Raw genomic sequence first — 136,478 nt, 5'->3', positions numbered from 1 at the left:
TAGGAGCTTACAGATACCAGGCCATAAAGCATAAGTTACTTCCCTCACCAAAGTCTATTTGGAGCAAGATGGCTGCCACCATCTGCTAGGGTTCAGGCTTCCTGGGTTCCTACGTTCCTGGGGCTTGCTTTTCTCTGGCTTCAAGGTTCCTTTCTTCCTAGGGCTGGCTTCTCTTTCCTCTGTGAGCTGACTTCCTGGGGCTCCAGCTTAAGTCTTCAGCATCAAACTCCAACATCAAAACTTCAACATCAGAAGCCTTCAACTCTGTCCTTTGCCATGCTTTTTGCCTGTGAGTCCCCACCCAAAGGGCAGGGACTCAATGCCCTAATGGCGTGGCCCAATTAAAACCCTAACCATAACTCAATCAGGCCCAGGTAGAGATAAGATTACAAACATAATCCAATATCTATTTTTGGAATTCATAACCATATCAAACTGCTACAATGGGGGAGCAGAAAGACGGAATGAGCTTGAGTTCTTGATGGCATGTGTATCCATTAGAATTGCAATTGGCTGCAAATAGAAACACAACTGCATAACCAATATGGATTATTTTTCTAGCATGAACAATAAAGCCAAAGGTAGGAAGCTGAGGATGAAAGCAGTTGCCTGGGAAGTCATCAATGACTCAGGTTCCCTCAGCTTTTTTCTTCACTATCTTTTCATCCTAATGATCATATGATGGCTGCACCACCACCAAATGGTGCACATGTGTTCCAGGCCATTAATAATAATAATAATAATAATAATAAAGAACAACAACGGCGAGTATAAGACATGCCCAATTGAGTATGCTCAGCAGACTCCACTTATAGTTCATTTGGCTAGAACTGGGCCACATGGCTACCCTAGCTGCAAGAGAGTCTGGGAGGTGAGTGTCGATAACCAGCAACATCGTCTCCTGGGATAAAATTCAAGTACTCTTTGATAAAGGAAAAAGGAAGGATGCTGTTGCGCTGCTTACCAGCCTGGGGGGACCAGTCCTAGGATTTATTACATGAGATGCATAACTTTCAATTTATTAAGCTACTATTGAGGGGGTGGGCTGTAATTTGTGACCATGTATTCCCAACTAGTCCACAACTACTCTTCTTCATACACACTGCTCCATCTGCATCACCTCCCTACTGGAAGTTCATATCAAAAGCCTAATTTATAGGCATACATATTTTTGTCCATGTCCCTATAATCATATACCAATATGCACAAAAACATGCCCATATACGCTTACGTATTTACATACTCAGATAAGAATTATTTTTATCCTTTTAAGCCAAAATGGGAGCTCATGATACATAATTTTCTGCTGCTTGCTTTTCTCCCTCAGCAGCACCTCCTGGAAATTCCTCCAGATAGTTGCTATATGTCTAATCCATTATTTTAAATGACTGCATAATAGTCCAAGTCGCTGATACATCATAATTATTTATTCAACCATTCTTCTTTCATAGGCATTGGTTTCCAGGATTGTTTTTTTTGTTTATTTGTTCGTTTTTATAGTTAGTTTTTGTTTTCCTTATAAATAATGCTGAAACCAACATTCCCATACCATATATTCTTATACACTGGTGTTTTTATTTCTATGGGAGAGAATCACAGGGCCAATAGGGAAGTGAATTTATAATTGCTGTTGCCAGATGGCTTTCCAAGAGAGATAGCACCCTCACATTTCTGCCAGCAGTGTATGAGCAGCTTTTATCTCCCATCTCCACAAGCAATAGCTGTTACTGTGTATTGTAGAGACCATGTACTTCTGGGGCTAGAAGCTTGAAAACTACATGTGATGGGTTGAACTGTGTCCCTTAAAAGATGTTGAAGTACTAACCCCCAGTACCTCAGAATGTGAGCTTATTTGTAAATAAGGCCATTAAGGATATAACTAAAGATGAGGTCACACCGGGCTTGGTGGGCCCTTAATGCAATGACTGGGTCCTTATAAGGAGAGGAGAGGAGACGCAGACCACGCAAAGAAGGCTGCGGGAGCTGCGGGAAGACTGAGGCACAGACTGGAGTGACGCATCCACCAGTCAAGGGACGCCAAGGACGGCTGGCAAACACCAGAAGCTGGAAGAGGCCAGGAAGGACGCTGCCCTACGGGTTTCAGAGGGACTGTGATTTTGGACTTCCAGCCTCCAGAGCTGTGGGCCAATACATTTCTGTTTTTGTGAGCCATCCCATTTGTGGTTCTGTGTTATGGCAGCCCCAGGAAACTCAGACACTATGTATCTACAGCTCCTTTGCCAGCTGGATTCCAACTCCATTCTTACACTGGAAGGCATTAGTATGAGATTAGAAGGTGTTCTAGTTTCCTGGCTGCTAAAATGAATGGCATTCAGCAGGTTGGCTTCAACAACAGAAATTTATTGGCTCTTGGTTTTGAGGCTAGGAGAAGCCCCAAATCAAAAAGTCATCAAGGCAGTGCTTTCTCCCAGAAGGCTGTTGCATTCTGGGGCTGCCTGCCGGTGATTCTTGGTCTTGGGCTTTTCTGTCACACGGCAATGCACGTGGTGGCCTCTCCTGGCTTCTCCCTTCTCTGGATTCTGGATTCTGTCGCCTTCCAGTTTCCGGCTGCTCCCCGTGGCTCTCTCTGTGTGCCTGGATTTCACTCCATACATAAAGGCCTCCAGTCATAGGATTAAGACCCATCCTGATACAATAAAATAAATTATAATATCATAAATTTCTAGAAGTCAGTATTTCCCCCGCCCACTGCTACACAGTATTCAATCTTTTAAAACCATAGAGCCCCGTGAAGCAATGGTGGTATTTTGATCTAATTCCCTTGTGGCACAAATTTTTTAAGAAAAATTTTTAATTCCCCAGAGTGGTTTTGTTATTATCAGTGGTGCTACAAATAACACTCTGGGCATAGAGCCTTCTTCCCTGCTGAGGGTATTTCTTGGGCCTCGATTTTCAGAAGCAGCCTCATAAGAAGAAAAGAGCTTGTCTTCGTCATGTGGGAGGACGGGACAATGATCCCACGGTGCAGGATGGAACTAGCCCTCGTCTCACTGGCCAGCATGGGTTCTACTTGCTAAAAACCTGTTTTCCTGGTTGTTCATTTGTTGTGAGGATTTTTATTTCCTGTGTGATTGAACGTCTCCCTGAAATGGTTGGTTATTCACTGCACTTCCTCTTTGGTGAATTGTCTTCAGGTCCTTCGCTCACTTGTCTCCTGGAATCCAATCGTTTCTCTTTCCCTTTGCCTGCTTGACGCGATAACATCATTCACTCTATTTCTGTCACGGAGTGCAAACTGCTTTCAAGTCTATCTCTTGACTTTTAATTTTGGTGTGAGCTGTTCTTTGTGTACAGAGGTTTTAAGTTTGAGACTGTCAAATCTGTTCCCTGAAAATGAGAAAAAAAGAAAATTTCAGTTTTTTCAAAAATTGAGGTATAATTTGTATTTAATAAAATTTACCCTTTTTAAAAGTGTACAGTTCTGTGGGTTTTGACAAATGCATGGGGTGGTATAACCATTACTACAACCAAGATACCCACAGTCACTTCACCCCCAAAATTCTTTTACCTCTTTCTATGTAAGTACTTTAAAACATAAAGACCTACAAGAATAAACACGATGCATAGAAAATTCTTCCCTCCTAGCTTTGCTCTGTTTTGAACAGAATTTTTTTCCTTCTTGACTCTTGAATGAAACCAGTTTTGGGGAAAAGGACTTGGCCCAGTGGTTAGGGCGTCTGTCTACCACCCGTGTGGAGCTGGCCCATGTGCAGTGCTGATGCGCGCAAGGAGTGCCCTGCCACGCAGGGGTGTCCCTGCGTAGGGGAGTCCCACGCGCAAGGAGTGCGCCCCGTAAGGAGAGCCACCCAGTGCGAAAGAAAGTATAGCCTGCCTAAGAATGGTGCCGCACACACGGAGAGCTGATGCAACAAGATGACGCAACCAAAAGAAACACAGATTCCCGTGCCGCTGACGACAACAGAAGCAGACAAAGAAGAAGACACAGCAGACAGACACAGAGAACAGACAATCGGGGTGGGGGGGAAGGGGAGAGAAATAAATAAATAAATCTTAAAAAAAAAAAAAAGTACCTCTCCAATCATAACTGCTGTCAACATTTAAAAAAAAAAAGAAAACAATTTTGGGGGTAAAAATGCAAACACAACAAACAACAGTAGCACACAGACCCTCTGCCACCCTTTTCCTCTCCTCAAACAATGACAACCATTAGCAGTTTTCTATCTTCTCTGGGAGGATTTTTACCTCTGCCTCTTTTCCGTTGTTGTTCATTTATTCATTTCTTTGCCAACTACAGGGAGAATCCTTCTAAGCTCCCTCTCTAGATGCAAGCACTTTACAGACATACTCTTCAGATATCCTCTCCTCTTTTTGCACTCAGCCACACCTTTGTCACGCGCTCCCCCACTGGGGCCTCAGAGCATCCAAGGGTGCTCCCCCTCCATAAGCAGAGAGAGACACGGAAACAACAATGAGCTATCACTTTTGTCTGTCCAACTTGCACAGATGAAAATGACTGATACTGCCCAGGACTGAGCAAGCAATGGGGAAACAGTTTTTCTCGCCCACAGCTGGTAGACGATGTCTGCACCTGCCTTCTAGGAAGGTGTATTGGCAAAAAAGTACCAAGAGTTTTTTGGTTTTTATTTTAGGAGGTACCAGGGATTGAACCCAGGACCTCGGACTTGGGAAGTAGACACTCAACCCTTAAGTGACATCCACTCTCCTACCAACAGTTTCTAAGAGAGCATCTGGTCTACCAACTTCACTTTGTAGACTTTATCCTTGGGTCCTACTTTCTCTAATGGGCCAAGGATATTAATAGCTGCCATTTAGGGGATGCTTCCAATTGGCCAAGGACTTAACCAAGAATCTTAAGTGGATTGGCTCATTGAGTCCTCATCGGGGATTGTATCATGTTCCTCCCAGAATCAAATCTGAAGCCATGTTCCTAGGGGTGGGAACTAATTTGCAAAGAGGACTTTTGAAGACAGTTACTAGTAAAGCTGTGGCCACACTGAACCAGGGTGTGTCTTAAGGAAGCCGTAGGACTGGTTGCCTTATAAAGAGAGGAAATTCAGAGGTGGTCACTGGGTAGAAACCAGAAGTCAGAGAAAGACGCAGGAGGAGTCAAGGACACTTCAGGCTCTGGGACAAAATCAAGACCTTGATTTTGGACTTCCAACTGCAAACGGGAGCCAATCAATTGTTGTTGTTGAACCAACCCATGTGTGGTATTTGTCATAGCAGCTCTGACCAACTAAGACAACCTAATAAGGCGTTCTCATAATCTCCATGTCACAGAGGAGGAAAAAGAGCTCAGAGAGGTTAGGTTACTTACTCAGTGTCACCCAGTCAAGCAGCGGCAGGAGTCCAATTCCTGTGGCAGCACCCCGGGCATGGTGGCAGGCTAATTTACTCGCCAGCAATGAGGGTGAAGTCTGGGTCCCTGCAGAGCTTCAGGCACATTCTCCAAATGGCGGCCAGAGAGCTCTTAAGCGAATGGCAGGTGACAGCTCTTTCTTGCTTATTATCAGCTTCCTACTGGTCTGGGAACGAAGTCCCGCCTCCTGGCGCTGACCCCGCACCCTCCGCATTCCCAGCTCCTCTCCATACAACAAACTCCACTGCAGCATTGCAACAAAGACTTACTGAGCACTGCCCTATCACGGGGGGCCGGGCTGTGAACGTGATGGTGGGGATCCCTGCCCCCACATACTTTCTAGCCAGGGGTGAAACACTGAACAGGTGAACACGTACCCATAATATTGTCACAGGTGAAAGAAATGGAGCCCATGACTGGTTGAGCAGAAAGGGCCGAGCTGGTTCAGTGGGGTCAGCAGGGGACACTTCCCTGAGGGTGGGTTTAAGCTGAGACCTTCTGGAGGATCAGCAGAAGGGGCCGCCAGGGGACAGAACGGGCCTGAGAGCGGTGTTGCTCATCGTTCTACCTCCAGCAAAGCAGGGCCTGGCGTTGGAGGCGCTCAAAAAGCCTCTGAAGGCATCTGCACACGGTGGTCACATTGTTCAGAGTTGCCGAAGGGTGGAAGCAACCCACGTGCGCACGCTGAATGGACACACAGTGTGGTCACACCTGCAGGGGCGCATTAGTCAGCCGGAGAGGGGAAGGAGGCTCTGCTCCGCGCAACAACACGGATGCACCCGAAGACACCGTGTGGCGTGCGGGAAGCGGGCACAAGCACCGACGCGGAGGAGCTGCCCGATGGGAAGGGGTTGGAACGGGCCGGTTCAGAGGCAGGTTACCAGGGCCGCGAGGGGGAGGGAATGGGCCGTGAGCACCTGGTACTGAGCTCCTGTCTGGGCGGTGGAGACGTCCCCGGGTGGGTTGCGGTGCTGTTAGCACGCCGGGGGCGCAGCCAAGAGCCCTGACCTGCGCGCACGTGGGCGTGGACGGGAGGGAAGCCTCTGCACCCCCCTCGGCCTCCCCGCTGGGGGAGGCCCCTGGGAGGAGCCAGCGAGGCCGAGCGGGACCCGGTGAATCACAAGCCCCGGCCTCGGTCGCCTCCCTGTCCTCGCGGGCCCCAAGAGGCGCGCCGCTGAGGCGCCCCGACGCGCCGCTGAGGCCCGGCCTTGGCCCCCGCTCGCTCTGCTCGGCTCTCGGCCCCGGGCCGGCTCCGCGGCGGGGCAGGCTCAGCCCCGTCAGCTCTCCGGGCTCCCTCTCGTGCCTCGCGGACACCCCCGGGCCTTGCCGCGGCCTCCCCCGCGCGGAGGGACCCGCGGGCGCCCCGCTGTCGCCCCGGTGGCCGCCGCCTCGCGCTGCCCGGCCACGGCGGGAGGCTCCCGCCTCGGGAACCTGGACCAGGACGGGCCGCTGCGCGCCTGCTGCCGGGGTCTGCGGGGCTCTGCCTCGGCCACCGGCCCTCCCGCCCTCGCGCCCCCTCTGCGGCCTGCTGAGGCCTGCAGCCGCCTGTGCGCCCCGGAAGCGTGGAAGGTGGAGGCCCCGGCGCGGTTTGGACAGCTTGAAGAAACAGAGCTAGGGGTGGCGGACTTGGCCCAGTGGTTAGGGCGTCTGTCTACCACATGGGAGGTCCGCGGTTCAAACCCCAGGCCTCCTTGACCCGTGCGCAGCTGGCCCTTGCGCAGTGCTGATGCGCGCAGGGAGTGCGGCGCCACGCAGCGGTGTCCCCCAGGTAGGGGAGCCCCACGCCAGAGGAGTGCGCCCTTGAGGAGAGCCGCCCAGCACCCAACAAAGTGCAGCCTGCCCAGGAATAGCGCAGCACACACAGAGAGCTGACACAACAAGATGACACAACAAAAAGAAACACAGGGGAACGGGAGCAAGAGATGAGATGTGGAGGCGTTTTCGGGACGTGGAGTTGTCCTGGGTGGTGCTTCACGGACAATTACGGGACATTATAGATCCCCCCAGGGCCCACTGGATGGAACGTGAGAGAGTCTGGGCTATGATGTGGACCATTGACTATGGGGTGCAGTGATGCTCAGAGATGAACTTACCAGGTGCAATGGATGTGTCATGATGATGGGAGAGAGTGTTGCTGTGGGGGGAGTGGGGGGAGTGGGGGGCGGGGGCGGTGGGGTTGAATGGGACCTCATATTTTTCATAATGTAATTTTTAAAAAAATAATAAATAATTTAAAAAAAATTAAACACACACACACACACAAAAAGAAACACAGATTCCCATGCCGCTGACAACAACAGAAGCGGACAAAGAAGACGACGCAGGGAATGGACACAGAGAACAGACAACCGGTGCGGGTGGGGGAAGAGAAATAAATAAATAAATCTTTAAAAAAAAAACGGAAACAAAAGAAACAGAACTACTGTGACTCGTGATGGAAGCAACTGTAGCAGTTGATGGGGAGACAGTGGCCGCCGGAGTTGCTGGGGGCAGGGAGAGGGAAGAGGAGATGTGATCTGGGGGCATTTTGGGGACTTGAAGTTGTCCTGAATGATACTGCAGACACAGATGTTGGACATTATGTATCTGCCATCACCCACTGAATGACTGGGGGAGAGTGTAAACTACAATGTAAACTATAATCCATGTGGTGCAGCCGAACTCCAAAATGTATTCACCAAATGCAGTGAATGGGCCACAATGATGAAAGAGGTTGTTGATGTGGGAGGGGTGGGGGAGTGGGGGAGTGGGATGTGGGGTATGCAGGAACCTGTTATATTTTTTAATGTAACATTTTTTGTGATCTCTGTATCTTAAGAAAAAATACAATTAAAAAATGATGGGGCGGGGGGGTGGGGAGTGGGGTATATGGGGACATCTTATGTTTCTTAATGTAACGTTTTGTGTGATCTATTAACTTTTAAAGAAGATAATGAAAAATAAAAGAAGAAGAAAGAACTCTTCAGGGAGCGGGTAGAGCTTGGCTGTTGAGCGCCTGCTTCCCATGTGTGAGGCCCTGGGTTCCCAGGACCACCTAAATAAATAAATAAAGTCTATTTTTTTAAAAAGAAAGAAGGAACAGTCTTTAAAGGCCCTGCTTATCCGTGGGTCCTCTGCCACCAGACCAGGGGCTAGGACACGATTTATTCCCCACCAGCCCCCCTCCTCAGCATCCAGGGCAAGGGGTTTCTAGGCCTCCGTCCCCTTACCAAAAGAATCCATGCTTCCTTTTACTTCGGCGCTAGCCCTTGGATTGATTGCTCTGGCTTCTTCTTTGGTTCTGGGTCTAGAACCCAGCCCGGGACGATGAACTTGCAGCAGTGACGGAATGTTCTGTCTGGGCCTTCCACAAACATAGAGCTACTGCAGAGTGCTTGCGGGGTAGCTGGTGGGAAGGAGAGACCGAATTCCTACTTTAATCTGTTAGTCTGAAGCTCTCGGCAGTCAGACGCAGTAATTCAGTATAACCCCTCGTGTCCAGGTCCTTTCCTGTCCACTTGGGGAGGCCGCGGGAGGTGCTGTCCCTCCAGGGCCTTTATGGGAGCAGGTCAGCGGCCAGAGCAGGGGGCTATGACGACCTGCCCACCCCAAGCGGCCCTTGGGGAGCACAAGGCTCTAAGGCCCTCCTGAGAGCAGCAGTGAATGCTGTGCTGCCCCCCAGAACCCCGGCTCTGGTCCCCAGGGGCCGCAGTGGCTCTGGTTGGTGACGTGCTGCTGCAGTGCACGAGCCCGTCTCCACACGTGGAATTCCAGTCGCTGCCCGCAGTTAGCTGAGCCTGTCCGAGAGGAATGCCCTGGACAGCCGTATTGCAGATTCCGTCCTGTCCAGTGTGGCCCCAGGATGAAGGAAACGACAGTTGCCACCCCCCCTCCTGGAGAACTGCCTGTAGGTCCCAAGCCAGCCCCCCGGGGAGCCTCTGAAATGCTCTGAGCCCTCACCTCGGCTCTAGAACAGCCCACGACGCTTCTCTCTTCCCTTCTCCTGCCCCCAGCACCCGCGCCTGCGTTTCTTACATTTTCTGTGTCCCCAGAGACCCTGGAGTCCCAGCCCCACGCTGGGCACAACAGCGACTCTTTTTTTTTTTTTAATTGAATTTCTGAGCAGCCAAGAAACTCCCCATAGTCCATAAATTGTTCCGCTTTGAGAATGTCTAATTCATAATTGCAGGTGGTTGTGGAGGGAGAAGATAACGAACCCAAGCAGCGTTCTTGTGCAGTAAAGCATTGAGCCTCACCCAAACTGAGGTCTGGCCTTGCCCTGCGCTTCCGGGAGGTGACTTCGGGGCCCCAGGACTGTCCTGCCCGAGAGAAGCCTCCTCGTTGGCCGGGGGCCACGCCAGTGGTCTGACGAGGGGACTGATGGCCTGGGGTCCTGGCATCAGCTTGACCTCCGGAGGGGCTGGAGACGAGGCCAGCAGAGCTGTCGTCACCCGCGGCTGGGCCCCTCGGCCCCAGTGAAAGCCCAGGGCTAATGCTCGGGAGAGTTCCCCGGGTTGGCAACGCGGGGCGCGTCTCACACAGTTCAGGGAGACACACACGGCCCCCGGGACGACCCTGGGAGAGCTCGACTGAACACACACCCGGTCCCTCCCCGGCCCTGCCCCGGGTGCCTCTTCCCTTGGCTGATTTTTATCTGCGTCCTTTCACTGCAATAAACCACGACCGCAGTAGAGTGGCTTTCTGTGGGTTCCACGCATCCTTCTAGCATGCTAGGATTGAGCCTGAGGGTGGCCCCAGGGGCTCTGAACTTGCAGTGGGGGACAGGAGTGAGGCGATCATGGGGACTGTTCCCTCACGTACTCCGAGGCTAAGGACAAAAGTAAATGCAAACAAATATCGGATGTGTTAGAAATTCTGAAGTTGCTTTCTGTGCTCTAGGAACAGGCAGATAAATGCATAGATGATGCACAGTGGCCACCAGGCCTCTCATTGCTAGACTGGAAAGTTACAAATATGGAAATAAGTAAGAGTAGGACGAACCCTGTGATGTTGCATTGAACTTGGAGGTGCATAGAACAAAGTGAGAAAAACAGTGTGTGTACGTGTGTGTGTGCATACATGTATTTCCTGGTTCTGTCTGCTGGGAGGGCTAGTACACCCAACTCCCAGAAATTAGTTTCTAAATACCGTTCTCCACTCAAGGGAAGGAGGGCTCTTTGGAGAAATGGGTGATTCCAGGGATGGGGCTGGAAAAATACTGGATGAGTCTGAAACAATTTTTTTGAGCCAGAAAATAAGGAAGTGAGATCAAAGCATGATGGGATATATCAAAAAGACACAGGAGGGAAGCGGATGTGGCTCAAGTGATAGGGCCTCCACCTACCATATGGGAGGACCCGGGTTCGATCCCTGGCGCCTCCTGGTGAAAAAGAAGGAGAGAAAGCGTGCCTGCACGGCAAGCCAGTGCCCCTGTGGCAAACAAGTGCCCACATGGTGCCCGCATGGCAAGCCGAGTACCCACACAGCAAGCCAAGTGCCCACGTGCAAGCCAGTGCCCACGCAAGAGAATCACACAGCAAGATGATGACGCAACAAAAGGGAGACGAAGGGGAGAGTCGAGGTGAAGCACAGAAGAGACCAGGAACTGAGGTGGTGCAATGGACAGGGAACCTCTCTCCACATGAGAGGTCCCCAGGATCGAATCCCAGTGAATCCTAGAGGAGAAAGATGAGAAGACAAAAACAGAAACAGACACAGAAGATCACACAGCGAATAGACACAGACAGCAAAAACAGCGGGGCATGGGGTTGGAGAAGATAAAAAGGACACAGGAATCAGCTTGAAGGGAACCCACTGGCCAAATCTGAGACAGTTTGACCATAAAAATAAGGAATAATCGCTATGAATTATAACCCATTGAGTAAAACCAGAATCTATGAGTCCACACTGATGTAAATAAGTGAAAGGGGGAGAAGGGAAAGGTCTTCCTTCCAGGGGAACGGTAACTAACAAAAGGGCATGGCTTGGGGGAATTTGAAAATCACTGTTCAGCCTCCCTCATAGTTGCATCCTCCAGGCAAGAATCATCAGTGGAAGGTAAAACTTGCAGGAGAAAGTTTGATGAGAAACAGTTTAGTTACGTAGTCTGGAAGTATTTCCCTACAAGAATCTTATTGAACACAAAAGGAAAATGATGACTTTGCCCTGGTGATGCTCAGCAGACCCCACCTGAACCAGGAGAGCAGAATTAGCATAGCTGTCGTGAGACACGTGGCTCTTCTTTGGGACTTCTGCCAGAAGGACCCAAGCTGAACCTAAGCGTGAGGGAACAGCAGGGAAGCTCCAGCTAAAGGACATTCAGCAAAAATAACAGGACTGTCCTCGGCAAAAATGGCAAAGTTGTGAAAGACAGAGTAAAACTAAAGAACTATCGCAGACGTGACGACGCAAGGTGACCTGGGATCCTGGCCGGTGCCTGCGGAGGACATGGCCGGCGACATGTGGGAAAGTCTGTAGATTATATCAGCGTACCGGACCAGAGTCAACGTTCCAGTTTTGATCATTATTTTTAGGAGATACACTCGAAAGTATTTAGGGGTAAAAGGGAGTCAGATCTGCCACTTATTGTCAAACTGTTTGGAAAAAGAAAGCGAGAAGGAGCAAAATGTTGGCATTTGGGGAATCTGGGTGAAAAGCTGGCGGGAATTCTTTTAGTACTCTCACAACCTTTCTACAGCTCTGAAATAATTTCAAAATAAAAATGGCAAGGGAAGCGGATGTGGCTCAAGCAGTTGGGCTCCATCTACCGTATGGGAGGTCCAGGGTTCGGTTCCCAGGGCCTCCTGGTGAAGGCGAGCTGGCCCATGTGGCAAGCTGGCCTGAGCGGAGAGCTGGCGCAGCAAGATGATGCAATAAAAAGAGACACAGAGGAGAGACAATAAGAGACGCAGCAGACCAGGGAGCTGAGGTGGTGCACGAGATTAAGAACCTCTCTCCCACTCCAGAAGGTCCCAGGATCAATCCCAGGTGACTCCTAAGAGAAGACAAGGAGACACAGAAGAATGCACAGCGAATGGACAGAGAGAGCAGACAATGGGGGAGGGAGAAATAAATAAATAAATCTTTTACTTTTAAATGGCAAAACAAATTTGATGGTAGTATCACATACATGTAGAAAAGTGCCCAAATCTTCCGCAGCCAGCTTGATAAATTTCTACAAACTGAACACAGCTGAGAACCCAACAGCTGTATCAGGAAGCAGAACGTCTTCTGTGCCCAGAGGACCTCCCACAGCCCAGTCAGTGCTCCCCCTGCAGACTTAACCGCCCTCCTGGTATTTAACAGCATGTATTGCTTCTCCTCTGGGTGAACTTTAAATATGGAAGCATACAGCATTTACTCCTTAGGATCTGTCTGCTTTCACTCAGTCTTACATTGGTGAGATTCATCCTTACTCTTGGGTGTAGTTGGAGGCCATCCTTTTTCATTGCTGTATAGTACTCCACTTGGTGGAAATACCACCCTTGGCCTATTCTGCTGTCACTTGAGTATTTAGGTAGTTTTCACTTTGGGGGTACTACAAATAATGCTGCTACAAACATTTAAATATATACATTTCTGCTCATCAGTAGACATACTTTTATTTTTATTTTTATTTTATTTTTTTTAAAGATTTACTTATTTATTTAATTCCCCAGGTTGTCTGTTCTCGGTGTCTATTTGCTGCGTCTTGTTTCTTTGTCCGCTTCTGTTGTCAGCGGCACGGGAATTGTGGGCGGCGCCATTCCTGGACAGGCTGCGCTTTCTTTTGCGCTGGGCGGCTTTCCTTATGGGGAGCACTCCTTGCGCTTGGGGCTCCCCTACGCGGGGGACACCCTTGCGTGGCAGGGCACTCCTTGCGCGCATCAGCACTGCGCATGGGCCAGCTCCACACGGGTCAAGTAGGCCCGGGGCTTGAACCGCGGACCTCCCATGTGGTAGACGGACGCCCTAACCACTGGGCCAAGTCCGTTTCCCCATACTTTTAATTTATTAAAAACTGTGAACAAACTTCTGATGTGGTTTTACATTTTCACATTCCCTCAGTCCCGTAAGACCATTTCAGTTGCTCTGTGCCCTTGCCAACACTTGGTGCTTTGTTTTGGGTTTGTTGTTGTTGTTGTTCGGTTTTTATTTTAGCCATTCTGAATGTATATGGTATCACATCATGGTTTTTATTTGCATTTTCTTAAGGGTAATGGATTTGAGCACCTTTCCGTAGGATTTTGACCATTTGGACATCCTTTCTTGTGCAGAGCCTGTTCAGGTTTTAGCCCATTTTTCTATTGGGTTCTTCCAACTTTTAAAATATTGATTTGTGGGTGTTCATTATATATTCTGGATGTGAGTCCTTTGATGGGCATCAGTGTCATAAATATCCTTTCCCACTCTGTAGCTTGCCTTTTCATTCCTAATGATGCCATTTAGTGAACAAAAGTTCTTAATCTTCATATAGTCCATTTAACTTGCCCCCTTTATGCTCAGCATTTTCTGTATCCTGTCAAAAAAATCATTGCCTTTTCAAAAGTCATGATGGGGGGAGCAGATGTGTTTCAAACAACTAAGGGCCAGCTTCCCACATGGGAGGTCCCGGGTTCAATTCCCAGTGCCTCCTAGAAACAAGGACAAAACAACAAGCGAAACAAACAAAGAAACCAATTCAGGGGCACCAATGAGGCTCAGTGGCTGAGTGCCAGCTTCCCACATACGAGGCCCCAGATTCAATCCCTGGTCACAGTACTTCAAAAAAGAAAATGATGATGCTTTACTGGGTTTTGCTCTAAAATATTTTTTATTTGACCAGATAAATCTGCAGTCTATCTGTGGTTGATTTTGTGTATGGCATGAGGTAGGGATCAAGATTCATTTTTTCTCCCACATGGATATCCAGTTTGTTACACCACCCCTTATAGGCAGAGCTCAAACCAGATGTATGTTGGGTTCTGATAAGAAGAACTTAGCCAAAAGGATAGATTATCCATGACCTTTGAAGCATTTGGGCAGATAATCATGGCCGTGTCCAAGCAGGCACATTCAAGAAGGTGCAACTAGATCAAAGGCCTAGAGGCATATGCAAGAACAATGGGGAAAGTAGAACTGGCTCAACTGATAGAGCATCTGCCTACCATATAGGAGGCCCAGGGTTCAAACCCAGGGCCTCCTGACCCGTGTGATGACCTGGGCCACACACAGTGCTGATGCACGCAAGGAGTGCCCTGCCATGCAGGGGTGTCCCCTGTGTAGGGGAGCCCCATGTGCAAGGAGTGTGCCCCTGCAAGGAGAGCTGCCCCACCAGAAAAAAGCACAGCCTGCCTAGGAGTGGCGCCGCACATGAGGAGAGCTGACGCAGCAAGATGACGCAACAAAGAGAGACACAGATTCCTGGTGCTACTGACAAGAATGCAAGCGGACACAGAACATACAGCAAAGGGACACAGAGAGCAGACACCAGGGTGGGCAGGGAGGGAAAGAAATAAAAAAATGATAAGTAGAAATCTTTAAAAAAAAAAAAGAACAATGGGAGTTGGACGTGAATTTGAAAAGGCAGTTCCATTCCACCCCTTTGGTAGTTCAAATCAGTGAAGATTTTATAAGGTCAAGCTCTCCTGCTTTATTCTTCACAGGTTGCCTTAATCATTTGTTCTTGGACATTTTAACCTCAGCTTCTCAATTCCCAGAAAATCTCATGTAGACATTTTTATTAGAATTGCATGGAGCCCTTCCTTTTTTTGTCCACCCAAAAGCTTGCACAGAGGTGTTTATAGCAACGTTACTCCCAAGAGGCAAGGACGGGGGGCAACCCAAATGTCCGTCAACCAGCGACTGGATAAACAAAATCTTATAGCCGTACAATGGAACACTACTTGTCCACAAAAAGGAATAAAGTACTGATATATTTCACAAGGAGGATAAGCCTTAACAACCTTATGCTAAGCCAAAGAAGCTAGTCACAAAGGATCACATATTGTGTGATTCTGTTCACGTCAAATGTCCAGAATGAGGAAACCTACAGGGACAGAAAGTATATTAGAGGCTGCTTAGGACTGGGAAAACGGGAGGTTTTGGGGGTGATGGCCAGAGGGTATAGGGTTTCTTTTAGAGATAATGAAAATATTCTAAAATTGACTGTGGTGTTAGTTGCACATATCTGTGATGATACTAAAAACTAACGAATTGCACACTTCTAATGGATTAATTGTATGGTGTGTGAATTGGAGCTCAATAAAAAAATCCAAGCGGAAATTTGTTCATGATTGTATTAAATCCATAAATTATTTGTGTAGTATTGACACCTGCATAATACTTAATCACCCCAAGAGCACAGAATGTCTTTGCTTTTATTCACGTCATCTTTAAGGCCCTTTACTAAAATTTAAGTTTTCTTCACAGACTCTTACATTTTCTTATTTGTTAATTCCTAGACAATTTCTAGCTTTTGTTGGGGCTGTGAACAGAATTTTGAAATTACATTGTATGTTTGTTTATTGTTGGTGAAGAGAAAGGGAATTGATTTTTGTAGCTTCATCTTATAACTGGGACCTGGCTGATATTTCTTTCTTATGCTAATAGTTTGTCTGTTGATTCTATTGGTTTTACTGGGTAAATACTTATATCATATTCAAATATTGACAATTTTATTCCCTTCAAGTCTTTACACCTCTTATTTCCTTTTCTTTTTCAGTAAAACATTGTTCAGGACTTATATTCAAAAATACATTAAGCAATAACCATGATGAAAGCATTCTAGACTTTTTCTTGGGCTTAAAGGAAAGGCATTCGAAGTTTCTAGAGTGTTTGCTGGAAACTTTAGCAAGTCAAGAAATTTCTTTTTCTTTCTGGTTTGCTAAATGTTTTATTTTTAATCATTAAGAAATGCAAAACCTTACTACTAAATAGTTTTTCCACCTAGATTGAGATAATTATATTTTCTTCCTTGGTCTACTAATATGGTAAATTACACTGAAAAGAGCTGCCCGTATGTAAGGAGTGCCGTGCCACGCAGGGGCGCCTCCGTGAGGGGATGCCCCATGCGCAAGGAGTAGGCCCGGCAAGGAGAACCACCCCATGGGGAAAAGGCTCAGACCGCCCAGGAGTGGCGCTGCATACACAGGAGAGCTGACACAGCAAGATGATGCAACAAAAAGACGCAATCTCCCAGTGCCACTGAGGGCGCAGGTGGACACAGAAGAACACACAACGAGTGGACACAGAGAGCAAACAATGGAGGGGGGGAAGGGGAGAGAAATAAAGTAAATATTTTTTTAAAAATTACACTGAAATGATTTTTAAAAGCTTAAGCCATCCTTGCATTGCTGGGATAAATCCTATTTGATCATGGTGAACTGTGGAACCATGTTGGATTTAGTGGGCTGTCATTTGATTAAGGATTTTTGCATCTACATTCACAAGTGAAATGGAGCTTTAATTTTCTTTTCTTCTATATGGTCCTTAGCTGGTTTTGAAATCAACATTGCACCAGCCGCTAGCAATGAAATCAGCAACTTTTACTTGGTTTTTATTTTCTGGAACAGACTGTGGAAGATAGGAATCAAATATTCCTTGAATACTTGATATCACTCACCTAGAAAATAATCTGTGCTTGGTTTTCTGGGGGAGGGGAGATCTTTGACTATAATTTCAAATACCTTTGTACTTACTGGTTTATTCAAGTTCTCTCTTTTTGCATCATTTTTAGCATTTTATAGCTTTCTAGTAATTCAACCATTTCATCTAAGATTTAAAATGTTAGCACATAATTAATCATAATATTATTTCATTCCTTTTTGTTTTTCTGTCCCGGCTATAGTTATTTACCCTTTTACAGTTTTCATTTTATTTGCAGTCTGTCTCTTTTTTCTTAATTTTTGTCTGTTTCTTTTTGCCAAAAGTCAGTCAAGAAACTTAAAAAAATAAAACAACTAAAATAGCATTTGCTTTTGTTAATTTTTTTTCCCATCCATTTCATTAATTCCAGACCCCGTTTTTAAAAAATATTTTATTTTATTTATTTATTCTCCAAACACCCTCCCCGGTTGTTTGCACTTGCTGTCTGCTTGTTATGTGCTTCTTCTTAGGAAGCACAGGGAACCAAACTCAGTACCTCCCATGTGGGAGGGAGGCACCCAATGTCTTGAGCCGCCTCTGCTCCCTGCTTGTTGTGCCTCTCCTTGTGTTTCATTGTTGTATCATCTCATTGTGTCATCTCCTTGCATAATCTCATGGCATCATTTCACTGTCTTGCTCATCTTTTTTAGGAAACACTGGAAACCGAACCCAGGACCTCCCATGTGGTAGGCAGGCACCTAACTACTTGAGTCACATCTGCTCCCCCCCATCTTAATATTATATATTTTGTTCTTATTTCAATGGATTTTCTTTATTGCTCATTTTCCAACTGTTTGATTTTGGTGTTTAGTTTATTCATTGTTGGGTTTTTTTAGTTTTTTTTCTTCTAATTTCCTTGTCAAAAGCTTGTTTTCTATCAGTGGCAATTATCTTTCAGTTTTTCTCCATTAATCTGCTAATGTGTGACTGAAATAATTGATTTCTAATGTTAAATAAACTTGTATTTCTGATATAAGCCCCACTTCATCGAGTATCGGATTTTTACATATTGATGAGATCAGATTGTTAATATTTTATTCAGAATTCTTGGATTCATGAGAGAAATGAACAACTGTGATTTTCCTTTCCTTTCTTATGCTATTCTAGGATTAACACCGTACTAACCTGATCAGCTGAGTCAGGGAGTTTTGCTTATTTTTCTAATCTCGGGAAGGGGTAATGTAAAACCATAATGATCTGTTCCATGAAATTTTATTTAAAGCTACAGCTTTCGAGGCAGTGAGGCCTTGGTGCAAGTTCACACAGATTAATTCAGGCGCAGAACGAGAGCCCAGAAAAAGAGCCATGGACCCTAAAATGTGATAGGAGAGCCTGCAGAGCATTGGGGGAAGGCTGACTATCCAGAGTGTGATGGAGACGATGGTCATCCTCCTGAGGAAAAAATGAAACTGGATTCCGATATCACACCAGTCATGAAAAGTGATCTCAGGGGGCTTAAAGACTTAAACGAGGAAGACGAAACTTTAAAACTTGTAGGAGATAATATAGGAAAACATCCTTATCACCTTGTTCCTAAAAATACCAATCATAAGCACTTGGAAATTTGACTACATTAAAATTGAGAATTTCCAATCAATAGACAACAGTGTTCAAGAAAGGGAAAAGAACAAGCCACAGACTGGGAAAAGATATTTGCAACGTATAACAGACAAAGGATTAGCATATGGATTACACAAAGAGCTGCAAACTAGTAAGAAGAGACATCTAGTAAAAAAAAATTTTTAACTTTATGTATGAAATATTTAGAATTATTTATATAGTAAAAATAGGCATATACACAGGAATGATAAATAAGCAGGTAAAACGAAGCTCAGCTTTGTCGGTAACTAGGGAAATGCAAATTAAGACCACACTGTGATACCGTGTCCCAACTACCACACGGGTAAAAATTTTACACCCGATGTCATCGAGTGTTGATGAGGATGGAGAGAAGCAGAAGAACACATGCACGCTGGTGGGATGGTCAACTGGTACCACCACTTTAGAAAGCAGTTTAGCTCCTTTCCAAAAGTTCCTAGAGAAACTTTTGCAAGAGTGTGCCAAGGGGAAAGTACACACATCTTCATGGTGGCACTGTTCACAATGGCTGAGAGTAGAAACAACCGCCCATCCATGGGATGGATGCACTGCAGTATCTCCACCAACGAAATACCCTCCCACCATGAAAACAAATGGCCCATGGCTACAGGTTTCAACAGGAACAAACCTTGGTAAGAAATGTCTGCCTTAAAAAAGCAAGTTGCTGATGACATAAAGATATCACTGTTAGGAAGCTCAAAAACAAGCAAACTAAATAATGTGCTACTCAGGGATACAAACATATGTGTTAAAATAATAGTAGGAATCAAGTGGAGGGTCAACACAATTGAGAGTGGTTACAGGTGGGGAGAGGGGGTAAAGGAAGAGTGATTTGACAGCAATATCCTAATATAGAGTGGTGGGTTACAAATAGTTTTGTTTTTGTTTTCCCTTCCTCTCCCCCACCCTGCTGTTTTGCTGTCTGTGTCCCTTCACTGTGTGATCTTCTGTGTCTGTTTCTTTTTGTCTTTTCTCCTTGTTTTCTCCTCTAGGCTTCACCAGGATTCAGTCCTGGAGACTTGCAATGTAGGAGAGAGGTTTCCTGTCACATCTCGCCTTGACTCTCTGCTGCATCTCACTTTTGCTGCATCATCATCTTGCTGCATCACTCCCCACGTAGGCCTGGCACACCTTTACCAGGAGGCACCAGTAAAGGTGATGTAAATATTACATCATTTACAAAAAAAATTTTTTTCCCCTAAAGACTGAACTGGCTACTTCCCACCACCATCCCCCCGCTGTCGCATCCTGCCTCTATGGCTTCCAAGAGTGGTCACTGCCTAGGGTCAGAACCCAAAGTCCAGTTGTGTTTGAAACAGGTGGAAAAAGAAGAATCAGAATCATTGAGATTGGGAGGTGGCTTGCCTCCCCACAGGAATTTCCAAAACCCGGTACTGTGAAGCGCTGATGCTTTCAAAAGAAACTTGCTGTCAGACAGGAGGCTGACGTTTGAGGAGGAGGTGGTGGTATGGGTTAGAGAAGAGGAGAGGTCATAAAATGAATGAACGAGGGAACTGGGGCTGGCACGTGGAAGAGCCAAAGAAGCCAGGGGGGAGTCACGTTCAAGGTGAACCACAGACAATCAAAAAAGACTTCATCAGTGCGGCGCATTCATTGCATTTGATGAGTGCATCTTGGAGCACTGTTACACAGTGTGGATGATAGTTTATGTTGTAGTTTGCCCTCTCTCCCAGTCCATTCAGTGGGTTATGGCAGGATATATGACGTCCGGCATCTGTCCCTGCAATATCATTCAGGACAGCTCCAAGTCCCAAAATGTCCCAATATCACACCTCTTTTTCCCTCTCCCTGCCCTCAGCAACTCCCATGGCCACTGTCTTCACATTAATTATCATTAATGTCTTCCACATTAATTTCTTCCACTGCTAAAGTCACAATAATTCTATAGTAGAATACAGGTTGACGATGAGGGAGAAGTAGGAGGAGGTGGGGAGTGGGGTATATGGGAACCTCATGTTTTTTCATGTAACATTTTGTGTGATCTATGTATCTTTAAAAAAAAAATCCCTCATCCAGAAAAATAAATAAGGTTTAAAAATAAATAAATTTTAAAAATAAATATATAAAACTCCCCCCAAAAATGGACTTCACACTGAAAGACACAAAACAAAACAAACCATTCCTTCCTTTGCCCTCTTCTCTACTGACTCTAAGGAAATCTGATTCATTACCCCCAGAACTTGTTTGCCATCTCCTCTTTTCTCCTCCCCAGTTCTCTGTCCCCATGTAGGCTCTGGAGTTTCTCATTCCTAATCTTTGTCCCACAGGGGCTCAACTGGTACAGTCTCTCTCCCCTACTTTCTCAAGTTCTTTATTTTTTAGATCCACTTAGCCTCCTTTGGAAACCAAAGAGGAATTGGCTGGCAGTTCCAGGAGCAACTGACCCTGCTAAAATCAGGGAAGACTTCTCGGAGTCCTTGGAGCAGTCCTTGAAGGATAAGCAGACGCTGGGGGCCCTGGAGCCTGCACAAAGGCCCTGAGGCAGGAGGGAGCTTGCCCAGAGGGAGGCCACTGTGGCTGGAAGTCATAAGGAGGGGAGCAGGGACTGGGATGAGGCTGGAGAGGGCAGAGGCAGGCTGCAGGGTCCACTGCAATACAGTGTGATCTGGTTTTGCCATAGAAGGTGGACCCAGATGATGATTCCTAAATGTTTGATACTTGCTGGCACCATACACCAGAATTATCTGTATTGCTCTCCAGAGCCCATCCTTCACTTAATTTTTTAATATAAATTGAGGTAATTGATCTCCCCCAGACCCAGATGGTTCATGAGCTCCTCGGGAAGTCTTTCTGCACATCTAGTCTCCTCCTCTCTTGCTGTAGCAGGTGCTCTTGGGTCCTGGTTTTGTGGAAAGGACTGGGTGGACACCTGCCTGGATCCAATGGCCTCCCCCACCTTGAATCCTTCTACCAATAGCATTTGTGCCATTTGGTTTAGCATGGAGAGTTCTGCTGAGAGTGACCTGAGAAATGGAGCCCTCACAGCCTCTACCTTCCCATCTCTGAAGAGGAGCTAGGTTGCTCTGTTTGCTGAAAGGACCAAGAGGCAAAGATAGCTCCATGACAATGAGCACACTTAGCCCTTCTATCTTGGTCTCTAATAACCTTCCGGGTTAAAAGAAACCTCGCAAGAAATGGCTGATTTCAGGGCTGGGGCAGTCTGAGTCCAAGATGAGCCTGGAACATCTTGTTATGCCAGAAGCTAAGGAAGTGCTTTTTGAAAAATCAACAGGTGAATAATGAATTATGAGCCATGGGAAAAAATAGGTTCATGAATCTGTTCCGATAATAAACAGATAAATAAATGGGGAGAACAAGGGGCAGCTTCTGCTGACAGTAGAATGTTGGGTGTTGACTGGTAAATGTATAACCCTCTTGGTAAATATTTAATTAGGCAAGAATTACCAATGGACACTAAATCTAGGTGGAAATCTTGACAAGGAGCCAGATATTTGCATGGTCTAAAAGTGCCTGCCCATAACTTGCTTATTATTTGCAAGGGAGGGGAGAAATTGAATATCCTCCTGACTGGGTAGGCAAAACTAATATTAGCAACCAGGGGCAGATGGGTATTGAGTGCCTCCAAGTGTGATACCTTGGGAAAGACACGCAACATCTACACAATACCTTTTCATGTTTCAGCAGGGAAGGTGTTAACCTGAATCTAATCATCATGAAGAAATGCCAGCCAAACGCAAAATGAGGAACTTCTATTTAAAAGAGGGGGAGGGGAGAGGGAGGGGGAGGAGAAAAGGGGGAGCAGGCTGTTCTTCCAAATGGTAGCATCATAAATTTGGAAATGTTCCAGATTAAAGGAAGACATCACAACTAAATGCAATACTTGATCCCAGACAGGGGAAATGCTACAAGAGACATCATCGGGTCAACTGACAAACTTTGAATGCCACCAGTAGATTAGATTTTAAAAGTATATTGTGTAAATGTTAAATATACTGAAGTCAATTACTGTGGTTATGTAAGAAAATATCTCTTTTCAGGAAATATGCACTAAAGTATTTAAGGGTCAAGGGCTGTGATGTGAGTGACTAACCCTTAAATGGTTCAGAAAAATGTATTACATTCAGAAGCTAAGTGCTGGCTAGGACTATAAAAATCTACCCTGCCCTCCTTCCACGGACAGATAAAGCTAGCTGCAAAGTTCACAGGAAATATTGCTCCCAGGGACATGCTGAACCTGTAAAGTATCCTAATAAATGCCCGTGTGAGTCACTCCAGCTTTCTTGCTCACTGGGAAACTTTGTTGTCTAAAAGCAGACTTTTAGAAACTTCGCTGTTAGAAAATACATCCTTAAGAATTACATGTCCTACTCTTGGTGCAGCCCTGAGGCAGAGCTTCAGATAAGGGCTTTCTAGACACAACATTCTCGGTTTATCAACTTGTAATTTCCAAGGAAACAGGGCTCTGGGGCTGCTTTGCATTCCAGATCTGATCTTGACTCACGTACACACAGTTCTGCTTTGCATTAAACCTATCAAAACACCAGTTAGCTTAAATTTCACCTAAATCCTTCCCTTCACCAAAATCTTATAATTTTATTTTCTTTGGCGAGATGCTCGTTGCAATGGGTCACTAAAACCCGACTTTGTCTGACTACAGGTTTGTCCCTGGTGCCTGGGCTAGGATGGATGGATAGATGAATAGCTAGACAGAGAGACAGGGGTATAGATATAGATGGAAACTCATAAAGGGGATAAATGCTTAATGTTAGCTAAATCTGCATTTAAAAAGGTATATGAGCGTTTGTACTATTTTTGCAGTTCGTAAGTTTGAAATTATTCCCAAATTAAGAGTTCCTTTTTTTTTTTTCCTTTTTTAAGAAACTGAGTTGCTTTGGACCAGTGTTTGGCAAAAGTTTTCCACAGAAAGGGAGAATTTACATTGTAAATTCAGCACATACTCAGACACGCAAATCATGAGTAGTATTTGTGAACACTCCCCATGCATTCTGATATTTTCTTCTCTGTTTACTTCACTTTTAAAAGCGTTTATGATCCATCCGTGGAAATCCAGGCGTATTTTGAAAAGCTCTTCTCGGAACGACCCAAACGCCGGTGCCAGTATAACCCAATGTTAGGGTGACGGTGCTGCGGCTTTTCCTGCGCCGGGTCGCAAGACCGGACTACATTTCCCAAGGTACCTCGCGGTGAGGACCGGTGGGTGGGACGGAAGCATCTGAGCTCTGATTGGACATCACCGAGATGACCTCATCGCCAAGGGTGTGGTTCCCAGGCTTGCTGGGAAATGTAGGCGAACGCCCCGTGAGGACAGGGGGCGGGGCCTACGGGACGGCCTGCGCGGGACGCCCGATGGCGCTGGCGAACGTGGCTCTGGAAAGGCGGTAGGGGGCCTGCCGCTCGGCCTCCTGGGATTTGTAGTCCCAGCAAAGCCAGCGCGGCCACCTGCACCTCCCTCCTCCCGCCGGGTCGCCTGGATCCTCGCGCCCTTCCCTGGGATGCCTGAGAGCATCGAGCCCAGCCCTCTCCTGAGGCCTTCGCTGGTTCTCGGCTCCGACCTCCCGAGCCGCAGGCGCTCCGCGGACGGCCAGGGAAGAGGCCTCGGAGGGCTTCCTGGGGGAGGGGGCCCCGAGTCAGGCCGCCCTGTCGGGAAACAGACACCAGACAGTGCCTCGGAGAGTGATGGGGGCTGTGCTGGCGAAACCCGCCTGAGGGAGGCCGGGGAGGAAGAGCAGCCGTTCAGGCATCTGACTCATCTCAGAATCCCCACCATGGCCCCTTCCTTCAGGGGGCTCCCACGTGCCGGGCGACGCTGGGGACACGGAGCCACAAGTTGGCCGATTCTTGGAAGTAGGCGTTCACCCGGCTGAGAAGGGAGAACGCGGCCTTGGCTCCTAGAGAGGCAGTGTAGGAGAGAGCAAGGCGAAGGGAGGAGGAGGTTGAACTGCTGGGTAAGGGTCAGACCTGGGTGAGGCAAACGCCCCTGTGTCTGGTGCAGTTCTAGGAGGTAGGTATTATTATCCCTTGCGCAGATGGGGACACTGAGGCACAGCAAGGTTATATCTAGCCTGCCCACGTTTGCCCAGTAGCTAAGAGGCAAAGACAAGACCTCTGGCTGCAGAACACAGGCTGGTAATCAGTGCCCTGCCCGGTGCACGTGCTTTCCAGGACCCCCGCCCTGTGGGGATGCAGGGCCCCTCCGGCAAGAGTAAATGCCCAATGCGTGTCCAGCTGGCCTTCGCGTTGCCTTCAGGACGTCCTGCCGCCCCATCCCCACCCTGAGAAACTGACGCTCAGAGTGGGAAGAATTTTGAGCCAAGATCTTCAGTCCGATGGAAAACCTTGGGGACCAAAGCCGCACGTCGACACACCCCAATCTTCACCTCCTAAGGGGCTGAGGAATGACACCCAGGGGTGCAAACGGGAGGAGATGAGGTGGGGGCGGGGACGACTCGTTCCCCCCACTGGTGGAACCAGTACCTTCAGGCACAGTGGTGCCAGGTTCAGGGAGGAGAGGAGGTAGAGATGGCAGGACAGAGGAAAGGGCTGGCTCCCAGGCTCCCAGGCGGGAAATAGAGGAGGGAGCCCTGGGGCAAAGCTCCAGCTTCCTAGTACAGTGCTCCTGTGGTTAGGCCTTTAAGTTTTGTCTCAACAGATACCCTTAGGAGGTGGGGGGGGGGGTCTGTCCCCTCAGAGCTGCGCCTGATGTTACATGCAAAGGTAACCATATGGTGTAACAAGTGAGACACGAAGATGAAACACAAAACTAGAGCGGCTCTTTCCTGCAGGACTTGTCAGAGCCTTTAGCCCCCACGGTTCCCTTACTGGAAACGATCGACAGGCCCTGGGTCCTGAAGAGCGCAAGGAGGGGCACGACGGGTGGGAGGGGGTGTGCCTGCGGCGTGTGCGCGTGTGTACACAGGCACCTGTGCTCTCCATCACTCTTGACTCTGGAGCTCAAAGGACATGTGTGGGAGCCGACAAGGCAGGCGCCCCAAGGCCAAAGCCTGGCCCTTCCCGGCCCCGCGCGTGGGGAGATTAAAGGCCGAGGTGCCCACCACCCCACGCCGCCTGCTCAAGTCGGATGCCGCAAGGCTTTATTGGGGCGAGGACGAGCCTGGCGCGCGCCGCTCCCCGGGCAGGCGCGGGAAGCCCGAAGGGGGCCCGGCCCCGCCGCGGCGCCCCCGGGCGCGGGCAGGGCGGCGGCGGCGCGGCTAGAAGGGGAACTCGCAGACGTAGTAGAGGCGGCGCTCGCAGTCGTGGTCCCACCACGAGCCGTCGTCCGAGGCCTGCGCCACGCAGTTCTCGAGCGCGCCGCCGTTGGGCTGGTCGGGGCTGAGCGGGTGCGGCGCGGCGCTGGGCGCGCGGCCGGGCTCGGGGCGGGGCGCGCGGTGCCAGGCGAAGAAGGACACGCGCTGGCCGCTCTCGAAGAGGTAGAGGCCCTCGGCGCGCCGGTCGTGCACGCCCAGCCACACGGGCCAGTTGTAGGGCGCCAGCGCCGCGCGCAGGTAGCGGCTCAGCGCGTCCATCTGCGCGCGGTCGGCCGGCTGCGCCAGGCTCCCGCCCCGCGCCGCGCAGCGCGCCTGCGCCGCCGCCTGCGCCTCGAAGTCGCGCGAGAGCAGGAAGCACTTGTGGCCCACGCGCAGCCCCTTCAGGCAGCCTGCGGGGCGGGAGGGGCGGAGTCAGCGCGGGCGGGGCGGGGCCAGACCTCCGGGGGCGGGGCGGGGCGGGCGGCGGGTGGGCGGGGCCAGGAGCCCGGGAAGGAAGGAGGCGGAGAGCCGGGGCCTCGGGGGGCGGGCCCGGGCCGTGCGGGGCGGGACCGCGGGGGGGGCGTGGCGCGGCCCGAGGCGCGGGGTGCCTCCCCCGGTGCCCAGCCCGCGCCCCGCAGTAAGCCTGCCCGCCGCTGCCCCCTCCGCATCTCCAGGGTCCCCTCGCCCCTGACACCCAGGATCCTCCCTCCCACCGGCCCCCCACCGGGTCCCCATTCTCCCCGCCCCGCGCGGCGCGGACTCACCCTCCAGACGCCCGGACTCGCGCTCGGCGCGGCCCTGCGCCTCCTGCAGGGCTTGCACGGCGTCGCGGGTGTCGCCCGCCGCCTCCCGCAGCTGCCGCAGCCCTCGGGTCAGCTCGGCCACGCGGGTGTCCAACGCGTGCAGGCGGACGTGCAGCTGGTGGAGGCCCGCGTCCAGGCCGGCCAGGCGGCCCACTGCGGGCGGAGAGGGCGCGCGCTGGAGGGGGCGCCTGGGGAGGGGGCCGGGGGTCCCGAGGACCTGGCGGTGGGCGGGACCCTGGGGTTCCTGGGGGCGGGGCGGCCGGCCTGGGCTCCTGGGAGGCGGGGCCGGGGACCCGCGGCTCCGGGGGACGCAGGCTCTCCGGACTGGCCGGTGGGCAACTGAGAGGTCACTGGCCAGTGGGTCAACGGGGCATTTTTGTGAAGGTGGCCGCGGGGGTAGGTAGGGCGGGGCTTCTGGATACTCACGGATGTAAGAGATGGCGTCCTCAGGGGTGGGGGAGGGGCTGGGGGAGGGGGTGGGCGTCGCTTCCTCCTCCTCCTCCTCTTCCCCCTGCGCGTCTTCTTCTGCCCCCCAGGCCCCTTTGTCTTCAGGGGCGTCGATAGGACTCTCGCCCCCACCCCCAAGGGGCAGCCCCATGGCCTCCTGTAAGTGCTGGGGCAGGGACGCTGTGGTCAGCCCCAGCCAGGCTCCACTGGGCCCCAACCTGCCCCGCTCCGCTCTCCGGGTCCAGCTCGGAACTCACTCCCGAAGCCCCCTCCTCTGAGCTGGCCCTTCTCCCCCTCCCAGGCCCTCAGACCCCACCGGGCTGCAGCCTCTCCAGCTCACCTTCAGCATCAGGGCCTCCCTCTCCCGCTCCTCCTCCTGGGCGCCTCCCCAGGCCCCCTCCCACTCCCTTCCGGCTCCCCGAGCCCCACGGCCCAAGCCGAGGAGCTGGGGGACCACCAGGGCCCCGAGGAGCCAGGACGCCCACATCGGGCTGGGCTGCTGGGACCCAAGGCTGCAGGCGTTGGGAAGTCTGGGGGGACGCGGGCAGGCGTGTGCTCCCGAGCAGGCCGCGGCCCCGGGTCCCCGCCTCTCCCAGCTTTTCTCCTCCCGGTTCCTCTGCCCGCGACTCCGGCCAGCCGGCCGTTGGTCTCCTCTGCTCCTCGGTGTGTGCCTCTCCCCGCCCCTCTTGGCTCCCGTGGGGCCCTGTCTTTGTGGCCGGAAGCCTCCAACTTTCCACAGACTGGATCCCGCCTCGGGTCTCCCCACACACCCTCCTCCGCCCACTTTCCAGGGCTCGCATCCGCCCAGGCCCAAAGCTCCCGGAGTCAGGAGGAGGGCAGAGCCAGAGCGGGTTCTCCAAGGGACCCTAGGGGTGGCCGGCCCCAGCCTGGGCCCAGGAACTCCCTCAGGCCCCGGGTGACAGCGGGGTGCTCCCTTCCCTCCCCTGGCCATCCCCACGGCACCGTATTATCCGGTGGCCGCCATCGCCCACACAGCCTGATGGAGGAGGCTCTCCCACCATTCTCAGGCTCAGGGCGACCCCTGCCCCCATATCAACCACCCCCTCCCTGAGATGTGCGCGTGTGTGGACACACGTGAGGAGCATGCATGTGGCCCTGTGCCCAGCCCTGGAAGGGGGTGCTGGAGGACTGTCTGCCTGCTTTACTGGAAGCTTCCTGTAGGCCGGGGGCCTGGCAGCTGCTCTCAGACATTCGGAGACGCAGGGGTGAGGGGCTGGGACGCAGAGGTGGGCTCAGGGAAGGCCACTCCAGAGAGCCGTGCCAGGAGGTGCCTAAGCTCCCCCCTGGAAAGCTGCAGTCGCCTCTCCCTGCTTCCCCCACTTTCCTCCCGAGCCCCCTCCAATCCACGCTGCATGCCGCAGCCAGAGCAGTCCTTCCAAGCCGTAAATCAGATCTCGTCACTCCCCACGCCCCTGCTCCCCCAGCTTCCCAGCACAGGCAGGAGGGAAGCCAAAGCACCCCAAGCCTGTCAGCCGGGAAGGAGGAGCCCCTCGCACCTCGGGGACCTCAGACCTCAGCGCCCCCCACTCCCTGCACCCCAGGGGCTCCAGCCACACTGGTCCCGGGGCTCGTCCTGGAACTGAGCTCTCCCCGCTGTGCAGGAGCTAGTCCTGGCAGATGCTCTCCCCCCACCTCCTTGTCCGTTTGGAGGTCTCAGCTCAGGGAGGTCTCCCTGCCCCTCCCCTCCCCTTATCTAAGCAGCTTCCCCGCCAGGAGTTGCTGTATTAAAACACGACGCTGTATCTTTTTTGGCATTGTCTTGTTTATTCCTCGGTAGTCCATCTCCTCCCAATGAAGACAGGGATTTTTGTTCAGGGTTGGATTCCCAGAGCAAGCAGGGGGATCGAGCTCCCCGGGGGTGCTCAGTCAGTCTGCTGGGTGCACAAGGGGCCAGGGCCTCCCGGCAGGCTTTTGGCTTGCTCAGGGGGTCTGGAGGCTTTAAAGGTCACAGCCCGAGGTCCTTGGGCCAGGGACTTAGGGGCCCCAGGGTGGTGGCAGCAGGGCCTGGGTTGAGGGGTGGAAGGGAGGCTGCAGGGCCCAGGAGCAGGAGGCCTTGCCCACTCGGTGCCAGGCCCCGTGAGTCACCCAGGGCTTTTCCCGGCGGGTCGTGCCAGCAAACCTGGAGCACAGCAGCCAGAGCGCCTGGGGCCCACTCTCCAAAGGAGGAAACCGAGGCTCGGAGAGGGCCTGCTGGAGGTCGCCAGCATGGCAGCCGCGAGCCAAGGCTTCTTTCCGGCTCCAAGGAGGAGCATGACAGCTGCCCTCAGCCGCCAGGAGCCCAGGAGGGGCCTTGGACATCGACGCATCCAGCCTGCCGTTTTCCAAGAAAGCCTGGTACTTGGAGGGCAGCATGACCTTGGGCAGGCTGCTCACCACCTCAGAGCTGGTACACCTAGTGTACCAGCAGGCCTGGGACCCTGTACCAGGGGCTGGAGGCCTTGTGAGATCATGCCCAGGCCCTGAGAGAGGCCTTATAAACTGTAGAGGGCTGCGCAGCCTCTCTTGTGCCCGATGCCAACACAGACAGCTGTGGGCTCCCCAAGCGCAGCTGCTCACCACCTGGGCAGGTGGGTGTACATGGAGAGCAGGGCCTTCCAGGGCCGGGCTCCCCAAGGAGGGTGGCTCCTGCTCTAGCTCATACTGGGGTCCCCCAGAAGCCAGCAGCTGGAGGTGTACCCCGAGGCCGCTGGGACTGCCCCATGCTGGCTGGAGGGTCAGAGGCAGCCTGAGCCACGAGCTGCTCACCCGCTGTCCTTTGGGATCCACCCTGTCTCTGTGGGTGTGTCCCGGGCACGAGTGGGTTCTCTGCACAAACCTGGTTGTGTGTGTGTTCACACATGCAAGCCACAAGGAGATGGTTGGGTGTGTCCGAATGTGCACTGTGAACACCAATATACAGCTGTGGGTGTGTCCAGCAGCACACAGCAGTGGGTGGGAACGACTTCGGGGCCAGCGTAGGCACCACCTCTTTGGGACTGTGTGACCCTGGGCAAGTTAGCCTCTCTGTGCCTCATTTTTCCCTGCTGTTAAATGGGGATGATAAAAATTCCTAGCCCAGAGGGCTGGGTGTGTGAGGAAATGAGTTAACCAGCCTTGAGCAGAGCTTGGCACAAAGGAAGCACCAAATAAATGTCGTGATTATTATCTTGAGGGGGGGCCCAGGCCTGGTGCCATGCACCGCAATGGGTGTGTCATACCTGCGGGTGGCCAGGTGAGCGAGTATGGTCTGGAGGCCATGGATACACCTCCCCACAGGTGTGGATACTGCTTGCTGGAGATCTCAGGCTGGCACACATGGGCATGTGTCAGTGTGAGTGCGCGCCTGCTCCGGCGCCCAGGTGTGAGATGTACCTGTCCTGGCTCTGTGTGTGTGTGTGTGTGTGTGTGGCAAGGTGCAGCCAGGCACACAGCGTCTGGGTGTGCACGCCCCAGAGAGCGTGTATCTGTGGGGACGTGTGCGCGTGGGGGCGGCTCTGCAGGTGTCAGCTGGCGCCTCCACACCCCTGTGCTTGGGAGGGGGCACAGGAAGCGAGTCTGTGTCAGGTGTGCCCACGTGTGCCCGGTGCCCTGTGCGCTGATCCTGCCACCAGGTGGGAGGTGCGTGTGAGCGCGTTTAGGGGTCCGGGGCCAGGGATCTAGCAGCCTCATGGTCCAATTTGGGGGTGTAGCATCCAGCAACAAATACGGACCGTGCCGGGGTGTACAGAGGGGGTGGGGAGCCTCTGCAGGGGGGCTCTTGGGGTCCCTATGTAGGTGGCCCTGGGGGTCGGGGTACGGGGGTAAGCAGGGGTGGAGTCAGGGTTTGGGGACCCGGCGGCAGTGAGGCTTGCGAGGGGGAGGGCGGGGGGGAGGGGCGGAGCCGGCGGGCGGGGGAGGGGCGAGGTTTGGGGGCGCGGGGAGGGGCGATGTCTCTCCGCCGGCTCCCGGAGGGAGGGGAGAGGGCGGAGGGAGGGGAGGGAGAGAGAAGGAGGGAGAGAGAGAGAGACAGGGTGAGGGAGAGACAGCGAGAGCGAGAGAGCGAGAAGGGAGGCAGAGGAGGCGCGGAGCGGGCGGCGGCGGCGGCCCGAGGGAGAGGAGGAGGCAGAGCAGGCGACGCGGCGCCCGCGGCCGGCCGGACCGAGCCCGGGGCGGGCCAGGAGGGGCGCGGCGGCCGCGGCGGAAGGGGGGACCCTCTGCGGATGGCCAGGCCCGGGCCGCGGGGGGGGTGAGGTCCTCGGCACCCCCGCCCTCCCCCCCGGCCCCCGCCCGCCCCCTCCCCGGGCCCGCTCGCCCTCCGGGGCGGTGTGGCATGGCCTGAGGGTCCCCCGTCTCCGGGGGGGGTGGGGGGGTGGGGGGAGGGGGGAGGGGCCGCGGGCGCCGCCGACCGGGACTCAGCAGCCCCGCCAGGCAGGTAAGGGGGCCGGGGAGCCTGGGGTTTCGGGGAGCCGCGGGGCCGGGGCTGCGGGAGGGGGCGGGGGCGCCCCGGACGTCCTTGGCCGTGCGCCGGGCTCCAGGCCCAGGTTGGGGGGTGGAGAGGAGCGACGCCAAATTGGGTTACGCCCCGGTCCCCGGTGCCCCGTCCCAGATCACAGCCTAGGTGGGAGGGGTGCGCCCCCATCCCCCCGGCGGCGGCGGAGCCCAGGGCCGGAACCCGCCTCCCGGCCCGACCCGGCCACTCCCCCACCTCGCCCACCCTGGCCCACCTGGGCCCCTTGCCCCCTCCTGCGGCCCTTCAGCTCGAGGTGCCTCCCGCAGGTCCCCCCGGCGCCCCCTTCCCAGCGGGGGTCTAGGCTTTGGCCTCCTCCGCCCCCCTCGACCCCCTGCTTCTCTTTCCAGGCTCCTCCAATCCCCTCCCAACCCCTTCCCGAGCTCCCCACCCCACCCCGTCTCCCTTCCCTTCTCCACCGGCCGGCGTGCCCCCGAGTCCTGCTCCCGCCCCCGAGTCCTGCTCCCGGGTGCCCCCGCCCCCTCTCCCCGGCCCGGGGCTCCGCCACCTGCCTCCTGGCCTCCACCCCGGCTGCCTCTCCCCGCCTCCCCGCGCCTCTCCCCGCCTCCATTCATTCGCCGGGACTCCGCTGCCGGCCACGCCGGCCGCCCCCCGGACCCCCAGCCTCCCCGGGCACCCCCTCTCTCCCCTTCTCTAACCCCCCCTCGCCGATTCCTCAGCCCGTCTCAGTACCAGCTGCGTGCCAGCTATTCTTAGCCGTGGAGCGTTTGATTCATGCCGCCCCGGCGGAGTGTGCCCGCTCCCTCCCTCGGGGCCTGAGGGGGAGGGGCCGGAGCTGGTCTTGGGGGTGGGGGGCAGCCGCGCGCGCTGGGGGTCCCGGCCGGCTTTTCTTTCACCCCACCGGTCACCCCCTCGGTGCCCAGTGGAGGCTGGAGGTCAGCCAGGGTCAGCCGAGGGGGAGTGGCTGCAGAAGCCCGGGGCGCGCCGTGGGATGTGGGGTAGGGCCGCCAGGGCGCTTAGCAGGCGGCGCGGGTCTCGGCAGAGGCCAGGGCGGGGGGCGCTGTTGGGCACCCGGAGGGGGAGGGTCTGCGACACCCGGGCCACGCGTGGGGGAGGGGCTGGCTGGCCCAGGGCTGGGTGCTGGTTCACCCACAGCTCTTGGAACTCTCCTCCCCACCCCACCCCCACATTTTGTCTTCCCTCCCCCAGCCCCCCAGCCCATCCCCACTCCCCCAAAGTCAGCAGTACCCTCCACTGCTTCCCATCTCCATGGCAACGGTGCAGGAGCCTGGGCCTGGCATGGGGGGGGAGGGACCAGACCAGACATTCTGGTTTCCGGTGCTGGGGTGGGAGCCGGGGAGAGCAGGGGGGAGACTCACCCCCATGAGGCGGGCCCCAGGGGAGAAGAACCCTGGGGGTCTGCTGATGACCTGATGACCTCCCACCCAGTCCCCAAACCCTCACCCCATTTCTCCCCCTCCCGCCCAGCCCCCAAGGGCCCCTCAGAGCCGAGGCGCCAGGCCAGTGTGGGAAACACGCCCATCGCGACCCCACAGTGACCTGGGCCTCCGCTCAGGCCAAGGCACCTGCTGTCAGCCCAACTGGACTCCCTGAGGCCAGCCTCCCCCACCCCCCTCCTGCCCTCCCAAGATGCCCCCCAGAAGCCTCCGCCGGCCCCCCGGCTCCCTTGCTCCCCCGGGCCCTCTGCACAGGCCGCCAGCCCCAGCCGCACACCGCCCCGGTGGCGTCAGGTCCCACCTTCTCGGGCGCCACCGCCACGCGGCACGCCCGGCCCGGGACACCTCCCACTCTCCCTCACTACATCGGCCTCCCTCCCCCAGGGTCCCCCAGCTCTCCAGGAGGAGCCAGGCAGGGCCTCGGGTGAGGGGCCAGCCCGGGGCCAGAAGGGCAGGATGCCGGTGGGCGCGTCCACCTGTCTGTCCTCTGCTAATTTTAGCTGCCTTTTCTGTGGCCTGCCAAAGTGGGCCAGTAGCTCCCGCGGTGATTCTGCGGTTTCTGGGACACGGCGACGCTGGGTCAGCGGCAAAGTGGGGCGCAGGGGGGGTGGGGGGCTGCGAGGGGGGCCAAGGGCGGGCAAGGAGACGTCCCGGCAGCGTGGCAGGGCCTGTGCGTGAGCGTGCGCGCGTGGAGGCGGCGCAGCCTGGGGGGTGCGCCCGGCCTCCGCCCGCTTCCCGCCTCGCACTGCCCCTTGCCGCCTGCGGCCGCCGAGGTGTCCCCGGGTCCCGGCCTGACGTCCCCGCTTGGCACTCCGCAGCCGCCTGTGATGCTGCCGCCCCCCGTCGCCCCGTGGCCCCACGATGCCCCACAGCCCCGCGTCGAGCGAGGAAGAGGAACACCCCAGCGCCAGCGAGTGTCCCGAGGGGGGCTCGGAGTCCGACAGCTCCCCCGACGGGCCCGGGCGAGGCCCCCGGGGCCCCCGGAGCAGCGGGCCGCCTGGTAGCCTGGCCTCCACCCGAGGCCCCCAGGGCCGCTCCATGTCCGTGCCCGACGACGCCCACTTCAGCATGATGGTCTTCAGGATCGGCATTCCCGACCTGCACCAGACGGTGAGCGGCCAGCGCGGGGCGGCCGGGGCGGCCGGGGGCGGGCAGCGGCCTGAGCGCGGGAGGCGCCTCCGGCGCTGGGTGTCCTCCCAGGACGCGCCCATTTCCAGGCCCCCCAATGCTTCCCACGTCCCCTTCCGGTCCTCAGATCGCTCCCCCCCCCAGCCCAGGCTCCTCCCCACCTGCTGACCCTGCCTCAGCTCCCCCCCCCCCACCGGCTTCCCCCTCAGAAATGTCTGCGCTTCAACCCCGACGCCACCATCTGGACAGCCAAGCAGCAGATTCTGTGCGCCCTGAGTGAGAGCCTGCAGGACGTGCTCAACTACGGCCTGTTCCAGCCCGCCACCTCCGGCCGCGACGCCAACTTCCTGGAGGAGGAGCGGCTGCTGCGCGAGTACCCCCAGTCCTTCGAGAAGGGGGTGCCCTACCTGGAGGTGAGGCCCCCAGCCCTCCCGGCCCCTTCACCGGCAAGAGAAGGGGAGTCCCCCCGCCCACCTGCCTCCCCTCCCGGCTCAGCCCAGCCAAGGCCTTAACCAGGGGCCATTCCAGATCTCGGGGCCCCCGAGAGCCAGGGGGAAGGCTGGGAGACGCCTCAGCTCCCGTCTTGGTCTGATCTGCCTCCAACTGGCTGAGGCACTTGAGCCAGTCACCCCTTTGCCCCCCTAGAAGGCTCACCCGGCCCATCACACCCATCAGAGAGGCGGCCCAGGAGAGGAGGCCCGCGCACACTGAGGCCTACAGGCCCAGCCCTCTGGGACAGACCGGCCTCCTCTGCCCACCAGCCAAGGCGCCATGCCTGTCCCCACCCGGCCCTGAGCGGACCCCTGGCTCAGGGGGGATGGAGGGGCCGGGGGCAGACCCTGCCCCCCAGTCTCCTTTGAGGCCCCTGATTGAGTTCCTGTCTCTCCCCCAACCGGCCTCAGTTCCGATACAAGACACGAGTGTACAAACAGACCAACCTGGATGAGAAGCAGCTGGCCAAGCTGCACACGAAGGTGAGAGCCCCCCCCACAGCCCCCAGCCCTCTCTACTCCTTCACTTGGGGTACCCAACTGGGGAAAACCCAAGTGACATGCCCCCCTCTTACTCCCCTCTCTTTCCTCCCACCGTTTCCACCTGGTTCCCATTTCCTTGGTCTTTTGGCCCCCCATACCACCCAGGGGCCCGTTTCCCCTTGGCCCGTGACCCCGACATCCAGTTGCCCAGGGGCCGTTTCAAGACACCTGCAGCTCCCCCAATCCCATCGCCCAAATCACTGCCGAATCCAAGCATCCCCCCGCTGCCCCCGACCATGCCCGCCTCCAGCCTGGTCCTCACACTGCCACCTGCAGACCAGGCCCCAGGCTCCTAGGAGCAGGTGGGCAGGGGGCGGCTGCTTCCACCGGAGGTGAAGAGAACGACTCTTGTCACATAGGGAGAACGGCCTCCCCCCCTCCTCCCCAGGTCCCCCACATCCGGCTCCTCTCTCCTAAGCGTTCCCCTCTCTCCAGACCTGCGCTTGCCAGTGCAGTGAGCGCCACGGGCAGCGGGGCAAGTCCAAACCGAGGCACACCCCGATTCTGCAGACTTAATTTGAGAAACACGGGCGGTAGCTTCGCGAATCGCTTTTATGCTGGTTATCCTACTGAAAGGGTCATTTACCGGGTTCTATAACATCTGTCACTGACATGAAGTGGATGAAATGATACATTTTCTTTAAGGGGGCCTGCGGTGTGCCTCCGCCGGACGGCACTGGCTGTCCGAGGCCCCTGCTTCCCCCACTTTGGCCTGACCTGCCTGTCTTCTTTTGTCGGTGACTCAGACGGGGTTGAAGAAGTTCCTGGAGTACGTGCAGCTGGGGACGTCCGACAAGGTGGCGCGGCTGCTGGACAAAGGCCTGGACCCCAACTATCACGACTCGGATTCGGGAGGTGGGTCAGGGGCCGGGGGGCTGTGGGAGAGGCCAGGGGAGCGGAGGTTGTGGGGTGCAGAACTGGGGAGCCGGGGGTGTGGGGTCTGGGAAACGAGGCAGGCTGGGGACAGAGGGACAGAGGCACAGGGGCCGCGTGCCACTGCACCTTCCCCGCTGCCCCCCGCCCCAGAGACCCCCTTGACGCTGGCGGCCCAGACGGAAGGCTCGGTGGAGGTGATCCGGACCCTGTGCCTGGGCGGGGCCCACATCGACTTCCGGGCCCGGGACGGCATGACCGCGCTGCACAAGGCCGCATGCGCCCGGCACTGCCTCGCTCTCACGGTCAGTCCGCCAGGCCCCCCAGACCCGATCCCAGAGACATGGGCTCAGAGACCCCCCGTGACTGTTTCCCTTAGAGAACAAACCAGGCGAACCGCCCTGCCCCTCCCTGACGCGCCTTCCCACTCACCCATGGGAGAGACCCTCCCCAGACACGGCCTGCAAAGCCAGCCCCGTCCCAGGCCCTCATCCTACCTCCCAGGCCCTCCCTCCTCTCACGTGCAGATCCAGCCCCCTCCTCACCTAAGTCCCCGAGAGGCCCTTTCCCAAGTACGCAAACCCCGAATGCCCACAAGAGGCATACGGAGTTGGCTTGCACAGTCTTCCTGGAAAAGACCCCTCCTCTCCCCACAGGGCACTTTGGCCCCTCTTACCGGTAGAGCCCACCCCAAAAGGCCATCGTTGTTGGGAAACACCCCAGTTCATAGGTGCTCCAGCTGAGTGGGCCCTCACCTCTGTCCCCCAAACTCGGATCCTTCTAGAATGATGCTGAATGAGTCAAACACCAGCCACCACGACCTGCTTCCTCCCCCTGGAGTCCACAGACCCTCTTCCTGGCCCCCAGCGCAAGCACACCCCCAAGCCCAGACCCTACACACAGCTGCGCAGTTCCCAGACCTGCGCCACCCAATGCAGGGGCCCCAGCTGCACCGCGCTGTTGAAATTTAAACTAATTCAAGCAAAGTGGCATTAAAAATTCCACTCCTTGGGCTCGCCAGCCAAATTCAGCAGCCATGCTGGGCAGCATGGCCGCACGGCGTCCCCGTGGTCGCAGAGTGCTCCTGGGCCAGTGTGGCCGTGGGCTGTCCTGGCGCCAACACCGTCCCTCAATAAGGCTCCCCGGCGCCCGTCTTCCTTGCCCAGGGCTGTCGCTTAGGTGGGGGCACTCCTGCCCCAGCCAGGCTGACCCAGTACTTCCCGTGACCCACGCTTGCCCCTTCCCGGGCCTCCGTCCCCTGTGCCTGGCCTAGGGGACCCCAGTCCCAGGAACGCCTCCCACCAGGGCTCTCTTGCGTCCAGTCTCGGCCCCCTCACTTGTCCCGCAGCCCCCCCGGGAGGGAGGCTCTGGGTCCTTCAGTGGCACATCCCACGTCACCCATGGGGTGAAAGGATGGGGTGGGATTGTCAGAGTAGTGGGGGTTTCTGGAGGACACTGAGTCACAGGGGATGGGAGAGGCCCACAGGGAAGAGCCCACCTCAAGGTCACACAAGGGCGTGATGGAGGAACCGAGGCCACCACGGTCCAGCACGTGTCACCCAGGCCTGCCACCCCCGCCCCGCCGACCCCGCGGCCTGAGCCGCTTCTCCCCTAACCATCATCGCCTTTTCCTCCTGGGCTCTCTACCCCGTCCTAGGCGCTCCTGGACCTCGGGGGCTCCCCCAACTACAAGGACCGCCGCGGGCTGACCCCCCTGTTCCACACGGCGATGGTGGGGGGCGACCCCCGCTGCTGCGAGCTGCTGCTGTACAACAGGGCCCAGCTGGGCATAGCTGACGAGAACGGCTGGCAGGAGACCCACCAGGTACTCCTGACGCGGACGGAGGGGCCGGGGGAGGCAGGCGCTGGGGTCCTCGCAGCAGGTGGGGGTGAGAACAGCAGGGTCCCCAGAGAGGAGGTGGCCTGGGGTCTGGGTACCGGGACCCAACAGGGCCTGGGCTGGTGTCCGGGTCCCTGCCTCCCCCACTGAAGGGCCAGAGTGGACACCGGGGCCCGGGAACGACTGCACGTGTGGACAGGAAAGGGGCAGAGGGGAGGAAAGGGGTGGGCAGGGTGAGGGGGCTTCCTGGCCTGGAGGCAGAGGCCACAGACCCCCGGGAGGACCGGAGGCTGCACTCGGGTCTGGACCTGGCCTCGCCCGCTGCCTGTCCCCCCAGGCCTGCCAGCGCGGTCACTCCCAGCACCTGGAGCACCTGCTCTTCTACGGCGCCGAGCCCGGAGCCCAGAACGCCTCGGGGAACACGGCCCTGCACATCTGCGCCCTCTACAACAAGGTCCGCCCCCCGCGCCTGCCCCCCCCTCCCCCCGCGCCCACGTCAGCCGCCCCCCGCGCCGGCCTTGCTTTTCTCGGTTCCTTCACTCATTCACGCACCTGTTCATGTGGTCACGTGTCCGTTCATTTGCTCATTTGTGTGCTCACTCGTTCACGTGTTCACTCCCGTGCGCATTCATTCACTCATTCATTCATTCAACAAGTAGTTACCAAGCGCCTCCCCTAGGTCAGGCCCAGAGCGGGGGGCCGGGGATCAAGTGATGAGTGGGTGGGACAGCCCCCCGGCCCAGGGGGCTAGCGGTCCAGCGCGGGTCATACCCACTGCAGTCCCCAGTGGTTGTGCTGGGACCTGGTGGAGAAGGGGGTTGGTCCAGAGAACTTTCTGGAGCCTGTGCCACCTGTGGTCCGAGCTGAGAGGCAAGCAGGAGTCTACCAAGTAGAAGGGGGGAGGCAGGCGTCCCAGGAAGAGGGCGCAGTCTGCACAAAAAAGAGCCGGAACCGTTACAGGAAGTGCCAGCTCAGTGGGTCCCCGTCCTCCCGGATTTTCCATTCCCCCAGTAGTGGGGCACTGACAGGGCGCAGTGCCACATGGTGGCCGAGGAGGGGCGAGACAAGCGTGGCAAGTCGTCGCGATGCGGGGCTGGGTGGGTGGTCCAGAGCACCAAGGGGGGCGGGCAATAAGTGGCTGGCGGGGGGCATCCCAGAAGCCACTCACGCTGCACCGTGGTGGCCGCTTGGCAAGAGCGGGGGCTCAATGGCCACCGGGCGCCAGGCGATCCTAGGCCCACCGGCCCCCCCCCCACCCCCGAAGCCTCAGGCTCCCCTTCCGTTTCCCAACGCCCCCTGCCCTCAAAGGGTCTGGCACGACGCTGCGGGTCCAGCGGGGGCCTTCTCCCCTCCTCCAGGAAGTCTTCCAAAACAGCCCTCCGCTCCTTCTGCCTCATTAGAACTTGCAGTGCTGAGAATCTGGCAAGTAGCCACATGCCTGCTGCCTTGTGGCGACAAAGCAGCCTGCTCGGCACTGGGGGGATCTTGGTGTTTGTCAAACTGAACCAGCGCTGGGCGGTCGCTGCCCCTCCCCGTGTGCTTCTGTTGAGGCGGGACTCGCACCCAGCTCCTCTGATCCCCTGGCTGGCTGGCCGGCAGGAGAGAGGGCGGGGGTCTGAGTCTGGGGCAGGACTCTCCCAGGTTCTGCCCCTCCCTGAAGCGGGGATAAGGTCAGCTGATTGGAGAGGCTGAATGTTTGTGTAGATGGCATTCGCATCCGTGGAAGGCAGCTATAATAATAGTAAAAAGCTGCAGATAATAACCCTCCGAGCCACCATCATCATCGTCGTTACCATTTTCAGCCAGGCTCCAGTCGGGAGGCAGAAACCACGCCAGGGATCTGAACAGGCACACCCGGCACCAGGGATGCCCACTGGCTGGGATGGGCCCTTCCCCTCCCGGGCCTCCCCTCCTCATCTGTGAAATGGGTTGAGGGGGTTAACGGGTACTTCTCTTGGCTTGGAGCCTGGCACCACACAGGTGCTTAACAAATGCGAGTTCCTTTTCTACTTTTCTCCCCTCGTCTTTCCTGCCAGATGTTAAGATTCCCGGGGACTGGTCTGATGGTTCTTGCTCCCTCTCTGCCCCCCTGGCCTTCTGGCAGGTCTGGCTCACCTTGGCAGGTGACCATTGGGTCTGCGTCTAGGGTGGGGGCCGAGTCTGGTGACTTGCTGTGTCCCAAGGCTCAGCATGTGGCATGCCGAAAAGCATCTTTGTCGAATGAATGAGTGAGTGAATGAATGATGGGTCAGCCATCTCCGATCCCCCCAATGCTGGACCCAAATGGTGCCCCGCTCAGAATGCTCAACGGGTGTTTGCCTAGCGACGGCTCAGATGACTCCGCGAATGAGTGAATGCCTTGAACAAGTGAATTTGGCATGACTCAGTGAATACGTGAATGACTTGAACAAATGAATTTGGCATGATTCAATGAATGAATGACTGGAACAAATGAACTTGGGATGATTCAATGAATGAATGAATGACTGGAACAAATGAACTTGGGATGACCCAACCCCACAACACCCAAACTCATTCTTCCCGTGCACTTCAGCTGAGTGCCTACTGTGTGCCGGGCGCTGGGGACGTGGCGGTGAATCAGGCGTGGTGCCTGCCCTGGGAAGGGTGGGGGGAGTTCACAGTCTGGCGGAGAGGCAGACGTGTAAACAAATAATTGCGATTCTGTGAGCTAAGTGCTAGAACGCCAGTAAACACCAGGTCTGTAGGAATCCAGGGGAGGGAGCTACGAGCTCAACCAGGACACCTCTGCTCCACTGCTTAGGAAGAGGAGGACTGAGCTGGCGGGAGCTGCTGGGCCCAGGGCAAGGCGGGGAGTTGCTGGCGGTGAGGTGCAGATGTGCCCAAAGGCCCGTGGCATGAGTGACGGTCCAGTGAGCCGGCAGCGTGCACGTGCACACACAGACACGCTCGCACACACGCGCACCCAGAGAGCCGCCTGGGCTGGCTCCGCTGCCCAGGGAGGATTCGGGCCCAGCACTAGACCGGCAAGGCCAGGCTGGAGGCCCGGCTGCCCGCTACCCTAGAGCCTGGTGACTTCTCGGAGCCCACCCTGCGGAACAGCCGTTCTCCTTGCCGAGGCCAGCATGGCTGGAGCACAGAGAGCAGGGAGCAGGGGAGGCCGCGGAAGCTGAACGCGGTGAGACTGGTGGGGAGAGGGGACGGAGCCGGGCAGGAAGCTCAGGTGGGGCCTCCTGGGCAGGGCAGGATTTTAGGTTTGAGCGAAAGACAGACCGAGGTTGACATCGGTAAAGGAGTGATGGGGCATAGTTGGAGTCCCTGCCCCCCTGTCCTCGGCTTTCCCACCATCCTCCCTGGCGCATGCTCTCTTCCCTCTGGCCTCGCGGAGTGAGTGATTGAGGGAGACTCGGCTCCGACGCTGGGTGCTGACAGGCACCGGCCACGTGCCCCTGAGCAAGAACTTTCTCCCGCCAGGGCCTTAGTTTCCTCATCTGTACATGAGGGACAGTTTCCGCCTCCTGAAACCGTTGGCCCATCCAGGCAGCGTTTGCCTCTGAAGTCTGAGCGCCCGGCCTGCCGCACAGCAGGCCCCGGAGGAGCTTTAGGCCAGTGGCTCTCCCCGGGGAGCCTCTGCCCCACAGGGGACAGCCGGCCGTGTCCAGGACATTCATTTTCCCTTGTCGTGATGGGGGAGGAGGCCCCTGCATCTAGAGGGTGGAGGCCAGGGAGGCCGCTCGGCCCCCTGTCGCGCCCCGGCCAGGCCCCACCAAGCTGGAGGCGGCCCCAGAACCCGGCGGTGCCGAGGTCGAGAAGGCCCGGCGGAGATCCGCACCGTCCAGCAGGCTCCAGGGGGAGTCGCCCACGTGAGGTCAGATGTCCTGGCACCCACGTGAAAAAGAGAAAAGAGGAGCCCGTGATGCCAGCCGCAAGCGCGGGGTTTAGTTAGCACAGGACATCCGCAATGTTATCGTTCTGTGACTGATAGGCAATTATCAGAGGTTTTTTCCAATTCTGCCCCATCCCACCTTCGAAATCCGGCCTGCGTTTCCCCCTCGGGCAGCCCTCTTTCGACCCGTGCGCAGCCACCAGCACAGCTGTGGCCGGAGCTGGTGCCCCCCGGGGCTTCCGGGCGCTGACAGCGACCGTGCTTCTCTCCTCCCCCGGCCCCCCCCCCCCCAGGAGACCTGTGCCAGGATCCTCCTCTACCGCGGAGCCAACAAGGACGTGAAGAACAACAACGGGCAGACCCCCTTCCAGGTCTGGGGGGCAGCGGGCGAGGAGCACAGGGAGTGGGCACTGGGGAGGGGCGGGGAGGGGCTGGCAGCGGCCGCGCGAGACCTCTCGGGACCCCCGCTCCGCTCCCTGCAGGTGGCGGTGATTGCTGGGAACTTTGAGCTGGGGGAGCTGATCCGAAACCATCGGGAGCAGGATGTGGGTGAGCGGGAGCTGGGGCCAAGGGAGGGCCCGGGGGGGTCGGGATGGCGGGGGGGCACGCTCCCAGGCCCCCCACTCTTCCTCACCTCTGTCTTCCTCTCTCGTGTCTCTCGCCCGCCCGGCCCCCCGCCCGCCTCTGGCCGCCGCGCCCTCCCAGTGCCCTTCCAGGAGTCTCCCAAGTACGCGGCCCGGCAGCGGGGAGCCCAGGGCGCGGGGCTGACGGTGCCCCCCACGCTGCTGCGCGCCAACAGCGACACCAGCATGGCGCTGCCCGACTGGATGGTGTTCTCCGCCTCGGGCACCGCGCCCGCCGGAGCCCCCGGCCCCCCGCCAGGGCCCCAGGGCCCCCCGCAGGCCTCGGCCCCCAGCGCCAAGCTCAGCAGCGGGACCCTCCGAAGTGCCAGCAGCCCCCGGGGGGCCCGGGCCCGCTCCCCGTCCCGCGGGCGACACCCCGAGGAGGCCAAGAGGCAGCCCCGCGGACGGCCCAGGTAAGGGGGTCCCCCCCAGCCCCCTCCTTGGGGCTGTGGCTTCGAGCGGCTGGTCTCCCCCCATCTGAGACCCACCCTCACGAGAGGCGCCAGCCAGTGTTACCTGGGTGCCTGCTTCTTGACAGGCATCTGGGGGTCCCCCAAGAGGAATGTGTCGGTTCCAGCCCCAGAGGGTGGACAGGGCGAGGTGGTGGGGGGGAGCTGAGCAGGCAGAAGGCAGCGGGGGCAGGCCAGGGGCTTGGGGGTGAGCCTGGGGGTGGGGTCCCTCGGGGAAGGACAGCTGTGGGGCGCAGAGGAGAGGAGGCCAGGCTGGCCAGGCAGAGGGATCCCCCCAAATGTCCTTCCCCCCAGGAAAGCCACTCACACCCCTTCCCCACCCCTGTGCTCCACCCCGTCCCCACCCCCACCAGGACCCCTGTCCCCCCAGGTGCCCCTCCCTCCACTCTCCCCTGCCTCTCACGCCCTCTGTGTCCGCAGCTCCAGCGGCACACCCCGGGAGGGGCCGGCCGGGGGCCCGGGAGGCTCCCTGGGCAGCCGCGGGCGGCGGCGGAAGCTCTACTCGGCAGTGCCGGGGCGTTCCTTCATGGCCGTGAAGTCGTACCAGGCCCAGGCTGAGGGCGAGATTTCTCTGAGCAAAGGAGAGAAGATCAAAGGTACAGGGGCCCGGGCGGGGGCCAGGAGCCTGGGGAGGTGCTGTCGCTCGCCAGGCTGTCCCCGAGCCCCGCCCCTGCAGGCCTGCCGTGCCCTGGGGACCCCGAGAGTCCTGAGGCTCGGTCCTGCCTTTGGGGGTGTGACACCCGTCAGGTGCGCGTCCGGGGCGCAGGAGGGAACCTCTGCAGGCCCTGGGGCTGCGCTCTGCCGCAGCGGGGGAGACGTGGTGAATCAGCCTCATAGGGGACGCAGCTCGCTCGAGCTCCCCAGTCCAGCGGGGTCCCCCTGCCCAGCCCAGGCCCAGCTCTCCGTTACCTTGTTACCTTGTGCCCAGGGTGAAGCCAACTCTGCCGGGTGTTCTTGCCTGTGAAATAGTGGAAATGGGGCGGGGGTCCCACTCCACGGCGTCGGGGCGAGGCTCTGATGGGACAGAGGGCGTGCGGCGCTTGGTCCCCAGCTGGTGTTTCCCGAATGGTGACTGGTGCCATGTAGCTCCGTCTAGTTGGCTTCCCAGTCTTTTCCCGGACCAGCTGTGGAGGTGTGTGGTTGGGTAGAACAGCGCTTTGGAGGCAGGGGCGCGAGCCGCAGATGCAGCGGGGAGCAGCTCCGTGGCAGACTCTAGTCTGCAGGGAAGCGGTTGCAGGGTAGTGGTGGAGAGCCAGGCTGCCTGGGTTCAAATCCTGGCACCTCCACTTGCTAGCTGGGTGGTCTCCCGGCCTCAGGCTCCTCATCTGCAAAATGGGGCCTTTGTGAGGACTGAAGCTCTTTGCGCACAGTAGGTGCCATGTAAGCGCCAGTGTTGTCTGGAAGAGAGACCTGGACTGCCTAGGGAAGCTGGAGGTAGAGCTTGAGAAGAGCCTAGAAGGGCTGGGGGGGCCAGACCACCAGGCGGGTTGCATAATTGCATTATTGTCTGTGTGGACGTCTGTCTCCCCATGGACTGAACTTCGAAGGGCAAGGTCACAGGTCACGGGTCAAGGGTCTCCGGGTTGCCAGGGCTAAGTGCACACGGAGGCCTCAGGATGGCTCTGTTGAATGAATGAATGATCAAGAAAGGAGCCGACCATGGGGCCAGGGTGGGGGAGGCATGGAGAGGAGTAGGGGTCTGTTCTCCGAAGAGTGGGAAAGAAGAAAGGGAAACTGAGGCCAGGGGTGGGGTGCCTTCCAAGGACCAAGGATGGCTTTGGTCCTTGTGACTCCCTGAACTTCAAGCCCGGTGTTCTCGGCAGAGAGAAGACCTGCTACCCCTCTATTTGCTCACCTCCAGTCTTCCAATAAAAGGCGCTTTATTGCCTCAAAGCACGCCTGCGTCAGCCACACCCCTGAGCTGGGCCCCCCGCCCCCCCGGCCCCCGAGTCCCAGGCTCCCTCTGCTTTCAGGAGCACAGCAGAATGCCTCAGCCTGCCCCCCTGGCCCCTCCCCAGGGGCTGTGGTCCCTGCCCACCGCACCAGCCTCACGGCCTGTCGCGTTCTCCTCCTCCCACAAGGCTCCGGGGACCTCATCCTTTTCTCCAGCCCTCTATTGCTCCAAGTTCTTTTCCACACCAAGCGCTTTGCACATGCTATTCCTTCTGCCAGGAAAACCCCTCCACGCTTTCTTTGCCCCCTCAGCCAATAGGATTCGCCAAGTCTCGACTTCATCGTTTCCACTGGGATGACCCTTCCCCACCCCGCTTTGCCGTGTAATTTACATATTTTCCCACCTGGCTCTCCGGGGTTTTTTTCCCTTGAACCCCGACCTCGACTGGTCAATTCCGATGTCCCACGGCCCCTGGTCTGGAAGCTCTACGAGGGCAGGAAGCCTGTTGGTTTGGTTCAGTTGCCCTCCTCAGAGCCTAACCTGGTGCCTGGCTCATGCCCAGTGCTCAATAAGTATGTGTTCGGCGAACGAAGGATCGATTACAATGATCGATTGCTGGACCTCCCAGCCAGGCCTGGAGGAGCCAGCTCCGATGCCAGGCCTCTTGCCACCCTGTCTCCAGCTCTCGTCCACAGCCTAGGGCTTTGCCTCCTTATGGGCTCCCTGGCTTCTCTCAGGGGTGGCCGTGCGTGCAGGGAAAAGCCTGTCCGCCCTGACACAAACGCTCGCCTGGCTGGAGCCATCTCGGCATGGGGCTTCCCTGCTTTAGCTTCAGCTGCCTCGTCTCTGAAATGGGCAAAGAATGTTACCATGCTGGTCGGCGGAAAGACTTAGTGAGGGAAGCTACGTGGAGAACCGAGGTGGGACGGAGCCATGGAAAGTGCTGGAGAAATGAAAGACTGGCTGTTCGTTCTTTTGCCGGGTGCTGGCGGCAGCCTTGAAATCCGTGGATGGAGAGGCAGCGAAACACTGCGGACTGAAAGCACCCTCTCCTGGAGCAGACAGAGCTGTGTTCGAATCCAGACTCTGTCCACTCTTAGCCTCTTTCTGAGCCTCAGTTTCCCCATTGGTAAAATGGGGATAATGGGAGTGCCCCCCACCTGGGGTCCTGATCCAGAGCAAGAGCTGGATAAATCTGACCCATGCTCGCCACCCATCCTGCGCCCAGCGTGGCGCCAGGCATGGAAGATGCCAGGTGTGCTGGGTAGCTAAGGGCTGGGCCTGCGAGGATGCACCTCCCACTGCGGGCGGTGAGAAGGAGAGATGTGATTCTAGGCTCTTCTCCGTCTAGAGCCAGGGAGGCAGAGGGAGGCGGAGGGAGCAAAGCACAGAAGCTGAAGTGGCGAGGAGGCTGGAGGAGAAGGCAGGGGCCGGGCATGCGGGGTAGAACGGGCCCCTGCCAAGGCGATGCAAGGCCGCCCATCCTAGAAGGTTTGGAGAAACTGCAGGGCGACCGAGCTGTGCCGGTGAGCGGGGCGGATGAGGGCCGCTGGTGGACGTGGCCCTAACCTGCGAGGACCGTGCCATGGCACACGGCCCTTCTCCGAAGGGCCTCTTGGTGTGGCTCCCGAAGGCTGGAGTTCAGGAGTGGCAGGGTTGGCTCTCCTCCCCCACGCCTCTTCCATCTTTATCTAGGATCCCCGGGGCCAGGCCCTGCATCTTGTGTGTCGAAGGCTGGGGGGCGGCCAAGAAACAGAAATGTCTCTATGTCCCTGCCCCCCACCCAGTGCTTAGCATCGGGGAAGGAGGCTTCTGGGAAGGCCAGGTCAAAGGTCGCGTTGGCTGGTTCCCCTCTGACTGCCTGGAGGAGGTGGCAAACCGCTCTCAGGAGGGCAAGTCAGGTAAGGTGGCTACCCAGTTGCCCCCAAGCCACCCGAGGCTTCTAGGGTCCTGTCCTTCCCCCTTCCCAGTGGGGGCGGGAGGTGGGAGGCAGATGGGGGGGGGGCTTGGGCCTGGAGCCCTGGGGTGGGCCTGCAGCTCCGTGGGTGAGGGTGCCAGGCTGTCCCTTGTTCCCCTGCAGAAAGCCGCAGTGACAAGGCAAAGAGGCTCTTCCGGCATTATACCGTGGGCTCCTACGACAGCTTTGACGCCCCCAGGTAAAAGTCCCGACACCCCCGGGTACCCCCCCCACTTGCAACTCCACCCATTTAAATATTTCCACCACCTCTAGGCCCCCTTTCTCTTCTGCTCCTCGGCAGATTTGATTCAGGGGTGCAGGGTGGGGGCTGGGTTCACTTCAAACCATGCACCCCAACCTCCAACGGTCCTCAGCAGCCCCTGAGACTTTCAGTGGGGTAGCTGGAGATGAAGGGGGGTGGACGGAGAGCAGGGCCCCGGGCCCACGTGCTCTGTGTATGGCTGGCTGGAGGCCCTCCCTCCTTCAAGGTCAGGTGCAGCGGCGTTGTGCGCGTCTCAGGCCTGGCACTGGCATGGGGCGGGGACGGGCAGGGCAGGGCTGGGGGTTGGGGGCGTGGGGGGGGCGAAAGAGGGGCCAACTGACGCCTTTCCCCTCCCTGGCTGCTGGCTGGCTTGCTTCGGAAGTTTGGTGGATGGGATTGGCCCAGGGAGGTGAGCGGGGAGGGGAACGGCTGGAAAGGTGGGGGAGGGGGGTCAGGCAGGAGCGGGAAGGAAGGGGTCCCCGTGGGGTGTCTGAACATGTGTGTGCGTCGCATGATCCCGGCTGAAGTTTCCCCATGTGTGAATGTCTCGTCACCCGGCATTGGTGGCCTCGCATGGCCTCCCCTCCTGTGTCCCTGAGTGAGCACGATGCGTCCGGGTGCATATGTGGCCGGAGGGTCCCTGGGGGCACCTCCCTGGACACGCCTGTGAGGTCTGTCCTGCTCTCTGTTGGGGGGGAGGGGGGGGCCTCTGTGCCGTGCTGGCTGCAGCTGGTTCTGCACATCTGTGTGTCTCTGAAACTGCCTGTGTGTCTGAGGATGTGGGCAGGCGTTTGCAGAGGTCGGTGTGTCTGCTTACACATGTGGACCGGTGGGTTTCCGGGCATGCCCGTCCCTCGCCGTGCATGTCACCGTGCATATGCATCGGCACATGAAAGCGTGTGCATGCAACTGCATCTGTCTGCTAGATCTGGAATCCGGGACCGGGGGTGTTGGGGGAGGGGTGTGGAGGAGGAAGAGGTGGGGGGCAGGGATGTGGGGAGGGATGGCCATACTTTGGTGTCTGAAAAATGACACCCTCCCCCACCGCTCCCCCAACCCAGGGAAGGGTCACCTTGTTCATAGCATCCTTCCATTAAATGTGTCCAAACCTATTTGTCTGTGTTCTGGCCGGTGGGGATGGGTCGGGGGTGGTGTGGGGCAGCAATGACAACAGGGGGAGAGAGGGTGGGGAGGGGTTGTCACCCTGCGCCCGAGCGTCCGAGGTGCTTGACCACTGAGCGTGTTCGCCCGGCATGTCTCCCGCTCTGGGCACTGGGTGAGTATGGAGGTGGCCCCCCACTCCAGTTCTCCCAGCCAGCCTCTGCTTCTTGTCTGTGTCAGCGTCTCTGTGGGTCCCTCTGGGTGCTCCAGGGGTCACCTGTCCCACCAGCTGCGCGGGGAGTGGTCTCTCTCGCCCCGGCATCCCTCCTTCCAGAGCTCGTTGCCCTCCCTGCCTCTCCTAGCTCTGTCCTGCCAGGTGGGGTGCCCCCTACCCCCTTCTCCTCCCCACCCCGTGCTCCCACGTGCTCCCCTGTGTGTGGTCTGCTCTGGCTCCCTCCCTCTCTCCGTGACCCGTGACCCCATCCGTGGTCACCAGGCTTGTGTCGTGCTGGGCGCCCCACTCCCCGTCTCTCCCTCGCAGCGTCCCTGTGGTCTTGCCGCGTGCCGCCCCCTCCTCACCCTCGGTTCTCGGTTCTGGTGTGAGCTGTGCCGCCTGTACGCACCCCCCACCCTGCCTGGGCTCCTTTTGGGGTGGGAGGAGTGTCGCTCACTGCCTCGGGGCCCAGTCTGAACGCCCTGACGTTCCTTTCCAGGCCGTTCCAGGCTGTGCTGGGGGCGTCGTGCCGGTCTGGGGTGGTGGGCTGTGTGTCCCCGGCCCCGGACCTCGCTCACGCGGCGCGTCCCTGCTCGGGGAGCGGGGCTCGGGCCGCGCGTCCCGCACGCGGTTGCGTGGCGTCTTGTGTGTTGTGTGGCGCGTCCCTCTCCTCGCTCTGCACCTGCGCGGGAGGGCTGGGGAGGGGGGAGGGGGTTAAGGGGGGGCCAGACCGGAAGTGCCTCCCCCTTCTCCTCCCTCCCGCGCCTCGCCCCTCCCCCTTCTCCCGCCAAGGGGGCCCCCGCGCTCCCCTCCCGGCCCCCTTCCCCCTGCCCGGCCCCCTCCAGCCGCCCGGCGCAGGACGCCAAGGGGTTAAGCCTCCCGCCCGCCGCCGGCGCTGTCCGCGGTGCTGAAGCCGGCGCCGGCCGCGGTCCTCGCGCTCCCGCCGCGGCCCGACCCCGCGGCCCGCGCCCCCGCGGCCCCCGGCATGTGAGCCCCCGGCCCTGCCCTCCTCCCCGCGGGTGGGGGGTGCGCGCCCCCTCCCCCTCCCCCTCCCGGCGCGGGTCAGCATGAGGCGGGGCCTGGGGGCCCGGACACGGGGGTTCGGCCGAGCGGGGACGGGGACGCGGCGGCGGCGGCGGCGGCGGGGGCGGCCGGCACCGGGTCCGGGGCCCGGGCCGCGGCGGCGATGGCTTTGTCAGCGGTCGGCGGCGGCGGGGGTCTCGGGGGCGGCCCCGGTGGGGGCTCCCTGCCGCAGCCGCCCCCCGCGCTCTCCTCCAGCTGGCCGGCCCTGGGGCCCCGGCGGCGCAGCGTCTGGTACATCTACAGGTAACGGAGCGCGCCGCCCCCTTCTCCCCGGCCCGGCCGGGCCCGGGGACCTCCGCCCGCCGTGACGACCGTCCCCGCTCGGGGGCTCATCCTTCTCCCCCAGGTCGCCAACCCAGATCCCCTAAGCCCCGCCGCCCCTCGCCCCTACCTCTCGGCGCTAAACCCACCTTCCCAGCCCTCCCTCTCCTGCGTCTCCCTGGCCCTCTCCTGCGCCTCCTCGCACACAGCCCTCAGGCCCGGAATCTACCCCCCACCCCATCGCAGGCCCTTCCAAACCCCCACACCTTTCCCAGGCAGCCCTCCAAATGACCCCCCCCACTCGGAACCCACTCGCCCTCTCTGCAGCCTTTAGCACCCCCACTCTGGGAGCCCGCCTCCTGGGGAGCCCCAGTGGCCTCCCCTCAGGCACCCGCACCCCAGGCCCCTGTCCCTCTGCCCCCCCCCCAAAGCCTCACACCCCTTTACGGAGTTGGCAAGCCCCCCCATTCATGCCCTGTCTTCCATTCACAGCCATCCCCACCCCCCCATCACACACACATCCCGCCCCCGGCCTCCCCTCCCCTCCCCTCCCCTTTTGCCGCTGCGTGTCACTGTGCGACTGTGCGTGTGTCAGTGTGGCTGTGTCGATGTGCGTGTGTGTGACTGCCTGCAGCCGTGTGTGAGAGAGGGAAGTGGAGAGACGGTGGGCTCCCAGCCCACCCCCTGAGCAGTGTCCATCTGTGTGTCCCTGTTTGACGGCGTCTGTCTCTGTGTGTGGCTTGGAGCGATGGCCGGGCTGTCTGGAGACTGTGTGTGTGTGTGACGGAGTGGGTCTGTCCCAGGGACTGCGGCGGACTTCCCAACACCCACCCGACCGCGCCGGGCCTGCCCCTCCCCCGCCGCTCCCCTCCCCGCCGGGCCTTCTGTGTCTCTGTCCCTCTGTGCTCCTGTCCCTGCGGCCCCCAGTGGGGCCCTTGGGCGGCTTGCCCTGCCCTCTGGCTGTGTGGGGGCCCACGCCGAGCCGCGGCTGAGAGCTGCACCTGCCTGTGTGCCGCTTCTCAGCACAGGGGGTGGCTTGCCCGTGTGGGGTGCTGTGAAGAGGCCTGTACCGATGGGTGCATAGGGCGGGGCTGAGTGCCCGAGCGGGTGCATGGGCTTTGGGACACCGGGTGTGTGACAGGGACCCTCAGGGTGGGGGCGGGGAGGGTGGACACTGCTGCAGTCTCCATGTGCCGGAGCTGGTGAACAGGAGCTGGCCGCGGTGTGTGCTGGTGCGGTCCGGGGGGGGGGGGTGCGGGAGATGGGAAGAGGGTCTGGGGGTGGGGCTTTGGGCAGCAGAGGGAGAGCATGGAGAGAGGATGCAGGGAATGTAAATGAAATGCAGCTGCAAGCGAGAGGAGGCGGGAGAGTGCGTGATGAAGTGAACTGCAGAAGTAGGAAGAGGTTTCCATGGAGGAGAAGGAGCTGGTGGGGCGCCTTTGGGGGTCACGGTGGGGTTGCGGAGGGGCAAGAGGAATGTGGGAGGGATGAGGCCGTGGGGGAGGTGGCTTTAGAGGGGTGAGGAGGACATTTGGGAGAGAGGAAGCTGGGGGTTGAGGCCGTGGTGTGTGTGAGGACGGCACGGGGGTGCAGGGATGCCCCGTGGCCGGCAGGGCTGGTTATGGCTAGTGCCACGTGGAGCCTCGAGAGGACACTGAGGGGCACAGAGGGAAGGGGCCGCACGGGAGAGGGAGTCTAGAGGTGCAGCAAGCTTTGGGGGCAAGAGGGCCACGGCGAAGTTCAAGACATGGGAGGATGAGGGAAACAGCGGAGAGCTGGGGGTTGGGTGAGAAACCCATGGGAGTGGGGAGAAGACAGGTGCATGGACAAGATGGGGGAGTGGCAGAAAGGGGGGATGTGACGATGAGGGGTGAACATTTGGGGGGTACATGAGGGGCCTGTGGGGGGGCTGAATCTCCACGTTGGCACTCTTCTCGCTGGCATGATCTTGACCATGATATTCTCCTGTTCAGTCAACCCCTCCCAGAATTGCTGTGAGGCCTCAATGAATAAGTCAGGGAACAGTGCTTAGATCAGCTTCCAGCCCGCAGCCATAGGTCCCTAAGCGGTATTTGTTGGTTGAGCTATTGGCGGCCCCGGGAGTGGATCTCAGGGGCTGAGGGGCTCGCTTCTGCGGGCTCTGGGCCAGGTCCATATGGGTCTGAAGCATTCGGGCACTGTGGAGGGAAGGGTGTGTAGCCAGGTGTTTTCTGGGGTGCTGTGGAAGACGGTTCCTTGCTGTGTGACCTTGAGCAAGTTGCTTAACCTTTCTGAGCCCCTTCCTCCTCATCCATAAAGTGGAACTAGTCATTGGACCTCCTTCAGAGGCTGGTTGTGAGGAGACAGCTGAGCTGTTGGCCCAACGCTTTGCTCACGGCAGGCGCGTCTTCTGGTGAATCCTGGATGTGGGGTTTTACTGAGTCATATCGAGGCACAGAGAATTTAGGGAAGGCTTGGGGGGTGGGACTGAAGTGGGGCAGGGGCCAGCGGGAGGGGTAGTAGGAATGGTCGGGGGTTTGTGGTGAGAAGGCAGGAAATGCATGAAACTTGCAGGTGAGAGATAAAGGGAGGGGAGGGGCGCCGCCAGGGGGCCCCAGAGATCAGCAAGAGAACATGGGGGCGGCAAGGGCACAAAGGCTGGGAGGAGGTGGTGACGGTAGGTGGTGGGGACACAGGCCGGGACAAGAGGGACACAGAAAGAGTGGCCGGAAGCAGGCAGCTGACGTCTGAACCAACTTGGAGTGGCCCTGTCCATCCGCTCACCAATCCTTCTTGCGCTCCCTCCTGCCCCCCACCCCATTAGCCCCCTCACCCTTTCTCTCCCTCTCTGCCAACACCCCTTCCACCCAGCGACCAAGGCGGCCGACCCCTGGGTGCAGCATAAGGGCAGAGGAAGCCTCGGTGGCGGGGATGTGCTTACTGGGGCGCCGACCAGCTCCGGGCAATGGCAGTCGTTGGGACGCGCGCACGTGGGCCCGCGTGCTCATGGGAGCACTCAGGGTGCTCAAGGTGGGGCCTGGCTGGGGCGCCCACGCGGGGGGCAGGACGCAGTGACCCCGGCACACCCGTGTGGATTTCACAGTGACAGTCATGGGGGGCCCGGGAGAAAGGCAGGGGTGCCTGTGGGGGCTGGTACTGAAACATCGTAGGAGCTCGGCAGGTAATATCGGCGTGTGCGGGGGGCGGGTTGTGGGAATAAATACGCTGAGATCGGAATGAGGGGGAGTTATTGTTGGAGCATACTGGGATGTGGGGGTGTTCCCAAAGTATACTGGCGTATTCGTGGAGGGCTGAGTTTGCTGAATCTGGGGGCAGCCGATTGGAATGCACCAGGGAGCAGGCTGTTACTGGAGCGTGTCGGGGCAGCGCAGGTGTTGCCGGGATATGCTGAGAGGGTCTCGGTACTGCTGGGACCCTCCCGGAGGTGGGGGGTGGGGGGTGCTCCAGGCGGGTCCTGGGACGGGCTGCAGGCATCCCTGGAGGCTGCCCAGGGGCTGTGAGGGCCTGCAGTCTGGGCCTCCCTGGCATTCTCGGGTATCCTGAGGGAGCGGGGCTGGAGCCAGTGTTCCGGTACTCACTCCTAGACTGGGGTTTTGGATACTTCTGGAATGAACCGGGGGATGTGTATCTGTGAGGCGTACAGCAGTGATGTCAGAGGTCTGAGCGATTAGTCGAGCAATCCTGCGCAGACGTTGAGATGAATGGAATGTTCTGGAGTGGAAGTTTCCTTGGGTATGTGGGGCTTCCTGAAAGGTGCTGGTGGGGCTGGGAGGTTTCACTGGGGACCGTGAGCCTGTTCCTGCCCCTTCGTAAAACACGCCGGCCACGCGGAGGAGACACGCTTGAGGTCCACCAGGGAATACAGACATCGGCGCTGTCTAAGAGAACCTTCTGGGCCATTGCAGATGTTCTCTGGGTGTGCTAACCACAGCGCGGTAACCACTAGTGACACGTGGCTAAGCGAGACTGAGAAGCTCGATTTTTAAACTAATTTCAGGTAGTTATCAGAGAGAGGGCCCCCAGGGGCTATCAGCTAGCCTATTGGAGGATGCTGGGGGTCGTGGGGAGGCGCCCCTGAAGTAAGGGTGTCCTCTCAACTTGGCGCCTTGACTGAAGAGCAGTGCACGCGTCACATCAGGCCCGTGGCCCGTGTCAGGCACTGCCCTTGGACGCAACATGCTCGCTGTCCCCTGAAAACTCTCCCAGCCATGGCAGCAGCCTTCATGGTCCCCCATTATAGATGAGGAGGTACCAGAGGTTAAAGTCATGGACTCAAGGTCACAAGCAGGAAGTGACTGCAGGGGGGGAGGGAGGGGGTGGACTCACACCGGGCCATCTGATGGGCTGGCACTTGTCCCCTGGCCCAGAGCTGGTGCACGGTGGGCTCCCTGATGACTCGCTGAATGGAGGCAGGGAGGGATGAATGAGGAGCGAGTGGGAGAGTGAGCTAACACGCCAAGCTCCGAGGGGGAGGCCTGCCAGGGCTGCTGCGAGCACATGGAGTGGGAGAGAAAGATCCCGGCCGGGGCACCGGCACTCCTGGAGCAGGGCTCGGGGTGGGGCATGGGCTCTCTGCCTCATGAGCCCTTCTCTGCCTCCCCCCCCACCCCGTTCCCCCCCTCCCCCCCACCCCCGGGCCCAGCGATTACATCATTAAGGAGAAGACAGTCCTGCTGCAGAAGAAGGACAGCGAAGGGTTTGGGTTCGTGCTCCGGGGGGCCAAGGGTGAGTGCTGGCCGGGTTGGGAGTGGGAGAGGGGCTCCCCGACCCAGGAAGCAGGGCCGGGGGAGGGGACCAGGAAGGGCAAGGGGCCCCAGCCCACCCACCACCCCACCCACCACCCCACCCCGGGGTGCTGGTCCCCCAGCTACGGCGAGGCCTCCGTGACTCGGGCCTGAGCCCCCTCCCCTGCTCGGCCTCTCCACCCCCTCCCCTCCGACCCCGCCGGCTCCTCCCCGTCTGCAGCGCAGACCCCCATCGAGGAGTTCACCCCCACCCCGGCCTTCCCGGCGCTGCAGTACCTCGAGTCGGTGGACGAGGGTGGCGTGGCATGGCGAGCCGGGCTGCGAATGGGCGACTTCCTCATCGAGGTGAGTCCTGGTCCCCGAGCCCCAAGGGCCTCCCCGGCCACGGCCTCCAGCTCACTCCTCCTGGCCCCTTTGGGGACCCCAGGCACCCCCTCTCCCCCCTGCGACCCAGACACCAGCCCCAGGCCCCTCGCCATCCATGCCAGGACCTGGCTACCCCCACCCACGTGCTCCCTCCCTCTCCACTCGCCCACCCCTGCCTCTGCTTGTGAGTCCCTCCAAAGGCCTCTCCGAATCATCTCCAGACAGTGCCCAGAGCTGTCCCCCGACACACACACACAGTCCGGGGGGACACGGGGGCAGAGGGCTGTGGAGAGGGAGTAGAGGTGGAGGAAGGGGACGGCGGGGCTTGGGGGTCCTGGGCAGGGCAGGGGGCAAGGCTGCCAGCAGCCTCCCCTCACCCCCTGGTGTGCGGGTGGGTGTCTGGGCCGCAGGTGAACGGACAGAACGTGGTGAAGGTGGGCCACCGGCAGGTGGTGAACATGATCCGCCAGGGGGGCAACACCCTGATGGTGAAGGTGGTAATGGTCACCAGGCACCCCGACATGGACGAGGCGGCTCACAAGAAAGGTGCCCCGCCCCCGCCCGCTGCTGGGGAGAAACCGAGGCAGGGAGCGCCCAACTTCCTTCCGGCTGGGGGAGCACTGAGGGAGGGGTTGGGGGGCTTCTCCCTATGCCGGGGGTTCTGACAGCTGTCCCCCCACCCCGTCACCTTTCCAGCCCCCCAGCAGGCTAAGCGGCTCCCGCCCCCAGCCATCTCCCTGCGCTCCAAATCCATGACCTCAGAACTGGAGGAGATGGGTGAGCCTGGGGGGCCACCGGCCGAGGTTCTGGGCAGGTGGCGGGGAGGGGGGCTGGACCGTCCCTTGAGTTTGTTAGTGTCGTTAGTGACCAGGGGTCCTTGTCCTCGTCCTGTCCCCCACCCCATGAGCCAGACTCTGGCCTGCGTGTGTGTCGCTGGGGAGGGGTGTCCGCGAGTCGCTGTCCCTCTGTCCTCTCCTCGTCTCGCCGTCGCGGGCTCTCTGGGTCTGTGTGCGCCTGTCTCGGAGGGTCTCTCTGCTTCCTTCCTCCACGCCCGTCTCCGCGGGGCCCACGTCCCCCCACCCACACCCCGTCGCCATCTCGCCCTCCCGCGATAACCGAAAGCAAGGCGAGCTCCTCCCTCCAGACAGAGCCGAGTGAACCTGGCGAGGCTCCGTTTCCCCCGACGGGGGCGGCGGCTCGGGCTGCAGGCCGCCCCCTCCCCCGGGGCCCCGAGGGAGGCGGGAGTTCCCGAGAGGGGGCCCCTCGCTGCCCCCTGACGTCCTAACTCTTGGCTCCTCTACTGCCTCTCCCCCGGGCTAGTCTCCCCCTGGAGGAAGAAGAGCGGTGAGTGGGCACAGGCCTGGCGGGAGGGCCCCCGTCCCGACCCCGCCGGCGGACTCGCCCCTCCCGGACCCGGGCCCCTCGCTGTCCCGCTCGCGCTTGCGCAACCCGCTGGCCACGCCCACGGGCCCCGCCCGGGCGCCTCATCCGCCCCTTTTGCCCACAGAGTACGAGCAGCAGCCGGCGCCGGTGCCCAGCATGGAGAAGAAGCGCACGGTGTATCAGATGGCGCTGAGTAAGACGGCCCCGCCCCGCCCCGCGCGGCCCGGGTCCCCTGCCCGGCCCCGCGCCCGTCCCGCCCCTTCCCACCTGCGGCCTGACCCGCCTCCCTAGCCACGCCCCTTCCCAGCCACGCCCCGGGTCCCTAGCCACGCCTTCCCTGGCCGGCCTCCTAGCCACGCCCCCTTCCCAACCACGCCCCCGGTCCCCCTAGCCACGCCCTCCCTGGCCGGCCTCCCTGGTCACGCCCCCTTCCCGACCACGCCCCCGGTTCTCCCTAGGCACGCCCCTCCCGCCTGCGCCCTGCCCGGCCTCCCTATCCACGCCCCCTTTCCAGCCACGCCCCTCCCACCTGCGCCCTGAATGGCCTCCCTAGCCACGCCCCCTTTCCAGCCACGCCCCAGGCCTTCCTAGCCACGCCCTTCCCACCTGCGCCCTGACCGGCCTCCCTAGCCACGCCCCCTTTCCAACCACGCCCCAGGCCTTCCTAGCCACGCCCCTCCCGCCTGCGCCCTGACTGGCCTTCCCCAGCCAGGCCCGGCCCACAGAGCCTCATCACCCCCGTGTCCTCCGTCCCTCTCCTCATGGGCTCCTCTCGCCCTCCCTGCCGCCCTCCAGGACCGCCGTCCTGGTCTCTATCCTGACCCCTTCCCATTCCTAGGGACTGCCCCCAGGCTGGAGAAAGGGGTCCATTTTCTGGTTTATCCGGGCGATGTATGGGCTTCCAGCCACTGTCTCCAGGCCAGGCCTGAGCAAGGTCATCTCGCTGTGTCCCCACCCCTCTTGCGCTTTCCCCTAGACAAACTGGATGAAATCTTGGCAGCGGCTCAACAGACCATCAGTGCCAGCGAGAGCCCGGCGCCCGGTGGCCTTGCATCCCTGGGCAAACACCGGCCCAAGGGCTTCTTTGCCACTGAGGTAGGAGGCCTGGCTGGGGGAACTGGTGGTGTTGGGGGGTGCAGGAAGCTTGAGGGGTCCTTCTGGAGCCTCTATCCCCCTCTCCTTCCAAGACCTGCTCTGAGTCCCCTCCCTGCACCCCGTGTTGAATGCTCGTCCTGGAGGGGCCTCCTCCTTGCCCAGTCCCTGCCTTGTAGCCTCTCCCCAAATCCTGCCTCTCTCTTCCTCACCCCCCTCTCCACCCCTGCTCTTCAGTCCTTCTTGGCCCACCTCCAGGGGCCCTGGAGAGGCAATGTGATGTCACAGAGATGGTATGCCCCTGGCCCAGGCCCCCACGCATATTAGGGCTTCGGTGGGGTGACCCTGCTCACGGCTCAGCCTCCCTTTCCCTGAGAGAGAGCCTGACCGACACAGTGGGTGTTGGCCTTTTTTGGACACTACCTTGTCCCTGGGCTGATCCCATTCTTTCCTTACACTGCTGGGAGGTACTCACGGCGATTAGTTCATTTATAGGAGAAACTGAGGCTCAGAGAGGAAGCCAGGGTTTACCCAGGCAGGCAGGCCACCAGTTCATGTCCAGCCATGATCCTGGCTCTTTTGGGGGGAGCTCCTGGCCCCTCCTACAACTGTCTGCTGCGAGACCACACCATACCTCCCCTTTCCCCAGCACTCAGCATTTCCATCTTCTCCACTTCCGCCCCTCTTCAGACCCCTCTGCCACCCCCACTGCCCATTTCCTCTAACGTGAGGTTCTTGGCTCTTGGGGGCCCCGAGCCCTTTTGGCAGGCTGGGGGAGTCCCTCTCAGAATAGTGCTTACAAATACATAAAATAAAAGACACGCGATTACCAAAGAAGTCAGTGACATGGAAAGAGAGTCACGGAAATATTTGCGAAGCACATTTGTGCTGTAGCAATCTCGGTGCCTTTCTGTCCCACGTTGGGCAGCGGGATCCGGTGGCGGAGCCTAAGGGCTCTAACCGCAGAGTCATGCGATGCATACATACTGTTGCGAGGCATCTGTGGCCACTGCGAGGTGATGAAAGTATCTGCGATTTCTATGGGCATTGTAGTCTCAGGTCTTGCTAAGACTAGCGTGATGTGTTGCCTCTAATTGAGCAAATATTGCATTTCAGTTGGAAGACACTGTAGAAAAAGTCGTGATATTGTTTCCCACCCGAGTGCGCAGGCCCCCTCAAGTCTATCCACTGACCCCCTAAGGGTGAGACCCGCTCTTGAGAGTCTAGTTACAGCCAGGCAGATGTGGATTCAAATAATGGCATCCTCTACCTTCTGTGTCACTGGACCACGTTCCTTAATTTCTTGCTCTGTTAAGATTGAGGTTAAAACAGACCTTGCTGGTTCTTTCAAGAATTAAAGGAGATCAGCTCCAAGCAAAGCAAGCTCTCAACAAATGCTGATTTCCTTCTTTTGCCCTTTTCGCTGGACTCCAAGATGTTTTTCTAGCACCCCCTGATCTAGCTCATTCCCCTAAATACCAGCCCTGGAATTTCTGCAATTTCAGGGCAGGCTTCTAGTTCCACAAACATCTCGTCCAGCCCCCACCTCATTTCTGATTCCCCTCTGCCACTTCTTTCCCAAGTCCTCTTCCAAGCCATGCTTGAATGCCTCTGGAGATGAGGAGCTCACCACCTCCAGACCCAGTTTATTCTACATTTGGACAGACCATTAGAAAGTTCCTCCTTATTCGGAGCCCAAGTCCACCTCCCCTGGGCTTCCACCTCTCTGTCAGCGTTTTTCTCCTTCTGTGATCGTGCTCCTTCCATCATCACTTACTTCCAGTGCCACCTTAGAATTCTGCAGTGAGCTTCCTCACATCCACCCAGGAAGACGGGCAGGGCAGGGGAGAGAGAGAGCATCCCCCTTTTTCCAGGAGACGAAACTGAGTCTCGGAGGTTGGGGTTGACTTGCCTGGGGTTTCTCCGCAGGGACCAGGTATGGGTCCTCGCCCCTGCACCGCAGCTTCTCAGCCACGGCACTGTTGACCTTGGGGGCTTAGGGCTGTCTATCGTGGGGGCCGTCCTGCACGCCGGAGGGGCTTTAGCCGTGTCCCTGGCCTCTACCCGCGAGATGCTGGGAGCTCGCCCCCCTCTGGCCACAGCAACACGAAATGTCTCTAGACCTTGTCCAGTGTTCCTGGGGTGGGGGGGCGTCACCCCAGTGGAGAGTTGCTGCTGCTCCCACGCCACGCTGAGGTGTCAAAGCTTTTTAGCCTGGGTTCACCCTAGGTGGCAAAGGTTCGTTCACTCATACATCCATTCCATATTTATCGAAGGCCTGGGGTGGGCCCCGTCAGCTCATTTCTTTCCAATCTCTCCCTCCCTCTCCCCCCTCTGAATCCCTCCCCCACCCCTGGGTCTGTAGAGCTCCTTCCCAAGGTGTATATTTGTTCCTGATCCCAAGAACAGATTCAAATCCTGGCGTCCTCGGACTTCCTCTGTCACTTTGGACTATGTCACTTTATTTCTCGGTGGCCTGCTCTGTAAAAATGGGGCTGAACTTAAAAATGGGGAGATTTCAACTCATCCCCTAAAGACCCGCCCGTGCCTTCAACCTAATTGGGGCGGAGGGGGGCTGTGTGTGCAAACACCGGGCAGGTCTGTCTTGGTCCAGGCGCCTCTCTGGCCGCATCTCCTAGGCCTCTGCTGTGCGCCCCTCTCTCTGTCCCGCCCCGTGGCTCTGCCCTTCTCAGCTGGCTCCTGTCTCTGCTGCCCAATCACTGACCCCCTGAGGGTGCCCTTGCTGCACCCACCACCCCAGCTCTGCACGGCGTGGACTCCGCCTCGCCTCCCGGTGGCTGTGTGCTCGGCCTGTCCCCCTCCTCCAGCGGCTCTGGCCCCTCCGCTTGCGCATCCACCAGGGCACCTTTGCCCGGCCTGTCTGGAGCCGTCTTCGCCCCGTTGCGCTCATTTCCCCGCCTTGTCTCCAGGTTTTGTGTCCCTGCCCCTCTGGCTCCCGGCTCGGGCTCCCCAGCTCTCTCCCGTCTCTCAGGCATTTCCTCCGTCTCTCTCCCCCTCCCATCCTCTGTATCTCTCTCCCTCTCTCAGTCTGTCCGCCCACCTCTCTCCCCCATTCTGATTCTCCCCCTCCGTCTCTCGCACCCTTTTGCTGCCCCTCCCTCCTTCTCCCTCTGTCTCTCCCTCTTTCACCCTCTCTCTCTCACCCCGAATCTGTGTGTCTCTGCATCTCTCTCCTTGTCTGCCCAGCTCTAATCGGCCTCTTTAGTTTCTCTCCCCATCCCTGACTCCCTGTCTCTGTCTCTCTCCCCGTTTCTCCCTCTCTTCCCGGATCTCCCCACGCACTCCCCTCAGGGCTGTGGTCCTGGCAGGGGTCCCCACAGCCTCTAGGCCAGCCCACCCCACCCCACGGCGCACCCCCTGACCCTTGAGCCCCAGGCCAGGCGCGGGGCCCGCACGTGGAGGTCTGCCGCCAACGCAGGAGTCTGCCCGGCAGCCGGTGACGTCACAGCACTTGCACATTCTGATTGGCTGCCCCCTCTGGGCGGGAGGACGTTCCCCAATGCGTTGACCGAGGTCATCGTGCCCCTTCCTGAGTCAGTCACTCCTCAAGCCGACACCTCCTCAGGCAGAATCATGTCTCCTCTCTCAGACCCTCCAGGGCACGTGCCTTTTCCCTCCTAAGCTTTTTCTGGCAGTCTGCCTGTCTGACCCCTTCCCCATCATGGTGACTCCCCAGTCACCCTGACCCTCCCCATCACCCTGACCCTCCCCATCACCCTGACCCTCCCCATCACCTTGACCATCCCCCATCACCCTGACCATTCCCCATCACCCTGACCATTCCCCATCACCCTGACCATCCCCCATCACCTTGACCATCTCTTGTCACCTCATCCCTCCCCCATCACCCTGACCCTCCCCCATCACCCTGACCCTCCCCATCACCTTGACCATCCCCCATCACCCTGACCATCCCCCATCACCCTGACCATTCCCCATCACCCTGACCATCCCCCATCACCTTGACCATCTCTTGTCACCTCATCCCTCCCCCATCACCCTGACCCTCCCCATCACCCTGACCATCCCCATCACCCTGACTCTCCCCCATCACCCTGACCCTTCCCCACCTCCCTGACCCTCCCCATCACCTTGACCATCTCTTGTCACCTCGTCCCCCTCCCCGTCACCCTGACCATCCCGGTCACCCTGACCCTCCTGCAGCTGACCGACTCTCCCCAGCTGACCGCCTCTCGCCTCCTGCTACCCCAGCCCCTCCACCCCTCCCAGCCCGGCTGCCTCTCCTCCCCTCTCCTGCTCTGTCATCCTCACACAGCGGCTTCCCTCGCCTTCCTGCCTCCTCCAGGTGTCCTCTCTGCAACCCCCCCAGGTCTGTCCCCCCCAGCCTTCCTCTGCCCCTCAGCAGTCCCTACAGCCTCTCTGACCCGTTTTACTTGATCTTGCAATGTCGTAAGCACGCTGGCCCATCTTCTCCAGCGTCTCTTTCATCTCTTACTGACTGGCTGGTCTAGGACCCGACTCTCCTCCACTCTGACCCAGTCTTTTTCATCATGAAAACGGGTGTGGTCCAGCCTAGTGCACAACTTTGAGGAGTGAGTGAGGACGTGCACAGAAAGCTGCTGACAAAGCGGCTCATAAAAGATCGCTTGCCTTCACGTCCCACTTCTTGTGTTCTGCACCACTGCACAGTCCCTCTCTGTGGTCCTGCTCCCTGATGTCACCACATCACTAATAGATGCAGAACAGGGCAGAGAGCTAAGCAGGGTCTTTGGCCAAAGCTCAAGGAGAAGGAGAAGGTGAAAAACGTTCTGCAAATTCTACAAGAGTTGGGCAAGCTGAGAATCCCGCTCAGAGAAGAGCAGAATGGGGAAGTGGTCAAAGTGGAGACTGCTTGAGGAGACGCCTCCTGGTGCTGTTTGATGGGGGTGTTGAGGGGAACAGGACCTGTGCCTCGCCCTTGAATGCTCCCCCATCTTGGTGGGGTTTCTTGAGTTGCCTCCTATCAGACTTCCACTCTCCAAATATTTATTGAGCGCCTACTGTGTGCTGGGCCTGGGGAGGTAGGAGTGAGCCAGTCAAACAAGGTCACGTCTCAGAAAAATCTATATGGGGGCAGGAACATCGCAAAATTGGGTTCTGCTATATGTTACAGAAACCCCAAATAGGTAGCTTGAACAGGATAAATGCTGGGATCTCTCTTGTGTGAGAAAAGTGGGTAGGGGGTCCAAGCAGGTGTGTCAGCCTCCACGGTCAGGAAGACCTAGGAACCCGTCTGTTTTCTGCCATCCTACCCTTGCTTCCAACCACAAGATCTACCTTATAGTCAAATGGCTGCTGAAGCTCTAGCTTTTGCACCAGCATTCCAGATCATGGGAATAAGCAAGAGGGGAGAGGCAGAAGGGTAAAAAAGGGCACCTTGCTGTTTCTGGAGCTCCCTCTGCTGAGAATTCCCAGAAGGAACACGCCCCGCTTTCCCTTAGGCATCTGGGCTGGCCTTAGGTGGTCACACCTAGCTGCAAGGGAGGCTGGAAAAGGAGGTCTCTTAAGAGGTGCCAAATAAGCTTGGGGTTTCTTGACTAAGCAAGAAGAGCTGGATGGGTAGTGGGTAGGCTACCTGCCCAAGGAGACAGTCCACAACCAAGCAGATGATCATGAGAACTCGAAACTGTGACAAGGGAAGGGGGCTGTGATTCTGAGTAGCAGGAGGAAGCCTCTCTGGGGAGGAGACCTTGGAGCTGAAATAAGGAAACCTGAAACCAGCAGCCCCACCTTTCTCCCACCTATCTGCCCTGGTCTCCCACCCCGTCCCCCCAGCTCACCCACTCCAGACACGGCGGTCTCCTCACTGTTTCAGGAGCACCTGGGCTCACTCCCACCTCAGGACCTTTGCACTTGCTTGTCCCTCTGCCTGGGTCACTCTTCTCTGGATATCTGTGTGGCTCCCTTCTCCACCTCCTCCGGGTGTTTGCTCAAAGGACACTTTCTTAGGGAGCCCCTCCTTGACTACCATATTTAAAATTATATACTCTTCCTGGCTCCTGCTCCTCACCTCCATGTGATCTGTGTTGTTTTACCAGTTTACTCTGTGGACAGCTGTGTTGGTCAGCCAGAGGGATGCTGATGCAAAGTCCCAGAACTCTGCTGGCTTTTATAAAGGGTATTTATTTGGGATAGAAGCTTGCAGTCACAAGGCCCTAAAGAGTCCAACTCAGGGTACCATAAGAGGTCCTTTCTCACCCAAGTTGGTTGCCGCATGTTGAAAAGAGATGGTGGGCGATCTCTGCGAGGGTTCGGTCTTCCCCTCTCAGCTACAGACCGCCACAGGGCTTGTTTCTTTCTGGGCTCAGCTGCAAATACCAGGTGAATGGCTCATCTCTCTTCCCAGGGCTGCAGGGTCAAAGTTTTCTCTGCCGTGTCTGTGGAGCTCTCTTTCTCTTCCTGGGTATTTCCTCCTGTGCGCCTTCTGGAGTGAGTGTCCATTTATATCATCCCTGAGTCACGCCCTACTGACCTGTCCAAGCAAGCCCTAACCTTACCATAACTTAATCAGAAACATCTCAGCTGACTCGAATACAGTCAGAGGATATCATTTTTTTTAAAAGATTTATTTATTTATTTCTCTCCCCTTCCCCCCACCTCCCTGCCCCAGTTTGTCTGTTCTCTGTGTCTATTTGCTGCGTCTTCTTTGTCAGCGGCACGGGAATCTGTGTTTCTTTTTGCTGCGTCATCGTGTTGTGTCAGCTCTCCGTGTGGGCGGCGCCATTCCTGGGCAGGCTGCACTTTCTTTCGCGCTGGGCGGCTCTCCTTACGGGGTGCACTCCTTGCGCGTGGGGCTCCCCTATGCGGGGGACACCCCTGCGTGGCAGGGCACTCCTTGCGCACATCAGCACTGTGCATGGGCCAGCTCCACACAGGTCAAGGAGGCCCGGGGTTTGAACCGCAGACCTCCCATGTGGTAGACGGACGCCCTATCCACTGGGCCAAGTCCGCCGCCAGGGTATCATTTATAAACCTAATCTCTCTTTTTGGACTTCATTAGTAATCTTGAAATGCCACAGTGGCCATGGACTTGTCGATCTTCTTCTAGACAGTGTCTGGAGCGGTCCAGGCACAGAGCAGGTGCTCAGTAAAAAATGTAGAATGAATGAATGAAGTAAACACAGAAGCAGGCCACCTCCACCTGGGGAAGGTGGGTGCCGTGATCGAGGGCACACAAGGCCCCGTGAAGGTCCACAGCCGCGCTGTCCCGTGGAACTTTCTACAACTGCGCTGTCCAGTGTGGGAGCCACGTGTGACTAGAAACTCTTGAAATGCCCGTGCACCAACAGTTTGAACTTTCATTCTTTTCAAAGAATTTTTTAAAAAAATATATATATATATATTTTTTTAAGATTTATTCATTTATTTAATTTCCCCCCTCCCCTGGTTGTCTGTTCTTGGTGTCAATTTGCTGCATCTTGTTTCTTTGTCCGCTTCTGTTGTCGTCAGCGGCACGGGAAGTGTGGGCGGCACCATTCCTGGGCAGGCTGCTCTTTCTTTTCACGCTGGGCGGCTCTCCTCACGGGCGCACTCCTTGCGCGTGGGGCTCCCCCACACGGGGGACACCCTTGCGTGGCACGGCACTCCTTGCGCGCATCAGCGCTGCGCATGGCCAGCTCCACACGGGTCAAGGAGGCCGGGGTTTGAACCGCGGACCTCCCATATGATAGACGGACACCCTAACCACTGAGCCAAAGTCCGTTTCCCCTTTTCAAAGAATTTAAGTCTTAAATCCCAAGGGCCAGAGGCTACCATACTGGACGGCCTTAGAGGAATGGCAGCAGACTTTGGGGATGGAGGGGGAGCTAGAGTGACAAGTTTTCCCAGGCAGAGAACGGGGAAAGGACTTTCCCAGCATAAGGAACAGCATATGCTGAGGCTCAGAGGCAAGGAGCCCCCTGGGGGCATTGGGAGAACTGCGAAGGACTGGGAGGAGCTGGAGTCAGGGGTCAGGAGGGGCTAATATGGGAGGTGAGGGTAGCGGGTACCCCACTCCAAAGGGCCCTGCTGTGCTGGGGCTCCACCCCGAGAGCGTCTCCCTTCTCTGGGCTTCTGGATTCAGAGATGGTGCAGGACACGTGGCGCCTGGTAGAGGCGGGGGAGTCAGGCCTGCGGTGCCGGGGTCGCCCTGGTCTCCTGCAGCTGTTCCTTCATCTTGCACCGGCCTGTAGGACATCTGGGACCTTTTTGGATCTGAGGACCCAGCAGGGAAGTCGACAGCCAGGTCCACCCCCAGGCAGGCCAAGCTAGGACTTCCCTGGGCCCTGGGGACTTTTGCCCCTTCCTCCACTAAGGTATTTAATAGAGTCACTTTCACATATATATATTTTTTTAATTTTTATTTTTTAAAGATTTTCTTTCTCTCCCCTTCCCTCCCCCCCATTATCTGCTCTCTGTGTCCACTTGCATTCTTGTCATGCGGCACCAGGAAACTGTGTCCCTTTTTTTGTTGCGTCATCTTGCTGCGTCAGCTCTCCGTGCGTGCGGCGCCACTCGTGGGTGGACAGCTCTTTTTTCATGCGGGGCGGCTCTCCTTGCAGGGGTGCACTCCTTGCGTGTGGGGCATCCCTACATGGGTGACACCCCTGCGTGGCACAGCACCCCTTGCATGCAGCAGCACTGTGCGTGGGCCAGCTTATCACGTGGGTCAAGGAGGCTCTGGGTTTGAACCATGGAGGTAGACGCTCTATGCGTTGAGCCACAACAGCTTCTCTAAGTGTTTATGTATCATAACTGCCTTGGTATGAAAATGGACATAGTCCAGGCCAGATTGTGTTCATTTTTTTCTCACGTGCACCCCAAAAAGCCTGGAGGGCCCTTGAAACTGTTGTCAGACAGGGCCTGGCTAGATCGCCCGCGCCCTTGGGGAACTCATAGTCAAGAGCAGGGTTCCGACAGTGAGCAAGGCAGGCCGCCCGTTCCGAGGGGCGTGGAGTGCTAGGAAGACACTGAGGCAGGGAGAAGCGGGGTGGGGGGGGTGGGGACGGTCTCGCTGAGGAGGGACAGTCCGGGCGAGACGGACCCCGGAACGACGGGCAGGAAAACGGTGGCAGAGGTAAGCGGCAGCCCTGGCAGGTCAGCTCCTCTGGAGGAGGGTAGCTCTGCTGAGCGGGGGGCCGCGGAGAGCCGCAGACGCTGGGTGCGGCATCGCGGTCGAGGGGCCCGGGCCGCGTCAGCCCGAGTTGGGAACCCGGCGTCCCTTCTCACCAGTGCAGGACTTGAAGACGGTCACTAGTATGACCTGAAATTCTTCCTTGAAAGGTCCCTCTGACTGCTGTGGGGAAACCAGCTGCAAAGGGGTGGGGGGCAAGGTGGCGCAGCGGAGACCAGGCCGTGGCGGCATCCCAGCTAGCCGTCGTGGCGAGCTGGCCTAGGCGGTGGCAGCGGGAATGGAGAGAAGGGCACAGATTTTGAAGGGCTGGCCTTGGGGCTAGAGTGGACGGGGCGGCTGATAATCTGCCTCCTTTTCCTCTCTTTCTCGCCCTGCCCAGACAGCAGCCCTTCTGCCACCCCAGACTCCCTCCCGCCTTCTCCGCCCCCCTCTCTCTCCGCAGAGGCGCGGAGCCAGCTCCCCCAAGGCGAGGGCCTGGCTGCGCAGAGGAGCTGCTGCCAGCCTCCGCGCCCCGACTGACCGTTTCCTGCTGTCTTTTCTCTCCTCCTTGCCTGTCACCCCCAAAGTCGAGCTTCGATCCCCACCACCGCTCCCAGCCAAGTTATGAACGTCCGTCTTACCTGCCCCCGGGACCTGGGCTGATGCTCCGGCAAAAATCTATCGGTATGTCACGGGGCTGGCAGGGAGAGGGGGCGGCGGCACTGCACGGAAGCCCGGGAGGGTGAGAGTTTATGGGGCGATGGGGAGGGCGTGCGCATGTCCTCATCTGCTTCCCGACGTGGCCGCGGTACCCTCGATCGGTCCAGAGAGAGCAGGCCTCGGAGCCGGCCAAGCCTGGCTTTCAGCCTGCCTCCTCTTTTACCAACCCCCCCCCCCCAAGCTGTGTGACCCGGGGCAGGCTGCTTCACTTCTCTGTGCCTCAGCTTCCTCATCTAGATTATGGGGCATTGGCACCCCCACCGGGACACAGGGAGCCAATGTCCCTGCCGCATGCCCTGGTTCCTTCTTGGTCCGGGCCACTCCACAAAACCTTTACTGCCCACCAACCCCGTGGCAGGTGCGGCCCTTGACTGCTGGGGTACATCAGTGAGCAAAACAGAATAAAGAGCCCTCTCCCCATGGCTTACAGCCTAGCAGAGAAGACAGAAAACAGATGGCAGGAATAACAAACGAGAAGAGCAGGGTGTCGTCCATTAGCAGTGGCAAGTGCGAGGGAGAAAAAGGAAAAAAGTAGAGTCAAGCGAGGGAGACTGGGAGTGCCTGGGGAGGTTTGAGCTGGAACGTGGAGATGAAGGGGGCGAGCCCTGGGGACGACGAAAGGAAGAGGGTTCCAGGCAGCGGGAAGAGCAGTGCAAAGGCCCTGAGGCAGGAGCAGGCCTGCAGTGTTTAAGGAACGGCAAGGGGGCCGCGTGGCCAGAGCCGCCACGTTTGAGGGGGAGAGGGCAGGAGGTGAGGGCAGGGAGGAAGACGAGGGGCAGACGCTGCAGGCCTGGGGCCCCACGGGGAGGACTTGGACTTCCCTTCTGAGCTGAGGGAGGCCGGCTGATTTAGGCGCTCACGGGCGCCCTCGGGTGGCCGCGTGGGGCCCGACTGCTTGGATCCAGATCGCCAGGAGGCCAGTGAGGGTGGGAATCAGCTGGACCGGCTGGCGGCTGTGGAGGGGTGAGGAGGGCTTGGGTTCTGGGAGCGTTCTGCAGACAGGATTTGCTGACGGACTGCAGATGGGTGCTGCACGGGTGAACACGCGTCAGGACGCCTCCAGGGTTTGGGGCTCGATGGGCTAGGACAGAGCTGCCGTTTTCTGAGATGGGGGAAACCATGGAGTGGGGGAGCCTATGGGGGGGTGGATTGGGAGCTCATCCCAGGGCCTGCTGAGTTTGAGGTGCTCAGGGATACCCAGGTGCTGCTGGCGAGGACGGGGCCAGAGACAGAAAGCCACGTGGGCGTCTTCTGCAGAGCGCTCGTTTTGTCAGGTGGACCCCCTTTCCCCAGACTCCCCACATCCCCAGCACAGGGAGGTCTGCCTGCATCTTGTCGTTCACCTAATACTTTTCTGTCAATCAGCTCCCTCTTTTAAACGCTCATCCAAATCAGTTATAGCTGTGGAATCACGGGTTTGATGTGCTAATTACATTTCTTTTCTGAATACACATGAAAAGAAATCTGTCACTACCTGAATTAAAACCTAGTGATCCCTTCCCAGCTCAAAGCCGGTTAGTTTACTGGTAACCAAGCCACCACCTGCATAGAAAGAGGCGCCCCCTCCGGGCTTGGCCGGGAAGTTCAGCTGAGTTTCAGCCACCGCCGGCCCCCTCTGCCGTCTGCCCTGGCGCAGTGCACGACGCGCACGACCGGATGACGCTCACTTGGGTTTATTCCAGCCGGGGATACTTACACTTAGCGTATCCTGGGCGCCACTGTTTTTCTTAGTCTTTCGCTATTGTGGTTCCCTGGGGGTAGAGGGGCAGGCAGAACCTCCCCGGCCTCTGCTCCGCGCCCCTCCGCCACCCTCCGTGTTCCCGCAGGGGCTGCGGAGGACGAGAGACCCTACCTAGCTCCGCCCGCCATGAAGTTCAGCCGCAGCCTGTCGGTGCCGGGCTCCGAGGACATCCCCCCGCCGCCCACCACGTCCCCCCCGGAGCCGCCCTACAGCACCCCCCCGGCCCCCTCCTCCTCCGGCCGCCTGCCCCTGTCCCCGCGGGGAGGCCCCTTCAACCCCGGCTCGGGAGGGCCGCTGCCGGCCTCGTCGCCCTCCTCCTTCGATGGGCCCTCCCCTCCCGACACGCGGGTCGGGGGCCGGGAGAAGAGCCTGTACCACGGCGGGCCCCTGCCCCCGGCCCACCACCACCCGCCGCACCACCACCACCACCACGCGCCCACCCCGCAGCCGCACCACCACCACGCGCACCCCCCGCACCCCCCCGAGATGGAGACGGGCGGCGCCCCCGACGACCCCCCGCCCCGCCTGGCGCTGGGGCCCCAGCCCAGCCTGCGCGGCTGGCGGGGCGGCGGGCCGAGCCCGACGCCGGGGGCCCCGTCGCCGTCGCACCACGGCGGCGCGGGCGGCGGCTCCGCGCAGGGCCCCGCGCTGCGCTACTTCCAGCTGCCCCCGCGGGCGGCCAGCGCCGCCATGTACGTGCCGGCGCGCTCGGGCCGCGGCCGCAAGGGCCCCCTGGTCAAGCAGACCAAGGTGGAGGGCGAGCCGCAGAAGGGCGCGGGCGGCCTCCCGCCCGCCCCCGCGCCCGCGTCCCCGGCCTCCCCGCAGCCGCCGCCGCCGCCGCCCGCCGCCGCCGCCGAGAAGAACTCCATCCCCATCCCGACCATCATCATCAAGGCCCCGTCCACCAGCAGCAGCGGCCGCAGCAGCCAGGGCAGCAGCACGGAGGCCGAGCCCCCCGGCCAGCCCGAGAGCGCGCCCGGCGCCGGCGCCTCGCCGCCCGGCCCCGCGCCCGCCCTGTCGCCCGGGCCGCCCGCCCCCTCGCCCGTGGCCGCCCCGGCCTCGCCCAGCGGCCCCGCCACCCTCGACTTCACCAGCCAGTTCGGGGCCGCCCTGGTGGGCGCGGCGCGCAGGGAGGGGGGCTGGCAGAACGAGGCCCGCCGCAGGTCCACGCTCTTCCTGTCCACGGACGCGGGCGACGAGGACGGCGGCGACGGCGCGCTGGGCGCGGGCGCGGCGCCGGGCCCCCGGCTGCGCCACTCCAAGTCCATCGACGAAGGCATGTTCACGGCCGAGCCCTACCTGCGGCTGGAGGCGGGCGGCGCCGCGGGCGCGGGGGGCTACGCGGGCTACGCGGCGGGCGGCCGCGCCTACGCGGGCAGCGGGGGCAGCAGCGCCTTCACCAGCTTCCTGCCGCCGCGGCCCCTGGTCCACCCGCTGACCGGCAAGGCCCTGGACCCGGCCTCCCCGCTCGGCCTGGCCCTGGCCGCCCGCGAGCGCGCGCTCAAGGAGTCGTCGGAGGGCGGCGCGGGGCCCCAGGCCCCGCCCCGGCCCCCGTCGCCCCGCTACGAGGCCCCGCCGCCCCCGCCGCACCACCACTCGCCGCACGCGCACCACGAGCCCGTGCTGCGCCTGTGGGGGGCCGCGCCCCCGGACCCCGCGCGCCGCGAGCTGGGCTACCGGGCCGGCCTGGGCAGCCAGGAGAAGGCCCTGCCCGCCAGCCCGCCCGCCGCGCGCCGCTCGCTGCTGCACCGCCTGCCCCCCGCGGCCCCCGGCGTCGGGCCCCTCCTGCTGCAGCTGGGGCCCGAGCCCGCGCCCCCCCCACCCCGGCGTCGCCAAGGCCTGGAGGGCGGGCGCCCCCGACGAGCCCGAGCGCCTGCCGCTGCACGTGCGGTTCCTGGAGAACTGCCAGCCGCGGGGCGGCGCGCGGGCCCCCGCCGAGGACGGGCCGGGGGTCCCGCCGCCCAGCCCCCGCCGCTCCGGGCCCCCCTCGCCCACCTCCCCGCGGGGCGGCGAGGAGAACGGGCTGCCGCTGCTGGTCCTGCCGCCCCCCGCGCCCTCGGTGGACGTGGAAGACGGAGAGTTCCTCTTCGTGGAGCCGCTGCCGCCGCCGCTCGAGTTCTCCAACAGCTTCGAGAAGCCCGAGTCGCCCCTCACGCCCGGGCCTCCCCACCCGCTGCCCGACCCGCCCGTGCCCGCCGCCCCGCTGCCCGCCGGGCCGCCCCCGGCCGCCGCCGCCGCCGCCCCTCCCGCCCTGGACTCCACCGCGTCCAGCCTGACGTCCTACGACAGTGAGGTGGCCACGCTGACCCAGGGCGCCCCCGCGGCGCCGGGGGACGCGCCCCCCTCGGGCCCGCCGGCCCCCGCCGCCCCGGCCCCCGCCGCCCCGCCGCCCGGCCCGGAGCCCCCGCCGGGCACGGACTCCGGCATCGAGGAGGTGGACAGTCGCAGCAGCAGCGACCACCCGCTGGAGACCATCAGCAGCGCGTCCACCCTGAGCAGCCTGTCTGCCGAGGGCGGGGCCGGCGCCGGCGGCCCGGAGCTTCTGGACACCTACGTGGCCTACCTGGACGGGCAGGCCTTCGGGGGTGCGGGGGCCCCGGGCCCCCCGTACCCTCCGCAGCTCATGACCCCCTCGAAGCTGCGGGGCCGGGCCCTGGGCGGCAGCGGAGGCCTGCGGCCCGGCCCCGGCGGGGGACTGCGGGACCCCGTCACCCCCACCAGCCCCACCGTGTCGGTGACAGGGGCCGGCACGGACGGGCTGCTCGCCCTGAGTGGCTGCGCCGGGCCCTCGCCGGTGGGCGCGGCCGGGGCGCCGGCGCCCGGGGAGCCCGAAGGCCCGCCCCTGCCCTTGCCGGCCACCGCCTCCTCCCTGCCGCGGAAGCTGCTGCCCTGGGAGGAGGGCCCGGGCCCGCCGCCGCCGCCCCTGCCCGGGCCCCTGGCCGCGCCGCAGGCCTCGGCCCTGGCCTCGGTGAAAGCCAGCATCATCAGCGAGCTCAGCTCCAAGCTCCAGCAGTTCGGGGGCTCCTCGGCGGCCGGCGGGGCTCTGCCCTGGGCCCGGGGAGGCGGCGGGGGAAGCGGGGACAGCCACCACGGCGGAGCCGGCTACGTCCCCGAGAGGACCTCCTCCCTGCAGCGGCAGAGGTAAGCAGGGGCTGGGGGCTGGCAGGGGAGGCCAAGGGCGCAGATTTGGTGGGAACCAGACTCTACCTCCCCCGGCGCCGTGCCCCCTTAGGCTCTGGAGTGGCGGAGAAGCAGGCCTTGGCGAATGCTTTAGACTCGCCTCTACCCCTCGCTTCTGTCCTTTCCCATCACCACGACAACCCTGGTCCCCTGGCCAACCGAGAGCTCCTGACGAAAGCAGTGGCAGCGGAACCCCTGGCCTCTCTTTCCTCGCCGGGCTGCTCAGTCTCTGAAATCTCCCGGCCCCGGGAACCCAGCCCGAGTCCAGGCGCTGGGCTTGCGAGCCCACTGGTGACACGTGGGGCTTCCCGAGCCGCTTCCTGGGCTCCCGCCCCGGCCCTGGGCTTTCTCGCCGGGCGACCTCAGGCAGAGGCACCTGCCTCTCCGTAGAAGGGGGAGGGCCCAGCTCCCGCCTCGTGGGCCACTGTTAAAACGCGACAGGAGGAGGAGAAGGGCTTCTCGCAGCAGCCTGGGCAAATACGGGCGGCCGCGGAGATTCCGCGAAGCGGCTGGCGGGCCGGCATCGCCACGGATGCAGCTCCCGGCCACGGGAGCCTCCTAGTGTTGGGGAGAGTAGAGTCCTGTGTCTGATGCAAACACACAGAGAGGGAGTGGAGAGCTTTGAAACCCCCTGTCCACGTGGCAGCTCTCTCCGGTTCTGCTGTGGGTCTGAGTCTATGGTGGAGGCGCGAGCCGGGCGGGGCCAGGTCTTTGGACCTTAGTGAGCTCACGGGTTGTCCTTAAGTGTTCTGGGTAGACGAGAGGATGTCGAGATCCACCAACAGGTGTCCCGACGATCGGCTGGTCACCTACTCTGTTAGGTGTGCTGCGTGATGGGGACCCCCGTGGGCAAGGCAGCACCTAGTCTAGTGGGGGGTGGGGTGGGGAGATAGTGAACCAAATAGAACCTGAAGAAGAAATGGGCCGGCTAGAGGGGGTCTCCCAAATAGCCGGCAAGTTGAGCAGGGCCTGGAAGGAGGCGCCCCTGGGGGGAGATGCAGCCAAGGTAGCAGCCAGTGCAAAGGCCCTGAGGCAGGACCGTGCTGGAGGAAGCCAACGGGATGAGGGGGACCTCTTCTCCCCTTGTTTCTTCTCTCCTTCATCTCCTTCTCTCTCTCTCTCTGTCCCTGTGCCCTTCCATCTCTCTCCCCCGGACGCTCATCCTCTTTTTGTTCTCCCTCACTGTCTCCCCGTCTTCACTCTGCTGTAACTGGCCATAACCGGAAAGGCAGTATAGAGTAGTGGTTAAGAGCTCAGAATTTGATGCCATATAACCAGGCTCTGCCACTTTCTGGCTGTGTGTCGTTAGGCAAGTTACTTAACTTCTCTGTGCTGATAATAATAGTAAGCTGCATCGAGGCTGTGGCGGGGATTAAATTGAGATGCGATACGTAAAGCTCGTAGAACAATGCTTGGCACTCGGGAGCATCAGTAAGTGGTGGCTATTATTATTATCACTTAATGTCTCTTTTTCTTTCATCTCTTGACCATCACCCTCTCCCGGTCCTCTCTCTCTCGCTCCCTTCATTTCGGTCCTCACATCCATCTCTTCCCGTCTCTCTCTGCCCTCTCCCCCCGCCCCTGTGTCTCTCTCCTTCTCTCGTGACCTCCGCCTGGTTCTCCGCCACGCACGCCCCTGCCCCCCCACCCCGTGCCACCTTCCAGACTCTCGGAAGACGCCCAGTCCTCGCTCCTCTCCAAACCCGTCAGCAGCCTGTTTCAGAACTGGCCCAAGCCACCTCTGCCGCCACTCCCCACGGGAGCGGGGGTCTCCGCGTCAGCCGCCGCCGCCCCGGGGGCCACCTCCCCCTCGGCCTCCTCCTCCTCCACGGCCGCCCGCCACCTCCAGGGCGTGGAGTTCGAGATGCGGCCGCCGCTGCTCCGCCGGGCGCCCAGCCCCTCGCTGCTGCCCGCCTCGGAGCACAAGGTCAGCCCGGCGCCCAGGCCCTCGTCCCTGCCCATCCTGCCTTCTGGACCCCTCTACCCGGGCCTCTTTGACATCCGCGGCTCCCCCACCGGAGGGGCGGGCGGTTCGACGGACCCCTTCGCCCCCGTCTTTGTGCCGCCCCACCCGGGGATGTCCGGGGGCCTGGGCGGGGCCCTGTCGGGGGCGTCCCGCTCCCTCTCGCCCACCCGCCTGCTGTCGCTGCCCCCGGACAAGCCGTTCGGCGCCAAGCCCCTGGGCTTCTGGACCAAGTTCGACGTGGCCGACTGGCTCGAGTGGCTGGGCTTGGCCGAGCACCGGGCCCGCTTCCTGGACCATGAGATCGATGGCTCCCACCTGCCGGCCTTGACCAAGGAGGACTACGTCGACCTGGGGGTGACCAGGGTGGGTCACCGCATGAACATCGACCGGGCGCTCAAGTTTTTCCTGGAGAGGTGATGGCTGGACTGGACGGACCAGCCGTCCACAGACACCCCGGAGGCCAGCGGCCTCCGACCTCTGACCCCTGACCGTCATTCTCTCCCCGGGCCAGGGACTCTGCGAAGACTGCGCCCTGCCCTGGTCCCCCGAGGCCGGGGGTCACCAGGTGGCCCGTCCCTGGCCGGACATTTGCACCTCCCAGGAGGGGGCAGCTGACACAGACTGTGCGTGCGGGGAGCGGGGAGCGGGGAAGCCCTGGAAGGCGTCGCGGAGGGGGGATTGAGAAGGAGGGAAGGGTCGACTCTGGGGGGGGGGACAGACAGAGCCATAGAGGGTCAGCCCCGAGCCTGAACGGATGGGGGCCGTCCCCCAAGCCGCAGGGAAAGGGGGTACCCTCAGATTCCACCACCTGCCGCCCCTCGAACAACCCTTCCCACCCTCTCCAGGCCCCTCTGCTCTCCCGCCCTTGCTTCCCCTCTCCCCAGCACACACAGCTGCCCCCAGCCTCTTGCACGCTCCTTTGCACGCCTGCTCCCCTCTCCCTGCCCCACCCCTCCCTGGGCTGAATTTTGCACAAACTTGTCCTCTCGCTGTCTTGCACATCCCAGCCTTCCACGCCAGCTCCCCAGGACCTCTCGGCTCTCAAATGCACCCCCCACCCTCCGTGTGCCTCCGCGTGTCTTTTCACCAGCCCCACGCCACCGTCCCCCCTCCCCCACAGTTTCTGACTCCTGCTTACACAGTTCTTTCTTGGGCCCCTCCTTTGCACACCTCACTTCTGGAAATCCCTGGGCCCTGACCACAGGCACACTTGGGACACACTTTCTTCCCTCCCCCACAGACTCCACACACATGTGTTTATGCTCTGGAATCCCTTTTTGTTCAAGCCTTGCACACTCACCATCTGGGGCACTGCTCCTGACACACCGCCCTTTTTTTTACACACTTCCTCCTTTTTCTGGAACCCCGCATTTCTTTGTCTTCGCTCCATCTCTCTTCTCACACCACACTTCTATGCCTCTTCTCCCCTTTGCCCTCTTGCACTGTCACGTTTTATCACACCTCTCGCACACTTGCCTCCCCGGAACTGTTTTTCTCCGACGTTCATTCCTTCCCCCTCTGGCACACTCACACTCGCTCACACCCCTTTTCCAAATCTTTACCCTTCTCCGTTCTTTACACTTAAGGAGCTCTCGTGCACACTCCCTCTTACACACACATCCTGCCCAGCATCTCACTGCTTCCTCAGAGCCTTTTTCTCTCCCTGACCAGTGTGCTTGCACACCTGGGCTGCTGCCGGCCCACTCTTGTCAGCGCCCAGTGACTTTTACCATCTCCCTGGGAAAACTGCCCACTCTTGACTGCCTGTCCCTTTGCACACTCAGCTCATCTCCCGTTCTCTTGGGCAGTGCTAGTGTTTCTTTTCCTGGCACCCTTTCCACCACCACCCCTGCCCCTCCCCTTTAAAGGAAGAGCTCTTGCAGCCATTCTCACTCTCTATTCTCTTCCTCTCTTACACTCTTCTCTCTTCCTGGCAAGAGGAGACCCTGTGCACACTGGCTTCCTCCTTCCACGCTTGCGCCTCCCAGCCTCTGGGCCTGTCACCGCTTCCCTCCTCTACCTTTCTGCTGTCCTTCCTGAGCCATCAGTCCACTCATTGTGCACCATCTCCCTTCCCCCTTCTGGCCTTTCTTCTCTCCAAGAAGCCCCCTCCCTCTAGCACGGCTCCCCCTCTCCTGCATGCTCCCCTCCCCTTATTCCTGGGGCTTGGGAACTTTAAGTCACCACTCCCCCCGGGAAACTCCCTCCCCTGCTGTGGGTAAAGGGGGGGAGGGCATTGCCCTCAGGTCCCCCCATGTTCAGCTGCCAAAGATGGGAGCTCCCCCTCCTTGCCCCTAAGCCCCTTCTCCCTCCACTGCCCCCTACCCCCGAGGGGGGGGGCGCTCCGTCCATGGGGGGAGGGGCTTGCAGTCCCCTCCCCTCATCATGTCAGGGATCAGTGGGGTACCTGGTGGGAGGGTCGTGGGAGGGGGGAGGGGGGCGGAGGTCGCGCTGGGCCCCTTCCCACCCCTTCCCCGGTGTCGGATGCCCCCCTTCCGCAGGGGGCCTGCGCGGCGCCCGTCTATCAAGGGCTTGTTCATTTTGGATGGGTGCCGCGGGGTTGGGGGAGGGTGTAGGGGGGAGGGAGGGGGGAGGAGAGATGGGGTGGGGAGGGGGGAGGGACTGAATGGGGGGCGGGGCGGAGAGGACAGACGCAGCAAAAAGAAGTAACAAAAGAAAATACAAAAAGAAAAATCTCAACCCTAGAACACACGAAGAATTCAGAAAGAAAAAAAAACCTGAAATAAAAGCCGGAGAATTGTCTTCCAAGGGGGGGGTGGGTGGGGGCAGATCAGGACGCCTGGTTCTCGCTGCCCGGGTCATCCCTTTCTGGGGCTCACATGACCCCTCAAGGGACGGGGACCCAGGCATCCGTTGCAAGACTGGGGGAAGAGTAGGGAGGCGGAATTATAATATGGGGGTTCGTCCCTACCCCCCCATCCTCTCCCTCCCCCCGACTCCTCACCAAGATTTTGCAGAGAGAAATGGCTTTTGTACCAGGTCATTCTTTATAATTAAACTCACAGTATCCACCCCCTCGAGCCGGCCCCGCCTCCTTTCTGGGGAGGCAGCGCCCCCTTGCCCCGGGGCACCCTAACGCTAGGTCGCCCGAGCCGCCGAGGCGGTGCGCAAGCGCAGCCGGAGCCCGCCCCCGCGTGTCAGTCTTCCTCGGTCTGCTCCGCCCCCAGGGCCTCGAGCATGCGCCGTCGGGCCAGGGAGCGACGCAGGTGCAGGCGGTAGTCGCCCAGCAGCAGTTCGTCGTGGCGCACGAGCGGGTGCAGGAGGCCGCGCGGCCGAAGCCCCGAGTGCAGCAGGCGCGAGCGCGTCTGGAAGTCCGTGACCGTGATGAGCCACCTGCGGGAGCGGGATCAGGACGGAGACGGGGGTGGGGGGAAACTGGCTGGTGCCCTGTCACTCCGTCCCTTAACTCCTCTCCAGCTCTGCCCTCCCCCCAGGTCATCTCGTGCCCCGACCCCCACGAGAGCAATGCTAGGCCCCGCCTTCCCGTAGCCTGGCTCCGCCCCCGCTGGCCATCCCTATCCCGGACCCCAACTAGCTACCTCCAGGGCCCCGTCCCCGCCCATCACTCCTGGCCCTGCCCCGACGACGCGCTCGGTTCAGGCTCCGCCCCCTCGCCTGGGTCACTCCAGACTACGGCGCTGGCAAGCGCGCCCCGCCCGGCCTGGCCCAGGGGGCCACCCCTTCCCCGTGCTCCCGGGCCCTCTGGACCCCACCGCTCCGCACCGCCCTCGCTCTCGGCCCCGGCTCCGCCCATCAGCTCACTCCGGCCGCGCTCCTCGCCGCCCTCACACTCGGCCCCGACCATCGTCTTCCTCACTCCTGGCACCGCCCTCGCGGCCACGCCCCTTCCTCGTGCCCCACGCCCCTTCCCCGTGCCCCCTGCGCCCTCAGGACCCCGCCACTCTGGCCCCCGCTCCTCACCGCCCTGACTCTCGGCCCCGCCCCCTCAGTCCCGAGTCCCGCCCCGCCTTCGGGCTCCGCCCCCCGCGATCCGCCCTCGGGCCCCGCCCCCACCCGCGGCCCGCTCCGCCCCCCGCCCTCGGGCCCCGCCCCCACCCGCGGCCCGCTCCGCCCCCCGCCCTCGGGCCCCGCCCCCACCCGCGGCCCGCTCCGCCCCCCGCCCTCGGGCCCCGCCCCCACCCGCGGCCCGCTCCGCCCCCCGCTCTCAGGCCCCGCCCTCGGGCCCCGCCCCCGCCCTCGGGCTCCGCCCCCGTCCTCGGGCCCCGCCCCCACCCGCGGCCCGGCCCGCCCCCGCCCTCGGGCTCCGCCCCCCGCCCTCGGGCCCCGCCCCCGCCCTCGGGCCCGGGCCCCGCCCGCGGCCCGCTCCGCCCCCCGCCCTCGGGCCCCGCCCCGCGGCGCTCACCGGTCCCGGCGCCCCGCCGTCCCGCAGATGACGTTCACGTTCTCGAAGCGGATGCTGCTCACGCGCCCGCTCTCCATGGCGCGGGGGAGCTCGGCCTCCAGCGCCTCCAGCACCTCCAGGTGAGTGAAGTCCGCCTCGGGCTGGAGGAGGCGCAGAGCGACCCTGACTCCTGACGCCCTGGCTCCCGCCGGCCGCGGAGGCCCCACCCGACCCCCCGGCGCGTGCCCGGGGCCCCGGGACCCCGCGTCCTGCCGCGCGGGGCGGGCGGGGCGGGCGGGCATCCCTCGGGGAGAAGCAGCTACTGTCAGTCTAGGTCAGTTCGCGCCAAGCCCGCGTGCTAAAAGCTCAGCGGACAGTTGGTGGAAAAAGTCACCAAACTGGGCGACTTTATCAATCTGCCGAAAACTTCCAGCACCTGCGCGGGGGTGGGGGGTAGGCATTGGCCGCTTCTGAGGATAACCGCGAAGTTTTCAGTTGTCCGCTCTTAACTCCGTATTAGCATTTTAAGGGATATGCAGTTTGTTGAAAGCTAGAGGTCAAAGGAGGTTTTGACTTCTTGTCCGTCTATTTAGCATTCAGAAAAAATGTATTAATCACTGACCACCTTCTCAGCCCGAGGTCAGAGTCAAAGGCGATATGCAGTTGCCAGAGCACATAAAATGGCAGGGGAACTAAATCCTGAAATCAGCCACCTCTGGGAGGGCAAGCCTTGGGGGTGGGGGGTCCCTCGCCTCCAGCCACAAGGAGCAGGAGCACTAGGGTGGGAAACTGGTCCTTCCAACAAGGACGACATCCCCCGTGTCAGGAGGAAGTGACACAGCTGAGGGAGCATCTCAGAGGCCAGTGCCTGGTACACAGTAGGAGCCCTATTAATGTCAGCGCCTCTCCTTTCACCTCCTCTCTGCCCCGTGAGACTCTCATTAGGGACGGCATCTCTGGAGGATGCAACCACTGTGACCAGTTCCCTGAATGATGAAAACACAGGCATTTTCTTACTTGTTTTCGTTACACTTGTAAACTTCACAAAATTGCAAATAGATGGATTTGCAGACTCCCTCAGCCCTTAGTCTCTCCCTCTCGATGTCCATCTGTCTCTCCTCTAGGTTCAGCACTTTTAGATTTGGTTATCGACCCTTTGACAAATTCCCCATCAATTTTGGGCAGCTGTGGTGCCAGGCCCACAGCCCATAAACCGCAGGGCCTGGCTCGAAAGGCTGTCCCCCTTGCTTCTGAGCCAGGGCCCGTTACACCACCCCACCCAAGCCGTGCAGGCGCCCAGGGGCTCACCGAGGTCTCCATGCAGAGGCAGAGGGGCTGGGCGGCGGGCGGCGTGGGAAACTTCCGGATGCATGGGAGCTCTCTGTCCAGGGCCTCGTATTCTGCAATGACCTGCCGCAGGTGCTGCTTCCTGGAGAGAGAGCAAGCAGGCAGGGGCCTCCAAGGTCAGGGTCGCTCCCGTCAGCATTTGGGGGTGCTCAGGTCAGAGGGCGGGGGGCACTCACGAGAATTTGGTGGGCCTGCCTAGGCTCCGAGCCTGCGTCTCCTCTGGAGTGTTGGGGTCCACAAGGAGGATTCCTGGGGGGCGGGGGTGGAGACCCCCGTTTCAGCTTCCCCGAACACTCCCCACCCGTTAGTGTTCTTACCTGGTCGTGTGCCCTGCATGGAGACCTGCCCTGCACAAAAAAAAAGCACAGCCTGCCCAGGAGTGGCGCCACACACACGGAGAGCTGATGCAGGAAAATGATGCAATAAAAAGAGACACAGATTCCCGGCGCCGCTGACAAGAATACATGTGGACACAGAACACACCTAATGGACACAGAGAGCAGACAACTGGGGACAGGGAAAGGGGAGAGAAATTTTTAAAAAGACCATTGCTTGTCTTGGACATGTTTTTTTTTTTGCCCCTCCCCTTAGACTGGAATGTGGACACAGCAGCCCCCCCCAGCTCCTGGGAGACGGGAGAGCAAGAACATGGCAGGAGGCTGGGCCCCGCAATGCGCCACGGGGCCAGGCGCCTGCCTCCCGTCGCACGAGCGAGAAATAAACTTGTCTTCTTTATGCCATGGTGTTTGGGGGTCTCTCGGTTGCAGCAGATGAAAAAAAAGAGAAAAGTGACTCCAGCCAGCCAGAGGCTGGCCTGGCTCCTCTACCAGGCCGGGTGCCCCCCTGCAGGACCTACAGCACCTCACGGGAACCCCCACTGCAGGCAGGGCCGCGTGGCTCACGCCAGGCCGAGATGAAAACAAGGTCGCTCCGGACCCGTGGCTCAGGGCACCAAAGCTCGAACACGCGCCTCAAACCCTGGCCAGACGTCACCCCTCCGCCGACACAAGGTCGTGGCACATTTGTTACAGTCTATGAAAAACCCGTGATCTGACGCTTACTCCAAAGAGCGTACGTTGTGCACGTCACGTATGATTGTTTTATACACTCGTGACTACTCTAATAAGAAAATAATGGATTAAAAAACGGCCAGACCCCCCCCACACCCCGGCCCTCTGGAGGAGATAAAGCACCGGGTCAGCCTTGCTGCTGCGTCCTGACAGATCCTTGACACTCCCCAGCACAGCCAGCACAGCCGGCTCCAGTCCCCTCTCAGCCTCTTGCTGAGCCACCCGGGGTGCGCGCTCCCTCCTCACAGCACGCTCGGCCTCGAGTCCAGGTCGTGATGCGCTGCCAGGTGTTTAGCCACCAGCTCCCTGACACACACACACACACGCAGCGTTTGCCCGTTTTCCTGTTGCCAGTCATCCCCTTTGGCCAGTCAAATGCCACCAGCTGTTTGAACCACCAGCTCGCAGAATTCTGCCGTCAGCTCCGGAGCAGTGCGGTGACTCTGCCGCCCCCGCCGGCCGCTGGTGGGCTTTGACTTACGGGGCTCGACACGGCTTAGCTTGTACCGTGATGAACGCATTCTCTCTTCCCCGTCCCCCCACCTTGCACCGGTGTCCCCAGAGCAGTCAGTGTGAACCCCCCACCCCCGGCTTACAGACCACCTGGGGATTCCTCTCAGCCCCCAGGCAAGACCCCTCTGGGGTCGAGAGCCCCAGTGCTCAGAGCGTGCTCTGGGGACCAGGACCTTGTTGGAAAGAGACCAAAGAGGAGCAGGATCTGAGCTTGACCAAGGTCCCCCTGGGATTCGTGTGTGCTTTGAAGGAGTCACCGGCCTGAGAGGCCCCATGTGGTCACCCCCGTCTTTCATGATCACCTCCTCCAGCCATCCTGGCTTCCCTTCCACTCCTCTAGCACAGTCATCTCTTCAAATCCATGCATTTCGTAATAATGACAACTGACACACAATCTCCTCTTTGTGCTCGGCACCTTTCAAAGCCCTCCTCACGACGGCCTTCCAAGGTAGTGTAGCCTAACGTGATGAGAAGGGAAGTACAGAGAGGCTAAGCGGCTTGCCCAAGGTCACACAGCCCAAAGTGAGAGAAACAGGGTAAAAACGCAGGCGTCTGGCTCCAGAGTCCACCTCTCCCCACACCTTGGGCCTAGGCAAGTGATCCTTCATCCGTTTCTTACTCCTCTCTCTCTAGTCACCCCAGCCAGGGAAGCATTTTGGGAGGTAGAGCTGATCACGTGACCCTACTCTTCAAAACACTCCCAGAACTTCTGGTCATCTGGATAAAGCAAGTCCAAAGTTCTCCCTGTTGCCCACAAGAACCCCCATGAGCAGAGCCCTGCTGATTTCTGAAATGAGGCACCACGGTCTCCTCACTTATGGCATTCCAGAAACGCTGTCCTTTGTGACTCAGACACGCCAGGCTCCGTCCTGTCACAGGACCTTTGCACATACTGTAACTCCACATGAAACTTGCCTTCCCCTTCACATAGCTAATCAGATCTCCATGACTGCACACATAAGAGTTCCCCATTATATGAATTACTGTGATCTAAAACTTTTGTGAAGACAAGCTTAATAATTAGAAAACAAAAAAGAAAAAGAAAGGACATAGACACTGAGGAAGAGATGGAAGAAGTTGCCTTGCCAATGTGCATACAGGGCAACAGTTATTGCAGTGATGGAAGGCAAAACATCAAAAACATTGCTTTTTCATTTTTAAATTTTTTGATACCCCAATTTATTTTTACTTTAATTTTTCTAAATTAGTACATATTCTATATCTAATCTTTAAACCCATCACTATATTCCATTTTACTTTTAATGGAACCTGGCAATATATTAGGCTTCAATTTCAAAGAAGTTTTGGACCACAGAGGTTCAACAATGGCAGGGGAGGAATACTGGTGTGGGATGTTATTGATAGGGGGCACATGGTTGGGAGGGAGTTCTCCAGGCCATATTACAGGGTACATAAAAATGTTTGGATATTTTCATAGTGGTTACAGTTCAAATGACAGCTGAGGGAGTCCTGAGTTCCTAGCCAGCGGAGCTCTATCACATTCCCTAATGGAACAGCAACAATCGCCGAAGCACAGTGGCAAAGACCAAAAAGAAGGATGGTCCAACAATGAGCCCTTGATACTAATGACTATGCTTGTGAGCCTGTGTGCCTGAAATAAGAACTAGGCCTAAAGCTGCAGGGTGCCTAAGAGTTACTTCCTGAGAACCTCCATGTTGCTCAAATGTGGTCAGTCTCGAAGCTAAACTCAGCATGTAAATGCACTGCCTCCCCCCCCCCCCCCCCCCCCCCGGCATGGGACATGACTCCTGGGGATGAGCCTCCCTGGCACCGAAGGATTACTACCAAGTACCAGCCAATGATGTAACTAGAAAATGATCTTGAATAAAAGGGTCAACTCAGACCAGCAGAATATCTCAGCCTGCATGTAATATCAGGAGTTAAAAATGTTTTTTGACCTTGAATAAAAGGGGGAAATGAAAAGAACAAATGAGTTTATATAGCTGAGTCTCCAAAAGAGAGCCACGAGGTCATCAAAGGGGTCACCCTTATGCACACCTCAGCAGAGTCCCAGAAACACCTAAAGTAGATACAACCCCAAGTATTGGTTCTTCTGAGGGCTACAGAGACCCACAGGTTCTATGGTCATGGCAGATGGAGTTCAGTGCCATGTCAGTTGGCCCTACTTTGGAGTTTGTGCATGGTGCTCCTGAGTGTGATGGAGTTGGACTCAGATCTGATCTTTGTTCACAAGCCTCTCCTGTTACTTTTACCAGACCTGTGGTTGGTGGTGGGGTTTAGTGTATACTCAGGGGACCTGAATCTCTGGACTGTCCATGTGATAGCCAGGCCCTGAGCCTCAACAGACTTGCAACTCCTACTCTCTGGTTTACTGGACTTATTCCAGCCAGCTAACATGGAAGTGAAGAAGGTCAACCACCACACCTGGAAGCCAAGAGTGCCTACAACTGCAAGCAGGAGAATTGCATCCAGCATCCATGTGGAATCTAAGCACCTCTCGATATAGAGGTGGAGTGGACATAACCATCCCGGGGCCCACAGAATGAAGGAATAGAGTATGGATTAGAGTGGGTTTACTGATATTCTATTCTGGAGCTATTGTGATTAGTAAAGGAAGTAAATGTACCATTGATGTGGAGAAAGTGGCCATGGTAGCTGCTGAGGGTAGGGAGTGGGGAAAAAGAGATGTGATGTGGGGGCATTTTCAGGACTTGAGGTGTCCTGGGTGGTGCTGCAGGCACAGTTATGGGACATTGTATGTCCTCCCATGGCCCACTGGGTGGACTGGGGGAGAGTGTAAACCATAATGTGGACCATTGACCATGTGATGCAGCGGTGCTCAGAGATGTAGTCACCAAGTGCAATGAATGTCTCAGGATGATGGAGGAGGTGGTTGTTATGGGAGGAGTGGGGTGAGGGGGGTGGGGGGTATATGGGGACCTCATATTCTCATATTTTTTTAATGTAACAATAAAAAAATGGCAAAAAAAAAGAAATGGTCGTAAGACAAAAAAAAAAAGAGATCCCTGTTATAAACTCACAGTGCCACATGTTTGCCCTCATCGTTGTAATTGCACATTTAATTCCATGATTCTTTCATTACAATCTGTGTTCCCCACATCTTGTCCCCACCCAGCATCAATTAATAGTAAAACCAGGCACAAAGGTGGTATATAATTTAAGTACTCATTGAAAAAGTGACTGAAGGGACAGAACTAAGAAATGCAATCCTTCTCTGGGTCCTAATTCAAACAAACTCACTACAAAAAAAAAAAAAACACATTTTTGAGACAATTGGGGAAATTTAAATATGTACTGAGTATGAGATCATATTTAAGAATATTGCTCATTTTGTTAGATATACAACGACATAGTAGTTATGTTTTTAAAAATCCTTTGCAATTAGAGATGCATGCTGATGTATTTATGGGCGATAAGGCATTATGTCTGGGGTTTTCCTTAAAACAAATTTGCCTTATAAAATGTCCCCTCAAAAGTGTGCTCGTGAGTGTAGGGTGGCCCACATGAAAGAAGATTAGCAAAATATCAATAATTATTGATGTTAAGTATTTGGGTGTAAACTGAAAGCAGGAGATTGCATCCAGTATCCATGTGGAATCTAAGCCCCATCTTGACATAGATGTGGAATGGACACAACCAAGCCAAGGTCCACAGGAAGGAGGAATACAGTAAGGAATACAGTAAGGACTTAACAATATTCTATTCATGAACTATTGTGGTTAATAATCAAGAAAATGTGGCATTGGTGTAGAAAAAGTGGCCATGGTGGCTGCTGGGTGTGGGGAATGGGAGGAAGAGATGAGATGTGGAGGCATTTTCGGGACTTGGAGTTGCCCTGGGTGGTGCTCCAGGGACAATTGCCGGACATTGTATGTCTTCCCATGGCCCACAGGATGGAACGTGGGAGAGTGTGGGCTATGGTGTGGACCACAGGCCATGGGGTGCAGCGATGCCCAGAGATGTACTCACCAGATGCAATGGATGTGTCATGATGATGGGGGAGAGTGTTACTGTGGGGGGAGTGGTGGGGTGGGGGCGGTGGGGGTGAATGGGGACTTCATATTTTTTGAATGTAATATTTTTTTAAAAATGAATAAATAAAATAAATTTTTTAAAAAAAGTATTCGGGTGTAAGATTTCGTTATAACATTCTATTTTTGTGTTTGAAATTCCCCATAGTAAAAAGTCCTCTAAGTTTCTTTCAGGGAAGCAATTGTGGCTCAACTGATAGAGCCTCCATCTACCATATGGAGGGTCCAGGGTTCCAACTCAGGGCCTCCTGCCCATATGGTGAACTGGCCCACGTGCAGTGCTGCCGCGTGCAAGGAGTGCTGTGCCATGCAGTGGCACCCCTGCGTAGGGGAGCCCCACGCGCAAGGAGTGTACCCCGCAAGGAGAGATGCCCCGCGTGAAAGAAGCGCAGCCACAGAGAGCTGACGCAGCAAGATGACGCAACAAAAAAGAGACACAGTTTCCCAGTGCTGCTGGATATTGCAAGCAGATGCAGAAGAATGCACAGTGAATGGACACAGAGAGCAGACATTGGGAGGGGAAGGGGAGAGAAATAAAAAAATAAAAAGTTTCTTTCACAACCTAGAAATGAACATGATATGCCCTGGAAAAGTGCATTAAATGACTCAAAAAGCAACTCTCACAATGTCAAAGACACACGTGAGAAATGTGAATCAAACGGTTTCTCCTGAAATAGGATATTAGAAAAATATTTCTATGTGCCAAGAGTGATTTTAATATATTGGGTTAAACATCTGCAAGTAACTAAATTTTAAACAAATGTACATATTAAAAAATATTCATTCACCACCTGAGAAAATGCAACAATGTCAAACTTTAAAAGGCATCTCTGAGGCCTCCTGTGTCCCTTAGAGGGTGCTGGGGTCCAAGAGCCAAATGAGACCCCGTCCTGCCCTCAGGGAACTGCCAGTCTGGTGTGGAGGGGAAATGGTCATTATAAAATGTGGGTGTCACGAGGTAGCGGGCAAGCCCACCCTGGGGGCAATCAGGGAAGGCTCCCCAGAGGAGGTGATGTCTAAAGGATAAGAAGTTTGCCAAGTAAAGAGGTAGCAAGGAAAAGCGTGTTTCATGCAGAAGGACCAACGCGGGGAAAGGGTTTTAAGCAAAAGAGAACACCATCAGCTGCACGAACTTCCCAGAACCCTCTTCAGCCCCAAGCCTTAAGGAGCACTTATTGCAGTTGTAGCTTATTAATTATTCGTGAGATGGTGTGTTTCATGTCTGCCCTTTCCGCAGGAGAAGGGTCTGGGTCATTTCAGCCATTAGGGACCACAGGCAAAGTGCCTGCGCCCCGAGCGCTTCCTAATGCCCTAGGCTGAAGCTGCAACCTGGTCAACTGAAAAAGATGATTGGTTCCAAAATGCTGCAAGAACATCAAAGCAAACAAATGTTGATCAAAGGGGCTACAAAACCGACCGACTGGTCGACTCCAGTCCCATGGGCTCTGGAGCTGTACATAAGTTTGGGCTATCATGTGGGTTCCTGGGTCTAGGCTGGCAGAGGGGTGGGATTCCAAAAGAAAGGCCTTCAAAGGCCCTGAGAGAAACCCAAAGCCAGGTCAATGGGTCTGATTTCCCAGCAAGGTGTTTGCTGTGCCTAGCACAGGCCTGGCCCGGAGGAGGTGCTGATAATAGATACCGGGGAGACCCCAGAGCCACCCCATCCTTCCATTTGAGGAGGGTCATTCCACCCCTGGACCCCTCAAGGGTAGCCCACCCAGTCTAAACCAATGCCTCCTAGCCCTCGCCGCCCCTCAGAACCACTAGGCAAGTGTTCAAAACATACAGCCCCAGAGATTCTGGTTAAGTCAGGTCTAGGGTGGGAACAGGTGTAGGTGGGTTGTTTTGAAAGCCCCTCCCCCATGACGTGATGCTAGGGTAAGAGCCACTGGCTAAAATAAGCACGATAATCTCACTCTTCTTGCCAGAGGTTGAGATCAGGGAGGAAGGGTGACAGAGTGCTGGTCAAAGAGGTAGGAGGAGGAGACAGCTGGGAGCTCTGAAGGGGATGACATCTGGAATTGATGCTGTGGCAGCCATCTTGTGACCATGAGGTAAACAAGGTGGTGAGTAAAAGTGACATATCAGAGACGAAAAAGAACAGGAGTTAGAAGCTGCGTCCTCCGTGACATTATTGAGCTTCTGACTCAGTTGCATCACTGGGTTTCTTTTTGGGGTAAGATAATGACTTTTGTATTCCTGATGCCACATTAAGAGCAGTCTCCTATTACCTGCAGCCACATGCATCCTCTCCAAGCCATACTCAAATGCTGACTGGAGTGAAGGCATGAAGGAAGAGCGCTAAAGCAGAAGGGCAAGGAGGGGGTCTTGGAGCGCCAGCCCAAGGAAGTCAGGAGTCAGGCCGCACATGGCCCCCAACGCCGGGCCCAGCAGCTGCGGCTCTAGCCTGGGGGTGTGGGACAGCCCTGTGGGCCGGGCAGGGTCCACTCTGAGCTGAGAAAGGTCCCTCTGGAACTGTGGGAGAAGAGAATGGAAGAGAGAAACTGGAGGCCAGGGAGGAGTGGGAGAGGGTTCACGCCCAGGGGAGGGGGGGGTGAGAGGGTGGGGGCCAGGGGGAGGGGATGGGGGAGTCCTGGGGCTGATGAGTCGTGGCACGGAGTGGGGGAGGAGGGCGGCATCTGGGACGGGGTGGGGGGGGGTGGCATTCGAAGATGGGAACTGGGGAGGAGACGTGGGGGGGGAGAATGTGACCCAGACCAGGGGCCTCAGGAGACCTGCGGGCCGCAGAGGCTCACGGCGCGCGTGGTTCTGAGTGCGGAGCAGGGGCCGGCTCACTGAAGACGCCTGTGGGAGAGACGGGGCGGGGTCCCGGGAGCGCCGTCCGGGCGCGCGGGGACTCGGGGGGCGCCCCCGGGGGCGCGTGGCGCTGGGCCCCGCCCCCACCCCGCCTCCGCACGTGTCAGTACCTGCCTCCCTGCGCAGGCCGGGGCTGCCCAGGCCGGGGGAGCGCGGCGGCCCCGCCTCCTGCTGCATCCTGGGGAGGCGGGCGGGGGGCGTCTCAGGGGCGCGGGGCGGGGGGCTCTGGCCGGACCACCCCACCCAGCTCCGTCTCCCGGCGGCCGCCGCCTCCTTCTCTTTGAGGCTCCGGGACAGAAGCACGGCGGAACAGGAAGGCTGGGACCACAGAGGGACCCTGGTGCCCCGAACCTCGGGGACTCCCGGGGCGCCCCAGGCCCCTGCTTCTCCCGCGAGCTCTCGCTGGCGCCCCGGGCCTCGGCCCGGCCCCGCTTCCCGTCGCTCCGCCCTGTGCTCGCCCCACCGCTCCTCCGGCCCCTCTCCCCGCGGCGCTGCCCGCCTCGCCCTCTCCCGCTCGCCCCAGCTCCCCGCCCGCGGCCCCCCGCGCCTCTCGCCCCATCTCCCCCCCACTCCTTCCCGCGCCTGCTCTGCCGTCCTCCTCCCCGTTTCTCTGCCCCGGCCTTGCTCCATCTCCCTAGCTGCCCTCTCCATCAGCGCCCCAGACGCCCCCCGGCCTCCCTGCGCCCCCCGGCCCCGGGGTTTTCTGCCTCTCTCCGGCCCTGTCTCCCTCTCCGCCTCTCCCGGCCCTTCTCCCCATCCCTCCTTTCTCACAGCTGCCCCTTCCGCCCTCTCTGGCCCCCGCACCCCTCTGCCATCCCCTCTCTGTTCCCACTTGCCCTCCGCTTATCCCTGTCTCGTGCAGGAAATGGTTAGAAACAGGCGAGAGTCAAAGAGAAACGGGGTTCTACATGAGGGTGGGTGGGCAGGGGCCTGGTTGCCGTGGTACCTGCAGAGGGAGGGGGAGGGGCTGGGGAATTCGACTCTTGGGTCTGAGGGCGGAGGGGTGGGGGGCTGGACTCCAGGGTCTGAGGGAGGAGGGGCTGGGGGCTGGACTCCAGGGTCTGAGGGAGGAAGGGCTGGGGGCTGGACTCCAGGGTCTGAGGGAGGAGGGGCTTCGGGCCAGGACTCCAGGGTCTGGGGGAGGAGGGGCGGGGGTGGGGCTGGACTCTTGGGTCTGAGGGAGGAGGGCTGGGGGCTGGACTCCAGGGTCTGAGGGAGGAGGGGCTGGGGGCTGGACTCCAGGGTCTGAGGGAGGAGGGGCTGGGGGCCAGGACTCCAGGGTCTGGGGGAGGAGGGGCGGGGGTGGGGCTGGACTCTTGGGTCTGAGGGAGGAGGGGCTGGGGGCTGGACTCCAGGTTCTGAGGGTGGAGGGGTCGGGGGCTGCTGGGGAACAGGAGGAGTAAGGCAACCCGTCTTGCTGAGTTCACAGCGGGCGCTGGGGGAGCAGGCTGGACTTGAGGTTCCCCCAGCCTCTGTCTCCATCTTCCTCTCCCTTTCTCTCTCCTTCCAGATCTGTCCTGACTCCAGCTGCTCTGCTGAACATCAGTTCCCTGCTTTCTAGAGAGCAGCACTTTGATTTTCTCAGTGATTTGTTCAGGGGCGAGCTCTTAAGAACAATCTAGGCTACCGAGCCGATTCTTGGACTTTCACTGGCCTCTAAGGAAAGAGGGCCCTTCCCTTCGCCCTTCGCTTGCTCAGCTGGCCACATGTGGTTTTGGTTCTGGCGCTGCTGGGGGCCACCCTGTCTCCGTGTGGAGAGAGAACCTGCCTGAAGGCAAAGACAGTGCAAGGACAGCAGAGCTTAAAGACGCAGGCGGGCAGATTCCAGATGATGACTGGGGCTCCTGGATCCAACCGGGCCTGAAGTCCTCATCCGCCCAGTCGAGCCTCTCGTCTGCCTAAATCGATCTGCCTCGACTTTTTCTCATTGGCAACTAACAGAGCCCAGACTTAAGTAGCCTCACTCCGTCCCTCTGTGGCCCTCGCTTCTCCTCCACTTCTGTGCCTCTCCTTCTCTCCCGTCAGCTGCCCTCCTCCATTTCCAGCTGCCAATTCCATCCCTGCAGGATGAGGGGCAGCTTCGCTCCCAGGACAGCAAGCACCGCCTGCGCTCCTCAGCCCAGAGTCCCCGCGCTCGCTCTCCTTCCTGCTGACTCCCTCTACCCTTTCTCCTCTCTGTCCCAGGGCCCCTCACCCATCAGGCCCCATCCTCTCTTGCCTGCACCTCAACCCAGCTTCTGCCCCCAGGGTTCCAGAGGGGTCTTTCTACACCCAGCATCTGGGACCTGCCTGGCCCGGCCCCACCCTTCTCTCCCACCTCCCGCTTCCGGTCTCCAGTTCTCCTCTCCTAATTGTTTTATGTCATGAATCCCACCCCCATGACCTAGCCCGCACCTGTCTCTGCCCCCACCCCGGAAGTTCTTCCAGCCTCCCCTTCCCCCATGCCCCCAATACCCTCCTCCTTCAAGAAGCTCAAATGCCACCTCCTCCAGGAAGCCACCTCTGACTCCTCTTCCCACCGCATGCGTCTGCTGTCCCCTTCCTCTGCATGGCCCTTATCCACCCTTTCCCGGCCCTCTGAACACTGCCTGCCTGTCGGTCTCACCCGGGACCCGGACCTGTGTCTGCCTCCCCCACCAGACCAGGCCACAGACTTTGGAGTTAGAAAGACCAGCTTCGAATGCCGCGCCCGGGCCGATAATGCCACCTTTGAGGACTGTGGGCGCTAAGCCCCAGAGCGAGCAGGCGCGGGAGGCGCTGAGCTGAACGCCCTCCTTCCCCCCCTTGTATCTCCACTCCAAGCGCCAGCTGTCTCCCCTCCCTTTATGGGGTGTGTATTAATCAGCCAAAGGGGTGCTGATGCAAATACCAGAAATGGGTTGGTTTTTATAAAGGGTCTTTATTTGGGGTAGGAGCTTACAGATGCCAGGCCATAAAGCGTAAGTTACTTCCCTCACCAAAGTCTATGTGGAGCAAGACGGCTGTCAACAGCCGCGAGGGCTCAGGCTTGCTGGGCTCCTACGCTCCAGGGTCTTGCTTTTCTCTGGCTTCAAGGTTCCTTCCTTCCTGGGGCTGGCTTCTCTTTCCTCTGTGAGCTGACTTCCCAGGGCTCCAGATTAAGTCTTCAGTATCAAACTCCAACATCAAAACTCCCACATTAAAAGCCCTCAGCTCTGTTCTTTGCCATGCTTTTTATCATGCCCCACTCATAACTCAATCACGTCTGGGTACAGATCAGATAATGAGCATAATCGCATAATCCAATATTTCTTTTTGGAATTCATCAATTATATCAAACTGCTACAGAGTGTCTTCAGCTCTTTTTCTCTGCATTGCTGCTCTTCTAGAGGCCCTTGGGGGCCTGGCCTCCGCTCTGTCTCTCTCTGTCTTTCTCTTCCTCTCGCCCTACTTGCCTGTCTCTGGAATCCTGTCCCATCTATCCTGGGTCTCTCTAGCTGAATTTGAGCTTTGTGCCACGGTACCTCTCCTTCTCTGTGTCTAGACATTTTTCTGCATGTCTCCATGTCTCCATCTCTCTCTCCCTCTCTTTCTCTGTCTCTGGCTTCTTCTGTCTCCATCTCTCCATTTCCCCACCTTTCTGCCTTTTCATACTGTTCCAGCCCAATTCCTGAAGGTCATGGGATGGAGTGGCCGTGAGACCAAAGAACATACCTGGCACTGGGTCAGACATAAACTTTATTGGGACTCACAAACAGGAGGCGGTCGGAGAATGAAGGTAGCCCTGCACAAATAGGTGGGGAAATGAGGGGCAATGTAAGGGTTTCGGAACAAAGACCTTCCAGGGGATAATGAGAACAGTTTCTGCTAGAGTCGCGAGGAGCACACAAATGGGGCTTGGTGACGTTATCATAGGAAGGAAGTGTACCACCTTGAGAAGATAGATTTTTTTAAAGATTTACTTTATTTATTTCTCTCTACCCCCTTGTTGTTTACATTTGCCATGTCTGGGGAAGCGGCCTTGGCCCAGTGGTTAGGGCGTCCGTCTACCATATGGGAGGTTCGCGGTTCAAACCCCGGGCCTCCATGACCCGTGTGGAGCTGCCCATGCGCAGTGCTGATGCGCACAAGGAGTGCCGAGCCACACAGGGGTGTCCCTCGCATAAGGGAGCCCCACGTGCAAGGAGTACGCCCTGTAAGGAGAGCCGCTCAGCGCGAAAGAAAGTGCAGCCTGCCCAGGAATGGCGCGGCACACACGGAGAGCTGACACAACAAGATGACACAACAACAAAAAAAGAAACACATTCCCATGCTGCTGACAACAGAAGTGGACAAAGAAGAACACGCAGCAAATAGACATAGGGAACAGACAACTGGGGGTGGAGGGGGAGAAGGGGAGAGAAATGAAAAAATAAAATAAAATAAAACATCTGCCATGTCTGTTGATTGTGTGCTTGTCTTCCTTTTTAGGAGCCAGCAGGAAATGAACCTGGGAGGGAAGCACCCAATCACTTGAGCCACAGCCTGCTTTGTTGTGCTTCATTATGTTTTCCTCGTGTCTCTTGTGACATCATCTTGTTGCATCAGCTCACCACACCAGCCCATTGTGCCAGCCCATCATGTCAGTGTGCTGTCTTGCTCATCTTCTTTAGGAGGCACTGGGAACTGAACCCAAGATCTCCCATGTTGTAGGCGGGAGCTCAATTGCCTGAGCCACAGCTGCTTTCAGTTGTTAACTTTTACCTATGTCCGGGTCATGCAGGCGGCTATGTGCTACAGGCTTTGTTTCAATTAAGGAGGCTTCATCTCTCTAGTTCTCTGTGTCTGCATCCTCCTCTCTATCTCCTGCCCTTCCTAGCTCATGCCCACCTGCCTCCCTCTGTAACACACACCCTGCCTCTCCCAGAATATCGCTGTCCTCCTCCCTTGCCCGGTGCCCAGCTGGGACACAAATCTATGAATCAGCATTTTCCTCCAGTTCCAGAAATGATGTCAGCGCCACAGTGGGGGCGGGGCTAGTGGTAGCCCTCGTCACAGGTTTGCCCCCCCACCTCCCCATCCACACGGCCTCTGGCCATCTTGACCTACCCTCACCTCAGAGTTTGCTCTCTCCAGGGGTCCTACCAGGAGAAAAGGTGATTCTGTGTTTACACACATGCATGCACATCTCTGCGGGGGTGGTATCTGCATTTACTTCCAGGCACCTTTGTATGTAATTTGTAGAATTTGTGGAAACTCATCTATTCACTCTTCCACCCATTTATCCCTTCATCAATCCCTCTGACATCCATTCAACCATCCATCCATCCAGCGATCCATCCACCATCCACTGATGCAACCATCCATCCATCCACTCAACCATCCACCCACTCAATCATGCACCCACTCAATCATCCATCCATCCATATATCCCTCCATTTATCCACCCACTTATTTATGCATTCATTTGTTTGTTCAACCAGTACTGTATAGACACCAATTGTGTACTAGGCCCTGGAGACACAGCAGTGAACAAAACGAAGTGCCCCCTCATGTTGCTCATGACTCAGCATCTCCACTCAACATGCCCAACTCCCTCCCTCCTCAGGCCCTTTGCACAAGCATCTCCTTCTCCCTGGAGCACTTCCCCTCCCCTCTGCGTCTTCACCTGGCTTACACCTGCTCACCCTTCTCACCTCAGCTCAAACATCCCTTGCTCAGGGACGCCATCCCTGACTTCCTTCCCCGGACCTTACCTTCATAGCATGGCCCTTGGGATGAGGATCCTCTTATGTGCAGAGAGTGGATTATCATCAGTCTCCAGTCTCGAGGCTGGGCCTTGTGCCCGCCTTGCTTCCAGCCAGTTCCTGGTGCCTGAACAGAGCCGGCACACAGCGGGCACTCCGTGGGGAATCAAATGAATGAACTCAACTGAAGGAACGTGGAGGACTCTCCCTGTCTCTCGCCCCTTGTCCAGTGCTCAAGATTCAGGTCACCTTTGGATTTGACTCTCAACTCTGAGATTCCTATCTCTGTGCCCTTGGGCAGGCTATTTCCTCTCTCTGAGCTTCAGTCTCCTCACATGTCAAAGGCGGTTAAAAACCCAATGAAGGAAGTAGATTCAGCTCAACAGATAGAGCGTCCGCCGACCACATGGGAGGTCCAGGGTTCAAACCCAGGGCCTCCTGACCCATGTGGTGAGCTGGCCCACGTGCAGTCCTGATGCACACAAGGAGTACTGTGCCATGCAAGGGTGCCCCCCCACGTAGGGGAGCCCCATGCGCAAGGAGTGCACCCCGCAAGGAGAGCTGCCCAGCACAAAAAAATGCAGCCTGCGCAGAAATGTTACAGAGAGCTGACGCACGAAGATGATGCAACAAAAAGAGACAGATTCCTGGTGCCACTGACAAGGCTGGACACAGAAGAACACACAGCGAATGGACACAGAGAGCAGACAACTAGAAATAAATAAATAGATCTTAAAAAAAAAAAAAAAAGACTCAATGAGCCAATGCCTGTAAATCAAATGCTGGCCGCACTATATGCTACCTATTTTCTTCTGACCACCTCCATTCCAATTAATCCTCAAAATAACTCAATAAAGTGGAAACTTTTTTGTTTCCTTTGCTTTCCTCTTTTACAGAGATCCGAAGAGCTGATGACTTTAAGCCATTCAGCCAAGGGTACAGAGGGACTGGAGAGCAGAGCCATGACTCGAACCCCAGCCCTCTGTCCCCTAAGTCACACCCACGACCAGTGCACTACAGGTGCCTCCCTATGCCTGGGGAGCTTCAGACTCTGAGCATCCCTGCGGGAACTTGTCTTGGAGCCTGCCTCTGGCCTCGGGCTGGCCAGCCCACCTGCGCAGGCATCTGAGGGAGAGCGTGGGGAGCACTCCCCCACTGCAGGTCTCCCCACCTAGTTGCACTGGAGCGGCCTGAGGACGGGGAGGGGCCCGCCTCCCAGGAGAGCACGCCTGGGTACAGATGTGGGTCCATCTGGGAGAATGCAAGAAGCTCCGATGCTGGGGCTCAGGGTGAGCCCGGGGGGCATTTCTGGAGGGTTCTATAGTGTGATGATGGCAGCAAAATGTATACATAAGAATGGTTCACAGGGTAATCGCGGTTTAATGAAGGGTAATGGAAGCATCAACTTCTAATGAATGGAGGTACAAATGAATTTGATGAAAGAAGCTTTTACAAATAATGCCAGACGAGTTATAAAAAAATGTGGGAAAATGAGAGGCTTTTCATCCTATGTTGCTTTCACAAAAATAGTGAATAATTATCCAAAATTCAAGTGTGCTTTCTGGCTGAAACGGGTGCATATGTGTTACTGAAATGCAAATCCTACAATGACTACTAATTCTTGGGACTGGGTGACTGGGTGGGCAATGACTCCTCTTAAGAAAAAAGAGAAAAAAAGGCAGATTTGTGTGACCTGTTCTCCTGTTAAAAAAAAAAAAAGGTATTCCTATTTGGGGGGGGGGCAGGGGTGTTCTAAGTAAATGATCCCCCAATAAAATTTAAAAATAAATATGTATACTAGGCAGCATTTCATTAGAGGGAGGCTGGAGACTGGCCTTTTGCAGAAGCCAGCAGTATTTTTACTTGGAGATTGTTTACGTGAGGGAGATTCCGGGGCCCCCAAGCCACCCCGCCAGGCTGGAGGAGACTCTAGATCTGGGGAGCTGGTGTTGCCTGGCGACCCCCAGACCCCAGGCAGACCTCGGCTCTGCCGTTTACCAGCCCTGCGACCTCCCCCAAGGGCGTTGACTTCCACCGGCCTCGGTGGTCTCCCGGGAAATGGGAATAATATTACCAGGGCCCCTCCCCCATGGGGCCAGAGTCAAGACGAAATGAGAAAATGCTTTCAAAGCACGTAACACCACGCCCGGGGCAACAGTGGCCAACGCCGCGGCAGTTTTCACTGAGTGCTATTAATATTATCAAGCGCCCACTCGGTGCCAATGTTTTATCCACTCGGGCTGGTTTTGCAAAGCCCGGCTCCCTGGGGAAAGCGGCTGCCTGTCTACACTGTGCTGATGCAGGCACCGGGACTCGAGCCCCGGGTCTCGCAGGCGGGACTCAACCCCGGGGCGCTGCTGGCGCCTCCACACCTGCTAAGAGGCTCTGCCTCCCCCCGCCCCCCTGCAGGCGCTCGGGACTGCGGAAGGAGCGACTGGGATTCCTCGATCTGGGAACGCAGGGAAGCTAGGACCCCAGGCGCCTGGGTCCTGGGAGAGAAGGAGGCGGGGGGCCCAGATTCCTGGGTCCTGGGGGCAGGAGGGGCTGGGACCCCTGGCCCCTGGGGGAGCAGCTGGTCGCGACGCCCGACCCGCGGGTGCCCGGCCGAGGCCGCGCGCTGGGTCCCCGACGCCTGGCTGCGGGGCAAGCTCCCTGCTTCCCGGCTGCGGCCGCGCGATCTCGGCTTCCAGGCTGCGGGGGGCGGGGAGGGCAGGGGGAGGAGCCGCGGACCTGCGCCAGGGGCCGGGGGGAGGAGCGGAGCGGGCACCGCGGCGGGCGCGCGGGGCTGCGGCGGCGGCGGCGGCGGCGGCTCCGGGTGAGTCCGCTCCTCCCCCTCCCCCTGCCGCAGCCCCCGCCCCAGCCCCCTCCCGGGGGGTGCCCCGGCTCGTGGGGGCGGGGGTCGGTGCAGAGGCGCGCGGAGCCCGGGCGGGCGAGTGGGAGTGCTGCAGCGCTCGCCGGCCGCCCCGGGGGAGGGGCACGTGGCCCTAGGAGGGGGGGTCCCGAAACACCTGGGTGTACCCCACCTCTCGCCCACCCACACCCCGGCGTGCTGATCGTTTTGCCCTTTCCATGGCCTCCAAGGATTTAGGAACTCGCGGCCTCTCGAGATCACGGACATCGCTCCCCCCCCGCCCCGCGTCCCCAGCAGCGCCCCAGGACCCCGGCATCTTATCCACCCCACAACCCCACCTCCAAAAAAATTTCCCATCCCTTCTGCAGCCCGGAGAGGCATTAAGGACTTCAACTCCCAGCAGCCCCTGCAGCGCTGGGTCTATGAAGCCGCGGCAGCGCGAGCGCGAGGGCTGCCGGGAATTGTAGTCTCTAAGCGCTTAACGAGAGCCGGGGGCCCAGAGGTGGGAGCCAGGGCTAGACCCCCGGGGGTCGCCCGGGGTCAGGCAGCTGGCCCAGGTAGGGCCAGATATGAGGCTTGGAGTGAGTTTTTCCTTCCGGCTCCGGTCCCCAGATCCGGCACCCGCTCTCAGCGCCCGGCGCGTGGGGACGGGTCCGCAGCCCCTTGTCCGCCCTCTAAGACCCATGGACTGCCGCCCGCCGCCTCGGCTGCCCCCCAGGACACAGCAGGGATAAGAGCAGGTGAGTCACACCGTGCCTGTCTCGGAGTCCTGGCCCTCGCCTCCCCCCCCCCCCCCCCACGACACCTGTCCATCCATGAACCCAGCTCGATCTGTCCCTAACACCCCTGCGGCCCCTTCCAACCCCCCTCTCTCTCCTGGCCCCTTCCCCTTTATGCTCCCGTCCATCCTTCCTTTCTGGACCCACGTCTGTCTGCCCAGCCTCCTCTTTTTCCTTTTCCTGTCTGTTGTTTCTGGCCCTTATCTGTCTTTGGTCCTTTATTTCTGCACTCCGTCCCTTCTCGCCGCCGCTGCCGCTTCTCTTTCAAAGACACCTCCGGCCGCACTCCTGCCTGCTCCTTGCCGCTGCCCCTTCCCCCACTCGCCTCTCACCTCAAGAACCGCACCCCAGCCCCTTCGTTCTTGCCGTCCATCTCGAGTCTCTGTCCTTCTGTCTGGCCTTTCCTCTGGCCCTCCCTCCTAGGCCCCAGTTTGCCCTTCCCGTGATCTCTGGCCCTCCTCCCTGCTTCTCTCCCTCCCCCAGCTTGGTCCCTCCCCGCCCATCCGGCATCTCCAGGTGTCCCCTGCCGCCTCTCTGTAGCCCTGTCCATCCCTCTCTCCTGATTCTCACCCTGCCCTCCCCGATCTGGCCTCCTTCCCACCCTACAGGTGCTCTCAGCCTTTGCGCGCGTAGGTCCCAGCTCCTGCTGTTCCCGCAGCCTGGCATGCGTGCCCCTGCCCCACCCCCACTGCCCCCGGCCCTCGGCCAGCCCCATCTCTTCCCTCAGGTCTCAGGCAGCCCCCGACCACCTTGTCCCAGGCCTTCTGGGTGCACCCCGGGTATTTCTTTTGGAGGCACACTTCCCACCATCTGCTCTACCTGCAGTGGGCAGCACAGAGCCTGGCCGGTAGTTGGCGCTTGATGATTATTTGTTGAATGAATGAATGAATGAATGAATGAATGAATGAATGAATGAATTCTGTCCCTCTGCCTGTGCACCCCTAATCTTCATCTCCTGGTCTCCCCACCCCTTTATTTGTGCATCCCTCATCTCTGCCCCTTGGCTGGCCTCGCCAGTCCCTTCCCCCAAGGCCATTTGCCCTATTTTCCGTCCCCTCGTCCGTCCACCCCAATCTCTTCCCTGTCATTTGTCCTGCCCCTTCTCTGCCTTCTTGTCTCCCCACCCCTAGCCTCCGGCCGCTCGGCCCCTCATCCCTAATCTCTGCCCCCTTGCTGCTCCGTTCCTTCTCTCTCTTCCTCCGTCTACCCTTTATCTCTGCCCCCCATCCTGTCCCCACCCCTTCCCCCCTGCCAACCCGTCCCAAGCACAGGACCCGCCGGCCACCATGTCAGGAGACTACGAGGATGACCTCTGCCGGCGGGCACTCATCCTCGTCTCGGACCTCTGCGCGCGGGTCCGAGATGCCGACACCAGCGACAGGTGCCAGGAGTTCAACGACCTCAGGATCCGCGGCTACCCCCGGGGCCCCGACGCAGGTCAGCTCCTCTGCTGCAGCGAGTCAGGGCAGGTCCGCTTGGCTTTCTAGCCCACGTGGGGCCAGTCCTTCTTAGAGTCTTGCCTCCATCCTGCCTGCTGTCGGCTCCTTAACCCTCTGATTTAAAGAGGAGTTGTGCAGTCCGTGTGATCCTTGACCCCAATATTCCCTTCAGCTACCTTCGTGCATCTTGCTTGGTGGTTAAAAGCCTGTTTGAAGCAGACCGTCTGGGTTCAAATGTTCCAATCCCACCTCTTCCTCTTACAAACTGGATGGCCTGAGGCAAGCGACTCTGCTTCTGTGCCTCAGTTTCCTCGTCTGGAAAATGGGGATAATGATAGTGACCATTTCACAGAGCAGCTGAGAGACTCAAATGCCATGGCACGCACGAAGTGCTTGCAACAAAGGCAGCACACAGTAACCGTTCAGTAAGTGTTGGGATTTATTGGTTGAGCGCCTGCTGTGTTCCAGGTAGCTCGCCAGGTCCTCTGCATACTGCCTGACTACTCGTAGTGACCCTCTATGGTACAAATAATCCCCGCTCACGGCGGGGGAAACCGAGGCTCAGAAGGGTAAAGCGACTCCCCAGGGCCACACAGCCAGGAAGCAGCAGGGTGCTGCGGACGTGGAAGCTTCTCAGTCCCGTTGTCCAGAAGAGGAAGTGCTAACCCTAGGCAGAATGTGCTAGGAGGTTTTGCCAACATCCTCCCTTGCCGAGGACCAGGGCAGGGCCTGGTGTCTCGTGTGCAGGCCTCCTGGTGACGATGCCGTGAGGAGGTATCTCTTTTTTTTTTGACAGATGAGTTGTCGCTTGCTCAGAGTCTCACAACCTCTGGGTAGCGGAGCCAGAATTGGACCAAGAGTAGTTCCATACGCTGCTGTGGTCTGAGGATTCCCAAGACAACCTTGAGATTCAAAGATGCTCTAGAAGAACTTGCAGATGTCAGGAAAGCTGTTATTATACTCATGGTTGTGGCTTATTATAGTGAAAGAATGCAGATTAAACTCAGCTGAGGAAAAAGGCACGTAGAGCAGGGCCCAGGGGGGACCAGGCCAACCCGGGGAGCTCACCTGAGTCAGGCCTTTTACTGGGGGTCACTCACGGAGGCCCCAAGGCTGACCTCAGTCTCTGGCCTCTCCAGAGCTTGGGGTGATACCACAGGGCCCAAGCTCCTCCCCCCCCCCATAAATCCCGTCAAGACCCCAGTAAACAAACACACTCTTACGGGGACAGTCCGGGGCTCAGAGTGGACGTCCCAGGAACTGGTCAAGGACCAGACCTTCCACTGAGCGAGTTTAAGATGAATCCTTTCCTGCTCAACGACTCTGCTTCTCCAAGCCGGAAGAGGGCCCTGGTCAGAGCAGACAGGAAAGGAAAATCTGTCAGGGCTGGGAGAACTGATGCTTTGACTCAGGGAGGGTGGGCAGGTGGCAGTGGAGGGGAAGATCTGTTCAGTTTTCCCCCCTCTTCTCTACCCCACCCCCCAAGTCAGCCCAGGAGGAGAAGGCACCCCGTTCCCACCACAGGTCACCTGGACCGGCAGGACACAGCGGTGCCTCTCCCTCATCCTTGCTGCCAGTGGCTTAGTTTCACCCGCCTCCCCATCGTGTGGTGCAGTCTGGATGGAGCAGGGTTTCCCCCTGCCTTTTATCTTTTGAGGCCCAGGAGCCAATTCCCCTACCCACTCACCCCAAACTTATAATTCCTTAAAGGTCTTTTCTGAAAAACCCCACTCCTGGTACCAAATCCTGAAAGAGCTGGAAACCTTTGTTTGCAAAGCGCTGGGCTGCACATGGGTTTCTCTGAAAGGCACATCGACACATAGCAGAATCCAGGAGCTTCGGCCTTGGTATGGGTGGTTTAGAATGCACGAGGCAGCAGCGATGAGATTTATTTTTCTAGTAAAAATTCACGTGGAACTACTGTTTATTGGGAAGTATTATAGCTAATGCATGACAGCAGAAGCAGTTACTGGATGGTGCTATAACACAATGGTTAAGAACCTGGGTTCTGGACTTGGACATCCAGGTTCAAATCTGGGCTCCACCACTTACTTGCTGTGTGACTTTGGACAAGTGACATTTTGTGGAAAATGGTGATGCAAAGTATAAAGTCATCACTCCCTAAAAGTTTGCTGTTATATCCTGCAGATCCTCATGCCATTTCCTTTCTGTATTCCTTAAACCCCCTCTAAGAGGTAGGACTAATTTCTTCCTATTTGAGAAAGGAGGACTCTAAGGCTCAGAGAGGTGAAGATATATTCTTGAGGCTACTCCACAAGCTGTGATTTGAACCCTCCCTGCCTGACTGTACCACACAGGCTCCTTTCTCCCCGATCACCTCTGAGCATTTTGGGGGACGTTGGTCCAACCTCAGCTGTTGTGTCCTCTTAGAGACAGGCAGTATGGGCTAGCAGTTAAGGGAATAACGTCTAGAGACAGGCTGCTGGGTTCGAATCCCAGCCCTGTGATTTCCTGCCTTATACAAGTCACTCCAGCTCACTGTGCCTCAGTGTCCCCATCTTTAAAGTAGTTCTGTACACATACCTACCTTGTAGGGTGGTAGACTTTAACTTAAGTAATACACGTAAAGCGCTTCGGACAATTCGCGGCAAATATGAAGGGTTAGCTCTTTGGGGACAGCACTAGGTGGATGAACTCTGACCCCTGACCTCTGTCCTCACCTCCTCCAGACATCTCCGTGAGCCTGCTATCGGTCATCGTGACGTTCTGTGGCATTGTCCTTCTGGGTGTCTCCCTCTTCGTGTCCTGGAAGTTGTGCTGGGTGCCCTGGAGGGACAAGGGAGGCTCGGCAGTGGGCGGCGGCCCCCTGCGCAAAGACCTCGGCCCTGGCCTGGCAGGCCTGGTAGGCGGTGGCGGGCACCACTTGGGGGCTGGCCTGGGCGGCCACCCTCTCCTGGGCGGCCCACATCACCATGCCCACACCGCTCACCACCCGCCCTTCGCCGAGCTGCTAGAGCCAGGCAGCCTGGGGGGCTCTGACCCCCCCGAACCCTCCTACCTGGACATGGACTCATATCCAGAGGCTGCAGCCGCCGCAGTGGCTGCTGGGGTCAAACCGAGCCAGACATCCCCTGAGCTGCCCTCTGAGAGTGGGGCAGGCTCGGGACTGCTCCTGCTTCCCCCCAGTGGGGGCTTGCCCAGTGCCCAGTCACATCAGCAGGTCACGAGCCTGGCACCCACTACCAGGTGAGAGAGACTACTGGGCTGGGGGACCACTCTGAACTCCTGCTCCTCCTCTGTGTCTGTTTCCCGTTGATGTCTCTCCTGAGTCCTGGGACAAGAAGGGACTGGGGTTCCAGACTCCTGGAGCTTTGGAAAGAGGGGTGGGGAGTCTAGATGCCTGAATCTGAAGGAGGGGGCTAGAGGCCTGGACTCCAAGGCCAGGGAGGTGAAAGAGAATGAGGGCTGGACACCCAAGTCCCTGAGGCCCAGACAATTCGTCCCAAGCCAAGGATAGAAGTGTGGCCTGGGGTTCATTTGTACAATGTTCCTCATTTGAGTGCCAGGTCTGAGCCAGGGGCTGGGAGAACAGTGGTGAGCACGGCCCCCCTGCCCTGCCGTCGCTCACGGTCCAGGGGAAATGGACTGCCCCTGTGCTGTCCCCACCCGGCCCGGTCAGTGCTGCAGTCCACATCCCGGTCTGGGAGAAGGCTGCGGGCTTCCTGGAGGTGGTGGCGTCTCCGCTGAGACCCGGAGGACGGGTGTGAGCTGGGGTTCAGGCAGCGGCGAGAGGGGAATGGGGTCATGGCGCGTTCTGGGAGCTGCCAGAAGTCACTGTGGCGCGAGGGGAAGCTTGAAAACAGAAACCTGAGGGAGAAGGCTGTGGACGTGGGGGCGGGGAAGACCACCCCGGACGCCGACGGCCCGAGGGGGCGGGGTCTTTGTCCAGGGGGCACTGAGGAGTCTCGAGGGCTGTGAGCAGGGCAGGGGCAGCTCGGGGGCCACGTGGGGGACAGACTGCAGGGGAGGCTGGAGGCCCAGAGGCCAGGCAGGAGAGGACGCGGTGGGAGCCAGGGCTGGGGCCGGGGGCGTGGCGAGGAGGGGCGGGGGCAGCGGGTGGCAGGGAGACTCTGAGCTGACTCTGAGCTTGGGGTTGGCCAGGGCCCGAGGGGCTCACGGGAAACGTGGCCTGAGGTCCACGGGAGGCCTGCCGGAGGCTAGAGGCTACATGGTGCCGAGTACCCCCCGGCCCCACTGTACTGAGGCTCAGAGAGGGATAAACGACCTGCTCAAGGTCACTCTGGGGGCAAGGAGAGGCCAGATGACCTGCAGCTGCTGCCGCTGCTCCCTCTGCACCGCTCTCTGTGGCTCGGTCCCCTCCCGTGCCCCCCCAGCACCGGGCCTGCCTCTCCACGCACGCAGGGGCTGCAGGGTAGCCACGCCTGTTGAGATCTGCCACTGCCATGGGTCTTGTCTCCAGACTCTTTCCGCTGGTGGAACAGTCCGTGCAGGAGGGGACGAGGCCAGAACCGGGCAGGGGCCGAGAGGATGAGGAAATTCAGGAGATGGAGGGAAAGGATTTGGTGACTGGCTCCCCAAGAGGAGTAAGGGGGGGAGGTAAGGATGATCTGCAGGTCTAGGTGGACCACAAGGGATCCGGAGGAAGAGCGGGTTTGGACCAAGGTACCGAGCTCAGTGGGGAGGGTATGTGGGGTCCGGCGGGTGGTGGGTGGCTGGGGCAGAACTAGGCCGGCGCCTGAGACACCAGCCCCGGGTGCAGATAAGTTTGTCCAGGGAAAGGGTGTGAGGGAGGAGGGAAGAAGACACCAAAAGATGGCCCAGGATGGAGCTTTGGGCTTCCCAGCGCCCACTGGCAGTCAGGGAAGGGAGCTGAGAAAGAAAAGAGAGAGGCAGAAGGAACGCCCCGGCCAGGAGGCAGCAGCGGTAGGTTTGGAGAGGGCGAGGTCAGGGCCGGAGCTGGGACGGAGAGGGGAAGGAGAGGGGAAGGGACAGGTTGGAGGGATTCAGCAAAGGGCAGACGAGGGTAGGGAGGGCCTGAGCTGGGGAGGGGAGGCCCAGGGTTCTCCGAGAGGCGGTTCTGGGTTCAAGGGCACCAGTTCAGAGTCCGGGAAGGGCTCTCTGGAAGCTGGCGCAGGCCAGGCTGCAGAAGCCCGGAGGCAGGGCTCATACGCCCTCCAGAGACAGCCCGGGAAACCGAGGCTCACGGGCCGCGAGTGCCTTAGGGAGGTCGCCCAGCCAGCCGGGGTGGGGGCTCGCGGTGGCCAGGCCGGGCAGGCTGGCGGCGGCGGCAGGGGGGAGGCTGATGCTGCCTGGGTCTCCCCCTCACCGCAGGTACCCGGCCCTGCCGCGGCCCCTCACGCAGCAGACCCTGACCCCCCAGCCGGACCCGGGCCCTGAGGAGCGGCCGCCGGCCCTGCCCCTCCCGCTGCCGGGGGGCGAGGAAAAGGCCAAGCTCATCGGGCAGATCAAGCCGGAGCTGTACCAGGGCACGGGGGCGGGTGGCCGGCGGGGCGGCGGGGCCCCCGGGGCCGGCGAGGGGGGCGCGCCCTGCGGCCGCATCAGCTTCGCGCTGCGCTACCTCTACGGCTCCGACCAGCTGGTGGTGCGCGTCCTGCAGGCCCTGGACCTCCCCGCCAAGGACTCCAACGGCTTCTCGGACCCCTACGTCAAGATCTACCTGCTGCCCGACCGCAAGAAGAAGTTCCAGACCAAGGTGCGGCGGGCGGCGGGGGTCCCGAGGGGGCGGGCCGGGGCCTGGTCTGAGGGAGGAGGGCTGGGCCTAGACCCCGGGTCTGAGGGAGGAGGGGCTGGGCCTGGACCCTGGGTCTGAGGGAGGAGGGCTGGGCCTGGACCCCTGGTCTGAGGGAGGAGGGCTGGGCCTGGACCCCGGGTCTGAGGGAGGAGGGGGCTGGACCCCTAGGTCTGGGGGAGGAAGGGGCTGGACCCCGGGTCTGAGGGAGGAGGGGCTGCAGGTCTGGACCCCTGGTCTGAGGGAGGAGGGGCTGGGCCTGGACCCCTGGGTCTGGGGGAGGAGGGGGCTGGACCCCTGGTCTGAGGGAAGAGGGGCTGGGCCTGGACCCCTGGGTCTGGGGGAGGAAGGGGCTGGACCCCGGGTCTGAGGGAGGAGGGGCTGCAGGTCTGGACCCCTGGTCTGAGGGAGGAGGGGCTGCAGGTCTGGACCCCTGGTCTGGGGGAAGTGGGGGCTGGTGGCCTGGACCCCTGATCTGGGGGTCTAGACCCCTGGTCTGGGCTGGTGGCCTGGACTCCTGGTCTGCGGGAGGAGGGGAGGAGGACCTGGAGCCCGGGTCAGGGGAGCAGGGCTGGGTCATCGCCCCCGCCCCCCGCCAGGTGCACCGGAAGACCCTGAACCCCGTGTTCAACGAGACCTTCCAGTTCTCGGTGCCCCTGGCCGAGCTGGCCCAGCGCAAACTGCACTTCAGCGTCTACGACTTCGACCGCTTCTCGCGGCACGACCTCATCGGCCAGGTGGTGCTGGACAACCTCCTGGAGCTGGCCGAGCAGCCCCCCGACCGCCCGCTCTGGAGGGACATCGTGGAGGGCGGCTCGGTCAGTGGCCCGCCGGCACCCGCCGCCGCCGCCGCTCCCCGCGGGCCTCCTGACCTCGCTCCTCGCCCCACGGGCTTCCTTCTCCTTTAAAATGGACTTTCTTGGGCAATAGGACGGATGTCCCAGCCGGAACCACGAGCCGGCTAAGGGACATCCACGCCGCGCCGTGGGTCACGTGCTGACGTCAGCCTTGGCCCCCAGATTCCCATCACCGCCCCCCCCTTCTGATGACGTCAAGGGGTGACAAGACCCGCCCCCCAGCTGCCTTCCTCAATGTCAGCCTCCAGCGTGACCCCAGGGCGCCTGCCCTCTGACCTTCCCACTGGCTGAGCCCAGAGTCTCTGGGTTTTGTCTTCCCAACTTCCTTAACCACCCACCTCCCGACTTACCAATCCCCAGACGCCCTGAACCCTGGGGACCCCCAGTCTTTGAACATCTTCGTTTTTCATCCCCTGACTCCCCAAATCTGATCGTTCCTCTCTTCATTGTCCCCACCGGAGTTCTGACAGCTTAGCCCCCGACCTGGGGCATCCCGAGGTCCCCAGCCCCCAGCCTCGCACTGGGCCCCTCCCCGGCACCTCGTTCTGCCACATCCATCCTTCCCACCAGCCCTGCTAGTAGGTGCTCGTGGGGTACCCTGACTGCTCCCACTCCCCAAACCCCAGACCCCCTCAATTCCTCCACCCTCCCCATTGCAGTGCGTGGAATTCCCAGAATTCTACCTCTCTGCCAACTTAGGGTAGTGCAGTAGGTTTGTATGGGGGAGTAGGCGGGGGAGTTTAAGTCCTGTCTTGACATCAGAGAGAGGTGGCTGTGTCCGTCAGTGACCGTGCTTGAGGTCCTTCCCTCCTCTGAGCCTCAGTTTCCCCACTGTGCGATAGTACAGTTGAACCAAGTGACTCTTTCCAGGCCCCCAGCCCCCACTGCACCCACAGTCCCACCGAGGCCACCCATCTGTTCTCCTTGCGTCGGGCATGTCTCATTTCCTCGCCCACTCATTGTCATTTGACGCCTTCGCTCCTTCATTTCTTCATTCCTTCCTTCGACAACTTTCTTTTCTCGGGCGCTGGGGCCCCGCACGGTCCTCAGGGGCTCCCTGGTGAGGCTGTCACTCAGCTGGCTGTCAGGGACAGCACCGTGGGGTCACGAGGAGGAGCATCTGCCCAGGGCTTCGGGGTTCAGGGAGCTTGTGGGAGGAGGTGACAGCTCGTTGAGGGCTGGAAGGGCGAGGAGATGGGGAGGGAAGGGTGCTGGAGGCAGAGCAGGCCGGCGGGGGGGGGGGGGGGGGGGGGGGGGGGGGAGGGAGCCAGGGGCAAAGCAGGTCCTCCCTCACGGCCACAAGTGGGCAGTGGGGGCTCCGGCCCCCTTGTAGCGCGTGCTGAGCCTTGGTGCCCCAGCCTCTCTAGGCCGGCGCCTCTCTGTGTCTTCTCAGGTGCTATCTCCTCGCTGGTCTTTACCCCCACCCCGAGTCTCCACCCCCTCCCTCTGCATCTCTGCCCTCCTCGGGTCCCCATCGCCCTCCCTCTGCGTCCCTGTCCCCCTCCCTCCAGGTCTCTGTCCCCCTCCCTCCAGGTCTCCGTCCCCCTCCCTCTGGGTCTCTGTCCCCCTCCCTCTGGGTCCCGGTCCCCCTCCCTCCGGGTCTCCTTCCTCCCCCTCTCTCTGGGTCTCCATCCCCCTCCCTCGGGTCTCCGTCCCCCCCCCCCAGGTCTCTGTCCCCCTCTCTCCCGGTCTCCGTCGCCCTCCCTCTGGGTCTCCGTCCCCCTCCCTCTGGGTCTCTGTCCCCCTCCCTCTGGGTCTCCGTCCTCCTCCCTCGGTTCTCCCCCTCCCCGTCTCCATCCCCCCCTCTCTGGGTCTCCGTCCGCCTCCCTCTGGGTCTCTGTCCCCCCACCTCTGGGTCTCTGTCCCCCCCCCGGGTCTCTGTCCCCCTCTCTCCGGGTCTCCGTCCCCCTCCCTCTGGGTCTCCATCCCCCTCCCTCTGGATATCCGTCCCCCTCCCTCTGGGTCTCCATCCCCCTCCCTCGGTTCTCCTCCCCCCCCGGCCTCCGTCTCCCCCTCTCTGGGTCCCTGTCCCCCTCCCTCTGGGTCTGTCCCCCTCCCTCGGGGTCTCCATCCCCCTCTCTGCATCTCTGCCCTCCTTGGGTCTCTGTCCCCCTCCCTCTGGGTCTCTGTCGCCCCCCTCTGGGTCTCTGTCCCCCTCCCTCTGGATATCCGTCCCCCTCCCTCTGGGTCTCCATCCCCCTCCCTCGGTTCTCCTCCCCCCCTGGCCTCCGTCCCCCCATCTCTGGGTCCCTGTCCCCCTCCCTCTGGGTCTTCCCCCCTCCCTCGGGGTCTCCATCCCCCTCTCTGCATCTCTGCCCTCCTTGGGTCTCTGTCCCCCTCCCTCTGCGTCCCCGTCCCCCTCCCTCCAGGTCTCCATCCCCCTCCCTCTGGGTCTCCGTCCCCCTCCCTCTGGGTCTCCATCCCCCTCCCTCGGGTCTCCGTCCCCCCCCCCCAGGTCTCCGTCCCCCTCTCTCCGGGTCTCCGTCCCCCTCCCTCTGGGTCTCCGTCCCCCTCCCTCTGGGTCTCTGTTCCCCTCCCTCTGGGTCTCTGTTCCCCTCCCTCTAGGTTTCTGTCCCCCCCCCTCTGAACCTCTGTCCCCCTCTCTGAGCCTCAGTCTCCCCATCTGTCCCTGGAGGGCGTGAGCCTTGCCTCTGGGCTTTCTGACGCGTTGGCCTCTCTCCCTCCCTCCCTCCCCCTCCAGCCTCTTCCCACCTGAACAAATAGGCCTTGACATCCCCGAGGGGGGGTGGGCGCGGCGGCAGCTGTGGGTTGCCAAGCCTTGGCCCAGAGTCAGAGCGTTACGTGGACGGGCAGCCTCAGCCCTGGGCTTGGGGCCACGGGGTGAGAGCGCGAGCGGGGGAGGGGGGAGACCGAGGCAGGCATGGCCCATGGCTTTCCCGCAGGAAAAGGCCGACCTGGGGGAGCTCAACTTCTCCCTCTGCTACCTCCCCACGGCGGGGCGCCTCACGGCGACCATCATCAAAGCCTCGAACCTCAAAGCCATGGACCTCACCGGCTTCTCAGGTGGGACCGGGGGCGGGGGCTCCTGCGCCCGAGGGGGGGGCTGGAGCGGGACGCGGGGCCGGGGAGCGCTCTTCAGGACTGTGCTCGGCCCCAGACCCCTACGTGAAGGCCTCTCTGATCAGCGAGGGGCGGCGGCTGAAGAAGCGGAAAACGTCCATCAAGAAGAACACGCTGAACCCCACGTACAACGAGGCGCTGGTGTTCGACGTGGCCCCCGAGAGCGTGGAGAGCGTGGGGCTCAGCATCGCCGTGGTGGACTACGACTGGTGAGGCGCGGGGGGCGGGGGCGCGGCCGGGACCGCGTGGGGGCGGGGGCGTGGGGGCGGGGCGGGGGACCGCGTGGGGGCGGGGGCGGGGCCGGGGACCGCGTGGGGGCGTGGGCGTGGGGGCGGGGACCCGCGTGGGGGCGGGGGCGGGGCCGGGGACCGCGTGGGGGCGGGGGCGTGGGGGCGTGGGGCGCGGCCGGGACCGCGTGGGGGTGGGGGCGGGGGGGGCGGGGGCGTGGGGGCGGGGCGGGGGACCGCGTGGGGGCGGGGGCGGGGCCGGGGACCGCGTGGGGGCGTGGGCGTGGGGGCGGGGACCCGCGTGGGGGCGGGGGCGCGGCCGGGGACCGGAGTGAGGGCGGGGGCGTGGCCGGGGGCGCGGGGAGCGAGGGGCGCGGCCGGGGGCCTGGGGGAGTGGCCGGGGGCTAGGGGCGCGGCCGGGGACTGGAGTAGGGGCGGTGGGGCTTGGCAGGGTGCGTGGCCAGGCCGGGGGCGCAGCCGGGGGCCGAGGGGAGAGGCCGGGGATGGGGTGGCTGGGGGACGCGGCCCGGGACCGGAGTGGGGGGGGCGTGGTCGGGGGCGAGGGGCGCGACTAGGGACCGGAGTGGGGGGCGGGGGCCGTGGCCGGGGGTATGGCCGGGGGCGGGAGGGCGCGGCCGGGGACCGGAGTGCGGGGGCGGGGGCGCGGCCAGGGGCGGGGGGGAGCCGCCCCTCCCCACCCGGCGCTCACCGCCCCGCCCCCAGCATCGGGCACAACGAGGTGATCGGCGTGTGCCGCGTGGGCCCCGACGCCGCCGACCCCCACGGCCGCGAGCACTGGGCGGAGATGCTGGCGAACCCGCGCAAGCCCGTGGAGCACTGGCACCAGCTGGTGGAGGTGAGGCCGGCCCCGCCCGCGAGCCCTCCGCTCACCCGCCCCCCGCCAGCCCCACTTTCGCGGTGTGACCTCAAGCAAGTTGCTGGGCCTGTCTGTGCCGCGGTTTCTTCCCCCGGGCCGTGCAGCCCCGCGAGGGCCCGGGGTCCCTTCAGTAGGTGATCAGTGGCTCTTATCACCACCGTCCGCGAGGCCCAAAACAGAGCAGGGAAAGAAGCAGGGTGGCCAGCTGCAGCGGGGTTCCTAAAAAGAGCAGGCCGCGAAAATTAGTGGGTCATGGTTGCCTGGGCTCCGATCGGCAATTAAGAAATGAAATGAATAAGCAAGAACGAATTAAATGAAACAGAACAGAAATTTTCATAGTACAGTGCCCATCCTAGGGTCCATAGCGTCAGGTTTTTTTCTTGTGGACTGTTGTCCAAAAGTGTGAAAGTCCCAGAGATCAAGGGGATCCCGGAGTGGGGGGGAGGGGCGCCCGTTGGATGTGGAGATCAGAGGGGCTCTCTGACGAGGTAAGGACTGAGCAGAGGGCTGGAGCCGAGAAGGAGCTGGCCCCGGGGAAGGTGTGAAGGGGGTTCCTGCAAAGTCAGGAGGCAGCAGAGGAGCCCAGAGCTGGAGGCTGCAGGGGTGGGAAGGGAGGGCAGGGATGATGGGGGCGCGGGTGTTTGTGGGTCACTGAGAACAAGCTTGACGATTTTTAAATTAAAAATCACTGAGGAGCTCCACTTCCACGAGGGAAATTGCCCAACACATTCGGACTCATATTTGCAAAGGAGCAAAGCAAAGAAGTAAATTTGAAACTAGGATTCCTGAGCTTGCTTCCCTTAAAACCAGGAAAATAAAATGTTTGGGGACCAGTAAAAGATCTAAATCTAAGATTTTACTAAGAACTTACTGTTCCTTTTTTCCCATATTTTCTCAACTCTTAAGTGTCCCTGAAAAATAAAACATTAAAATGAAATACAGGGAACAGCTGTGGCTCAAGCGATTGGGTGCCAGCTTCCCACGTGGGAGGTCCCGGATTCGGTTCTTGGTGCCTCCTAAAACCAAAAAAACAAACAAACAAACAAAAGAAAATACCAACTCAGGAGAGCCAATGTGGCTCAGTGGGTGAGTGCTGGCTTCCCACATACAAGGTCCTGGGTTCAATCCCTGCGCCCCATACCTCAAAAAAAAGAAGAAGAAAAACATAAAAACAGGTGATAAGGGCACACACTTTCTCTTTTGTCTCAGGCTCTGATATGGCACAGGTCTAGCCTTTATTTGAAACTGTTTTATTTTGCTCACCATGGATTTTTTGCATCAATTTAGACTTTTTAAGCAATGATTCTATTAAAATTTGATTTACAGAGTTTGGGGGCCCTGTGAAATCTTGCACCCTGCCCTAGGAGGTGGGCAGCCTGGTAGCTACTCCCGCCTTCTGTCGCTTACTCCTCTAATGTGTTCACTCCTTCAATCCACAAACTTTTCTGGAAGCTTCCTGGAGGCACAGATAGAAGGCTGGACCTAGACCTGGCCCTGGATCTGACCTTGAGTCTCAGCCAGTCGTGGTCTAGTTGGCCCCAGAGGGCCCTCACACCCTGAGCCACCAGGCCCCCCTCCTCCCAGCCCCCCCACAGCTCCCTGCACCCAGTCCCCTCCCACTGGGGCCCCACGGGGGCTGCCCGCTCTCCGGCCAGCCTCCCCTCTGCCCGCATTTCTTTGGACCTCAGTCTCCCCATCAGTAGAATGGACACCACTTGCCCCCTCACTTCAGCGCTGAGAGAAAAGGCCCTGGCTGTCACATGCAGGAACGACATCTTGTCTCCTCTGTCCCCCAGTCCTGAACCTTCTGCATTTCCCTTTTCAGGAAAAGACTTTGACCAGCTTCACAAAAGGCGGCAAAGGACTGTCAGAGAAAGAGAACTCAGAGTGAGGGGTGAGGAGCTCAGAGCAGGGAGAGGGGCTGGCGCCGGGCTCCTGGTCTGAGGGGGGAGGGGAGTGGACCTGGACTCCAGGGACTGAGGGGGGAGGGGGCTGGGGGCCCAGACCTGGCTGGGTCTGAGGGGGGAGAGGGCTGGGGACCCGGCTCCTGGTCTGAGGGGGGAGAGGGCTGGGGGCCCAGACCTGCCTGGGTCTGGGGGGAGGACTCGGGCCTGGGATTCTGAGTCCCTGGGGTGGCGAAGGAGCTGCAGCAGGTCGCGGCCCCTGCCCCTGCCACGGCTGACTCCCCCTCCCCTGCCCCTCCCACAGGTCTGGCCTAGGCCCAGGACCAGACCAGGCCCCCTCAGGACCCATCCTTTCCTGCCCGGACCGTGAAGTCATCTCCTCGAAGCCATAACGTCCGAGCTGCGTGGTGCGGGGCAGCCCGGCCCGCCCTCCTTCCCGCCCCCCGAGGCGTGAGGGCGGGAGGCCGGGGGGCACAGCTCCCTGTTTCAGGGCGGGGACCTTCCGTCCCCACTGTGTCAGTCTTCCCTTCCCCGGGGCTCCCCTTCGAGGTGAGGGGCCGTGCATGTCTGGGGGACCCCTGCCCCCAAATTCTCTTGTCTGTCTGCCTCTCTGTCCCTTCGCTGTTTGTCCAAGATTCGGTGTCCTGACCCTCGTACTCGTCGTGAAAGTCAGCGGACCACGTCTCGGTGTCCCCCAGACACACGGCCTGCGTCTGCCCCTTCTGTTGCCACACCCTGCGTCGGGCTGATCCCCCACTGCTGCTACTTCCGATGCCAGAATAAACACACGCCGTGGGTCACTGCACCTGGGGCCGGTTCCTCTCTGGGACCGGAACCTGGGCCGGAACACGCTGGCTCCGTGCTCAGGCAGCTGTGTGTTTCATCTGCTGGCGGGGGCACCTTTGGGCCACTTAATCGACCCCTCTGAGCCTTCATTTCAAAAAATCATGTTATCCAGGACTCTTTGGATGACAAGAGACAAAATATGACCTAAACCACCAAAAGCCACAAACAGAATTGAAAGACCCCCGGTGCATGGAGAGTTTGGGGTGCACAGAGGACTTCAGGCATGGCTAGATCCAGGCGGTCACTCCTGCTCCCCTCTTTCTAGACCTCATTTCCAGACAGGTTTCTGCAAGTGTAATTAGATGACCCCTTGGCGCTCCAGGCTGTGGGTGCTGTACCTGTTACAGTGTCTTCAGCTGCAAATACTAGTTAATTCTCAACTGAAAACCTAAACGATAGAGGTTTCTTTTTGTCGTATAATTCACCTTTCCAGGACAGACAGTCCCAGGGTGAGTTCAGTTGCTCGGCAGCGTCAGGCACTGGGTTGGCACCTCTACTATTCGCTTTGCCTTCCCCTCGTGAGTACAAACAGTGTGTTCTCCCACAGCAACATCTAAAACGGGAAATGTGGACAGGGACCTCCCCTTATGTTCTCTGTTTTCCCCCAGAAGAGTTCTCTTTGTCTCTCATTTGCTAGAACTGGGCTCCCTGACAACTCCAGCTGCAAGGCAGTCTGGAGAAGTGAGCATTGGTCCATCCCAGTCTTTGCTGTGGGGCGTGGGCTTGGCCAGTGAGGAAACACGGGCAGTGGACTGACGGTGGGGCAGGAAATGCGCAGGACCTGCCACGAGTATCCTCAGTGGATTAGTTTCAAAAGAAACAAATGCCACACCCCTCCCTGGACCTCCAAGGCCCTCGGAAAAGGAGTGACTGGTCCTGCTCAGGCCTGGTCTGGCCTCCCCAAGCCAGTTCTTGCATCAGAAAGAACGAGATACCCTCGGCCATCGCTGACGCCCCCCCACCCCCCATCCCGCAGGAGCCAGCTAAGCCCCCCGTCAGCCCAGACCCCCGCAGGATCCCTTCCTGCCGGGACGGGAAGCTTGGCCTCTCCCGGAAGCCACGGCCTTCTTTCGTGGAGACTGTGGGGTCCCTTGATGGCGAGTGCCGATGGAATCACGAGACCATGAGCAAGGGACAGTCACCGCGAGTAGCAGGTTCTACCGTCCTCCACCATGGACTACTTAAGTCACACCCACGTTCCCATCCACACCGTGTCCAACCACGAAACGTGGTGCAGCCACGCTGCTCGTTTCTAGGGCTGCGGGGACAAATGGCCACGTACCGGGCGGCTTACCATATTAATAGCTGACACATACTCTCTCCCAGCTGTAGGAGGCCGGGAGCCTGGGATCCCGGGGTCGGCAGAGTCGGCTCCAGCCGAGCCTGAGGGAGACTCTGTCGCCTGGTTTCTGGTGGCTGCTGGCCGCCCCGGCGTCCCGTGCCATCCCCCCAGCCGCTGCCTCTGTCTTCCCGTGGCCGTGCCCCCTTCGTGTCTCCGTGTCACACCTCCCTCTGTCTTTCTCTCAGAAGGACCCCTGCCATCAGATTTACAGCACAGCCTGAATCCCAAAGGAGCTCATCCAGAGATCCTCGACTTAATTCTATTTGCAAAGACTCTTCTTCCAAATACAGTCACATTCCTAGCTCTAGGGGTCAGGAAATGGGCACGCCTTCTGGAGCCCCCCACTCAACCCCCTACAAACACCTTGGAGAACAGTTTGACCGTTTCTTATGCAGTCAGACTTACACATGACTCAGCAAGTATTTACCCGCAAGAAAGAAAAATGTATATCTGTACAGGTATCCACAGCTGCTTTATTCATAACGGCCCAAACTGGGAAACTGGAAACAGCCCTCGTGGCCATCAACAGAACAGACAAATTGTGTCAGGTCCATGTGATGGAATACTACTCAGCAATAAAAAGCAGCAGCTATGAGACACGCAGCCTCACGGATAAATCTCCAAACCACTGTGGAAGACGCCAGGCACGTACTGTGGGATTCTATTCATGTGAAATTCTCGAAAAGGCAAAGCTTATCTGCGGGGACAGAACGCAGATCAGCAGCTGCCGAGGATGTGGGGATGGGGGATTCATTGTAAATGGGTATGAGGGAACCGTGGGGGATGATAGAACTGTCCTGAATCATTATGGAGATGGTCACACATCCATGTACACTTGCCAAAATTCATTTTGAACTGTGTATATAAAATCGGTACATGTAAATTACACCTCCATAAAGTGGTTTAAAAAAATACTCGCAGAGTGTACAATCAATGGTATGTGGTATAATCACCTAGTTGTGCAGTCATCATTTCAATCATGATCACAGCATGTTCATTATTTCAACAACAACAATAATAATAAACAACAAACAAAACAAAAATACTCCTAAAAAATAGAAACTAGTATATGACCCAGCAATCCCACTGCTAGGGGGATGGCCCCAAAGAACTGAAAGCAGGGACTCCAACAGCTCCTTGTACACCGGCATTCACTGCAGCTTTATACACAACAGCCAACAGTGGGAGCCACTCGAGCGTCCATCAGAGGATAAATGGATAAACAGGATGTGGCTATCTGTGCAGTGGACTATTATTCGTGCTATGCCCTGGATGAGCCTTGACATTGTGTTGAGTGAAATAAGTCAGATACGACGGGACAGAGTATATGATCCCACTTATATGGAATAGCTAGAACATGCAAATTCGTAGAGACAGAGAGTAGAGCACAGGGTACCAGGGTGGGCGGGGAGGCGAGGGAAGGGGGAGTTGCTGCAGGGCGCAGGGTTTCTGTTTGGGGTGGCGTGAAAGTTCTGTGAGGGTAGCACAACGCAGTGCTTGTGGTTAATCCCACTGAATTGTCATCTTGGGAGTGGTTGCGGTGGGAAAGTTCATGTTGTACGTATGTTTCCACAATTAAAAATAAAAAACTAAAGCGATAATGACAATGAGATGAAATACATCATCCTGGACTGGATCTAATAGTGGAGGAGAAAGAGCTCAAAAGAATGTTATTGGGACATATGAGAAAACTGGAATATAGACTATAAGCTTTCTATCAAGGGTAAATTTCTTGGAATTTGAGAACGGTACCTAAAATGGTTACGTAAGTTGTATATCCTTGTTCTTAGGAAATGTACCTGCAAGTATGAAGTGCTGAAGGAGCATGATGTATATAACCTACTCTCAAATATGTAGAAAATTACAGGTAGGTAGGTAGATAGGTAGATGAAAGAAAATGAATGAAATGCAAATGTAGTAAAACATTAAAAGTTGGTGGATCTGGATACCTGGGTCATCGGGTGTGTATTAGTCAGCCAAAGAGGTGCTGATGCAAAATACCAGAAATCTGTTGGCTTTTATAAAGGGTATTTATTCAGGGCAGAAGCTTACAGTTATCAGGCCATAAAGTACAAGGTGCTTCCCTCACCCAAGTCTGTTGCCACGTGTGGGAGCAAGATGGCTGCTGACGTTCAGCCTCCCTCTTCCCCGCAAGGCTCCGTGTCCCGGCTTCTCCCAATACCAGCTGTAGGCCATCGGGCTCTCCAGACTCTGTCTCTCTCTCAGGCTAAATTCTCTCTGGGCTCAAGCTTGTTTCTTTCCACAAAGTCAACGGCTCATCTCTCCTCCTGGGGCCCCTGCCGCATCTGTGGAGCCGTCTCTATTCCTCTGTGTTCTTCTCCTGTGTGTTTACTTCCCAGGCTCCAGCTCAAAACTCCAACTAACTCCTCTGCTCTGCCGTGTAATTTTCTCCGTGAACCCCCGCCCCCTTGGTCCTACTGACATGGCCCAATCAAAGCCTTAATCATTATTTAATCAAGTAAAAGCAAAACCTCTGAATCCAATGCACTCTAATGTGCCGCGGGGAAAAGACCAGTTTACAAACATAATCCAATATTTCTTTTTGGAATTATCAATAATATCAGACTGCCACAGGGGGGTATGTTGGTGCTCTCTGTGTGGGTTTTGTATTATTTTTGCAGCTTCCCTGTCAGTTTGAACTTGTTTAAAATGAAAAGGTTTTAAATATATATATATACCTTCCTGACATAACCCTCCTAGGTGCAAAGGCAGACGCACTTAGGGCTTCCCCAGAGGGAGGTAGCCCAGAGGGGGCTAACCCAAAGGGAGGCCCTCAAAGCTGAACCCCACCCCCGGATGGGCTCCAAGTCCAGACTCTCTGGGTACTGGGTATTTCTTTTATCAAGATCACGTGGAGGGAAGCAGAGGTGGCTCAAGCAGTTGGGCACTTCCCTCCCATGTGGGCGCTCCCAGGTTCTGTTCCCAGGGCCTCCTAAAAAGAAGAGGGAAGCAGATTTGGATCAACTGACAGAGCGTCCGCCTACCACACGGGAGGTCCAGAGTTCAAACCCAGGGCCTCCTGACCCGTGTGCAGCTGGCCCATGCGCAGTGCTGATGCGCGCAAGGAGTGCCCTGCCATGCAGGGGTGTCCCCCGCGTAGGGGAGCCTCATGCGCAAGGAGTGCGCCCTGTAAGGAGAGCCGCCCAGTGCGACAAAAGTGCAGCCTGCCCAGGGGGTGGTGCAGCACACTCAGAGAGCTGATGCAGCAAGATGATGCAACAAAAAAGAGACACAGATTCCCAGTGCCGCTGACAAGAATACAAGTGGACACAGAAGAACACACAGCGAATGGACACAGAGAGCAGACAACTGGGGGGAGAGGGGAGAGAAATAAATAAAAAATAAATCTTTAAAAAAAAAAAAAGACGAGCAGACAGAGTGCACAAAAAGGGCCCAGGGGTGGGGGTGGGGAGAGAAATAAATAAAATAAATCTAAAATAAAAAACAAACAAAAAGAGACCACGTGGAATTTCTCTTGGTCCAGGAACTTAATGCTAAAAGAAAACCATAACCGCAGTGTGTAGTGGGGGAGGGAAAACAGGCAAGTCAGCACAATTCCCCCTTGAAAAAATGGAAGGGGAAACAATATAGCATGGCCACTTGCTTTACTCAGGACTCTTCAACTTGTAAAGGAGAGAAAATGAGCTTTTTAAAAAAAAATTTTTTTTAATTCCTTTTAATTGACACGCAGGGAAAGGTACAACTCCAGGGCAGGGCCTGAAAGCTCACAAATCCAGCACGGCCTGGTAACCCACCCCTGGGGCATGAAACAGGACTCCCCAGCAGCTCCCCAAGCCCTCGCGCTCCCTTCTGGTTGCTCCACCCCAAAGTCAACCACGCTCTTGATTTATGACACCATAGCTTGCTTTTGCCTGTTATTTGAACTTGGTGTAAGTGCAATGCGATGGTGTGTAGACTTGTGTATCTAACTTCTTTGGCCCTGTGTAAAGCCTGCTGTTGGTTGTTGTTGTAGATTGTGCATCGTCTTTGCCACATACTTGAACTATCCATTCTACTGTTGGTTGGCACTTGGGTGGTTTCTGGTTTGGGGCTATGGCATAAGGAGCTGCTAGGAACAGTCTCGTTTTTGCCATTTGGTGAAGAAAGGTGGTCTTTCCCATTGGGTATACGGCTAGAATTGTGTATTTCAGCTTTAGTAGACATTGCCAAACCCTTTTCCAAAGCCACTGTCTCAATTTATACACCCACCAGCAGCGTTTCAGTTGCTTGCCAACATTTAATAGTGTCAGTCTTTTTAAGGTGCGAGATTGGGGACTGGGGCATGTAATGGTATGGTGTTGTGGTTTAAATGTACCTTTCCCCAGTGAGTAGTGAAATTTAAACCTTTCCCAAGGCTTACTAGCCATTTAGATATCCTCTTCTGTGAAGTGCCAATTCACATCATTTATCCATTTTTCTATTTGGTTGTTTGCCTTTTCTTATTGAGTAGTAGGAGTTCTTTTTATATTTTGCATATGACTCCTTTGTGTATGTGTATATATATACACACACACGCATATACTTCTCCCACTCAGTGACTTGTATTTTCACTTACTTAGTGGAATTGATGAACAGAAGTTCTTGTTTTAATATATTCCATTTTATCAATATTTTTTTCCAATAGTTCCTTTTTTTTTTCTTTTCTTGCTTAAGAAATCTTTGCCTACCCTGAAGATGCTTAAACTATTTTCCAATGTTTTTGTCTTGAATTTTTATAGCTTAAGCTTGAGCATTTAAGTCTGCAATCCAGTGGGAGTCAATTTTTGTGTATGGAGTAAGGTAGGGGTCAAGAATCTTTTTATTGGGAGTTCGTGTAGCTCATGGTTTGAGTGCTTATTCCCTATTTACTGAGGAGCCTGCCAGGTTCAATCCCCAGTACCTCCTAAAACAACAACAACAGCAAAAACAAAACCCATAATCCTTGGGGAGCAGCTGATGCTCAGTGATTGAGTGCCTGCCTCCCACATAAGAAGTCCTGGGTTCAATCCCTGGTACCTCCTTTAAAAAAAAGAGTTTTAATTTATTTTTCATATGGATATTTACTGACAACCTTATTTTTTAAAAAATTCTTTTTCCTGCTGCACTGCAAGAAATCAAGTCATAAATCAAGTGCGGGTCTTTTCCTGTTGTTTTTTTTTAAAGATTTATTTTTTATTTATTTCTCTCCCCTTCCCACCCCCCCAGTTTTCTACTGTCTGTGTCCATTCACTGTGTATTCTTCTGTGCCCCCTGTATTCTTGTCAGAGACACTGGGAATCTGCGTCTCTTTTTGTTGCATCATCTTGCTGCGTCAGCTCTCCATGTGTGCGGCGCCACTCCTGGGCAGGCTGCACTTTTTTCGTACTAGGTGGCTCTCCTTATGGGGCACATTCCTTGCACGTGGGGCTCCCCCTTTCACAGGGGACATCCCTGCATGGCACGGTACTCCCTGTGCACATTAGCAGTGCGCAAGGGACAGTTCACCACACCAGTCAGGAGGCCCTGGGTTTGAACCCTGGACCTCCCATGTGGTAGGCAGATGCTCTATCCATTGAGCCAACTCCACTTCCCTTTCTGTTTTTTCAGCCCTGTTCCACTGGTCTATTTGTCTTTCCTTGTGCCTGCACTAATACACCCTTCCTGAACTACTATAGCTTTCTAGGAAGTCTTGCTATCTCAAAAGTCATCTGACATTTTTTTTCGACAAAGGGAATTGATCAGCTTATATAACTAAACCATAATATTAGCTTCAGGTATGGCTGGATCCAGACACTGAAGTGAATCATCAAAATGTAGCTCTTTGCGTGCCTGGTCCTTAACTTTCTTTCTTTTGGCTTCCCTCTCAGACAGCATTCTTCCCTCACGGAGGCAAAGAGACACCTCAGCAGTGACAGGCCTGCACCCTATCCTCTTAGCACCCTCGCAGAAAGGGAGAGGTTCTTTCCCAACCACGGCTACCAAGTCCCAAGGTTAGCTCTCATTGGCCCATTGTTGGTCACATGTCCGTTTTCTGACTGGCCAGGCCGGACTCTTGTCCTTGCACTGAGAACCCTGGCAAGGGATCAGGTCCACCCAAAGAAAGTAGGTTCTGCACAGGGAGGGGTGATAGGAAGATCAGGTGGAACAGGTGTCAGATACTCAGAAAGAAGAGGTCACCATTACATGGGTCCATAGCTGCAGTAAGTGTCCACGCCCATTTGTGTTTGCACGTGTGGGGGCAATGACGGACATTAGAGGAAATAATAAAGGTGAATGCCCTTTGCACATTCAAGTGTTCCAAAATAAGCTAATCATTTTATTACTAGTATTTTATTAGAGAGGTTGTAGGTTTACAGAAAAAAATCACGCAGGTAATAAATACAGAGTTCCCACATACCACCCTATTATTAACACACATCACTGTGGTACATTTGTTATAACCGGCAAAATAATATTATTAAAATTGTACTATTAACTATAGTCCACAGTTTACATTAGGGTTTACTGTGTTGTACAGTCTTAGGGGTTTTTATTATATTTTATTCTAATAATAAATATATAACCTAAACTTTCTCCTTTTAATCACTTTCAAATATATAATTCAGAAGCGTTAATTACGTTCAGTTATTCTACCATCACCACCATTCATTACCAAAACTTTTTCATCACCCCAAACAGTAACTCTGGACAATTTAAGCATTCACTCTCCATTCCCTACTCCCACCTTGTCCCCTGGTAACCTGTATTCTAATTTCTGATTCTATGAATTTGCTTATTCTAATTATTTCCTATTAGGGAGGGATGTAGCCAATCACCAGCGGCTCGCCAGTGACGTAACTAGTCACCAAGGCCTCCAACCGCCCCGCACACTTGTGGCGCCTCCTGGTGCGGGGACAGAGAAGCGTGTATCTGAGAGAACCCCAGCCTAGACGGCCTCGCCTGCACAGTCAAGGTCCCTGGCGACTCAAGTCCGTTTATGTCTCCACATTGCCAGTGTTCGCGGGAGAAATCCGGCACGGAGAGACCAGCTGAGAGGAAGGGAGCGCAAATATCCTTGGCATCCAATCAGATACAAGTAGCCCACTTGTCAGGCATCCAATCAGATACAAGCATCCCACTTGTCAGGCATCCAATCGGATTAGCGGGTACGATCAACTCTCGCAGATATCCAATCAGAGAGGGCAGAGTTGCCATGACGACCCGAGCCTCTCCAAGCCGGTTTCCAGGGCGCTCTAGCGACGAGCGCCACCTGGCGCACGGCCACACAGGGTCGCCTTTTTGCGCAAGCGCGTGCTGACAGGAGGCAGCCAATAAGGCGGAGCATCGCTCCCATGACGTCACTGGTTGCCCAGCCCGTGGCCGCAGTGCGTAAGCGCGACTCCCGCGCGCCTTTTCTTCATTCCGAGGTTGCTGCGCACGCGCTCGTTTTTCATCTTCAGTTCGAGGGGGAGATAAAAGGCGGGAAAGCGCGTGAGGCGGGAGTGGGGAGGTCCTGACTGACGGCGGGTGGGCGTCGAGGCGGATCCGTTTCTCCCCAAAAAATGCTCAGGAGGGCACGTGACCCTTTTGAGGGACAGAGCCCCAGAGCCTGGTCCAGAGACAGAGTGGGAGAAACAAGTCTCCAGAGGCACTGAGGCCTCCATGCACGCGAGAGAAGCCTCAGCGAAGGCGGCGTAGGAAGTGGCTGAGGAAGATGATTATGAGGCCCGGGGAAGGGCCGGAGGCGAGGGACAGCCGCTGAGGTCGGAAGGACAGAGGCTTGTGACAGAGATGGAGCGGCAGGAAGAGCCCGCAGCTCCAGGCGGAGGGTCCGGAGGCGGAGGGCACTGAGACAGGAAAAAGGCAGAAGACAGCAGAGGGGACCTCAGCAGTGACAGGATAAAGCCAGAGGCGACGGGGGAAATGACAGGGAAAACAGAGTTGCATCGGGACGAAAGTTGCAGGGGAGAGAAGAGACCTTGGGGGCTGCAAAAAAGACTGAGGGAATGGAGTCTGAGAGGACTGGGGACCGAGACAGAAACCAAGGGGCCTGGTATGGAGACCAGGAGGGCAGAGATAGGGGGCAAGGAGATAAGGAGGACAGTGACAGATAGAGAGGACAAAAACTCAGAAATGATAAAGAGAGGGGGCAGTGACAGAGACAGAGGGAGGACAGCGATAACAGGGGTAACAGAGGGAAACGTGATAAAAATAAAGAAGGTGCCAGAGACAAAATTGGAGGCAACAGTGACAGAGGCAAAGGGAACTAATTCGGACAGGGCAGAGATAAAGGTGACTGTGTCAGAGATACAGGAGACAATATTAGATAAGGAGTGAATTAATCTAGAGAAGGGGCAGAGAGGATGGAAAATGGCAGAGAGAGCTGGAAGGGGCAGAAATAGAGGTGACGGGGACAGAGATAGAATGTTCAAAGGCAGAGATAAACGGCACCAGGACAGAAATAGAGAAGACAGAAGTCGAGTGGGGGACAGATGGAGGCAACAGAAGCAAAATGGGGGAGAAAACACAAACTCAGAATGGAGAGCGATAGTGGTGACAGCACCAGAGAGGGGCTGTGAGCACACTCAGAGCTGTGGAGACAGATGAGAGAGGCAGAGAGCATGGCGGCAGGTAGACGGGACAAGGGTGGAGCGGGTGGAGATGAAACAGCGTGTAGAAACAAGAAAGGGGGGCAGAGGTAGGCGGCTTGGTGATCCCGACAGAGGTTGGCCTGACAGGTGTCCTGAAGTCAAGGTTAGAGAATAGGGCAGCAGGCCGAGTCGGAAACAGTTGGAATTGTATCTTACAGAGGAGGAAAAAGACAAAGGGAGTCCATGACCAAGACACAACAGAGAAGGATATGGACACAGAGACAGAGGTGAACAGAGCCCTAGAGGTGAACAGAGAGACAAAAGCAAATAGAAAGGAAATGAGGGAGACAGAGTCACATGGGTAGAGGCAAAGGGGTAGAGAAGGGGTCCAAGTCCCAGAGACAGGGGAAAGGTCCCACAAAAGCCATGGATTTCAAGTGGGACCTACCCCCCAGCCTACCTCCTAATCCAGGGAAATAATGGCAACCAGGTTTGAGGTCTCTTCTCCACTGTGGTAAATTGTGATCTGGATTTGGAATTGTGCTTTGAAAGGTCTCCACACGGGTTCTCTTGCTTTTGCCCACCATAATCACCACCCAGAAAGTGTGCAAAATCACTCTTTTTCATTCATTCATTCATTCAACAAATACTGAATACTCAGTATTGCCAGATGCTGTTCTCGGTTCTGGGGAGATTACAGTGAACAAAAAACAAAAAAAAATACCTGCACCCATGGAGCTTACAACCTACCTAGTGGACAAATAAATACATAATATAATGTCAGGTAGTGTTAAGTGCTAAGAAGAAAAAGTAAGCAAAGCTAAGAAGACAGAGTAAATAAGGTTGTCCATAATGTCAGATTAGGTTATTTTTTATATAAAGATTTATTTTTTATTTATTTCTCTCCCCTTCCCCTCCCCCCAGTTGTCTGCTCTCTCTGTCTATTCGCTGTGTGTTCTTCTGTGACGGCTTCTATCCTTATCAGCGGCACTGGGAATCTGTGTTTCTTTTTGTTGCATCATCTTGTGTCAGCTCTCCATGTGTGCGGCACCATTCCTGGGCAGGCTGAACTTCCTATCGCTGCTGGGCGGCTCTCCTTACGGGGCACACTTCTTGTGCGTGGGACTCCTCTACGCAGGGGCACCCCTGCATGGCAGGGCACTCCTTGTGCACATCAGCACTGTGCATGGGCCAGTTGCACACGGGTCAAGGAGGCCCGGGGTTTGAACTGCGGACCTCCCATGTGGTAGGCGGACGCCCTAACCACTGGGCCAAGTCCGCTTCCCCAGATTAGGTTATTGACACCAAACTTTCACTAAAAAAAAAAACAAAAAAAAAAACAAAAAAACTGCTGGATGAATTGTTTAAAGTCTTAACATCATCGAAGGTCTCACAAGATAGTAAGGCTCTATGAAGCCATAATTGAAAGGAAATTGAGAATCCAGAGAAGTAACCAGAGCACTGAAGCCTCAAGGAAATTTTACAATCCTGCAAAATTAAATTTTTAATCTGATGGCTTCTTAGATGGGGAGAATAAAAATTAAAACTCATCCAGGTGGGGAATCCACATTAAGCTGGGAAAGCAAGGGTTAAACCTTCAGGGTAAGGAGAACTAGAAGTGAATTCACCTTCATTTCTGCATTTGCAGACTATTGCTTGGGTGGTCCAGAGAACCTTGGATTATGAATTTAGTTTAAAGCCCCAAACTGCTATTGTTCCTAAGCTTCTGACAGCACACTCAAAAATTTCTGTAGTGAAAAAAAAATTCGTTAAGGGCCTCAAATTATTCCTGTCAACATATTTTTGAGGAAAGTGAGTAGCACATAGTCACGTATAACCAAGGAGTCAAAATACCATGAGCAAGAACCAGCAGAAGTAAGAGACGCTAGAAACAGACCCATCAGTACTTGTGATATTGGAATGATCAGACAAACATAAAAAATGTGCTTTATTAATAGAAAGCATAAGACTGACATTTTCTGCAGGGTCTAAAAATATTTTTTAGATTAAAAAAATCTAAAAACTTTGCAAAAGGCAAAACTAGAAATTCAAAACTTAGTGAATAGCATTAAAAGTAAATGCATCAGCAGGATAGAGAAATAATGCGCATAGTGGAATATAGGGCAAAAGAAATTGTTCAGAATGCACCGTGAAGAGATGAGATGGGAAATATATAAAAGAGGTGAAGAGACATGGATAACTGAGTGAGAGGCTCTAATCTATATTTAGTCTGAGTCCCAAAAAGAAAGAAGAGTGTGAAGGTGGTAAAAGAAATATTTAAAGAAATAATGGTAGATTTTCCCAATTTTCCAAAGTTGATGAGAGACTCCAAAAATTCAAGAAGCCATAAATGAATTCAAAGTAGAATAAATATTAATAAATCCACACCTGTATACATTATTGTATATTTGCAGCATGCCAAAGGCAAAGAGAAGATCTTAATGGCTGCTAGAGGAAAAAAAAGAGACAGATGTCCTCAAAGGATCAATAGTTTTAATAACAACTGACTTCTCAGAAGTAACAATGGGAAACCAGAGTAAGATCAGTGTACTGTTAATAATAACAACTACCAATTTTATCACCAGTGAAAACATACTTCAAGAATGAAGTCAGGCAGCGGACTTGGCCCAATGGTTAGGGCATTCGTCTACCACATGGGAGGTCCACGGTTCAAACCCCGGGCCTCCTTGACCCGTGTGGAGCTGGCCCATGCGCAGTGCTTATGTGCTTAAGGAGTGCCCTGCCACGCAGGGGTGTCCCCTGTGTAGGGGAGCCCCATGTGCAAGGAGTGCGCCCCATAAGGAGAGCCACCCAGCACAAAACAAAGTGCAGTCTGCCCAGGAATGGCGCCATACACATGGAGAGCTGACACAACAAGATGTCACAACAAAAAGAAACAGATTCCTGTGCCGCTGACAACAGAAGTGGGCAAAGAAGGCACAGCAAATAGACACAGAACAGACAACTGGGGTGAGGGGGAAGGGAAGATAAATAAAGAAAGAAAATAATTTTAAAAAAGAAAAAAAAAGAAAAAATGAAGTCAAATATAGTTTTAGACAAAAATGAAAGAAGCTCACCACTAGCAGATCCGTAGTGAAAAATATTCCAAAGGATAACATTTAGGCAGGAAAAAAGTGACCCCAGATGGAATATCTGAGATGCAAGAAGAAATAAGAAAGCTAAAAAGTGAAAATATGCGGTAAATCTGAACACATGTTGACTGCATAAACAATTACGTATTTTGGTGTTAAAGAAAGGTAGAGTTTAAATACATAATAATAAAACCATGTAAGTTAAGAAGGATTGTATGGATTTAAACTATTCTAAAGTCTTGTATTATTTATGAGGTGAGTAAAGGTATTGGTTAATTTTAAGATGTGTCACCTTAGTTGGTAATTTTTTTTCTAGGATAATCACTAAAAGACAGAATGTATTATTTTGAAACTAGTGTTTAGGGAAATTAAATGATAATTTTAAAGGAATGAAAGGAGAGAAAAAGGAATATAGAACACGTAAAACAAATAAAGAGTGCAGAATTATAAGATGGTAGATGTAAACTTAGACATAACAGTAATTTCATTAAATGTATAGGGACTAAATACTCCTGTTAAAAGATTGACAGACTGGATTTTTAAAAAATCCATGTATGGTTGAATATTATTTATAAGAGCTACTTAATACATAGAAAATATAAAAAAGCTAAAAGCAAAAGCATAGAAAAGGATATACTGTACAAATACTTACCAAAATAAAGCTGATATAACTGTAAGAATTAAATGAAATATAATTTAAGGCCCCCAAAACGTTGCTAGATATAAAGAGAAATGTTTAATGATAAAAGGCTTAATTCACCAGAGACTTGTGAACATTTTAAATTTGCTTGCATCTAACAACATAGCCTCAAAATATATAAAGCAAAAATGGACAAAATAATGAGAATAGGTCAATCATCAGAGAGCGGGATTCTAACGCACTCCTCAGTAATAATGGAACCAACAGAAAAATCAGTAGGATATAGAATATTTTTAAAACACAATTAACAGATTTGACCACATGGACACGTGTAGAACCTTGTACCCACTAGCTGCAGAATACACACTCCATTTGAGTATGTTTGGAACAATTTGTTTTTGTTTTTGTTTTTTTTGTTTGGAACAATTGACCAAAAGACTGGGCCATAAAACAAGTATCAACAAATTTCAGATTGTCTGAAACCATACAGAATATGTTCTTTAGCCACAATAAAATTAAATCATAACTCAATAACAAAAAGATAACTTTTAAAATCCTCACCTACAAATTGAGAACTCTCATTTAAATAGCATCTGGGTCAATGAATAAATCATAATGGAAATTAGAAAATATTTTGAACTGTGTAATAACAATACATAGTAAAATTTGTGGTATGCAGTAAAGCAGTACTTGAGGGATAATTATGACATCAAATGCATCCATCTCAAGGAATTATAAAAAGAGTAGCCAAAAAAAAAATTTTTAAAGGTAAGAGGAAAACAATAATAATCAGGAAAAAATTATATACTGCAACAGGATGATCAGCTAAACCAAAAATTGGTTTCTTGAAAAGTCTAGTAAAATTATCAAACCTCTGGTGATAGTGATCAAGGATAAAAAGAGAAAAGGTACAAGTAGCCAATATCAGGAATTAAGAGAGAGATGGTAGCACAGGTGCTCCAGGTACTAACAAGGTAAAAATATGATAGTAAGAACAACTTTTTCCTAGTAAATTTGAAAATTGAGATGAAATGAACAATGAACAGATTCCTAGAAAACTATAACTTACCAACTCGAGAACAAATATAATATTCAATTAGGTAAATAAAATGAAGCAGTACTTTTTAAAAAATTTGCCACAAAGAAAATTTTGAGTCCAGAGAGTGTTACTGGAAAGTTCTGCTAAACACTCAAGGTGAAAATAATTCTAGTCTCTTCAAACTCTTACAGACTCTAGCAGAGCTCATTTATGAGACTAGCCTGACTTTAACACTAACACCCCACAAGGAGAGTATGAGAAAGGAAAGTTTCAGGGTATCATTCATTTTTGTAAGTAACAAAATGAATGTGAGGGAATCCATATTGCAGTTTTTCTCACGAGAGCTTCTTTGGGATATCACAATTTTTCCAAAACAATTTCTTGGAAAGCCGATGCTTTGCTGGTTCCTCTTTCACTGAACAGAGCAGACTGGGGAGAAATTCAAAGAAAAGGACAGAACAGCACACGTACCTGGAATCCTTTCTGAGGACGCAGCCTCGGGAAATGTCGGTCCTCCATGCAAACTCGCTGCTCTTTGACTATCCAGGGGAGACTCTCCCCACTTCAAAATCTGCTGATTAGCAACCTGAACTCCCCTTTGCCGTTTACCCTAACTATCGTGAGTCCCAGGGAGTGGGACAGGGGCCTCTTTCTGGAGCCATTATTCTGTTGAACATGGGGGGGTCCCAGCGCTAAGGAGGCCCCCACAATCTGTGACCCATGGATTCAAAGCCACCTTAAAGTTGAGAAGGGTGGAAATAGAAAGGAAGGCACTTAGCATTTAATCAAGCACATGCTATTTGTAGGACACCGGTCTTGGAACTTCACATTATTTACATGTTTTATTTTTTATGCAAATCTATTAAATATAAATGAACATCCCTATTTTACATTTGAAGCCACAGAGGTTCAGAGTGACAGAGTGACTTGTCCAGGGTCACACAGCTAGCTGGTGGCAGACTTTGAACTGACCTGTCTGCCTCTAAAGGTCATTAAAACAGAGCCTTACCTTTATATTCATTGGATGCCCATCTACTCATAGGTATTTCCTTCCTTTTTAAAAATTAATGTACAAGTCATGTATGGAAAATTAGTTGCCTTTTTTTTTTTAAGTGTTACAGATAAAGTCACTCTTTGATGACCTCTTTTCAGTCTTGGTCTCTTCCCTGGAAGTAGATGGTGGGTCCTTCCAGATCTTTGTCTGAAAGTGTGTATATATATATAGTAATAGAGTGTGGGAATAGTATTGTATAGTAAATGAGTCGTAGTGTTTTGAGCAAGCATGTGAGTGTGTTTTAACATAAATGGGATCATACTGTACATATTGTTCTGCAGCTTGCTTTTTTAACTCAACAGTATGTCTTGGAAATCTACCCAGATTTATTTAAATAGCTCTGTACCATTCCTTTTAAGAGCTGCAGTGGTATTTCAGAGTCTGGTTTCTTTATCCACTCCCCTGTCGCTGGGCATTTGGGTTATTGTTGGTTTCTTGGCTCTTGAGGCAGTGCTGCCCTGACAATCTTTACCAGGTTTCCTCGGTGCCTATATGTTTCCTGAGGCAGTAAGAAGTGGAATTATCAGGTCAGGTGGTATGTGCATTTTAATTTAATTTAAAATTTTTTAAGATTTATTTTTTATTTATTTCTCTCCCCTTCCCACCTCCCCCACCCAATTGTCTGTTCTCTGTCCATTTGCTGTGTTTGTTCTTCTGTGACCACTTCTTATCAGCGGCACCGGGAATCTGTGTTTCTTTTTGTTGTGTCAGCTCTCCGTGTGTGCGGTGCCATTCTTGGGCAGGCTGCACCTTCTTTCACACTGGGCGGCTCTCCTTATGGGGTGCACTCCTTGCGTGTGGGGCTCCCCTATGCGGGGGACACCCCTGCGTGGCAGGGCACTCCTTGCGCGCATCAGCACTGCGCACGGGCCAGCTCCACACGGGTCAAGGAGGCCCGGGGTTTGAACCGTGGACCTCCCATGTGGTAGACGGACGCCCTAACCACTGGGCCAAGTCTGTTTCCCTGCATTTTAATTTTAATAGACATTTCCTCTAACTGTCAACTGTTGGTATTTTAAATATACCCCAAACTCAGTGACTTCAAGCAACACGCACTTGTTTTTGGGGGGCTGATGGAACCTGGGCTGGTCTCCGGCAACTCCAGGCAGTGGCTCGGGTCTGCTCCGTGTGTCTCGTTCTGGGGCCCGGGTGAGAAGGCATCAGCTGTGGGGAATGGCAGAGGCACGAGAGGACCAACGCAAGCAGGTAAGGCCACTTCAGGCCAACACTCCGAACTGACACACCCGTGTGCCATTGGCCAAAGCAAGTCACATGACCCTGGGCGAAGCGCAGGGACATGGTGGGACCATGACAAGGGCTCAGTGCCCTGGTGGGCAGAGAGGGCCTGCTTCCACGTCTTCACCGACTCAGTACACCCATCAGCTGGGTTTCTGCCAATCCGATGGGGGATTTAAATTGATTTTTTTCCAAAATGCTTTCATGGCTCCTGTCGGCCAAGGGGCAGCACCTTGTAGAGGGGAAAGCACCTGGTGAGAATTAAAAGAGCTTGCTTTATTAATACGTATTTTAAAAATTGATCTGTTTAAAAAAGAACTGCCTGTAACCACACCTCCTATCACTCCCTGATTTTAAAGTTGCATCTTCTATTTGGATCTCAGTGTCCCCGTCTAGAAATGGAACACAGGATTTGAAGCCATAGAGCCCAAGGTTCAAATCTTAGCCCCTCTGTATGCTTGGTGGATCTGTTTCAAAAAGGCACCCCCTTCTGACTGGAGCAATGCTGCATCCAGGGCAGATGGCTCAGCAAAAGGAGCACAGGCTCAATTTGTGCCGTGCTCAAAGTGCCCAAATGTGTGTAGCGGCCCCGACGGGGGGTGAGATGGTCACTGGCAGCTCCAGGTCGTGTTTCTACTTTTAAGTCAACACCTTTTTCCTGGTTACCCCAGAAAAGGTCCCAGGATTGGATCTCATCAGCATGAAGGCTTCAGGGCTCTCATTGGCCAGGCCTGTGCCACGCACCTGCCCTGGGTCCTTGAAATGGGGTTAGCCCTCCTGAAATCGTACTGAGTAAAAGGGCAGGGAGAATTTCCCAAGGGAAAATTGGGGTGCTGTACCAGAAAGAGGAGGAAATACATGCTAGGCTGACAACAGCTGATACCCACTGTGCTCCCTCAAGGAGATTTTAGTCTAGCAAGAGGAATAATAAGTAGGTTAACTAGCAGCTTAAAAGTTGGTTTGGAAAGGCACAGAGTATCAGTTTCAACTCCCCTATTTGGAAGATGGGAAAGCTGAGGTGAAGAGAGTGTCACCAAGACAGGTCAGTCTGCTAGACTAGACTGTAAACATCATGAGGGCAGCTTTTTGTTGTTCACCACTGTTTTGTCCATCACAATATCCCCAACTGCGGACACAGAGGTTGGTCAGTATGTGACAGAATGAATGATGCATGAACGAATGGATTGCTTAATTAATATATAAAGTGATTAGAAATGAAAATAATGGGGTACAAGTAGAGTGACGACTCCAAGATCACACATAATTTAGGAATTTTTAACATTTACATTGTTTTCAAATTTGACTATTATAAATGATGCTGCTGTATACATTCTTGCATATGTAATTTTGTCTACTCTGATTATTTCCTTAATATGAGTTACTATGTGTCGAATTACTGGGTCATTAACAAAACTTTGCAGCAAACGCTGAAGTCATTTTCACATTTAGTTTCATTTAGTTCCACGTGACGAAGCCCAAGGCATAGCATTAAAGAACTCAGTGGTTCTTTTTTCTGTCCATCAAATGAGCCACTGCTTTAAGGTTCTGAACGCTGTGAGGATGCAGCAAAGCAGACATGCATGCCTACACACGACTATCAGAACGTAACACTGATTTGTAGGTGTTCCCGTTGTCAGATACGTGTACCGGGAGCATTTCCTCAGTCTGTTGCTTCACTTTTCATTTTCTTAATAATGCCTTAGTAGTTTTCTTAATAATGTTCATCATGTTGCTGGATGTATCGGTAGTTCATGCCTTCTTACTGCTTTTATTGTGTTCCCTTGTATGCACGCACAATGTGTTTGTCCGTTCTGTGGGGGCAGACATGTGGGTTATCTCCACATTTTGACTGTTATGAATAAGGATGCTATGACCATTCTTACACAAATCTTTTGTAGACATGTGTTTTCATTTCTCTTGGGTAAATACCTAGGAGCAAAATTGCTGGGTCAAAGGCTAAGCGTGTGTTTAACATTGTAAGAAACTGCCAAACCATTTTCCAAAGTGGTGGTATCATTTTACATTGTTGTATCATTTTACATTGCCAGCAGCACTATGTGGGTGTTCTGGCTGCTCTGCCTTCTCACCAATATTTTCTGTGGCCCATCTTTTCAATTTTAGCCATTTAGCCATGCTAGTTAATGTAAAGTGGTATTTTATTATGCCCCTTCATTTGCATTTCTCTGATGACTAGTGATGTTGAGCTTTGAATTATGCTAATTGGCCAATTTGTAAAGTGTCTCTTCTAGCATTTTGCCCTTATTTTTATAGGGTTGTTCATCTTTTTTATTACTGACTTCTGGAAGTACTTTATATATTCTAGATTCATATCTTTATCTGATATACATATTGTAAATATTTTTTCCAGGTCTGTGGCTTGCCTTTTCATTTACTTAATGTGCTTTTTGATAAAAGTTTTACATTTTGATTACGTCTAATTTATCAGTTTTTTATGATTAATATGTCCTGTGCCATAAGAAATCTTTATCTCACCCAAGGTTTTAAAAATATTCTCCTTTATTTTCTTCTTGAAACTTTACAGTTTTAGCTCTTATAGTTGGGCCCATGATCCATTTTGAGTTAATGTTTGCATGTGGTATGAGGTAGGGGTTGACGTTAATTATTTCCCACATATTTTGCAGTTGCTCCAGGCTTTTCTTTCCTCAAATGAACTTCTTTGGCTCCTTTGTTGGAAATCAGTTGATTGTAAATAGGAATTTATATAAAGACTCTCTTCTGTTCCTAATTGTCTGTTCTTGTGCCAAAACCACACAATCTTGCTTACTCTAGCTTTATCTGTCTTCACATCAGGTGGTTTGAGTCCTCCAACTTTGTTCTTCTTTTTCAAGATTGTTTTGGCTATTCAAGAGCCTTTGCATTTCCACACAAATTTTTTATTGGACTTGGTCAATTTTTACAATACAGCCTGTTGGGATTTTGATTGAGATTGCATTGAATTTATAAATCATTTAGGAGAAAATTGACATCTTAACAATATTGAGTCTTCCAGTCCATGGACATGGTATATCTCTCTGTTTATTCTCTTGAAAATGTTTACAGCATTCAGTGAAAAAGCCCTTACTATTAGTATTTTAAGTGGAATTTAAAGTTTTCATTTTGCTTTAGTGTATAAAAATGTGTTCAATGACCTTATATCCTGCAACATGACTGAATTCATACATTCATTCTTGTAGTTGTTTTTGTAAACTCCTTAGGGTTTTCTACACACACAATGATGCTGTCAGTGGATAAAGACAATTTTACATTTTTTCTGCATGATTGAGAAATCATGTGATTTTTCCTCTTTTTTTTTTTTGGTTATGTGGTGAATTAATTCACTGCTTTTCAGATGTATAACAGATCTTGCAGTCCTGGTCAATGTTCCATTTGATCATCATGCACTATAGCAGGTATTGCTATGTTAGATTTGCTAACATTTTATTAAAGATTTGTCCATCTGTGGTCATGAGGGCTATTGGTCTCTAATTTTCTTTTTTGTAATGTTTGGTTTGAATATTGGGATTATGCTGACTTTGCAGAGTGGTTTTGGAAGGGTTCCATTCTTCTCTATTTTCTGAAAGATTTTGTGTAAGTTCTAGAATTTCTGTTTAATTATTTTTATAGTTTCTCTACCCCTGCTGAGATCCTCGACCTGTTCACTATATGAATTCTTCCTTGAAGTCCCTAATCATCTTTAAAATAGCTGCTTTAAAAATCACATCTGGGGAACTGGATGTGGCTCAAGTGATAAGGCCTCTGCCTACCGTATGGGAGGACCCAGGTTCCATCCCTGGGATCTCCTGGTGAAAATGAAGAAGAGAGAGTGTGCCTGCACACTGAGCCAGTGCCCACATGGTGAGCCAGTGCCTGCGCAAGTGCCCATGTAGTGAGCCAAGTGCCCACACGAGGGCCCACGTGGTGAGCCAGTGCCTGCACAAGTGAGCCACACAGCAAGATGATGGTGCAACAAAAGAGAGACGAAGGGGAGAGTCAACGTGAAGCACAGCAGAGACCAGGAACTGAGGTGGCGCAACTGATAGGGAACCTCTCTCCACATCAGAGGCCCCAGGATCAAATCCCTTTGAATCCTAGAGGAGAAAGATGAGAAGAGAAGATTTTAAAAAAAGAGAGAAATAGGTACAGAAGATCACACAGCGAATGGACACAAACAGCAAAAAAAACCAACAGGGTACGGGGAAAATAATAAATAAATCTTTTTTTAAAAATTGCGTCTGGGGGGACGGATGTAGCTCAAGTGGTTGCTCACCTGCTTCCCATGTATGAGGTTCCAGATTTGATATCTGGTATGTCCTAAAAACAAACAAAAAAACAACTCAGGGGGGTGGCGGCAGGTGTAGCCCAGTGGTTGAGCACCAGCTTCCCACATATGAGATCCCAGTTTCAATCCCTGGCCCTGCTACCTCAAAAAGAAAAGAAATGGTGTCTGCTGGGGAGTGGGTGTCGCCTGGTGGTCGAGCACCTGTTCACATGTATGAGGTCTTGGATGCAATTCCCAGCACCTCCTAAAAAAAAGCTTGTCAGTTCCAACATCTGGATCATCTCTATTTTTTTTTAAAGATTTATTTATTTATTTATTTCTCTCCCCTCCTCCCCCACTGTTGTCTGTTCTCTGTGTCTATTTGCTGGGTCTTCTTTGTCCGCTTCTGTTGTTGTCAGTGGCATGGGAATCTGTGTTTCTTTTTGTTGCGTCATCTTGTTGTGTCAGTTCTCTGTGTGTGCAGTGCCATTCCTGGGCAGGCTGCACTTTCCTTTGCGCTGGGGGGGCTCTCCTTACAGGGTGCACTCCTTGCGCGTGGGGCTCCCCTACGCGGGGGACACCCCTGCATGGCAGGGCACTCCTTGCGCGCATCAGCACTGCGCATGGGCCAGCTCCAAACAGGTCAAGGAGGCCCCGGGGTTTGAACCGCGGACCTCCCATGGATCATCTCTATTGACTGCTTTTTTTCTTGGTTTTGGAATACCTTTCTCCTACTTCTTTGCAAGTCTAGTATTCTTCTTTTCTCTCTCTTGTACATTGAGGATGACTCATACCTTGGAACCTGTATTATACTGTCTTCCCTTTCAAGGGATGGGCCTTTGCTCTGAAGGGCAGATGTTTTCTTTCCTGTCAGGCTTGGCTGATATCCCTTGTTGGGTCCTTTTGGTTTTGTCCTTAGTTCTAAGGTATGGCCTTTAGTCAAGGACATGGTCCTTACCCTCAAGTATGGATCTGAGTTCTCAACTGAATACCTGAGTTCTCGGCAAGGCCTTCCATTCTGAGCAGGCTGGAGCTTCAAATCCTGTCCCCCAGCACTGTGTGGCTGCTCGCATCTCAGCCTGGCGCAGCGGCTCCCTGCAAGGCCTCGTGGAGCCTTGCCCTTCATGGGCACAGGCCAGTCCTTAGCCAAGGACCTGTGTGGCCCCTGCGCAGACTCCGGGCTCCTTCCCCGTGCAGCGACCTCCTCTCCAGCACCTGGCTCTGCAAACCCCAGCAGCTCCCAGGCTGCTCAGGAGTCTGCTGTGCTCTGGCTCCCTCGCCTTGCGCTGTGGTAGGAAAAGGGCCGCCCTCCGGGAAGCCGGGCTGAGCACAGGTGCCGGTCTAGCGTGGTTTTCTTCTTTCAAAGACCACAGTCTCTTCCCCCTGTTCCTATGGCCCAGTTGTTCCTCCTGCTCCTCAAATTTGTGTCCAGTTTGTTCACAGCAGAGGGCAAGTCTGATAGCCGTTACTCTACCGTGGCCATACGAGGAGTCCAACGTACTACATTTATAGTGAGAAAAACCTCTTGTGTTTCAAGAATGTCCCCAACGGCCTGGCAGACTACAAAGAGCATGTGCAGTGGCTTCCAAGAGAGCAGATTTGGGATCCAAACTTCCATACTTCCTCACTGTGTGATCCTGTGCAAAGACTTTACCTCTTTGAACTTGAGTCTTCTCCTCTGTAAAATGAGGAGGCTAATGGCCCCTGGCTCACAGGGAAGGGGGGGATTAGAGCAATAACCCGCATGCCCATCTGATGTGCAGGAGACCCAACAAATAGTGGAGGCTCTTGTATCCTGGGTGATGACTGCCTTTCAAGAACAGTGTTTAATGTACCTAGAAGACTGGGTGGATTGTGTATAACATTAAAGAAAGTAAATGAAAATATACCACTTGACTGGCATTTTCTAGACACTGGCATTGTAGTATCACCAAGACTAGACAGGTCTCTTTTCTCATGGAGACTTCTAGTGGGGGAAGACAGTAGGTGAGTAGGTAGGTAAACAAGTAAGAAATTTTAAAAAATGTCAGTTATTAAGAAACGCTGTAACAAAAATAGAACACAGTGAGAGTGACCAGAAATGGGTAGGAGGATGTCTTTATTTTATTTTATTAAATTGTCTTTTTTTTTTAAAGATACATAGATCACAAAAAAAATGTTGCATTAAAAAATATAAGAGATTCCCACATACCCCACACCCTATCCCCTCCACTCCTCCCATATCAATAACCTCTTTCATAAGTGTGGCACATTCATTGCATTTGGTGAATACATTTTGGAGCACTGCTGCACCACATGGATAATAGTTTACCTGTAGTTCACACTCTCCCCCAGTCCATTCAGTGGGTTATGACAGGATATATAATGTCAGTCATCTGTCCCTACAATATAATTTAGGACAAATCCAAGTCCCAAAAATGCCCCCACATCTCATCTCTTCTTCCCTCTCCCTGCCCTCAGCAACTACTGTGGCCACTTTCTCCAGATCAGTGCTACAGTTTTCTCCATTACTAGTCATGATAGTTCTGTAGAATATCAGTAAGTTCACACTAATTTATATTTTATTCCTCCATCCTGTGGACCCTGGGTTGGTGATGTCCACTCCACCTCTATATCGAGAGGGGGCTTAGATCCCACATGGTTGATGGGTGCAATTCTCCTGCTTACAGCTGTAGACCCTCTCGGTTCCCTTGTGTGGTGGTTGGCCATTCTCACCTCCCTGTAGCTGACTTGGGTAAGTCCAGCAAATCTGAGAGTAGGAGTTCCAACTCTGCTGAGATTCAGGGCCCAGCTGCCACTTGGCCAGTCCAGAGATTCAAGTCTTTTGGGTATCTCCAATCCCAGCACCAACCACAGGTTCAGCAAAAGTGACAGAAGAGGCATGTGTAGAAAGGTCACATCTGAGTCCAACTCCATCACACTCAGGAACACAAATTCCAAAGTAGGGCCCACTGACAAGGCACTGAACTCCAGAGACATCTGCCATAACTGTA

The 136,478-nt window shown here is 56.7% G+C and overlaps 4 protein-coding genes and 1 long non-coding RNA gene across 7 annotated transcripts; 3 read left to right on the top strand and 2 right to left on the bottom strand.

Annotated features, from left to right (window-relative positions):
* Positions 1–25,616: 25,616 nt before the first annotated feature.
* Positions 25,617–27,765, bottom strand: CLEC11A (C-type lectin domain containing 11A). Its single transcript, XM_058280696.2, has 4 exons — positions 27,382–27,765; positions 27,021–27,207; positions 26,556–26,747; positions 25,617–26,201 (listed from the first exon to the last, which is right to left on the bottom strand). Exons 1-4 carry the CDS (start codon positions 27,526–27,528, stop codon positions 25,756–25,758), a joined length of 972 nt encoding a protein of 323 aa, XP_058136679.1. The 5' UTR covers positions 27,529–27,765; the 3' UTR covers positions 25,617–25,755.
* A 3,628-nt stretch (positions 27,766–31,393) lies between these two features.
* Positions 31,394–76,896, top strand: SHANK1 (SH3 and multiple ankyrin repeat domains 1). The gene is given in 26 exon segments (XM_058280690.2): positions 31,394–31,452; positions 33,764–34,055; positions 34,283–34,486; positions 34,976–35,047; positions 35,854–35,962; positions 36,134–36,285; positions 37,638–37,805; positions 38,158–38,274; positions 41,979–42,056; positions 42,168–42,234; positions 42,391–42,721; positions 43,199–43,374; positions 46,460–46,573; positions 46,753–46,828; positions 47,274–47,300; positions 54,193–54,275; positions 54,516–54,640; positions 55,072–55,207; positions 55,358–55,438; positions 55,982–56,005; positions 56,169–56,237; positions 57,021–57,139; positions 66,836–66,932; positions 68,795–70,521; positions 70,523–71,850; positions 73,555–76,896. Coding segments are annotated over 25 exon segments (6,447 nt in total). The 5' UTR covers positions 31,394–31,452; positions 33,764–33,806; the 3' UTR covers positions 74,273–76,896.
* C18H19orf81 (chromosome 18 C19orf81 homolog) lies at positions 75,071–88,181 on the bottom strand. The gene is made up of 5 exons (XM_058280695.1): positions 88,110–88,181; positions 79,742–79,814; positions 79,527–79,647; positions 78,240–78,379; positions 75,071–77,209 (listed from the first exon to the last, which is right to left on the bottom strand). The coding sequence occupies exons 1-5, from the start codon at positions 88,174–88,176 to the stop codon at positions 77,014–77,016; spliced, it is 597 nt and encodes a 198-aa protein (XP_058136678.1). The 5' UTR covers positions 88,177–88,181; the 3' UTR covers positions 75,071–77,013.
* Positions 78,246–80,300, top strand: LOC131274386 (uncharacterized). The gene is made up of 2 exons (XR_009181656.2): positions 78,246–78,358; positions 80,157–80,300. It is a non-coding gene; the product is annotated as an uncharacterized lncRNA (long non-coding RNA).
* Positions 88,182–96,466: 8,285 nt separating the features above from the next.
* Positions 96,467–115,003, top strand: SYT3 (synaptotagmin 3). 3 transcript variants are annotated; one of them, XM_058280694.2, is made up of 11 exons: positions 96,467–96,498; positions 97,147–97,274; positions 98,585–98,750; positions 101,443–101,959; positions 104,066–104,447; positions 105,083–105,301; positions 108,244–108,364; positions 108,459–108,630; positions 109,372–109,504; positions 111,351–111,419; positions 111,734–115,003. In XM_058280694.2, exons 3-10 carry the CDS (start codon positions 98,600–98,602, stop codon positions 111,414–111,416), a joined length of 1,761 nt encoding a protein of 586 aa, XP_058136677.1. In that variant the 5' UTR covers positions 96,467–96,498; positions 97,147–97,274; positions 98,585–98,599; the 3' UTR covers positions 111,417–111,419; positions 111,734–115,003. The 3 variants fall into 3 exon arrangements, with proteins under 3 accessions (XP_058136677.1, XP_058136675.1, XP_058136676.1); XM_058280692.2 differs by lacking the exon at positions 96,467–96,498 and having other exon boundaries at positions 96,670–97,274; XM_058280693.2 differs by lacking the exon at positions 96,467–96,498 and having other exon boundaries at positions 96,670–97,274; positions 98,331–98,750.
* Positions 115,004–136,478: the final 21,475 nt, after the last annotated feature.

This window comes from Dasypus novemcinctus, chromosome 18, assembly GCF_030445035.2.
Source record: "Dasypus novemcinctus isolate mDasNov1 chromosome 18, mDasNov1.1.hap2, whole genome shotgun sequence".
Lineage (NCBI taxonomy): Eukaryota > Metazoa > Chordata > Mammalia > Cingulata > Dasypodidae > Dasypus > Dasypus novemcinctus.
This window is presented reverse-complemented; position numbering and strand designations above follow the sequence as displayed.

Excerpts from the sequence above, each read along its gene's own strand:
- SYT3 (XM_058280694.2), top strand. The coding sequence starts at position 98,600 with ATGTCAGGAGACTACGAGGATGACCTCTGCCGGCGGGCACTCATCCTC. Across the intron at positions 101,960-104,065 it reads AGCCTGGCACCCACTACCAG|GTACCCGGCCCTGCCGCGGC; the intron begins GTGAGAGAGACT and ends CCCTCACCGCAG. Across the intron at positions 109,505-111,350 it reads ACTGGCACCAGCTGGTGGAG|GAAAAGACTTTGACCAGCTT; the intron begins GTGAGGCCGGCC and ends TTCCCTTTTCAG.
- C18H19orf81 (XM_058280695.1), bottom strand. The coding sequence starts at position 88,176 with ATGCAGCAGGAGGCGGGGCCGCCGCGCTCCCCCGGCCTGGGCAGCCCC. Across the intron at positions 78,380-79,526 it reads GCCTCTGCATGGAGACCTCG|CCCGAGGCGGACTTCACTCA; the intron begins GTGAGCCCCTGG and ends CGCCTCCTCCAG. Across the intron at positions 77,210-78,239 it reads ACGGCGGGGCGCCGGGACCG|GTGGCTCATCACGGTCACGG; the intron begins GTGAGCGCCGCG and ends CCGCTCCCGCAG.
- CLEC11A (XM_058280696.2), bottom strand. The coding sequence starts at position 27,528 with ATGTGGGCGTCCTGGCTCCTCGGGGCCCTGGTGGTCCCCCAGCTCCTC. Across the intron at positions 27,208-27,381 it reads GGGAGGCCCTGATGCTGAAG|CACTTACAGGAGGCCATGGG; the intron begins GTGAGCTGGAGA and ends TCCCTGCCCCAG. Across the intron at positions 26,748-27,020 it reads GGACGCCATCTCTTACATCC|TGGGCCGCCTGGCCGGCCTG; the intron begins GTGAGTATCCAG and ends CTCCGCCCGCAG.